We start from the raw sequence: 144,179 nt of genomic DNA, 5'->3' as shown, positions 1-144,179 counted from the left end.
CCGGCATGTGTGTATCCTGGGGAGTGTGTGGTAGAGCGAGTGAGAGAGTGACGGTGATTAGCTTCGGAGCGAGGACTCTAGAGAGGCATAGTGGGAGAAACAAAGTGTCTCCCCTGTGCTTTTTGACCATGGTCGAAAATCTTTAGCAGGAAAAGTTAAACCTTCTCCTTGATTTCATGTTGTTAATGGAGAAGTGAGAGGTGCACATCAGGCTACGGCGTAGGGTCGGTATGTCATTGTACCTACGTACGTACCCACGGCGTCGATTTAACGCAGAAGCATAAATCAGCCTTTACTGTGAATGCAGTGGTCTTTGGGTTTGCTTGTATTCGTGCAGACGTTAAGTTTCTTGCATGTCTCTGCAGAAAGGTTATGGCTACAAAGGGACAAAGTTCCACAGAGTCATCAAGGACTTCATGATCCAGGGAGGAGACTTTACAGCTGAAGATGGAACTGGAGGTGAGACTCAAAGTGACAATAGTACATCTTATAAATACCAAACACTCACTTTCTGTCGGATTGTACACTGAAGTCAAACCGAATCTTGGTTTATTCCTACCCTCTAATACGACCCACAGGAGCAATTCCCGCCCTCAAGCAGAGAATGTAACGGTCGTGGTTTTAAACACTTCAATAACGTTGTGAAACCGTTTGGTTTGGTTGGTTATGTTTAGGCATCCAAACTACTTAGTTTGAAAAACCTGTCTGAAAGTTGTCTTCTGGTAGCTGTGCCAAGAGAAATCTCAATCATTCCCAATCTTGCAGAGATGTTACTTCATATAAATTCACTTGCCACATACCGAAGTATTTCCAATCCATCAAAACGTTAAATATTTTGTTCTGATGCTTTTCATGGCCTCTCTATGGGCTTCTACCTTGACTGTATGCCTCCATATCCCCCCGATTGCCTGTGAGCTTCTCCTGACTATACAGTAATTTCTCTACTGTGCAACAGAAAGTTGCGTGGTCATGACAGAATCGTTACCATATTTTTACAAATACGGCTGCTACGGAGCCATAATGTGAGATACAAGGTACTGGAGCCTTTTATACATTGTTGAGTTTCTTTAGAAATAAACAATGGACAAATAGAGTCTTTAAACGCTTCAGATGTAAAGTTATTCGCTGTCAAAGTGACACCAAAATGAATGGCAGTCAATGGAATGCTAACGGAAGGTGATGGCTTGTTAGCCTTTGAATCTCCCCATAGGAGGTACACTTTGCGGATGCACGCTTACCCCCTTGGGACAGCCTCAGTCAAACCATTTACTGTAGAAAAAAAGCATTGATGCATCCACAGAAACTCGTGAAACTCCTCCTGCAGGGTATTCCATTTCTGTGCTGTCCATTCATATGCTCAGTGTTTCACCACAACACCACTATATACATACACCCTCTGTTTCACACACAACACTGTAAAGCCCATTAGTATTATAGGGTAAAACGGCCCATTTGTGATATAAATCAGAGCAATGGTTTGTACGCATGTAACCTTTCTTGTTAACTTCACACAGAGCAAGGAGCCAGTCTTTTACAGTTTTTAGATTTCATGTCAAATTTGTCACCACCTGAAAGTGACCAAACTTTTCCATCCAGGTCACAGCATCTATGGAACAACTTTTGCAGATGAAAACTTCAAACTGAAGCATTTAGGAGCCGGCTGGGTGAGCTCACACACATTTGTGTTTCTATTTATGACCTCAGTATTTCTCAGTTTCTACTTTAAATGTAGTTTTTCTTAATGAGAGGATCAGCTAGGTGACCTAAAATCTAAACATAACTTGTCAAAATTATGATGGTATAATGTATTAAATGGAGAAGTGTGTGTGTGTGTGTGTTTATGTACCAGGTGAGTATGGCGAATGCCGGTCCGGACACCAACGGATCGCAGTTCTTCATCCTGGCTGCCAAAGCACCGTGGCTGGATGGGAAACACGTGGTTTTTGGCAAAGTCCTGGATGGGATGGTGGGTGGACCCTCAGACACTTTTCATTAATCTGCTGCATGTTGCTTTAAAGAATAGGCAGGTTTGTTGTGACATATGGTTAGATTTCCATTAACAGATATGACATTTGAAGTTTTAGAATAAAGTTGGCTTAATTATCCTAAGTGGACTCTGAGGAGAGATGAAAAAAGTTAATTCCTAAACTATCAAACAAACAAAAACTTACAGTTCATTAATTAGTGAAGGGAAAAGGGCATCTAAGATTTGATCACAACAATAGTGGAATGTAAATAAGTACATTTACTCACGTACTGTACCTAAGAACAAATTTGAGGTACTTGTACTTGAGTATTTCCATTTTCTGCTACATCTCAGAAATAAATATTGTACTTTCTACTCCACTACATTTGTCTGACAGCTTTAGTTACTTCTCAGATGAGTTTTCCATCCCCTTCCTGTCCAGTACAAACAATGTATCTCCAGATGTGTTGATGTTGAATGTCTGAAGGGTGAAGTGTTCCTTTATGGGTTGAGAAAATTCTCCTACTTCCTAAGCTAAATAAAGTCTTTAAAAAGCCTCATGGATCAGCTGGACAATGCATCCTCACAAAGCTGAAAACAGGGCTGTTTTTCTGACAACGTGAAAAGTTTTCAAACTTTTTAGAGATACATGGTTCTCACAGGACAGCGACGCTACAAACATATGATGATCTTACAGAACATGATGCATTGCTGTAGATTCAACTACCCAACAGTATATGAAGGATTTAAAATGAGCACAACCTTAAGCATCTACAGCAATAAAATGCAACATAGACATTAATGCAGACATTGAACCCATCCCTAACCAATTGAAAAGAACAACGATTTAAAGTGCTCGTATTATGCTCATTTTCAGGTTCATAATTGTATTTAGAGGTTGTACCAGAATAGGTTTATGTGGTTTAATTTTCAAAAAAAAACATATTTTTGTTGTACTGCATATTGCTGCAGCTCCTCTTTTCACCCTGTGTGTTGAGCTCTCTGTTTTAGCTACAGAGCGAGGCATCTCACTTCTGTTCCATCTTTGTTGGGAGTCGCACATGCGCAGTAGCTAGGTAAGGACTACTAGCCAGTCAGAAGCAGAGTAAGAGGGCGTGCCATGCTAGCAGCTAGGCGAGCATTATAATGTGCGTTACAAAGTGACCACGTTCGTCACGGAAATAAAGGCTGGACTACAATAGAGCTGTTTGGAGCAGTTTGTGAACAGTGTTTTCTGTTGGAGATGGTAAGTCCCTTTGTGGTGGACTTTGGGCTTCTTCACTTAGTAAACCTATAACATGCACAAAAAGATATATAACTAAAGTATAAAATATAAATATATAAATAAAGGAAAGGGAAAAAGCCAAAAAGCATAATATGAGCACTTTGTGCCCCAAAATGTTAATAATGCACTCTTAGCTGTGCAGTTATGGAAAAATAACCCACTTTGCTTGTTACAGATGATCTCCTATATAAAACCTGTACCTAACCTGCTTCTGTCCGTCTCCTCTGGCAGTCTGTGGTTCACACCATCGAGCTCCAGGACACCAACGACAGAAACCTGCCGTACACCGAGTGTGTGATCGTCAACAGCGGCAGGATCCCCGTCAAAGAGCCCTTCGTGGTGGAGGTGGAGGGCTGGTAAACGCCACTTTTAGACGGTTTACTGTAGAACAAAGACACTATGTGATTATTAGATTCTGGTGATCAATCAGAAGTCCAAATTCAGATTCTCATATTATCACTTTTGCATGTTAACGTGCTGACACCAACATGCTAGCAACTAGGGCTGGGTATTTGTTTAAAATGTTTTGATTCTCTATGCTCAGGTGAAAACCTTATATCTCCAAAATGGCCACTTTTTTAGGATTGCCACGTTTTGAACTAGATTCAATTTCGACAACAAAGCAACTTTAGAATCAGCAGATTTTGGCTTTTTTATTTTTTATTTTACAACCAAAAGGTTTTAAAAGGATTCATGAGCCTTAAAGCGTAATTCTCGCCAAAATGCAACCTAGGGTCTTTTTGTGAATGTACCCGAGTCAAACTTTCGTTTAAAAGCATATTTAGGACGGAAACGCCACTTTAAGATGTACCGTATTTTCGTTTTTTCAGTCTAATGGCCTTTAGAATGGGAGTGCTAGGGGCATTTTTATGCGAGCCTCAAAATAGCTATTTTTAAAACACTAAGAAGGCTTAACACAACATGAAACTTTGCTCCAAGTATCACCAGGGGCTCTACATCTTAAAAGTGGCGCTTCTCTCCTAAATATGCTTTTAAACGAAAGTTTGACTCGGGTACATTCACAAAAAGACCCTAGGTTGCATTTTGGCGAGAGTTACGCTTTAAAGTGCCCATATTATGAAAAAATCACTTTTTCTGGGATTTGGGTTGTTATGTTGTGTCTCTGGTGCTTCCACACACATACAAACTTTGAAAAAAATCCATCCATGCTGTTTAGAGTGAGATACAGTTTCTGAATGTGTCCTGTCTTCAGCCTCTGGGTGAGCTGTTCAAAATCGGCACGACTTGTGACGTCACAAGCCGAAACGAGCAGGCTAACCGCAACCATTAGCTCGTAGCGTTAGCATGCTAACGCTAATGCTAACGCTAGCATGCTACCTCGTTCTCAATAGCAAAGCACTGCTACAACACACACAAGTTCACCATAATCTACAAAAGAACTACTTCCATGTGCGCCCTCATTTAGAAGTCTCCCAGCTAATCCTGCCTTGTAACTGACCGAAGTTGTAGAAACAGCCTTTCTTTTACTGTCTATGGAGCTAGCTAGCTGACATGATCTACATCTGAGCTACTGCACATGTGCAAGTGCAATCAAAGATAGTACAGAAGAAGAAGAAGAAAAGAGGTCTCACTCTGTAGCTAAAACAGAGACCAGCTGAAAAGAGGATCTGCAGCAGTGAGAGAGAGCACTGCAGTACAACAAAAATATGGTGTTTTTTGAAAATTAAACCATGTAAACCTATTCTGGTACAACCTTAAAATACAATTATGAACCTGAAAATGAGCATAATATGGCTGCTTTAAGGCATGCTTTTAGTTGTATAAATCTAGTGAGAAAGTCGCCAAGTTGGCAACACTGATCTGTTTATTTATTCATAACGTACCCTGTGTAAAAGGACCCGTCATAGATGAGCATGTAAAACAAACGCCAAAATCTGGAGATATGGGATTGTCAGCTGATAGTAACACACTGTATGCAGAGAGAATTCATCAAATTCACTGTGGTTCATGCTAACTTTTTAATGTTAGCTGGCATCCTCCCTAAAACCCTGTATCAAACTAAATAATGAACTGTGCTTTAAACATGACAAACATCATGGAAACTTGAATTTACAGAACTATGTAGCTCCTCTTTAAAGGTCCCATGGCATGAAAATTTCACTTTATGAGGTTTTGTAACATTAATGTGAGTTTCCCTAACCTGCCTATGGTCCCCCAGTGGCTAGAAATGGTGATAGGTGTAAACCGAGCCCTGGGTATCCTGCTCTGCCTTTGAGAAAATGAAAGCTCAGATGGGCCAATCTGGAATCTTCCCTTTATGACATCATAAGGGGAAAGGTTACCTCCCCTTTCTCTGCTTTGCCCGCCCGGGGAGATTTTGGCCCACCCATGAGAAAGAGAGCGACATCATGGCTTGCAAACAAGCAAAGCATGGCAGTTGGTCAAGGCCACACCCCCACCCTCCACCTTGCCCCCCCTCTCTCCTCCTCAATATCATTTAAAGCTACAGACACAGAAATGGCACATCCTAAGTAAAGCTCATTGTGGGACTGGCTCTAGTGGCTGTAATTCTGCACCAAGGCTGAATTTTGGGAAAGAGACTTCAGATACAGTATTAGGGGACCACTAAGGTCTCTATAAAAGAGACTTCAGATACAGTATTAGGGGACCACTAAGGTCTATATAAAAGAGACTTCAGATGGGACCACTAAGACCTATATAAAAGCATCCAAAAAGCAGCATGTCATAGGACCTTTAATCTCTAATTGCCAAATCATTTTTTATTTGCAATATGCTTGCATTTTCTATGCAACTAATCAATACTTAAATATCTTCATTTCAATTACTGTTAACAAACATATGCAAAAAAGACGTAGTGTAGCAAGTGTCAAATGCCATTCTTGCACTTTATCTTTCCATCGTTGAAAATGAAGATTTCCTTTCTCCTGTTTTGGTTACATGTAAATGGAGATATTGTCTTCCTGATGCTTTATGAACCATATCATGTTTGCAAAAACTAGAGCACAAATTGCACAGGAAGGAAAATTGTGTGGAAGTGTGTATTAATACTGTACTAATACTGTAGCTGTCCTCTCAGTAATGATTTAGATGTTGTACTTTGTGTTAGAGGTGTGTTGTATCTATCTGACTATGACCAGATCAGTGAACTAATTCTGACTGTAAATATCATTAGTTATTGTTCTTTTAATGTTGGGATTTCAGTTAACCCAAAACTGTCACGGTAGAGTAACAATCCAGGAAGGTTATGACATGTCACTGAAGTTAATGTAGCATTCAAAACCTCTTCAGCAAACATATCAGGAGTTTTGTTGTCATTATTTATAGTAACAGCAGAAGGAGAGTGCCAACATGTGTGTTTTATACAATAAACAATATGCTGTTGCAAACAAACCTGAGACAATGTTCAGTTATTTTGTCTGTGATCTTTTTCTGTTTTTCCGTTGTGTTCCAGTTTTTAATGCAGCGTTCAGGTGATCCTCTTCAACTCTTTTAGGGCCTTTTCACACTTGAAAGTCCAAACCAAGCTTTACATTTTTGTTACATTGTATACATTTGATCCGGTTAATTTTAGTTTCACATTGCAAGGATGTGAGTGCTACTACACTACATACCTACGTCCTGTCGTCATCACCTACGCAAGCTGCGTCAAAGGGTACACCAGGCTCAAGGCCCCGGGGCCAATGCAAAGGTCTATTACTACTTACTTACTTACTTACGCCTATCGCTCCTTTTTCATGGAGCATAGGCCGTTGACCACAGCTTGCCAGAGTGTCCTGGGCTTTTCTTCCAGCTGTTTCCATGTCATCCCGCTCTGCTGGATGTCTGTCTCGAGGTCCCTTCGCCAGCTAATCTTGGGCCTGCCTCTCTGTCTTGTGCCTTGGGGGGGGTTCCATCTAAGGACCTGCCTGGTGGTGCTTGTATTTGGTTTCCAGAGTGTGTGGCCAATCCATCCCCATTGTTTTCTTTTGATCTCTTCTTCCACTGGTTGTTGGCCCATTCTCTGCCAGAGATCCTTGTTGCTGATGGTATCTGGTCAGTGGATGCTCAAGATCTGCCACCGGCAGCTGTTGATAAATGTTTGTACTTTTGTCATTGTGTTCTTGGTTGTCCTTAAATGGAATCAAGTACAAAAATGTACTTACTGACTCATATCACTGACAATGCAATTGATATGTATTTACATGATAAATACATTTATCATTAGAACACATTTCAACTTGTCATCTGATACCCCACCTTCTGCAGTTATTGTGAAAATTGTGTTGTGTAGTGTGATCCTGTAGTGTCAAAGGAACAGCGATGGAATATTGAGCTTTCTTTCCTACTATGGCCACGCTAAGACCCGCCCTTAAATCACTAGTATTGGCCAGGCGTCCATGCTTACGCAAGGTAACGTAACCCGATTTGTACAGGTCCTATCCCCTGACCAATCGACTATCCGATTCCTAACCTTAATCACTCGAGGTCAATGCCTAACCCCAACCAATCGAGCTGCTATTGAAGGGCGGGTCTTGGCATGGCCATAGTAGGAAAACAAATTGGCCACCCGTCGCAGCGCGAAAATGTGTAAACCATGGCCACGTTCAGCCCCGACAAAACGTAGCAACGCGTTTTTTTTAAAACTGAGACGGGATGCGTTGTGGGCCAAAGCGGTCTGCCTTTTTATTACCACGAGTTTACAGACAAGTCTCTTCTGATTGGGTATCACCTGTGACACAGCCAATAAACGAGAGACACACCCACCAGAACGAGAGAAAACATAACTCAAAGCCATTGCACACCGTTACACCATTCCGAGGAAACATGTCGTTCAACCAGGAAACTGTAGCAACACGCTGCACACCGTTTTGAGATTGAACGTGCCCAATGATTCTGTTTTCTCAGACATGACTTCACCCACAGTTTTTCCTTTTTTGGTTCACCCACAGTTTTTCCTTTTTTGGTGCAAAGCATAGCACACACAGGTGCTGCGGTGCTTTCATTTTTCTGAAGTCACATTTGATCGCACAAGTTTTTGTGTGATCCATAGGCCCTGGAATTGCCACTCTGAAATCATTTAGCGTTTTCATCGCATCAATCGTTTTACGCCAAATTTCTGGCCCTGCGTCCAGTGTGTGCGTTCTTAGATTAAAATATACAAAATCGGTTAAAGGAGAATTCCGGCCGATTTTTACCTGAATCTTGATCGCTAGATTTCTCCAATACTGTCGATAGGAAAAAAACGACCAAAATCGGTGCTAGCAAACTGGAGTTGCTGCAGCTAATGGCCAGAGCTCCCAGTTAGCTAAAATGCCAGTTGTGGGGGCATGTTCTAAAGAGTGCCTTTGTGCCTCTTAACAGACACAAAATGCAATTAAAATTTCTGTGCAACATGAACAGGGCCCTTACGTGACAACAAGATGCGTTTTCAACTCAGACATTGTGAAGAAACCGTTTAAATTCAAAGTTTGTACTGTCACCTACCTCTTTTACCATCGGTCCCTTCACCTAAAGCCCAGAAGAGACGATCACGGAGGTCATGCCTTCGTGACAAAAACTTGAACTTTATTTCCTCCTCAAAAATAGGTAATTGAGCACTGTAGTGGTTATGACCATATCAGTGGGACTTCAGCGTGAGACTACAGCTAGCCTTCAGTAACGCTATTACTGTGCAAGCCACAGTAATTCTCCTTTAAATCTGTCGTTATGTTCGTGATCCCCCCTTATTTTGAAAATCGGTTAAGATTTGAAAATCCTCTAGTGTGCACAAGGCATAAGAACAGCGAGCAACATAAGAACATAAGAACAAGCGAGGTCCTGTAGTCATTCTGCGTTAGAACCTGCTGCGTGTGAAAACAATCTAAAACACTCTTTTCATTCAGACTCCAACTTTGTCCTGAATAATGCAGAGACCCTTTTTGTTTCTCTGGATTGAACAAGTTGTGGGTCTGCAGGCCGCCATTTGAGAAGCGTTGGCGTTAAACGGTGTAATTATCGTCGGTAAAAGGTGAAGCTGCAGAGGAAGGCCGAGAGCTGACAGCTGATCTCTCAGAGCTGACACAAAACTGCTGCTAATGAGAACTACAGCGGGTGATTTGTTTTCCCCTGTTCTACAACACACACACGCACGCGCACACACGCACACACGCGCGCACGCGTACACACACACACACACACACACACACACACACACACGGGAGGAAAACATCTCCGAACACAAAGGTCAGAGCGGAGCAGAAATCTCAAGAGGAAGACAGGAAGTCGACAGAAAACAATGAAATATATCACCGTCGTCTGCTCGATGCGTTCGCTCCTCTGAAACGTCGGATCTCCACAAATTAAGAAAATAATCCGGATTTTCTTACTTCTGGAACAGCTAAAGGTGACCGGTAGTCTGACACTCCGGAAGAGTTTCAGCTCTGTTCATCTGTTTTGTCGCCCATCTTCTTCCTACATCTTCCATCTTAAACATGCCCCTGTCGCAGCTTTTTTGGAACGTGTTGCAGGCATCAAATTCAAAATGAGTGAATATTTGCAAAACAACAATGCATTTTATCAGTTTAAACATTAAATATCTTGTCTTTGTAGTGTATCAATGGAATATAGGTTGAAAAGGATTTGCAAATCATTGTATTCTGTTTTTATTTAAATTTTACACAACGTCCCAACTTCATTGGAATCGGGGTTTGTATTTCTGCACTGAGTTTCTTGCTTCATTTCCATGCTGCAAGGTGAGTTTTCCTTTAAAGGTCATTAAAGTCACGTGACACTATCTGTGCACTCTTTACAAACAAAGTCAATACCGTGTGTGCATCATCAAGGCTGGAGGACAAACCCCAAGTTCGTCTTCAGTAAAAAGCAGGGTGAGAAAAGCTACAAACTTCATGTCAGGCTGAGAAATTTGAACTGAACAAAAGGTACATTTGTGTTTTTGGACATTTAGAAGACACATTTGCTGAGATGTAATCTCTGATTTTGTTTCTTTTTTTTTCTTCCAGGAAACATCTTATAACATATCCTGTAAGATTTGTTGATTTGAATGTCTTTCAGGTTTGGATTTCTTCAAATTCATTAATACAATACTGGTATGGCGGTCGGGGTAAAAAGGAACCACTTCATTGGCTATTATGAAGAGCGGATTACAGTGAGTGACTTTCAACATACGTTATTGTGTGTAATGTTATGTATGTAAGACACACTCCAGACATCCAAACCCATCATAACATTTGGTTCAAAAGTGACATATAAATGTTGTTTCAACCACATTTAAATGACTATATTTCAACATGAAGCAGAGCCTAACTACATGAAGAAACATAATCATTTAAGGGCTGTTGAAACAACATTTATGAAACAAATTCAACCTGGTTTTAACCTAGATGTCGTCACATTTTGACACCCTCTCTATGTTCAGTCATATTTAAAATTTAAGATGCTTTCCTAAAAATAGCTTATGCTTAGCTTTTTTAAAAAAGGATTGTTTTTTTGTGGTTTAAATCTGGTACATTATGATAAATTATAAGAGGGCCCAGGTGTGATGTATACATTTTAATATAATTTATACAATCCTACAACCCTCTATATAATACTTATATACTATAATACTACTATAATAAAGAGTTATGGGTTATTTTAAAGAGCATATCAGCATGTAAAATGTAAACAGGGACACAAACTCTGAGAGAAAAATGACATTTTCTGACCCTCTCTCCTGTTTGAAACATCTCAGCTGAGTCTATATTTTCTGTCTGTTGTTGTTTTATTATTCCACAGGACCACCAGGTGAGACGGACAGACGGACAAACTACCACCTTAAACATCCACCATCTCTCCTGAGCACGCTGCAAAGGAGAAGAGAAACCCCTCTCTCCGTTTGTCAGCCGATATAACAAGACTGTCTGAACCCGGCGAACCAGCAGAGAGCCCGAGACGGAGGGCAAGAGGAGAGGGTTTCGGAGGAGCAAAGAGAGAAATAGAAAGCGATAGAGAGACACAGAGAGAAAGAGACAGAGCGGAGGAGGAGAGATAGAAAGTGGTGGTAGGTTTTTAAATGGTCCGGAGGGATGCGTGTCGAGGAGGAGGAGATGAAAGAGGGGAGGAAAGAGGGGAGGCTCCCACAGCGACTGCAAGTTGTTATATTGGGGATCTGTTAGTGGATCAATGAAAAAAGAAAGAAAGAAAGAAAGAGGGAGGGAGGGAGAGAGGCTGTGTGGAAGGATGACAGGCCTCATTACCACCAAACCTCAGACAGTGATGCTTCAGTGAGTGTGTTCATACATGTGTGTGTGTCTTTGTGTGTGTGTGTGTGTGTGTGTGTGTGTGTGTGTGAGAACTCATTTTCACATGTATACTGTGTGTATTCCCCTGCCAGCAGAAACATATTTACATGCATGATTGTGTGTTTTCAGGACTGTCCATCCTTTCTCTCTTTGTATAACTCTGAGTGTGTGTGTATGTGTCTGAGCATGCGTGCGTGCGTGCGTGCGTGCGTGTGTGTTTGTGTGTGTGCGTGTGTGTGTGTGCTCCCTGTAGGCCTCTGTAAGAGGAGGATGATGGGACAGAGTTGTTTAAAGGTCAGCAGCAAACACATCATCAGACAGAGAGAGAGAGGGAGCTGCCCTGAGAACTAACAGCTAACCTACACACAACCGCAAACTAACCACAACACAACTGCTGCAGTCACACTGATATTTAAGGATAATTCTTCTGTATTACATCTTAGGTCATCGTTTTTATCCATCAGTAATAATAACTGTGTACTCACCAAATGAAAAGCTGAGAGCTAGGGACAAGAAACACGATCAGACAGTCAGACAGGCTATCTTACTGAATTGAAACAAAACTACTACATGTAGGTTTCGGAAAAGATCGGGAATTGGATTAAAATAAGTACGTTTTTTTATGTAACTTAACTCATGTACGTAAGTTAAGTACTTCACATTCGTGAGGTAAGTTAAGTATGTTTCGTAGCCTAAGTTTACTTTTAAGTAAATAAGTAAGCCAACGTTGACTTTTGGTTTCCCACAGGACACGAACAGCAGCCCCCTGGGTTAAAGTCTTGTGTTTGTTTGACCCATTTTAAAATTTAGAGAGCTGCACAGAGTTTTAAATGAAGAGGATGGAATGTGCAATGTAAAGAAATAATAATCCAAAAGATGTATGTTAGTTAACACTGCCATCACACAATACATCCATCCATCCATCCTATAGCTGTTAAGTTGTCACTCTAAAGCACAAATGTCAACCTGCTGGCGGCACTAGAGGAAAAGTCAGTAGACTAACTAAAGGCAGTGGGATTCATCCTCTTGGAACCATGAAAGTCTGAACCAAATTTGACGGCAATCCATCCAATAGTTGTTGATATATTTCAGTCTTGACCAAATTAGTGGACTGACCGACTAACAGACAATCGATCACTGCCATCTTGCATGACTAAAAGCATTGTTAATGAACATCATATAGAAAATAATTTCCTTCCAGGTAGAAAACCCCTTCGTCCCGTACATACAGATGGTTCGTTACACAGAGCCATCTGAGAAGTTCCGTTTCCTTCTGCTTTATTTGTGTTGGAATTTTAAACTCTAGTCGATTTCTGAGGACTATGGTTAACTGCTCCTCAGATCTCTGCATGGTAAATCCAGACAGCTAGCTAGACTATCTGTCTAATCTGAGTTTTCTCTTGCACGACTAAAACAACTTTTGAACGTACACGTTCCACCAAAACAAGTTCCTTCCCGAGGTTATTTTACAGCAGCACGGTGACTCCGTCCGGCACTTAGCACCACCCAAGACGATTGTGATTGGTTTAAAGACATGCCAATAAACAAGAGCACGTTTTTCTCCCATCCCGGAATGCTGTGTGGACTAGCCAGACCCTCCTCCACGGTGCTGTGGACTAGTTGAAGACTGATAGGATAGATTTTTGTATGATATGTGATATCATAAGAATCCAGCTGCCTTGCAAGGTAAACATATTGGCTCAAGTTCCTCTCACCCTTTAAATGTAAAGAGTCTTTTCAGACTTTAATTATAAGTGCTGCAAAGATGTGGGCGACCACACAGCAGATCTAAGCCTGAATACTTCGAACTCACTGATGTTGTTGCACTGAACATGCTGTTAGTGCCTGTATTGTACGAACAGAGCAAAGTCATTTTCACATTTTTGTATCGAGTGGTTTTCTGCCTGTGCTTGGAAGGTTGAAAATCAATCCAAAAACTTTGGAAAGGGAAAATGATCTCCACTAAAACAATGTACTGCAGTTTGAACTCAGATCACTCAGCCTTTTGAAGTCAAAATGTTTCCTTTTCTAAAATGTGCGCTGCAGCTCTGTAACTTTGCAAAGTACATAAGGAGATTTGTCCGAGCTATAAGTCACAAGAATTATGAGCAAGGTTCAAGTGAAGCTTTAGTTCTGAAGGATCGTTAAATAGCTTTTACTACTGATTGATACTTGAATGGTTTTACCGTTAATCCTCAAAAAAAGTCTTTAAAATGAATATCTAATGATTAATTTAACTTGTTTCTGATTTTGCATTTTACGGACATACGGACATTTTTTTTCTGTCAAAGTCTTGCTTTGCAAGAGGAATAATTACATTAATGAAACATACAGCTGCACTGTTTCCATGTGGTATTATACCACAGCGGTCATAAATGTGCTGCAATCTTGTAGTCTGCCATGCTTATAAAACCGAAAAATGTAAACAAAACAATTCCAAACTACATTGAAATATGTCACTTCCAATAGCATGCAGTTCTCATTTTTGTCTCAAGTCTCAAATCAGCAACTCTGGGATTTGTTGTACTTGCAACCTGTTCTCACTCCCAACTCGTCAAAAATGCTGTTGCTTGGTCAGTGGACCTTAGCGTCAGATACCTACGCACAAGGCACCCGTCCGTATGGGACGCACAGGACATTGCAGCACATTGACCACATTGACCAACCAGGTGGTTTTACCTTGCACGTTGAAAAGTGACGCCAAGGGGTCCCAACCCACAGCATCAAAAAGTGACGGAAAGGTGTCCTGATCAAGCATCAGTATTTGAAGAGTTGGGCGTAAGAATGTGTCGCTACTTGTGTAAAACATCATTAAAGTGACAGCACTTCTACTGTAGTTGGACATTTTCTTTCCACCAGTGATGCTGTTCCCAGTGGCTAACTGTACAAACTGGTTGTGGATGTGAAGCAGCAATGAAAGATCTGTTTTTCGCCCCGTTTCCTTACCTCCACCACATCAACGACTCTCCCATCATGTGCAGATCCTCTCTCCTCGCGGCCGTCACCACGTCGGCCATATTGACCTTACAGCAGCGCCGTTGAGTCTCGCCTTCCTCCACAGCGACAATTATCACCTTTTTCTCCTCATTCTTTTTCCTCCACCTCCTTGTCCCTCCTCTTTATCCCTGACTGCAATTAGAGAGAGGAATAATCATATTGACAGGGCTGACAGGTCGGGGCAGGAGAGCGGGAACATGAATAGTTACATGTGTCAAAGGCACAGCGAGGAGGAGGGGGGGCGATCACATATATCACTGTGTCTTATTATAGCTTTGATATTATGACAATGACACACAGCCAATTCAAATTCAGAATCACTGAGGCCACCAGGTCCAATAGATTCCCAGGAATTAGTCTGCTGACATTTCTACACAGACATATCGACATCTAACACAGAAGAACAGTACAGACTGGGACTAACAGACGAACTCTGTACTGAATTATATATCGACGTACACGGATAAAGGAACACGAGACTGAATTTATATCATGATGATTGGCAGACAGGTGTCTATTAAAAAAACTGAATGAGGCTTTTAGAAACATGATGTTTGAGATCTGATATGAAGTCCCTTTCACACATCCGCTGCAAACCTGAACTTATCTAGACATTACTTGGAAGAGCTATATATGAAAACGCAATTGTCTGAATCTGTTGGACCGGACCCTTTACCCTGCCAGCTCCCGACTATGAAGGCCGTGTAATGTCCAATAGAGCCCATGTGTGAATGTGTAAATTGCTCCCCAGATGCTTTTTAGCAGCACACTGCTCCTTAGGATGGGTTTAGACGCAGAAGTCAAAATTCACATCGTATTCCCATCAACAGGTACGTACGATATTGTACGAAAACTTATGAACAATTCGTATGAAATGTTACGAAATTACGGTGACGTGATGACAGTTATATTTAGGCATCGACCGCTTATTGTGAAACGGCTACACCAAATCGACTAGTTAAGGTTAGAATACAGTTTGTGGTTTGGGATAAAATACCTGTCCCCTTAGGTAGTACTTCCAGGTCATGAAGATCCGTTCCCCGGGTGAAAGTCCTTTGTTTTGGGGACCATCCGCCACCCTGACCCCCTACCTACGCGGATGTTCACGCTCTTATACCCGGTCATAATTACTACGGACAGTAGAGAGCCAGTTGAGGTGGTTCGGGCATCTGGTAAGGATGCCCCCTGGGCGCCTCCCTAGGGAGGTGTTCCAGGCACGTCCAGCTGGGAGGAGGCCTCGGGGAAGACCCAGGACTAGGTGGAGGGATTATATCTCCAACCTGGCCTGGGAACGCCTCGGGATCCCCCAGTCGGAGCTGGTTAATGTGGCTCGGGAAAGGGAAGTTTGGGGTCCCCTGCTGGAGCTGCTACCCCCGCGACCCGTTACCGGATAAGCGGGAGAAGATGGAGATGGAGACAGTAGAGAGCGCTGCTTTATAGCAAACGTCAATAAGGGGCTTACAGTAATAAATACTTGGGTTACATACAAATTACAGTGCATTCATTTTCGTAGCTATATGTGCGAGCACAGATGAGCCTGCGTTGTGCTGGCGATTGTATGTGACCATTGATCAATAAAGTTTAAGCCCATGTGTGAATGTAGCTGAACAGTTACAAGATCATTCAGTCACCATCAAGTGCAGTTGTAAAATGGTAAAATACAAAATATATATAATACAATTAATGGTAAAAATATAATGTTGTCTGGACAAGGCTGGTGGAAGAGTAGATGTGATCCAGGACAGTCAAGGTTTTAGATGGCCTGTACACTCACACACAAACATGATTTAGTCAGACCAAGAAAGATCTATTCTACCAAACTTAATACAAACCATGTAAAATAAAAGATGGTGCTAGACTGGGTAAACCCAGCCCGATCTGCCGGTGATTTGATTTCTCCCTGCAGCTCAGGCTGGAAACCTGTACATTTTTCTATCCTGCTTCCGTTACAAATCTGCGGGGACAAATCACAAACTGGCTTATCCACCTGGCGCGCTATTGGCGGGTTTAACACGGTGACGATAGAGAAGCAACGGCAAGCAGCTTTTTGTTTACATTCAACATGGCGGCCACCGAAGCGCAGCAACCCGTTGATGCCGCTGTCGCTGTTGTTTTAAAAGATTTCAAAACAAGTTTTCTCTGAAAACGGAACAGAAACCTGCCCTGGAACAATTCCTACAAAAAAAGGATGTGTTTGCCTTACTACCGACCGGCTTTGGTAAAAGCCTAATTTACCAGCTAGCCCCACTAGTGGCTCTGCAAAGTACGTCACCCAGATCATTGGTCTGATTGGTTGAAGGACTATCCAATTGCGTACAGAGTCATTTGAACTATGCCCGTTGATCACGCCTCTACACAAAAAATACAGAGCAGACTCCCCAGACTAATGTTCAATCTTAAAAGATTGAGCTTGGTCTGGTGATAGCCAGATGGTACATGAATAGCTGTTGAACAGCAGTGTGCTCAGTGCTGCCACTGGTGTTCAGAAGAAGAATTCGCCTAAATAATCTTTTGATGTTTTGTTGTCAGCATACTGTACATATATCTGTGATGCTTTTGCATTTCAAGAATAAAGGTTCATTTAGATGCCTCGTTATACAAAGTTTTTACTGGTTTTGTTTTACCTGAATTAAAAAAAGAAATAAATCATTCTTGCATTACAGACTTACTGTTTACATTTGGGTTAATTACAGTAAAACTTATTTCTTCTTGCATTCATTCTCCAGCGAGCTTTGTCCTATTTATATTCAGTCTTACACTAAAAGCTTATTTTCTACTCTTTCTTTCTTACATACATTCTTGTATGAAACCCAAATTCCTCTCTCTGTATGCATTTCACCAATTGTCCAATAATAATTTTCCCATCTGTATGCATTTCCTGAATTAAAACCCAAATTTGACCTCCACTTCTTCACATAGCCTATTAAAAGCCATTTTCCGCCTTTGTTTCTGCTTTTAACTACATGCATTCCACCATTAAAAGCTAATTTTCCGACAGCCTCGCTCCCATCTATATGCATTACTGCGCTGAAGCTTAATTTTTCTACTTTCTCTGCGCCTCCTCTCCTCTCGGGCTCCATCAGTCTGGGGGAGCCGTCCAGGGAAATCGTTAGCGCTCCTTCTCTTTAAATTGGGGAGGTGGACGGCAGGTGAACATCGCATTGATCGCCCTCTCAAGGCCTCTTTCTCTTGCCTCCCCTTCATCTCTCTTTTCTCTCTCCCTCTCTCTCTCTCGCATCCCTCACCACCAATTGTCTGGCCTTTACTCCCCCCCCCTCCTCACATCACCGCCAATTGCCGGCCTTTTTTCCCCCCTCTATCTGTTCCTTCTTCTTTTCTTCAGATGCTAGTGGAGGTCACAAATTTACAAGAGAGAGTGGAGGGGCAGGAGGGGGGGGTGTTGCTGTCTATCTGTCTAACAACCGCCATCATGGGGCAGAAAACAGAGATATGGGGGGAGGGGGGGTTGCAGGGGCCCGGGCAGCAGGGGGTTATGGGACAGAGATGGTGGGTGGCTTGGGAGGGGGGTCGGAGTAAACATAGTGATGATTTCCCCTGAGTTTCGTTCATCCGGACCGATGAAGAGGGAGAGAGACAGAGAGAGAAAAGGGGGGAGAGAGAGAGAGCAGCTGCTGTCCTGTCACCGTCGGCGAACGTAACTGTGGTGACACCGCCTCCTCCTCACCAGGAGAGAGAAAAGAGAGGATGTTGCGAGAAAATCGAAATGCTGACACACACACACACACGCATACACACACACACACACACATATACATGCTGCTAACACACACCGAACACCCTCAGCGGGCCCCTCGGACACCTCTCATCGTCCAATTAGAGTCCTAACTGAGAGGACGGATTCCTGTCTCACACATTATTTTCTTTAAAGTACTTGTTTTTTCCAGATTGTTCTACTTTTCTTGTATTGCGTTAATGGCTGTGGCTGTGTGAAATGTTTTCATTGGTTAACTTACTTGTTTATGAGTTTTAGAACAGTCCTTTAAAAAAATAAAAGACTGGCAGCTTTATACATATATATAATGCTGATTGTAGAGAAAACTGTAGATACACCAAAGTATTGGACCAATTGAAAGGTTGACCTGATGATTATTTAAGTAAATGTACCTATACCACACAGTAAAAATAGTCATGCATTGAAGATTTTGCCTCAGTAAAAGTATACTATGTGAATACGACATGATTATATTTATTGTATAATCATGAAAATGTGGTTAAAGTATTAAAAGTAAAACAATTAAATGTTAAAGCAGCAAATCTGGGAACTGTTTTACTTTTTAGTGATTAATGGTGTGAGCTGTACTGGGGGGGGGGGGGGGGATAATTTATAACAAAACAGTAGGCCTATATGTATAAATATATATTTGTATTTATACTGTATTTTCTGAAGTACTTTTACTTCAGTAAAAGTTTGATTGCAGGACTTGTAACAGTATTTCTACACTTTGACATTACTACTTTTAGTAAAAGTTCTGAGTACTTCTTTGAGTGTTAGTTAGTAGTTCAACACGTTCTCACACTCATCTCGTAAAATATCGACGCTTGGTCAGGTGCCTTTGTCGTTCTTATTGACGCTAAAAGTCTCCTTTAGTGCTTTAAGTAAACATGCTTGGTCAGGACTATTGCCGTCCCTTTTGACGCAGTTATGTTAAGGAAAAGGTTGTGGGTGGGCTTACGGTTCTGTGACACGCGGGAACTACGGGACGGTTGGGTTTAGGAAAGGGTCGTGGGTGGTACGGTTCTGTTACACGCGGGAAGAACGGGACGGTTGGGTTTAGGAAAGGGTTGTGGGTGGGCGTACGGTTCTGTGACAGAGGAAAGAAAAAAAATGACTAAAGCAAGCATGACAAGCGGGACGCAAACCCCACTCTCCTGGGTGATAGTCCTGTGTTTGACCCATCCACCACCCCAACCAACCTCTTTACGTGGAAATTCGCCCTTACATACTACTCGCTAAATCCTATCTAACTGCTGCTCTCCCCGGTGCATTACACAAAAACGCTGAAAGACGCCTTTTTCGTCGCATCAGATGCTGACAGCAACTGTCCAAACATCCTTATTTTACGAGTTCAGAATGAGAAGAGCAAAAGTGGAAACAGTAGTCGAGTCTGTAAAGTAGCAGTTGCTGTTTCGTCAAGATGCAAAGTTTATTTGCATCTTGACGAGACATCTTGATTCAACGTATTCTCATGAATGGGTCTGTATGATATGCACACCTAGTTAAGTTTAGGAAAAATGTGGTTTGGAAGAAAACACTCCCAAGGAACACGCATTTCCTGCGTAAAAGTCTTTTTGTTTTCCCTGGGAAGTGAACTCCACTCCCTGGCTTGAAAGTCCTGTGTTTTAACGCCTGTCCAGCCACCTCAATCTTATGCAAGCCGTGTTCTTATACAGCAGCAGTCATTGGGGTGCATACAGCAAAAAAAACGTGGAATGCTTACGAATTACAATTCTTATCTTTTCATAGCTATATGTACGAATGGTTCATGAGAACAGGCTGCTTACTTAAAGTATTTAAGGCAATAGCTTTGCTTTTTGTCCTGCATTTAAATTCACTGTTGAAAGCAACTTTTTCAACTGTGGGCCTGTACAATATGTCTCCAAGCCCAAGCGGATGAAATACACTGATGACGTCATAGTGAAGTCATCAGGGTATTTTATCCGCTTGGGCTCGGAGACATATTGTTATTTTCTCAGACTTGACAAAACTCTTTTAGAGTCACAGGAAGACATTATACAATCCTTTTTGCAATGTTGTGTTCTTATACATTACTTCTTGTGACTAATACACTGTAAATCTTTGTGTAGAATCAGTGGAGTACCCCTTTAATAGAAGTATAGCAGTAAAGCTGTACTGTACTGCTTGACTACACGTAGTAGTCGCAAGTCAATACTTTAGCACTAGTTACTGCAGTATTTGTAGTAGCAGGAAGAATCATTTTTAGTTAACTCTCCCTTTTCTTTTTCACTGTGCTCTCTTTATTCTCCCTCTCCTCCTCATCTGTCCTTTATCTGCCCCCCCCCTCTCTCTCTCTCTCTCTCTCTCTCTCCCTCTGAAACTAATTAGCAGTGAAGGCCGGAGCAGAGGGAGGAGTGAGGGAGGGAGACATAAAGAATGAGGAGGGCTGAGAAAGCCGAGGAGGTGGGAAAGAGGAAAAAAAGATAGTAAAAGTGGAAAAAAGATCCATATTACATAGTTGCAGTCCAGGTTAATCCTGTGAGTTGTAAGCAGCCATAGCAGAGAGCAGAAACTCTTTCTAGTTCTTCTTCACTGCTGTTTTCTTCCTGCTCAGGAAGGTGAACTTCACACTGACAGCATTTCAGAGCATTTTAGACGTCCGAAACTTGTCCATCTCAATTCTACAAATGTTGCGCCCTTCTTTGTTTTTCTAAGTTCAGGCGCCCCGTAAAAGTGAAATCTCTAACAGACAGCTATTCAAATCATACAAATGTCTTACTGTCTTCCAGTTTTTTACCCTAACACATAATCAAAGAAGTACAATGGCATATTTGGGCCATCGTAGGAAGAAAAAAAACAATTACAGTGGGGTAAAAAATAATAAATAGGTAGCCTAATCATCCAAGACAAAACTCAGAATTTCCGAGATTTAAAGTGATACATTTTCCAGAAAAAAAACCTTATATTAATATTCTCTGAGATTATAAAGTCATACATTTTTGAGACATATAAATACTTTAAGTTATACATTTATGTGAAAGAACTCCAGATATTCCTGGAGATTAAAGTGGTAAATTAATGGGGAAAAAAAACTCAGAAAGAATTGTGTGTTTTGTTGTTGTCAAGGAACCACATCGCTTTACTTTGCAAGGTTGGATCAACCTCATCACACCACAGACACACCTGCAGTGGATGACCAAATCAGATTATACTTTACAATCAGATTTAGCAAAAAAGGAAATCCTCGTGATTTTAGCCCAGAATCACTCAGTGCGTTTACATGCACAGCAGTAACCGTTTAAGTGAATAACCGGGTTATGCCAGTTCTCCTCGTAAACATGAGCGGGGAAGAATGGGAAGAAGGATGGGGGTAACTCTACCCCCGGCGTAGGTGGCGCTCTGCCAACGCACAACTGGCTTTTTCTTCCGGTTGACCTATGTCAAAATTACACTGACCGCCATTAAATTAGTAAAATGTAAGAACTTAAAGTTTCATTAACACACTCTTGTCACAGCGTAGGAAAGCACAGTGCTCTCACAAGATGACTGACAACTTGTTCGGCTCATTATAGCTAACCAGTGTCGGGTGGATATAGCAAGCTAAGTTCGTTAGCGTTAGCTGACTAACGTTAGCCAGCGGCTGCAGTGGAGGCTGTTCGGCAAGATGCAAAGTTTATTTGCATCATAAGACATCTTACATCAATGCATTCTCATGAACGGGTCCGTTGTATGAAAATGTATGCAGACCAAAACGTATGATATCCTATGAAACTAGGAGAACGCTAGCTGGTTATGTGACGCTGGCTACGAGCTCCATGATGCTGAGCTGCAGTTGCTAGCTGTTTTAAGCCAAGACAGTTACGTCTAGGTATCCAAAACGACTAGTTTGGAAAAAAGAATGTGATAGAAATGATTCTATCATTTTACACGGGCTCGGGCTGAGCTCGGGCTCGCGCTCTGGGTTGCGTGGTAAATGAGCAGTCAGGTGATGCGTTTCGATTAGCGCGGAAATGGATGCTGAGGTGAAACGGAGGCTAGCCTCTGGCGATTACATTTCGGTTGCACCGGCAAAGAAAGCAAAGTCTGAGGTGTGGAAAACTTTTGACTCTTCCAAGTGGCCTATAGCCTACGTTAGTCATGAATAAATGATGTTAAAAAATGTATAAATGACTCATTCTTGACAAAAGGCAAAAACATTTGAATATTGTTGGGCTGTAAACGGGTTCGGGCTTTTAAAAATGTACTTGTCGGGCTTGGGCCAAATTCTGTCGGGCTTGGGCCTTGTCGGCCCTAACTTTTAAGGCCTGATTGCAGCTCTACTGTTCGGTCCCTCCACTTTTTTGCCGAGACACAACGTTGACAGCCACGGAGAAGGAGAAATCTGTTTAGGCATCTCCCGGTGTCTGCTGGCTTTTTGCTGCCGGTGGCCCGCCGCTGATTTGGACAATGCTGTTCTGTTGTATGGTATCATAGCAACGACTGCGACTCACAGCTCTGACAGATTATTTTTGGTTCAAAAACCACTTCAGGGGAGTGAGGAGGGGCAGTTGGAGCATGCACATACGCTTAAACCGATCATACTCCGTTTAAGGTTTATAAATGCAGGAATACTCCGGTTACTGAAGGAGTTTTCTAGGTCTGACAACCGGGTTATGAGAACTGATTTTAACCTGGGTAAGGTGTTTACATGGGGTTTGAGAAATCAGGGTATTGCCTTGAACTCGAATATAATCGTTTTTTTAAACTGCATGTAAACGCACTGACTATATTATCATAAGCATCTGGACTTTGAAGAGATATTGCTTTGAATTGGGGTTATTCAGAAGAAAACAACATACTGATTTGGATGAGGTGATATCTTTTGAGCATCAGGAACTACAACACAATGGACACATGAGAGGATATCACTGGTTACATCTACGGGCCATTACATGGGGCGGTAAAGCAGGTCACATGATACACAGCAGGTGGCGGCGTCTGTGGTGTGATGAGGACGATTGAAACCTGCAAAGTGAAGCGATCCAAAGACAAAAAAACCAAATGTATGACTTTGTAATCTCAGAGAATATTCAGAGGTTTTTTCTTGTAAATTTGTGATTCTATTCTTGTGAATTCACCACTTTAATCTCAGAGAACATCCGTATAAATTGGACTTGAATCTTGGAAATTCAGACTTTTTTCCTCAAAATATTAACCCACTTCCCCCGCTCCGTATTTATTATTAACTTTATTTTAACCTAATACACTGTAGTAGAGAAAAGAATAAAATAGACTGAAGAGATGTTGCCTCTGTGTATCTCCTCCTCCTGCTGCTGAAAGCTTATTTTTCTGTCAGTAAACAGCTAATTGGTCGCAGTGTGTGATGCTGCAGCCGGTCGATAACATAATGCAAAATAAGAAACAATATATAAAGTGGAAAGTGATGGATGAACCGCTTAAACTCTGACGTCTAGTTGAATGTGTGTAGTTAATGTGTGAATGTTCACAGTTTGAGTGTCAACAAACATGCAAATAACCCACAAAACTCTTCCTATTTTTCCCCTCCGTGTTTGAACATGATATCTTCTTATTCCAGCTAACAAACAGGCTGGTAGTTTTGTGTTAAAACACTACGTCTCATGGTTGTGTTTCTCACAATCGCTGCTAATTATATATCATCTTTTAAAGGTTTTCTTACAAACCCCAAATTTCTTTCTTTGCAATATGTTTGATTTTTTTTGGCATTGCGTCTTTGTAAGTGTTCCGACAATAAGACTCAAGTGTTGATAAATGTGAATTGTCCTTTAACTTTATGGTGCTGATTTGAATCAGATAGATTGATTTTTGGATTTTTTTTTGGAATTAACTCTTCATGTTGTCTCAGCTGTTTTTTATCAGAGATGACACACACTTGTTAAAACTGAAACCACCTACAGAGAGAGAGAGAGGAGGGTTTTTTAACATGATGGAGCTCCCCCCCCCTCTCTCTCTCTCTCTCTCTCTCTCTCTCTCTCTCTCTCTCTCAGTGGGATGGATGGATTTTTCGTCGTCCTCCATCTCTCTTATTGTTTTCACACACCAGTAGGATGAGATGCTTCACTGAATAGTCTGAATAGCCACCCTGCAGACACGTGTGAGTGTGTGTATGTGTGTATGTGTGCGTGTGTGCGTGTGTGTGTGTGTGTGTGTGTGTGTGTGTGTGTGTGTGATCTTCACTCACAGCAGGAGGTCTGAAGATCAAACACAAACACACACTTTAATGTACTCTACTTTATTGGCACAACTGTTAAGAAACAGAATATTGTGAACACACACACACACACACACACACACACACACACAAAGAGTGATAAATGCAGCGCTGGCAGCAGATCAATGCTGCCAAACTTTGGTTGAGCAAACAGCGATCCATAAAGAGGACTAACACTCGTTTTTCTATCATTCTGTTTTTGTCTTTTTTTTAAAGTCAGATTGTTGGTCTTTCAATCACTCCAACTATTCTTATCTTATACTGTTGATTATTATGTTTTAAATGTTTTTACCTTTTAAATTCCTCCTTCTTTTGCTCTCTCTCTCTCTCTCTCTCTCTCTCTCTCTCTCTCTCTCTAATCCCTCTATCTCCTTATCTTTGCTTTTCCGTTAATGCCCCCTTCAATTCCAATACCACTTTCTCCTTCTCTTTCTTTTTTTTAAGTAATGTAGCCTATTCAGACTTTTTGGGATGCTTTTGGAGTGCTTTCTTTTATTAGCTGTGTTTCTATCCACCTGTTTTTGTGCATATTTGCGCATAAAAAACCTGAATGGAAACACCGAAGATTCGAGAAAAAACTAAAACTTGGCTGGGATGGAAAAGTTGGTGTATCTATAAAAGCAAAACGTGACAAAGTGCAATGAAACAGCCCCTTTCACGCATGCATTATATCCCAGAAATGTTCAGGAACATTTCCTGCATGGGGGCCTGTGTGAATGGGACGAGGAATCGATATTCAGGGAAATCTGTTCCGCCAATTTCTCACCTCAATACCACTTAATATTTTAGGGAAAATACCGGTACGGCTGTGTTGTCAATGAAAGCAGTAACATTGCAGGAATGATCACGCAAAGGGCCTCTCTCCACCTTCTTCCTCTTCAAGGTTTTATGGCGGTTGGTATCCATAACTATCCTAAAACAAAAAGGCTTTCCAGCGGGTTGAAAGTTTGTGTCCCGGGAGTACTACTTAAAGGAGAATTCCGGTCGATTTCAACACATAGCTCTGTTGTTTGGAAATTTGGAGTGCTGTCACTAGCAAGAAAAGTGCTGCCTACACAGTGTTATCCCCCTGCTAGCATTAGCACCCAACAGGCTTAAACAGGGCAAGTTTTAAACGTGTGTTTAGTCTCTAAACATGCTCAAAATGTCATTACAAGTGCCTACCCATGTGCAGTGATTCCTTCCGAGGGAACACTGTTTAAGCCTGTTGGGTGCTAACGCTAGCATGGGGATAACACGGTGTAAGCAGCACCGATTGTTTTCGGGGTTTTTTCTACTGCCGGCACTCCAAATTTCCAAACAACAGAGCTACGTGTTGAAATTGACCGGAATTGTCCTTTAAGGGGACTGGTCCATCCATCCATCTTCTTCCGCTTATCCGGTAACGGGTCGCGGGGGTAGCAGCTCCAGCAGGGGACCCCAAACTTCCCTTTCCCGAGCCACATTAACCAGCTCCGACTGGGGGATCCCGAGGCGTTCCCAGGCCAGGTTGGAGATATAATCCCTCCACCTAGTCCTGGGTCTTCCCCGAGGCCTCCTCCCAGCTGGACGTGCCTGGAACACCTCCCTAGGGAGGCGCCCAGGGGGCATCCTTACCAGATGCCCGAACCACCTCAACTGGCTCCTTTCGATGCGAAGGAGCAGCGGCTCTACTCCGAGCTCCTCACGGATGACTTCTTCATGCTTCTCACCCTATCTCTAAGGGAGACGCCAGCCACCCTCCTGAGGAAACCCATTTCGGCCGCTTGTACCGACTGGGGACTGGTGTTTTAATCCAAACCACAATCTTTTTTTCCCAATCTTAAATAGTCGTTTTGGTGCCTAAACTTAACTGTCATCACCGCAGTCACCTTTCGTCGGCAACAGCCGCTGAAACCACTGGGACCTCATGGTGGATTGTCACGTGACCAGTGGTGGAATGTAGCTAAATACATTTACTCTAGTACTTAAGTACAAATTTTAGGTGCTTGTACTTTACTTGAGTCTTTTGTTTGTGCCACTTTCTTCTTCTACTCTGCTTTCAGAGAGAAATATTGTACTTTTTACTCCTCTACATTAATCTGACAGCTAAATTACTTTACAAATTAGGATTTGCACACAAAACACATGTAGTTTATAAACTACAATGTTTTATTATAAATTAAACTACCAAACAATATATAGACCTACAAGTACAGCTGAAATGATTAGAGTCTAATACAGGCATCTCCAAAGTCCGGCCCAGGGGCCAATCATAGCCCGCAGCCAGATTTTATACGGCCCGCAGCCTCGGTTTGTGAAGGACAAGAGCAAGAGTCATATGTTGTACGCTTAAATGTTAACAAATGTTGAATTACTTCTAAAAAGTCATGTTAAAAATGAACATGAGGTTAAGATATATATCAACTTCAAGTTTAAGGTATTCCATACAGTTTGGTTATCTGACTACAGATGTAAAAATTAAGGCAGAATTGTTTTTGTTTATTTTAGATTTGTTCACGTCTGAGTGGCGTTGATTTTGTTACATTGCCATTTATTAAATAAAAATTGTTATAGATCAGTGCATTTGTATAACTTTTATTGTTGAAGGGACCATTGGCCCCCGGGCATTTTCACAATATCAAATCTGGCACTCGTTCAAAAAAGTTTGGACACCCCTGGATTAGACCACTACACGTAGTTGATGACAGAACTGTTTTGATGGTTTCCAGTTTCTAAAATGTGAGGTGAAAAGTACTTTTACTTTGAATACTTTAAGTACATTTTCCTAATAATACTTACATACTTTTACTTAAGTAACATTTTCAATGCAGGACTTTTACAGAGTATTTTATTTACAGTGTGGTAGTAGTAATTTTACTTAAGTAAAGGATCTGAATACTTCTTCCACCACTGCACGTAACCAGCCAGCGGTGGCCATAATTGCATGGTATACCATACGAATTATTGTATACCATACGTTTTCGTACGATATCATACAAACCTGTTCATGAGAATGGGATGCACTTTTACATGAAACAAACAGAAATGTTATATTTCCACCATGTTATGTTTTAATGACGTCATCTCATTGTGTCCGCTTCTTCTGTAATAGTTTAATAGCATCCGTTGGAGAATTAGCTCAACCAGCTGTTTATCTCCATAAACCACCACGTTTGTACCTTGGCGCATTGCTATTATGATGGAGGATTTGCACCGTAATATTTTTATTTGTAATCTTTTGCATGTTTGTGTGCTGCTGCGCTTCCCTGTGTGTGTAACAAGCATATTGCACGAGCCTAAGCGCATTTTACTAATTTGCTGTTAAAATAACATATAAAATAAGATAATAAGATAATAAGATAGCAATACGCCAAGAATGCACCTGAACACACCATGGGCGCAAAGATGGGCGCAGGTGCATTTGCTATTTAAACGACGTGACGCTGGGCGGGAAATTGACAACTGCGTCAGATTTAAACTAGCAAAGACACTTGCGTCGGGCTTTGCGCTGCGCCGGGTGCAAGATAGGGCCCCACGTCTCTTCGCATCTTTCTCTGTTTTTCAGTGCTTTCATGTCTTTCATTTCTCTCTAAATTCCTCCTCGCTTTTTTCTTCAAACTGTCTGTTTGTCGTTCTAATGCTAACATCTCCCTTCTTAAACGATTTTATTCCTCCTCCATCTCTTTTGTTCTTCAAACAGACTCCCTCTTTTCTTCCTCTCTTTCTCTATTTTCTGCTTTGATGACTCTGTCTACCATAGGAGGTGAAGCCAGTGTGATGGAGCATTAAAGAAGACATGTTTGTCTTCTCCTCCATATCCCTCCATCCATCCCCCAGTCTGTCTGTCTCTCTCTCTCTCTCTCTCTCTCTCTCTCTCTCGCTCTCGCTCTCTCTCTCTCTCTCTCTCTCTCCTGGATTTTACCAAACAAGACCTGTATACAGAGTGTATATGGGATCCTCCTCTAGTCTTCCTCACACTCAGTCATCCTGCTTTTATCTCTTTACAGTATTTTCATCTTATCCTTCGTCTCTCTTTCTCTCTCTCCTCTTCTGTAACTTTTTTTTCCACATGTTCCTTCATTCTCCTCTTTCATCTCCCCCTCGACATCCTCCCTTTTTCTTAACTTCTCCCTCTTCCTTTTCCCCTCTTGTCACATGCAGTCTTATATCCTTTCCTTCCTCTCTCTTCCTCTTTCTAGCCATCTCTTTTCCTCATCCTCATCCCATCTTATTCTCCTACTTCTTCCATTACTTCCTTTTTTTTCTATCTTAACCCCTCCGTTCCTCTTCTCTTTCTCCCATTTTACGCGAGGACACATAACTTTCATACTACCCTCCCTTCCTCTTCCTCCTAGTTTATCCTTCCCACTTCCACTACATTTCCCTTTCCTCCTTGTTCTTCCTTCTCCCATCCTCATTTCTCTTCTCGTTCTCCTTCTACATCATCCTCCCCTCTCTCTCTCTCTCTCGTATTTTGCTCTCCTGCTTCCATGTCTTTTTTCTTCTCTATTCTTTTTCTCCCAATGTCCTCCTCCCCCTTCATCCTTTTCTACACTTTTACTTCTCCTAATTTCCTCCTCTTCCCTCCTCTCCTTTGGTTCCTCTTTCATCTTCCCCTCCCTCCTCCTCCTCCTCCTCCTCCTCCCTCCCTCCCTCCGCCCGTCCGTCAGATATTGTTTAAAAAGTGGAGCTGCAGTTTGATGGTTAAAACGCTGGCAAATCGATACCTTCACACATGACAGAACGCCGGCGGACGACAGGACGGAGGGCGAGGCAGGAAGGGATGAACAGAGAGAGAGAGAGAGAGAGAGAGAGAGAGAGCGAGGGAGGAGGAGGGAAAGAAATAACAAGCTGACAACAAGGAGGCCCTTATTTCCGCAAGCTTGAGATGGATGGATAGCAGGGGGACGAGCGTTTGTTTCTATCTTTTTATCCTCCATCTTTTCCTTGCTCTCTTTTCAGTCTATTACTTTTTATCTTTTTTCCTGTTGGGTTCCCTCGTGTCGCCTTCTTCCTCTTCCTCTCTTTTTTGTTTTATTTATTTTTTACTTTATCCCTTCATCTATCTCTTACAGTCTTTTCCTCCTTTTCATCGCATCATTTTTTTGGTCCTGGTTGTCACTTTACCTCCTTACTCCTTAAATGTTTTTGCCAGGGGAATTTGTGAGCTTAGTATTTATAGACTCATATTTTTAATACTTTTAAGTTCACAAAATCAGAGAAGAGTTAGTAGGCTAAGTACGTAACTGAATGAACAAATAACGAGATAAAGAATTTCTTTAATACTATTTTATTCTGGTTACTTATATTATAAACAAAAGAGACTCAGTTTCTGCTTCTGTACAGTTTTGCCTGCAGAAGGTTTTAATATGACAGGACAGCTGTTTCTATGTGTCACCAATCCAGACTGTGTGGACAAATGTATCAGTTCAAAGAGAAACGCACAAAATAATAGCTTTGCAGTTTTGCTCCAGCAATATTTTTTTTGAAATCATTTTTAATAAGACATTTTAATTTTTATGTTATTAAACTGTTAATACCACAACGGTTAATTAAAAACAATGTGTGGATTCTATTATTTTTTGCCCGTTTATCACATCACCATGAATTTGAAATTCCAACAGTTTGAATATTGCTGTAGCCTAATCAATTCATATTCGGAAAAAATGAGTTCCAGTGAATGCCCCCTTTTTTTGAGCGTCTCAACCCCCCGCGAAATGACTCGTTTCACTATCAGAATTTGATCCATTCAGTCCGATAACGTCTGGAAAGTCTAGAAGAGCCGCACAATTAAACCAACCTGGAAGTAGTGGGCTTGGCCGGCGGAGGTCTGTAGTGCGCCAACGCATTCTCATGAACGGGTCCGTATGATATAGTATGAAAATATATGCACACCAAAATGTAAGATATCCTACGAAACTAGGAGTCACCGGCTGATCACGTGACACCGGCTACACCGACCGGCTACAAGCTCCATGACGCAGAGTGGCAGTTGCTAGTTGTTTTAAGCCGCTACAGAGCTTTGTGATGCCGGGTACAGACCTCCGTCACAACTTGGTTGTATCAGCAGTTAGTAGATGTGTTTATCCACTACAGAGCTCTGCATGGTGCTCTGTCGTGACAGCGGTAGTTGGTGGTTCAGTTATCCCGAGAATATGTGACTTTGAGCCGGGTACAGAGCACCGCAAGCTGCCGGTTGTTTCGCCAGAAATTACAGATAAGTTTAGGCTAGTGTTAATTTTGTCATATTTAGTCATTCCCATATCTTTTTTTGTTAGTCATGTTTTAGTCGACTAAAAGTCTCATCATATTAGTCTAGTTTTAGTCAAAAGAAAACTCAATATATCTTAGTCAAGTTTTAGTCAAAACATTTTAGTCTTTTTTTAAATAACAAATTATTGCTGAGATTACTTCTGAAAACCATTTCAGTCGAGAGAAGTGCTTTCTAAGAAACAGCACAAACTCATTTGGAATATTTTGAAGGTGTAACAGCTGAATATAGATACAATTGTAGATAGATAGATAAATAGAGACAATTGTAGACGAAAATTTTAGAGATTTTATCTTAACATTTTAGTCTCGTCTTTTTTCGTCAACAATAATGCATGTTAATTTAGTCATTTTTGGACATTGGTGCAGTCTCGTCATCGTCTTGTCTTAGTGGAATGGAAAAGTTGTTGACGAACATATTTAATCTTGTCTCGTCTGACGAAATTAACACTGGTTTAGATGACAAAGAAAAGTAAGCGTTATGCGGCGTCGAAAGTTAAGTTAAGTTATGCGCTTAGGCACCAAAACAACTAGTTAAGTTTAGGAAAAAGATCGTGGTTTGGATTAAAACACTCCCAAGGAACATGCATTTCCTGGGTGAAAGTCTTTTGTTTTCTCGGGGAAGCAAACTCCGCTCCCTGGCTTGAAGGTCCTGTGTTTTATGACCCACCGATCCACACATCCACCCCATCCTCCTCTGTATGCAGTCCAGAGGGTCATTTTATACGCGGAAGACGTTGAACGTTTTTGGCTCCATGGCTCTTCTCTTAGAAATGAACGGGTCTCTGTCTCCAACAACACATCCAGGTCTTTTTATACATCCATGTTATGAACATACCCAAGTCGGAAGAACACCTTCCCAACTCTGGAAATGGCACCATCCGAGATGTATGTAAATGCACCATTAACACTGTGTTGATAGCTGAGTCTGGCAGATTATAACTTGTTTGCATTCTTGCAAAGGGAGACAAAGAAATTAACCAGTATTCGGGTGAGGACTTCAGATCCATTTGGGAAATCTTGGGCCAAATCTGGGCCAGCGCTGGCTAAGGAAATGGTCCTCACTCCTCATAAAAGCACACACCTGAACACCTTCTGCTCTGGCCAGTTGTCTTACAGCTTTTTATCAAGGGTTTGTTTTAAGCTAAGAAATCTTAGAAGGTCTTGAATGAAATTCCTGCATATAATGCACCAGTTGTTCATGCATAAAACCTATAACACGGGTAGAATTTAATCAGTTTTCTGCATGTGCGAAAGGAGACAGAAACAGAAAAATAGTCGAGTGAGGGAGAAAGAAACAAGACAAGGGAAAGAGTGACACAATGAAGCTTCAAACGAGAATGAAGAAACAAATTGAGAAACAAGAGAAGCTGTGATAGAGGGAGAGACGGAGAGATGTAAAATAGAAAAAGAGAAAGCTGATTAACCCTTTCTCCAGCCTTTTGACAAATGAACAAAATCAACTGGAGCCACACTGCATCTATCACTGCTGATACACACTCACACACACACACTCACACAGACTCACAGGGGGGCCCAGAAATAACTAGTTTCTGCTAATAAACCCAACTAGCATGCCAGGACACATTACTCTGTCATAGGCCACACACACACACATCCATCTTCTGCAGAGAGAGAGAGAGAGAGAGAGAGAGAGAGGAGGGGGCAATCGAGCTTCACTACACAGGCAGGAGTGATGGGGACATTTGTTAAGGATGCGGCCCATTCAATAGCAGTCATAGACCACCGCCGTCACTTTAAAGCCTCATCCATCTCCACCGCTCCGCCTTAATTTATCACAAAAAAAAGCCTTTGTGAGGAAATATGAATTCCTGTTTTTATCGTTTCATCATTTGTAAAAAGGCTCTCCAGCAGCCGGCTGACCGGATGTTTCTCGGTATAAATCATAACGGCCAGGAGGCGTCGATAACCTGCCGCCACCGCCGCTACGGCAGAGTGGATCTGTACGGAGCGAGGAGGCCGATCACAGGTCAGGTCTGGATCTGAGGAACAAATCCATCCTGCTTGTTATCTGAAGGCAACTTCACTGCTGCTCTGATCCCAGACGTGTGTTCAATGTTCAGAGCCCAAATAGTTTATAAATCTGAGTCAGTGTCAGATATCACAGTCGCTTTGGATATCAGCCACACACAAAAAAAGCAATGTAATGGAACAAACACTACTGTACCACTAATTACATTAGTTTTCACAAATTAAAAACTGATTATTGGTACAATTTTAAGGTTATGATCTGGAAGATTTTCATTTAAATTAATGTGGCCTGTGTTATTGCTGCTTGCAGCTTTCAGGTGAAATACACTCTGGTTCACGGAAAAAACATCAAAAGCAGACTTAAAGGAGAATTCCGGTCGATTCCAACACGTAGCTCTGTTGTTTGGAAATTTGGAGTGCTGTCAGTAGCGAGAAAAATGAAAACAATCGGTGTTGCCAACACCGTGTTATACTCCTGCTAGCGTTAGCACCCAGGAGACTGAAACAGGGCAAGTTTTAAACGTGCTTTTAGCCTCTTAACATGTTCAAAATGTCATTAAAAGTGCCTACCCATGTGAAGTGATTCCTTCCGAGTGAACACAGTGACTCTGACTGCAGTAGATGTGAAAGAAATGCATGAAAGTCGTGCTAATTCAGCTCTGTTTAGTTCCGGTATTGATACTGCAAGGAGTGCTTCGGGACTGTCTGACTACAACACAGGCTAAAAGCACGTTTAAAACTTTCAGTCTCCTGGGTGCTAACGTTAGCAGGAGGATAACATGGTGTAGGCAACACCGATTGTTTTCATTTTTCTCGCTATTGACAGCACTCCAAAATTACAAACAACAGAGCTACGTGTTGAAATCGACCGGAATTCTCCTTTAACTAGAATAGGCAAGGTAGGCAACTGCCTTGGGGCCCGAGGTAAAAAGACCCCATTGAGTATGTTGTTAGAATTGGAAAATATTGAATATGTTACTATTCCAACTCATTGTACCCTGAAATAACTTACAGAAGGCCCCCAAAGCTCTTAAAAAAACTGCAAACGACTGACTTACTGTGTACTTCTACTTCAGAGGAAAACATTGTACTACTACATTTACCTGACATTTACATGTTACTGGTTTTGTTAAAGATTCAGATTTAACTCACAACACACAAATTAAATATGATGCATCAGGCTCCGAGATAACTTCTGCCATCTGCCTAGAAGTGGTGAATTTACAGCTCACTGCTGCTGCTCAATATGGGAGTTAATAAAAGTGTGTGGGCAGTCTTGGTTCTCGCTGGTTCAGATTATGGAGCCTCCGTGCTTTTGTTTTATTACCCTTGGCTAAAGTTAGCACACATTAGCTCAGGGAGCTAACTTTTCTTGTTTACTTTATTAGATTCCTTCCTTTTATGAATAGATGAGTCTGTCTACATCCGTACAACAGTGTGCTGCGTGTGAGGTCTTTCGTGCATGGGGGCCAGATAACCAGACGGAATCCGAACTCACAGAGATCCCTGCCTTTATAGTATGATTACGAACAGGGTGTCTATGGCAACATTCCCCGTGAAAAAATCACGAATGACACAAAGTTAGTGACACGTTTACCATCACCCAGCAGTGGTTGGTCTGCCAGAGAGGGTAGGCGGCGGTAGGGATGAGCGAGTACAGCATTATCTGTATCTGTATCTGTATCTGTTAACCATATGAATTATCTGTATCTGTATCTGTACTCGGACTGGGCGGGGCCTAACCCGGAAGTGGGTCGGTTTGTCTTGAAATGGTTTGGCTTTAACCGGTATGTTATTTTAAGCATGCAATTGATATGGGTTGATCAGAAATTGTTATATTTATTGCTGATTAGAAAACTATTTACATGACAGCATCAGCATTGAGCTTCAGATGAATGGTTTTGATCACGATAACAAACAAACTATATACAGAACAAGAACAATGAATACAACACATGTGGTTGCAATTATGAAGTAAAATGTAATGAACAAGAGTTTTCATACTCAACATAACTTTCTTTTTTTAACTTTTAATTTTTTTATGATCAGTGTAATTTTTTTTTTTTTGGTTCTTTTTTATTTTTTTTATTTCCACACCAGGTGTGTGTGTGTGTGTGTGTGTGTGTGTGTGTGTGTGTGTGTAACAGAGAGACAGAGAGAGAGAGAGAGAGAGAGAGAGAAAGAGAGAGAGGGGGCGGGGGGACTGTGTTCTACGGATCAAATAGTCCGACGCTGTTTTTCAGATCTGTTTAGAGCTAGCTGACGGTTTAAAAAAGAAAAAAAATCTCCGACAGGCAGAGATGCAACGCGAGTCGCATTCTACCAAGCACCACGTCTGAACAAACCCCACATTTACCAGAACTCTACTGGTTAATAAGTAAGTACTACAAACCGAAGGAAAAAACAAACCTGAAGCTGAAGAAACCCTAAACGTTAACGGAAAAGACCCGCGAACCTGAGTGACTGAGGGAGAGACAGAGAGAGAGAGAGAGCTGTTCTGTGTGAGTGAGCAGAGTGGGACACAGCAACACAATAAATCTGTATGTGTGTAGGGGAGGGGCGCTGTGACGACTAGCCTATCACAGAACGCAGACACAGTCAGCTATCCAATGAGGATTTTTATTCAATCCGAGCACAGATATTGACTCGTATTACTCGTATAATACTCGTACTCGGCAAAAGTGCTTTATCCGTACTGGATACTCGTTTCAGCCGAGTATCCGCAACAGACTCTTCAACTGCCAACTGATACACAGGCGACACGATTTGTATGTTCTGTAGTTAAATTGTACTCAAGTAAAAGTACTGAAGACATTAATGTGTAAGTGAAGGTGGAGCTAATGAGACTGTCCAGCATCACTTATTTTAATCCAAACCACAATGTTTTTCTAACTTAACGAGTCGTTTTGTTGCCTAAACTTAACTGTCGTCGCTGCATGACGCTCACTTTTTGTCAGCTAAACTTAACTGTAATGTCCGCTGAAACGGCCGCGGCTCACGGAGCTCTGTAGTCGGCTACCAGTTACTATTGTCGGCTAAACTCAACTCAACTTCCAACTGCCACTGGCTCGTATCAGTGGCAGGTGGTAGCTCACAGAGCTCTGTAGCCGACGTCACTAGACCAGGCGGCGGTCGCCTAATTTCGTAGGATATCATTCAAATTGGTGTGCGTACATTTTCATACGATATCGTACGAATCCGTTCATGAGAAGACGTTGCCATTTTCGGCTGCTTATCCAGGTCCAGGTCTCTGTGGCAGAGGGTTAACCCTTTTCCATCTCGGACCCTCTAGAAAAGTTTCATCTAGTGCCACTCTACAGAGAACAGGACAAATGCTAAAACAGAAGATTTACATTTGCTGAATAAAACGTGTGTTGTTAAAGATACTATCCATACATTTTTTTTATCAATGTTTTTAGCCACATTTTGGAAAAAGCAGATATCACAAATGGACAACAGATAATAATGCATGTGAGGTTTAAGAAATTTATATTAATGTATTTTGGCTACTGTGAAAAGGCTACTAACAATTGTATTTACAGCCACTAACAATTGTATTTACAGCCACCCTTCTTGTGAGAGTTTGTTGATACTTGAAAGTTAGGCTGCAACTAATGATTATTTTTGAATATCGAACAATCTGTAAACTATTTTCAACTAATCGATCCATCATTTTGGCTTAAAATGTCGGAAAATATTAATAATCAAAGACACTCAATTTATAATGATGTTAAACAGATAAAAGCAGCAAACTGTCACATTTTAGAAGCTAAAACTTGAGTATATTTCATTTTTGTTTGATGAATAAAAGAAAATGTTCAATCCCTTCTTCTGAAAAAAGAACAGTTTTCAGATTGATGTAGATATTTCAGATGACTAAATTGCATCTTTGAGGTGTCGTGGGAGAGAACAGACGGTGTGTTTGGTTGTTTTGTTGGTGGTCTGTCCCCGACAATCACTTCACACAAAAATACAAAAATACCCAGTAAAGTCCTGCAGGTTCACTGCGGTTCAGAGGGATTTGTTGGTTTTTCTGTTGGTTTCTGTAACAAGCTCTCAGACACATCCATCACTGCTCCAGTCACAGGGCGACTAACGTTAGCAATCTGTGGCTAACACGCACTCACACCACAAGGTCAATTAGCCTGACCCGGCTAATTACACACACACACACACACACACACACACACACACACACACACACACACACACACACACACACACACACACACACAGGGAAACACACACACCTGAACATGTAGGAACAAATCATCCATACAAGTTTAAAGACATGCATGTGTGTTGGGACACACACACACACACACACACACACACACACACACACACACACATACAGGTCCATTAGCAGTGTGTGTTGGCCCAAATGAAGACCAATGGCAGGGTAGCTTTAATCTGCTGCTTTTAATGAGTAAACAGAGGAAATAAAACACAACTAAATGATGATACAACTCTCCTTCAACTGGACTGATTTGTGTGTGTGTGTGTGTGTGTGTGTGTGTGTGTGTGTGTGTGTGTGTGTGTGTGTGTGTGTGCGTGCGTGCGTGCGTGCGTGCGTGCGTGTGGTATCCTCAGGAAACACAGATCAGCAACGGTGCTGACATTCTGTTTTGTGTTACTGATGCATGCAGAGACCAGCTGGTATTAAGGTGAAGAGTTTTCTGATAATTTGTGCAAAAAAATTATTAATAATTCAAACACCAAAATCATTTGTTCTCATGAATTACTATTTTGAAATCCTAAATCGTGCCCACAAACAACAGAATTCATCCTGTGATAAATATATTATCGGCGTCGAAACTGAAGTTAGAGGTTGTTGAGTTTCAATGCAGAGGCTTCCTCAAATTACTGATTTTATTACTGAAAATGAATATTGTTTTTATCAGAGGTCAAAGTGGGCCCTTTCTCACCGGTACACAGTACCGACTGGCAGTTCTACATTTTAGTCTTTGGTGTAGCAGGGACTTTGTCTTGCACACTGGCATTTCTCACAAGTGGTACTCTTTTCTGCCCTCTTCATATCAGGTTCTCTGCGCAATTCCTAATGTATGGGCTGAAATATGTGCCACCAGAAACTGAATTTGAATCATTTATATTTGAATTTGAATTGCTAAACTTGAATAACTGCATTGAAAAACTGAATTTGAATCACATAATTTGAAATTGTATTGTCTAATTTGAGTCATTGCATTGAAAAACTGAATCTGAATAGTATAATTTGAAATTGAATTTATTCGTTTGGAATAAAATTTGATCCTCACTGAAAATTCAACTCTCTATATATCTTCACATTCAGTTCTCACAATTCAGTTTCAAGTTACTGTGACAGACATCCGGGTAGTTGAAGGATGAAGGAAGAGCAATCGAGCGCAGATCGATAGATAGAGTTCAGTGGCGCAGATACACAGGACTCCTCTTCGGCCAATCAGCACCTACGTTAGATCATAGATATACAGTATACAGTATGTTAAATTGTCACTACCGTATTTGTCCCAGCCAAATCCATCCAGCTCACGCCAGTCTCAGGGTCAAGGCAAGGCAAGCACTGCTTCCTCATTTCATGGCAGGTACTGTGCTCCAAAACGTAGGTGCTGATTGGCCGAAGAGGAGTCCTGTGTATCTGCGCCACTGAACTCTATCTATCGATCTGCGCTCGATTGCTCTTCCTTCATCCTTCAACTACCCGGATGTCTGTCACAGTAACTTGAAACTGAATTGTGAGAACTGAATGTGAAGATATATAGAGAGTTGAATTTTCAGTGAGGATCAAATTTTATTCCAAACGAATAAATTCAATTTCAAATTATACTATTCAGATTCAGTTTTTCAATGCAGTTATTCAAGTTTAGCAATTCAAATTTAAATATAAATGATTCAAATTCAGTTTCTGGTGGCACATATTTCAGCCCATAATAATGGCCTTAAATAATGGCGCATATACTATTATGATAATAGATGCTTATGTAATACTTTTTTTCTAATAATTGGGGATTGTTGTGTCTGTTTTGTTATGTTTGTTTTTCAGTTTTTGTTTGTTAGTTTGCACCTTTGCCACAGCAAGGATTGACTGTACACTGTTTCATATCTACATGTAATATCTCCTCAGCTTCCAGTAAAGCGGTTTCAGTTTAGTTTTTAACAACATGTAACAAGGAAAGACAAATAATAGAAAAGAAAACAGCAGCAATGCAAAGTAAGATATAACAAGCTGAGTAAAACCCAAGTACTGTAATATAAAACATGTTGATCCAAAATTTTAACAAGAGAGCATTTTTCAAAGGCGTAAACACACACACACACACACACACACACACATACGATTTCCAGGAAGTGAACGGAATCCAGAGAAAGAGGAAAAGAATTATTTTTCTTTATTAAGTGAGCTGCTTTCCTCCGGGACGACAAACACAACACACATTAATCTAACCTGCTACTGCTGCATCTGTGTGTGTGTGTGTGTGTGTGTGTGTGTGTGTGTGTGTGTGTGTGTGTGTGTGTGTGTGACGGTGAGTCTCAGGAGTTTCGGCCGCTATAGAAACAGTGTATTGGCTCTTTGCTCAGCTCAAAGACTAATTACTCAGAGTGGCGTGGCTGTACACACACACACACACACACACACACACACACACACACACACACACACACACACACACACTGGCACCTTAGCCAGTCAACAGGTGTGTCAGACTGTGAGGTGTGTAAACATTACAGCAGCGAAAAGTAGGCAGGAATAAATTAGAGCGAGTTACAGAATTGTGTGTGTGTGTGTGTGTGTGTGTGTGTGTGTGTGTGTGTGTGTGTTCTCAGTACACCTACACAGTAGTATGTAAATCATGTTTTTGTGTCTGTTGCGCATAGCATCAGAAAACACTGTGAGCACATCAACATTTAGATAACAGATTCCGTGATTAGGTGACTTTTTGAAAAAGCGACAGTATGGGTCACTGAATTTGCATCATTTATACTGTATATACATTTGAATTGCTCAACTTGAATAATTGCATTGAAAAATGTAACTTGAATCACAACAATTTGAAATTGAACTGATTAGTTTGGAGCTGAATTCCAGTCAACTTGAAACTGAATGTAATACAGTGACATTGAATTCAGTTGCTCTGAAACTGTATTTGATTCTCACTGAAAATCCAACTCTCTATACTTTCACATTCAGTTCTCACTATTCAATTTTTGCTTACTGAGACACATCCGGTCGTTGAGGACAAGCAATCGAGTGCAGATTTACAAAACTCTGGAATCCGTAGTAATCATGATGGGAGAAAAGCAGAAAGTAAGGTCTTGAAGTTGTGAAGTGCCTCTTGAGTGCCAAATTTCCACATGAGGAGGTAGGTTGGGGTGGTGGACGGGTCAAACAAAGACAGGGCCGCGTTCAGCCCTGACAAAACGTAGCAACACGTTTTTTTGAGCTGAAATAGGGGTGCATTGAACACCCTGTTGTGTGCGCAAGCGCTGGGCCTTTTTATTACCACGAGTTTACAGACACGTCTCTTCTGATTGGGTATCACCTGTGACACAGCCAAGAAACGAGAAACACACCCACCAAATGAGAGAAAACACAACTCAAAGCACGTTGCTCACTGTAACACAGCGTTCCGAGGAAACATGTAGTTTAACCAGGAAAACGTAGCAAAACGGTGCACAGCGTTTTGAGATTAACCGTGCCCCAGGACTACGAAAAAGGAACAAACAGAACAAACGGAACAAACAGAGTGACGTCACGTTTCGTGTGACGTGTGTAACAGGAAGTGACGTTATATGTGATTTGAACCCAAATCACAATCTTCTTCTAGACGTAACTAAGTAGTTTTGGTACCTAGCTAAACTGCAACCGTTCCACAACGTTAAAGGTGCTGTAGGTAGGATTGTGAAGATCCAGGACTTAGCCAAAAAATTTGAACATCAACAACTTCTCAGTCCATCCCCCCTTTCCGCTAAAGCCCAAAACGGTCTCCTAAGCCCCTCCCCCAACAAGGGAGAATGAATGCGTGTGCATGAGCAGTGATTAACATGCAGTAAGACAGCCCCCCCCTGGCCCTGATTGGTGCATCTGAACAGGGAGTGTTGGATTGTTGCAAATCTCACTACAGGCTGTAGGTGGTGCCAAAGGAGCTGGATTTTTTTTTTTAATGACCTGCTTCATGTAGTTCTACTCGAACATAGGGTCAGTTTCAGCAAATATGACAGAAAGTTAGTTTTATAAGTCTTACTGTGGATTTCCACTGGATGCGGAACGTCTGCGGACTGGCTCCGCTCCGGATTTGTTGCGGTACGGCTGCGGCCATGCGTGGCCATAGTCACGAGGACCCACAATATCTTGCGAATTCATGTAGAATAGAACCACAAAACCAACAACAGTTTGTTTCCATCCAGAGGAGTAGAGGGGAAACAACTCTGTGCTGTGTTTTCAAGGTGTAGTGCAGGGAAATATGATCCGCCGTGAGCACGGTGTATTTTACTTTGAAAATTAACCGGATTTTTATTTTGTTTCTGTGCTCGACTTCCTGTACCGCACTATCTGCCGTGTGCTGAATTGCTGCAGAGCTCTCCGGCGTCCGGCAAAAATAGAAGCTCTGCGTATCTGCTCCGGAGGGCTGCGGACTGACGGAACTGGGACGGAGTAGGGACACAAACGTTCCTCAGTCAGTGGAAATACACACATTGACTTTAATGGAAACCTAATGACTCCGTTGACGTTCCGCAGCCGTTACGCATCCAGTGGAAATTGCCGGTTACCTACTGCACCTTTAACATGCTTAAAGCCATGACCGTTAGGTTCTGTGGTTTAGATATGAGAAAGGAAAATGCTCCTGTAGGTTGTATTTCCTGCCACCACTAGGCTTACTAGCGCTTATTTATGAAACATTCCTGTGGGTCGTATTAGCGGGCAGGAATAAACAACCTCTATTGTCGTATGGTTTGGAGGAATTGTTGGTCATTTCCGTATGTGCTCAAACGCAAAACGGCATTCATTAGGAAAACTAAAGTAAAGTAAAAATATGTTTTTTTATTATTATTTTATTGCTGTGTATTTGTGACAACTTTGTTTTTGTTTCCATTGTAGGCCACTATTGTTTCATATGTTGAACCATTTCACTTATTTTCTGATAGATGTTTTGTTCTGACACTTTGATTTTGTTTTTGTTTTAACATTTTTTTTATCGTTATTGGTATTGTGTGGAGAACAGGAAGACCATCGACCACTTTGTGGAAGCTGATGAGGGTCCAAACAAAGAATAAAGGTTAATTTAAGTGTTCCACATTGTTTTCTCACGGGACAGAAATACACTACAGTATACTGTAACTTTATTTAGACAGCTACGCTATAAATAAAGTTCTCTGTTTTATTCATATTCCTATTATCGTGTGAGTACTTCATTGTGTCTTTTGTGCGGTGTGTGAGGTATTTAGTGTGTTTAATTGTGTGCGCACTTTTGTGTGTTGAACAAAGAGCTGTTCGCTTCAGTGACCCTGAATATCAATACAGGCCAAACATGTGGTTACTGCTGCTGATAAATACCCCCCCCACACACACACACACACACACACACACAAACACAAACACACTCCCTCTATTCTTTCTGGTGTTATACAGAATTCACTTCTTTCTCATTTTATTCTTTATCCATTCCATTTTTCTTACTCTACATCCTAAATTCCAATCTAATTAAATGTATTATTAATTCAAATTTCATTTTCCATCATGCTTCCCTTTTTCCCTCATTCCTCCACACTTTTAAAAGTAGGGACATAGAACAAAAGAGGAGGGGGGTAATAAGAGAGAAAGGTGAAATGAACAAATGTAGAGGGAGGAACAGAACAAGAAAAGAGTAAAATGAATCAGAGCAGATTTAGTGGAAGGTACAAGACACACACACACACACACACACACACACTCACACACACAGATACGCACACGCACACGCATACACACACAGACACACACACACACACACACACACACACACAGATACGCACACGCATACACACACAGACACACACACACACACACACACACACACTGGTCGGCCGAAACCGTGTGAAACTGTGATGGATTTCAGTTATTAGCCAATCAGAAAGATGGATGGCGCCGCGCTCCGTCCAATCAACATCATCATCTAGATCCAGTTAGCAGATAGCGCCTGGCCGCTAATCATCTTATTAAAGTTCCTGATAATATCGCAGCAGAATAATCTCTCACACACACACACACACACACTCTGAGTGAGGAGTCGGGAGTCGATAAAATCACTTGAGGCGAGGCTGAGCGCAGAGGTAAGTAGTGACGCTGGAGGTCATTAATATTATTTAACACCTGCAGGCACAAACACTAATGAAGAAGAAAAACGGGACCGCCCGCTTCCTGCTGCCTCATAGGGAGGGAGAAAGAGTGAGTGTGTGTTTGTTTCAGATTTTTTATTTTACATATCTCAGGTTGTGTTTGTGTGTCAGTGTGTAGTGTGTTTGTTCACCATTTGGGTATTTTAAAGCTGCAGGTACGAAGGGTCCGTAGAAGTGGCTTCAATGGAGAATCCTTGTGTGTTGTTTTAATGGACAGTTGTCTTTGGTCAATCAAAGTGACATCCAGGGCGCTTGGATCACAAGTGGACTCTCTAAATATAAGTGTAAAGGACCACCAAGATGCAATTGTGATCCGATCACTCAAACCACTTGCTGAGGTGGTCTGGGACGCAAGTATATTTTGTATTGTGTCGGCATAACCAACCCTGGGAACTTGCTCACTCTCCTTTTGTGAAGTGAATGCATAGCCGCCCGACTAAAAACTTAAGATGGGGCCTATCTCGATTCAGCATCCTAAGGCCTGGCGTGTCCACAGCTTCAGCGCCGGCTAACCCACTCCTCAGTCGGTGTATTATCCAACGGCGTTACCGTTTATTTTTTAAACATTTTAAGTCGTGGACATAACAATAACATAACTCTATAAGGGGAAACGTTAGTTAAATCAGGAAACGCTGAGTCTCTCCGTCAGTCTCTCATTCAGGCTGTTTCAACCGTCACATCCTCCCACGGTCTCCTTAATTTCGGCATTTCACTCTCTGACGCAGGTAAGCCGCCACCCACCCCAGCCAAGCGGTCAACGAAAACTCCTAGCTGAATTATGACGTGACAATTGTAAATGCTAATGCGTCAAAAATACGTCATCAATGCAGGACGTGGTGGTTGTTATGGTGACGGCGTGCCGTCTCTCTGTAACTTGTCCATTTTATGACGAGTTGGACAAAGTGTTGTGTGACAAACAAAAAAAACAACAAAAAAACTAATTAATTAATTAATTGTAAGATATCAAAAAACATTCAAAACATCTACAGTCAGATGTATCTGCTTCCAAGCAGTGCTTGACGTACCAGTACCGGCACTTCTACATTTTACTCTTAAGCGTACCTGCACTTTTTCTTGCGTACTGCTACTTCTCGCATGTAGCCGGTACTCTACCACTGACAGAGAAAGCGTCAGTGTCAGAGAGATTGACCCTAACGTTACATAAACTACACTACCCAGAGGGCACTACGTGACTTACCTCAGTTCGGAAAAGCTGTCTGATGCCTGCAGCCTGACCGTAACAGATTTTTCACCACTGAAAACCTAAAAACTAAAAAGAAGTGTGTCGTGTTTGTAAGTCGTTATGTTAGCCTGGCTTCAGAAAGGTACTAAAAGAACGTGTGTGCCAGAGCCAGACACGTCAAAAGAGGTCCAAGTCCAGCCAGAAACATCAGGTACGATTCATGAGCTTCAAACTAACGTTAACGTTGATGTGAGCGGAACAGCTAGCGCTAATGAGGAGTCTGCAGCTACCAACCTTAACGTTACCTTAGTCAATGACACCGACGTCAACAATAACGTGAGTAACAAAACACATGGATGGCCTGACTGTTGGTCAAGGGACCAAATTATGTATTTTTGCTCCACGAACAGCTGGCCCGTTTTTAAAGATAACAAACTGGGCTGCAAAACCTGTAGCAGCATCCCGTCACTTTCTGGCCAGACAGAGAGGGGACTAAAGCTGTCAAGAGAATCACACACACACACACACACACACACGCACGCCTTGTTTAAATAAATACATACATTTATGTTGTTAATAATAACAATAAATTGTTGTTGTACCAGCAATATCTCCAAGTTTTGTTTTTCACTGTAGAAATCTCAAATGTCATAATGATTTGAGTACCGGCACCATTTTTTTTTCAACTTCAAGCACTGCTTCCAAGTAATTGAGAATCACTTCATATGCATCCAATAGGACTAGCTCCTGAACGTTCAGGTGATTCGGCAAAGGATTCCAAGCCAAAGGAGCAGCAAAACACCCTTTTTTATTTCTATTTTGTTTTTTTTTATATATATAAAGACCCTGGATGGATGCATAACACTGGATTGGAAATGTTTGAGACTCCATCTCGGTCACTACAAGGCTAATGGCCAAGAGCTTAATTGATATTGCCTGTGTTATCAGAGCTACAAAGAGGGTGGTGGTGGTGCCAGAGTGGGTGTGGATGAGAGGCCCAATTTGGAAAGTTTTGTTCCTTGTCCATAATTCCTAATGGCTGGCACAGTTTCTGCCCAATTTGGGTGTTTTATTGGTATTAAACAATGCATTAGTTTAGCTTAGGTTTTGGTGTGGGGATGTTTTTTTTTAGGATTTCATTAGCACTGGTTTTAATGGAGAAGATCTGTGTCCAGTATGGATACCTCTGCCCAGGAGGTAATGCTTTGTATTCTGTTTGTTTGTCTGTCTATCAGCAGAATTACGTAAACACTACTGGCCTGATTTTCAAGAAACTTAGTGGACGGGTGTAGCATAGGCAAAGGAAGAACCCATTAAAGTTTGAAGCAGATCCAATCACGGGGTGGATACACAAATTATTTATCACTTTCGTTAACATTGCGAGATAGGGCATGGCCTTGGCGGAGGTCTGTGCTCTCCGAGTGCCCTTCTAGTAGAGTTGTTCTGATACCAATACCAGTACTGGAAAAGCCTCTGATACTGCCTAAAATGCTGGTATAGGTATCGGCGAATTTGCGAGTCCATGCACCAATCCGATAACACAAAATTTTGCCCTGAATACACTCTATTTTAAAGTAGTTTATTTATGTTCTTTTTTTATTTATGTTCTTTAAATTAAATAAATTAAATTTCAGACCGGTAGTTAGTATGAACTACCGGTCTGAAATTGAATTTATTTAATTTAATTTAAGTATGCCGATACTTAAATTCAGGTATCTAAATCGGGAAGGAAAAAATGGTATCTGAACAACTCTGACTTCTAGTTTCAATATTGGTTTCAGTGGAAGTTTTTTTTTTTATGTCCAAAAATGAATTTTATCAGTGTTATACACACTGGTTGTGTCCAATAGACAGATACAGTGATCTGTAAACAGATTTAAAAAGTCATTGGAGTGTCCGAAATTTAAATATTATTTATGTATTTGTAGGTATTTGTCATGACAGGGAGTTGTTGTGTCTGATAGTCACAGAATTTCAGAATTATGTCATCTTCATTTCAATGCAGAATTTCAGTGACACAAATTCAAAGAATGTAATTAGTTTTGCTCTCACTGGAGGTTTGAAATAATTTTATTGGAATAAGAAAAAAATGTTATAATAATGAGTTAGGTCGAGTTTTAGTGTCCCAGGGTATAAATGATTAATCGTTTCAAAGAGGTTTAATCATTAGCCACGTGGAAAAGACAGTGTACCTTAGACATGTAGATGTTTCACCGGAGGGGTCAGAGGTCAGTGGTCGGCCCGGAGTCTTTTTTCATTCGACAGGGATGGATAGAAGAGACACTGCGGGGATCGAACCTGAGTCCTTCCAGCTATGGAACCTCCTGAAGCACAGATACAAACTATCATTCACAAATATAGTGTTTCAAACTTGAAATGAAGTTTACCCTCTCACTGTATTCGCTGTGTAATCTGAACAGATCAGCTCAAGGTAAACAGGGAAAAGGGAAAAAACAGCTTTTCTGCTCATTAAAGGGACTCCTAATCGAGTATCAATTCCAGTTCAATGTTGTTTCCTGTCTGCTGATTCTTCTGCTGGACGTCCGAGCTGCAGGACTGGACGTTTGATCTGCTTAAGCGTTTTTCAAAGTCTGGATCGAAGGGAGGGAGGAGGAGTCCTGGAGGTGTTTTGTACTCAGAGATTTATCTGGGAGTGTGAGGAAACATACCTGTGTTGGAGACTTTTCTTCCCCGAAAAACACCCACATAGGTAAGTTGTTCCAGCAGCAAATAACGACTTATAATCACATTTATAATGACGACGGCCTTTAGTGGCCATAGTGATTATGACGGGAGCAAAGCACAAAGTTAGATGACAGTATAAGAGGGCCAAGCTCTGCATAAGGAGGTAGGTTGGGTGGTGGATGGGTCGAACAAACACAAGACTTTCACCCGAGAGACCAGGGTTCATGTCCTGTTTGAAAATAATAGTAGATAAAGAGGTTTTTTTTTTAACTTCATGGAACAAACAGAGTTACGTCGAGTTCAGCGTTACATGCGTAACCGGAAGTGAAGTATCTTCTGATTTGAACCTAACCTAAGTTTTTGTGCCTAAACCTAACCAAACTGTAACTGTTTCACACGTTACTTGTAATTTCACATTTCTATCTATCTATCTATCTATCTAGCTATTTATCTATCTATCTATCTATCTATCTATCTATTTATCTATCTATCTATCTCGTGTTTGTCGTATTTCCTGCCACCACTAGGGGCACTAATTTATGAAACACTCCTGTGGGGCGTATTAGAGGGTAGGAATAAACAACCTCTATCATCGTATGGTTTGGAGGATTTGTTGTGTTGTGTTGAAAAAAACCAAGGTGCATGTTAATCAAAATTTAATGCGCAGACATGACAAATAATTGTGTAGAGAAAAACTGGATGAAATAGGATGTATCTTATCTATCTTAAGAGTGGCACCAACAGAATAGCCTGCCAAATTTACACACATATACACACACACACACACACACACACACACACAGCATGTGGTCCAATCTGTGATTTTGGCGTTTGGTCTGGTGCGAAGGATAAAAAGGTTCGGAGTGACGGCTGTGTCGCTGCTCAGCAGGCTGACACTGACAGCCATCACACTGTCAAATTACTGTCACATAACTAAACCTGCCTGTGTGTGTGTGTGTGTGTGTGTGTGTGTGTGTGTGTGTGTGTGTGTGTATGTGTGTGTGTGTGTGTGTGTGTGTGTGTGTGTGTGTGTGTGTGTGTGTGTGTGTGTGTGTGTGTGTGTCAGGCACAGTGATGTGGGAGGGTCAGGGTCCTGGTGTGACCCCGACGCTGGATCGATAGCCGGGCCATCAGAGCTGACAGATGGCAAACCTGAGCCTGACCTCAACAGAGAATTTCTACCACATCCTGGCACTGACAGACAGCGAACGCACCGCAACAGCGGTCAAAAACGTATCAGGTTTCTTTCTTTTTTTCGTGGCATTTTCAGGCCTTTTATTTGATAGAACAGTTTAGACAGGGGAGAGGGGGAATGACACTGGGCTGCAGGTCGAAACCGAACCCGCGGCTGCCATAGCGAGGACTAAGCCTCTGCACATGGGTGCGCGCTCTACCAGGTGAACTACCCAGGCGCCCAAGTATCAGGTTTATATCAAGAACATTTTAGGTGATCATTTAGATCATTATACTGCAGCAACGGAACTATTATTAATTGTGAAAAGAATGATCACCTGTTTAATTATAATTTATTATTTGCTATGATATAAAGCTATGTTATATCACTTGTTTTTTGTGTTTGTTGAAGAAGCTCTGACTTCACAGACTTGACAGAGGATGGAGTGTGCTGTGGTTGATGTGTGGGGCTCATTAACACCATTGTCTCTACAAGGAATGGTGGACACAACAACAACAATAGCAACAACGACAGCTACATCCATCCTGTCTGAGGATTTACACGCTCTCTGCTGGGACCTCAACCTTATTTTTAACTTTTGGCCAGCTGCACAGTCTGCCAGCATTTTAGCCTCCTTTACCAATCCTACTTTTTGCTGTTGTTGTTGTTGTTGTTGTTGTTATCTTTTGTGAACAGATTCCTGTCAGCACAACTAAACAGTTTTTCCTCTGAACGTAATTGAGAATGCAGTTTAGATGTATGGGAATGTAATTTATTAGAAGACAGGGTTGAACCCTAACAACAGAGGTGGCAGATCAGGAAACAGTGATCATATTTTTTGTATTAATTGTTTTTGTAATGTGATTTGAAACAAACGATGTGGCGACAGATCAGAAAGTGCTGATATGCGGCTGTTTAAATTCAAGATGTCCCGATGAAGTTTTTTGGCCCCAATCCAAGTCTTTTCATATTGATTATCTGCAGTCTGATCTGATACTTATATTCCCCTAAATGATTAAATATGTATCTGACACTTGAACTAACAGCTGTAGTATACTTCATCTGACACATCTTATTTTTGACAAGCTACTGATCAAAATAATGAAGGTCTTGAAAGTCTATGAGCTTAAATTATTATTGGTCTGAATGAAAGTTTAACTGGTAGATTGTGCCTCGTGGTCAGTGGTGTTACAGAGTGGAGCTTCTTCCCTCACAGATGATCTTTGGTCAAGTTCAGACACACACAAACATGACCACAGACAAGTTTCATTTTGTTTTGTCAATTACTCACATTAATTAACATTAGTGACTTTGCTGCTGGAGACGTAATGTAATGTAATGTAATGTAATGTTTGTCATTTTAACTGCTGAAAGTGACGTCAGTGCAGGCTAAACATGGCAAGCTGCCTACTGAATGTTTTGTACAGAAGAATAGACAATAGCTGATTCCGATTCTGATTACCATCCACTATAAAAATGTACTTCCAAGGTCGATAACGTCAGCATACACATCACAACTCATGAACTTTTCTTTCAGTACAGAGGTCGTGAATAAAAAAGGAGGAAGGCATATGGATATAATCTATTTTTTTTATTATTATTATTTATCTACTCTCTAGGGCAGTGGTTCTCAAAGTTTTTTCAATAATGTACCCCTTTTGAATTGCTTCTTTAAGCCAAGTAGCCCCTGACCAACGCTAATCATTTTTGGTAGAAAAAAAAAGTCTATATAAAGAGGAACAGTACACCGCTCTCAGCGATAGATTTACTAAACAACAGCCTTGTAACTGAAGAAAATCATTTAAATGCCAATGAAAAAAGGAGACAAAAACTGTAAAAAAGACAAAACCTTGGAAAAAGATGGTAGAAAGAAGGAAGGAAGTAAGGCAAGAATAGGTCAAAAATAGTATCAAAAACTTCAAAAATAGTGACATAACTTTGAAAAAAGCGAGAAACATTTTTGGTAGAAAAAAAAAGTCTACATAAATAGGAACAATGTTCTGGACAACAGCCTTGTAACTATTAAACATTTTGTTAAATATCTCACGGACCCCCTGCAGTCCTGTAAAGTACCCCTAGGGGTACACGTACCCCCATTTGAGAAATGCTGCTCTAGGGTGTAGACCTATATATAGGCTTGTGTGCTGTTATGTATGTGTGTGTTGTCTGTAGCTGCTCTTAACTAATTGCCCCTTGTGGGATTAATAAAGTTGTTGAATTAAATTGAATTGAGCTTCTCGTGAACACGACCCCATTTGAAGGCAGCATTACACGTTTAACGACAGTGATCGTGTATTGGGCTCGGACCACACAGATGGAGGACTGAAGCTGCTGCTCTGCTAACCCTCCTGTGTAGACACGCGGTAAAGGTAAGATAAAAAATGACAATCTTTAAATTAAATAATCTTGGTTATTAAAATCTACAAAACAAACTCTCAAACCAGCCAATGAATTACAGAAGAAACAGTAACGGCAATTCAATACATCGACCCTCTGTAGTATTCAACCACCATCAGATCTTCCTATCTGGAGAGTCAGAGCGCTGTGTGCTGGGTGTCTCCCACAGGCTCCAGACCAGTCTAATGATGACCCTCGACACGCTCCACTGACAGGGCAGAGGTCAGAGGTCAACATCAGAAACAGGGAGGGGAGAGTGTGTGTGTGTGTGTGTGTGTGTGTGTGTGTGTGTGCGTGCGTGCGTGCGTGCGTGCGTGCGTGCGTGCGTGCGTGCGTGTTTGGCAGTGGAGGGAAAGTTTTTTTTAAGTTTTCTGAAACTGTAGAAAATCCAAACTGAAGAAACATATTAATCCGTGTCTTCTTTCTAAAAATGAAAAACATCAACGAAGATCATCACGTATGGACTTTGATTCCCCATTTGTGTTTGTACACACATGGTTACAGTGCCACATCGTTTGTTTTTTGCTGCACGACTTCATGGTGCAGATTTTCCAAAACAAGATTAGGTGGTAAAACAAGTTATTGATTGACTGTTTGGTCCTTTGCTTTTTTGCTGATGATAGCACACTCGTACTGTAAGATATATCAATGATATAAATCCTTTTAAGATGGCCTTACCTTGAGCTGTGAGGGGCGAAGTTCACAGTCTGGGCCCTCTGATGGAAACACTGCATGATGGGAATGCTGGTGGCAAAAACTCAGAAACATGTTAGGGCGTTTTCACACCTGCAGCTTGTTTGCGTTGCTTCGATTTAGGTACCTATATGATACAATTGTTGCATTTGACGTTTCGGTTCGTGTGTTCACACGGCAACATTAAGAGCGGCCCAAAGTTTGTAAGCAAATGCCATGTGCAAGCAAGCTGTTCTCTCATTGGCCAGGAATGTTACCGGGGAAGATTTACTTCAAAACATTTCCTTCTCTTTCTTTTCTCTTCTTCACGTAGCACCAGCAGTATTGCTAATTTTGCATTTATGTAGTTAATATACAGTACCTGAGTTCATTTAATTTACTAAATACCCAGTTCCAACCAGGCCCCCTGGAAGTGCACAGGGACAACCGAAAATAGATTAAAAAGAGTGAAAACAGAGCAAAGACATTTAAGGGTTCAAAGGGTTGATCGTGCTAAAATGTTTGGATAAATTATTGGTTATTTATAACAGCTCACCAAAGGTGTCGCCAAAATATAGAAAACCTAAACTCTCATTTAAAATCCTGACTCTTCGGGAGTCCTAAAACATCTCTTCTTCCTCTCACAGAATGATCTCAATTTCTCCTCTCTCTCTTCAACTCCCTCGTCTCCCACCCTCATAAAAAAAATACTCTCTCTGTCTCCTCCATCTTTCCTCCCTCCCAGACTTTGCTGGCTCTAAAAATAATCCTGGGTTGGCCTCCTCCTCCATCCTTAACCCTGTCCTGGTCTGCAGCTGATCTTCCTCGGCCGGACCCTCAGGTACCGGGATAACCGGACGGCGAGGCTAAGGCATGCATCACTGTCAGGCTAAATGTAGAATCAGCATTTCTGAGCCCGCCAAAACCCCCGGCTGGGCCTAACCCTTACCTGGCCAGTCCAGAGGAGACGCCGTGGCCCCTTAAGGCTCCGCACCGCCCCGGTATTGATTTCTTTCTTTTACGGCAGAAACAAAGAGACTTTCGCTGTAACATGATATATCATAATCACGTCATTTGTAGCTTTGAGTGCACAGATGTACGGGAAGCAGGCCAGCGTGTGAGAGAGAGAGACAGAGAGAGAGAGAGAGAGAGAGAGAGTGAGAGAGAGAGAGAGAGAGAGAGAGAGAGAGAGAGAGAGAGAGAGAGAGAGAGAGACCCAGATAAAGAGGTCTGGCCTTTCTCGAGGTAAAAAACGAAGTGCAGCGTCTGAATTTGTGCTCCATTTCTCCGACAGTAAATTATCATCCTGGAGTTACAAATCAAGTTTCTTTCTCAGCTTCTGCTGAATGTGAAACTACAAAACTTCAAACTCATCTGCTAAAAACATCCATTAACAAGAAAGCAGATATTTGATATTTGAGCCGATATTTTCTTGCTCAGGTCTGGTCCAGATCATGTTGTCCACTTACAATGATTAGATTTTTATTACATGAAATTATGACCTAACCACAAGAAAACCTTAATGAAAGGTCAGTATCACCCTGAAAGACATAGAAGCATTGCACTGGGGGGAATAATGGAACTAACTACCAAGGGCCCCACATGGTGAGGGATATGAATTAATTTACGTATTTGTAAAATATTATATTATATAATATTTTATTATGTAAAATTTAGATTTTTTTATAGCATCACAAGTACATTTCTATCTTTGGCTGAATAAATAATTGACAGACTTATGGAACCCAAAGTCCTAAAAAAAAGAAAAAAAGATCCTTAACTCATCTTACAAAATATTCAAAACTTTGGGCGCTCCGATCAGATTATATTTTCAGTGTAACAATATTGAATGTGTGAACTAAACATTAGAGAGGGACCGCCGTTTGCTTCCAGTTTCCTCAATGTTTTTTTTTCTTTTTACTTTGATTAGGCAGATAAATTTAACCTCTTAAACTTTTTATTTGCCCCATAAAGTTTGTGAATAATTGTGTCAGATTCAAGATTCCTTGTGCAGCATTTATCATACATTTACCCATGCTGAGGTCAGTCCAGCTGGGATTAAGATGTTGCTTACAGTATACTGATTTTGGTAGAAATATTAGTTTTATCCGCAGCTTCAGTTGAAAAAGAACTGCAATTGCTGAGACATCGTAGAGACAAAACAGAATTTTTTTTCCAAGAATCTTTAAAGGGAAACTATATATATACTATTACATAGCATTTACAGGATTATACTTGCATTTTGTGTTGGTACTAAAACATATTTACATGCTTTAATGTTAAAAAAAAAAATATTTTTCTCATACTGCCCATGGCTGCTGCACCTGAATTCAACCTCTGTATGAGACGCTCTGTGGGAGCGCCTGTCTCTTTAATCCCTCCTCCCAAAAAAGACCAGTGTGCTCTGATTGGCCAGCACGCTTTTATGGAATCTCCAGAGCCTCCACTCCGTGTTCACCAAGGGGGTAAGCGTCTGTTAACAACCTGTAGATCCTATGGCGCCATTTTGATGTTAACAAGCACTCACCCGCCGTTAGCATCCCATTGACTGTCATTCATTTTGGCGCCACTTTGACAGCGAATAACTTTACATCTGAAGCGTTTAAAGATTTTATTTGTCCATTGTTTGTTTCTAAAGAAACACGACAATGTATAAAAGCCTCCATTACCTTGTACCTCACGTTATGGCTCCGTAGAAGGCTAACGATTGCGTCATAACCAAGTGACTTACTGTCGCATAGTAGAGAAGTAGTACAGGAGAAGCTCGCAGGCAGTTTCGACTTACGTTAGCAGTTTAAGTTTAATTACTAATGTTAACTAGCATTTTAGTTAGCAATAATTAGCCTGGGCCCATGTTATCTCCTTACATATACCTACGATCTCCATCTCTGCAAAATTGGGAATGATTGAGATTTCTCTTGGCACAGCTACCAGAAGACTTACAACTTTCAGACAGATTGCTCACGTCACATTTACGTCGTCTCTCTCAGTTGGAGGCTGCACAGTAACGCTCAGCGCTCACTGGAAAAGTGCTTCTAATATCCTTCACTGGTCTCCGTCCAGAGCAACGGGATCTGTTGGTCCATTATATACTGTCTGTGGTGTTCACTAGTTGAAGCTGGAGCTACTGCAACGGAGTATGTAGCAGGACTTTGTACCATGAAAAATCACCAATAAAGGCTTCTAAACCAATGTTACACAATCGGACATGTCCCAGCAGTAAAGTGACCGGAATTTGGGGAGAAATGACCAGCATTGGCCGAGATTACAGTTATGTCGCATTAGCATTTAGCAACTTAATAGTTAGCAGTATGCTAACATTAGATTGTAGTAGAACGAAGCAGCACTTTCTACCGTCAAATACAGGCTTCTGAACCAAACACTACTCAATCTGACATGTTTTAGAATGAATTTAACAATATTGGCAGCCAAGATGACATTGTTTACTGCCGTTAGCCATGTAGTTACTTTAGCTAGCAGTTGACACTAATAAAATATAGCAGCAATTTCTACAGTCAAATGTGATAATATCCTGAGAACAATTTTATGTCTTTTTTTGTTTTTTTGGGTACCAAGTGGTTTTAATGCACAGCGCTAATACATGACTGCATACCAGGAAACACACACAGAGCCGTGTTCGGGATGTCTTTTGGCCCATGTGTCATACTCAGGAATATGATGGATGGTTTCCAAACAAAAACAGAGTTTGAGGAGCGAGCAGCGGAGAGACTACGAGCAGATGATGGATGGATCGGTCAGCTGCATCGCCTTGCTACAGCACACAGCGCTCACAACACAACACATCATACCACCCAAAAAAAATTAGAGGAGTTTTGGCAGGAAACACCCCCCTACACACACACACACACACACACACACACACACACACACACTGAGACCACAAAATTACCTCACATGGACGTTTTTTAAAATACACAAACTCTGAGTCCTGTGTGTTTACTGTACAGCAGCAAGCGTGAAAATTTAATTTCCGTTTGGGGGGGGACAGAAACCAAACCCCTCCTGAGAGGTCAGACCGCCTGCTGCTCTGCACACTGACGCTTAATGGAGGCTGAGCGGTTTCTACTGCAGCTACAGTCTGAGAGACACGCAGAGGGTTTCACTTCTTTGGAAAAACATTCATTTAAGATGAAGGTGCAGTTATTTTACAGCTAGTTAAAATTTTGCATTTATCAGTTTTACCTTATATCTGCAATCTAGAGCTGCAAAGATGAATCAATTAATCGATTAGTTGTCAGCTATTAAATTAAATCAACTGTTTTGATAGATTATTCGGTTTGAGTACATTTTTTTATGAGAAAAAGCTAGGGCATAAATCCCACTGAGGACAGGGCGGACATGTCCCCCCCACTTTTCAAAATCCAGTTTGTGTCCCCAACCACTTTCTCTCAGTGATCGGCCCCCATTTTAAACAATAAAGAAAGTAAGACATATTTTTCTTATAGATAGTTTAGTAGGCTACTATTCTTTCAGGGAGAATTTATCATTATGATAAACTTCATTATTTCCTGGATTTTGTATCACTATAGTCCCTAAATGTATGGAAAAATGCAGGAAATGGGATTCAAATTGAGGACACCCAGACGTCCTGTTTTGTGCCCCCCCAACTTCTCAAACCAAAGATACACCCTTGACAAAAAGATTCTCTGATTCCAGCTTCTTAAATGTGAATATTTTCTATTTTCTTCTCTCCTCTGACAGTAAACAGTAAATCTTTCAGTTGTGGACAAAACAAGACATTTGAGGCATCAAATCAATCTTGGGCTTTGGGAAACACTAAACATTTTTTTCACCACTTTCCGACATTTTATAGACCAAAAAACTAACCGATTAATGTAGAAAATAATCGACAGATTAATCAACAAATCGTTAGTTGCAGCCCTACTGCAATCTGAGCGTGAATGTTCTTTCTAGCCTTCAGGTGTTGTGACAAATGAGCACACATCTGCTGATGACCGTGAGATGTGGTTAAAAGGTGCACACAAAGCTTGTAGGTAACAATAGTAATGAAAAGTGATCATCATCCAAAGACGGATAAAACATTGACCCTTTAAATGGTTGGAAATGTCATAAATTGTCAGATAATGTACAATTAAGCTCAATTCAATAATTCAATGACTGTCAGAGAATCAAGTGATATTACTTTATAAAGAAAAATACAAACTGATGACTTAAGTTATGATTAATCGGTTTTGTTGTGTTTTATTGTTCAGATGTTTCAGCTACGACACATTTTCTTTTGTGTATCAGAGCATGAATCTGACTAAAGCTTTGTTGTAATGATATGTTTCTTTATTGATCTCAGCCGAGAGATCCTTCTGTTCTCTTCCCTCCCCCACACAGAGGTCAGAGGTCATGGTCATGGCTTCAGCTCGGTGGTTTCTAAAAGAAGAAAAAAACAAAAAAAAACGGCTGGTCCTTACAAATAATGTCACACAACTGTTTGTAGAATGAAGTTCTTTTTCGGTAGCAATTGGCAACAGGAATATGTTTGTTGCATCTGCAGTCTCAGATATGTATTTCAACGAATCAGGCAGTAATTCATCTGTCTTCTTCCACACTTTTCTCCAGGATTACGACGTTTGTTTTGGACGTATCACAAATACGTTTCCGATCAAAGTCCACGTAGGGAGGAGGTCTGGGTGAATGGACAGATCAGACAAACCGTGTGAAAGCAAAATCTAAATTTACTTATTTTAAAGCTTTAGTGCGTAACGTTTTTATATTAATGAACGTCCGATACATTCCAGCCATTGACAAATGAGTTGCTACAAAGCTAATTAAGACTATCAGCTCCACAAAACTCTCTCTGTATTTCTCAGTATGGCTATGTTCAGAAGATTGTGGCGTCCGGTGACTTTCGTGCACGGAAACTCGAGAGATAATTACCTCTTCTGAGGAGTCCATCATGTTTTTTAATCCTCTGTGTCCTCCTGGGCTACTAACAACTGCGTGGAGGGGGGGGGGGGCGTGCGCGGTCACGGAAGGCTGTATCGTGTGGACGCGCCAACAGTGTTGTTGTCATTACTTAGAATTCCTCATGGGGGAGGCAGAAACTGCACACCATAGCTTTATTAACTTGCGTTTGTTACGTAACTTTCATTCTTAACGCTCTAACGCTGTATACATAAGTTACATAAACTATTTTAACCCAAACCACTATCTTTTCCAAAACCTAACATAGTAGTCATGTCGTGTTAGTCTACATCCACGACGTTCCACTTCTAGGATTTCTCTGTTCCCGATGGAAATTCTACCGGATTTCACTCGCCGGATGTCCGTTTCCTTCCCCTTTCTTTGTGTTGACATTCTAAACTCTGGTGGTTTATGAGGACTATGGTTAACTGCTCCTCAGATCTCTGCAGGGTAAATCCAGACAGCTAGCTAGACTATCTGTTAGAGGTGTGAATCTTCACTGGTGCCACAAGTTAATTCGATAACGATTATCCTGTCAACGATTCAATACGATTCGATATCCCGATGTATCACGATGCATCCCCTCCTCAAATTTATTATATAATGCTACACATGGTTTTCATCAACAAATTCAAGCAGTCATATATATATATATATGAAGTCCCATTTTTATTGCATCTGCTATTAAATAAGACACCTTCTGAATGTAATGGAGTCTGAACACAGCAGACAAACAGACAAAAGGGAAAAACAAAAAAAAGCAGCAAACTAAAAATGAACAAGCAACGCAATAATCAATTATTGTCTGTCACTGCATCATTGCAGAATCATCCACGTCTGCATCGCAATGCATCGATGCAATGATTAATTTCAACACCCATACTATCTGTCCAATCTGAGTTTTCTGTTGCACGACTAAAACAACTTTTGAACGTACACGTTCCACCAAAACAAGTTCCTTCCCAAGGCTATTTTGCAGAGGCACCGTGGCTCCGTACGACGCTTAGCGCCGCCCATGACGATTGTGATTGGTTTAAAGAAATTTCTCCCATCCCTGAATGCTGTGTGGACTAGCCAGACCCTCCTGCGCAGCGCTGTGGAGGAAGGTCTGGCAGTGTCTTGTTAACCACACTGCGACTGTAATCTGGGAGAAAATGTGTTTCCATTCAATTCAGTTTAGTTGTAGTATGGGAACGTAATTTTAATGCGCATGACAATACTATTTTCACCAACAAATCCACAAAATCTTGGTTGTTGAAATATTCATACTGTGTCTGACTTGTCTTTTTCTTCCAGTGTCACGCCATGTATTTGTTTTTTGTTTTTTTAACCTTTATTTATCCAGGTAAGTTGATTGAGAACAATTTCTCATTTGCAACCAACAACCTGTCACATTCACACAGTTACACATTCATACCTGCCCAGTACAACCACAGTCTGATCTGCTGGCCACTGAGCAGCTCCACTGGAGCCCTTGGGGTTAAGGGCCTTGCTCAAAGGCACCTCAGTGGTGGTAATGAGGGAGGGACACCCACCCAGATTTTATCCTGCTGGTCTGGAGATTGAACCGGCGACCTCCCAGTCCCAAGCTCGCTTCTTTAACCCCTAGGCTACCACTGCCCAAATAGGACCCTGAAAATTATTAAGAGTCCTTGAATTGTAAGCCAAAGTGAGTGTGTGCACTGTTAAATCAGAAATGCCATTAGCAACAGAGCCAGCTGAACTCTGGGTAATTCCTGTCACAGAGCATCGGGGGAAAACACATTTGGTTGTTGAACAGAGCGACTCCGACTCACTTCATATAATCAATACGAACAGAATCCCAGAGCCCCACTTCCCTCGGAGGCTCCAGCATTTACATTTTGATTCAGGTCCTGAAAGAGGAGGAGGGAGTCATCAGAAAAAAAACAGGTTAACTCTGCAGCCTTTAAACTCTCCTCCTCCTCCTCCTCCTCCTCCTCCACCCTGTCCTCCCTCCACGGTCCTGGAGATGAAGGTGCGTTTGAGCCTCCTCGCAGCCCGGCACTGGCTGCAGGAAGCGTATCAAGATGCCACGTAGCATCAGAGCCAGTTTGCCGCCGCCTCCTCCAACGAGTCCGAAGCACTTCTCTTGATCTACGGTCCTCTGATGGCTTGTCAATATATGGATCCCCCCCCCTCGTCACACTAATTCAGTGAAAAAAACCTAGTTTTCCATTAGTCTTTGCACCTCTAACATTACCCCAAGCTTCTCCACCTGTAATTATTAAAGGCAGATTCCCTGAAAGCAATCAGCCCACCGCCATTTGTATCTTTGAAATCTTAATAAGCCGAAGGCAGAGACGGGGGGAGGACGAGAAGTACTGAGAGGAGGTGAGGTGTGAGAGAGAGAGAGGGATAAGGAGAGGTGAGAAGCAGAAAGGAGAGGAGGTAGGGAGATGAGAAAAACAAAAGCATGATGAAGGGAGGAGAGAGAGAGAGGAGACAAGGTGATAGCAGAGGAGAGTAGGAGGTGAAGAGAGAGAAGGAAGATGGAGGCGAGGAGGAGATAACAGAGGAGGGAATGAAAAAGGGAGGAGGGGAAAGGAGAATCATCAAAAGAAGACTGAAGAAGAGAAGGAAAGAAAAGATGAGGTGAAGTGAGAAAAGAGGAAAGGGTGATTTAGGGAGAGAAGAGACAAGGTGATACCAAAGGAAAGAAGGAGAGGAGAGAGAGGGAAGACAGGAAGAGTGAAGGAAGAGGAGGCCAGGAAGAGTTGATGGGATAACAGGAGACAAAGTGAAAAAAGGGAGAGGAGGAAAGGGAGAAAGATGAAAGGAGAGGAGGTTAAAAGCAGTCAACAAAAGGAGGTGAGACTGAAGAAGAGAAGGAAGAAAGATAGGACAAGATGAGAAAAGAGAAATAGGACGATTAGAGGAGGAAGAGCAGAAGTTGATGAGAGAAGAAAGGAGGAGGTGAAGAGGTGAAAACAGGAGAAGAGAAAAGAGAGGTGGAAAAGAGGAGTGAAGGAAAATGAAGAGGAGTGAGAAGAGAAGGGATAAGGGAGAAAAGAAAACAAGCATGGGAGATGAGAAAAGAAAAAGATGATTTAGGGAGAGAGGAGACAAGGTGATAGCAGAGAAGAGGAGGTGAGAAGAGAGAATGAAGATGGAGGAGAGGAGGAGATAATGGCATAAGTGAAAAAGGGAGAAGAGGAAAGGAGGAAAGAAGAGAAGGTGAAAGAGAATCAACAAAAGAAGGTGAGACTGAAGTAGAGGAGAGAAAAGAACTCAAAAGAGGAGAAGGAAGAGTAAGTGAGATGAGAAAGGGACAAGGTAAGTTGTAAAGACTTAGCATAGTTAATAGGAAAACGTGATATTAGTTGTTGTCCCTCCAAACTTAGTTGGAGGGACATATTATTTTTGGACCCTCAGCTATTATCGTTTTGTTGGCAGCCCAATCCAGAAAGATTTGTTAAAACTCAAAATAATTCATGCAACTAGTTCACTCGTTATTTAAGTTCATGCAATTTTAAGCTCTTTTTACACTGTAGGAAAGAAAATGAGGATGGGAGATGAAAGAAAGAAAAAGAAAAGGCTGATTTTGCGGGGAGAGGAGATAAGGTGATAGCAGAGGAAAGAAGGAGGTGAGGAGAGAAGGAAGATGGACGAGCATGACAGGGTTCAAAGAAGATAAAGGGAAAAAGGTGAGGAAAAGGATGAAAGGAGTTGAGACTATAAAGACTGTTTCTTTAAGTTTCTGGCTGTATTTTAAAGTTTTGGAGTCAATGTACAGATGTTTGAACTGGTCTGGCCATGTTAGGAGAGACATCTAAACTACTTCAATATCCTCCGAGAATATCTTCAGAAAAATCTTAAACCTACATTGTGTAATTTTTTGAGTTGATTCTTAGCAAAAAACCCTTTATTCTTTCACAAATATGTGCTCATTCATTTCTTTCTCATTCTACTTCCACCAACTAATCAAAGTATTCTCGTAAGCGTAGAATCTGCCATTTAGAATCATTCAGAATACATACGAGCAAGTTGTTCGAATAACGGCCGCCATGTTGCACCTCTATCTTTAAAATACATTAACCAAAGAGGGACATACCTCCGTCTTTCGCGCTTTTACACTCAGTGGCACCGTCACGAATGCCAGGGGGAGATTACTCGCCAGGGAAGCGGAAAAAGAGAATTAAAACGACAACGCCACAGGCAAAGCAACAAGACCAAAGTTAATATTGGAGTGGCTAGAACAGCTGCGTGTAAACGATGGAGATACTAAGAGCTAATTTCGGGTTCGGCCACTGTAGCAGTTAAAACACGATCGGAATGGGAGGGGCTAGAAAGTAATATTCAGTTGGTTGTCATATACAATTTCACCGCTAGATGGGAGAAATTCTTACACAATGTAGCTTTAAGGTGGCAATCGATTGTATCCCTAAGAAGTTATGAAGTAATGAGTCTGTTAAAAGAAGAAATGTTACTCACCAAATGCAGCCATTCATGTCCTCAATGTCACGTTCCTTCCATATTTGCTTATTTGGTGGATTTGTGATCTCTCCTTCTGCTGTGTGATTGCTTCTTACTCACACCCAGGATGTTTTCACTGCAGCCTTAAAAGTTCTCGACACAGAACAAGGCAAATGAAAGAGGTTGTCAAAAAAGGGAATACATGTGAATTTAGTAAACACAGATGGTGATTTGTGGTTGAACTTTTACTCACAGATTACACTGGGATCAGGGACACTTCTGACTTCTGTGGTTGTTTCATTGGTCTTCAGGAAATAATGGTCCTGTGAATAAGAACAAAAAATACCTCCACCTCTGAATTGTTCTCTAACAACAATTAAGAAAGTACAGTACTATTGAAATGTAAAGCTTGAGCTGAGTCTGGAAGCACTTAAATGTCACAAAATCAAACATCCAGTGAGTATCTCAGGTGAGTTACTTCAGTATGTTTCCTTCCTCAGCTATGAGGTCTTCTTTATTCTCTTTTTCGTCCTTTGCTCTTTTGTAGTTTTTTCCTAATTTGTTGTTTCTCCGTTTTATCCTGCAGCAGACGGAGGTGAACTTTACCGAGAGCCGTTTCACACTCTCATTCTGTCAGGATGTGACTGACCAAACTTTCTAGAAAAGGTCTTTCTCTTTTATTTTGTCTTTGACTCTCTCTCTCTCTCTTTACTCTGCAGAAATGTCTGACGGAGTGCGGTCAGTGTCGGTATAGCAGCAGCACCAAATGAAAAATGAAAGCAAAGCTGCCGAAACATTTTCGATTAAAGCACTGCACTTTGCAATCTGCACAATAACCAACCCTATCGCCAGACAAGAACGTCCATATTGGACTATTCTGCAAAACTCTGGGTTACGTTCAATAATGCTTGCTAACATCCAATGCCAATGTTTTTACAATTCTTTCTACAATGTCTGCACATCATGGTTATAGCAAGTAACTCCAGAATTTTCAACTTCAACAGGAACACTGTTCTCCCTCTGACTCCTTCATTCTAAATGAATTCAACATTTAATAATCTGTTAACAAACCACAATACTTCCTGCAGATGTTTTAGGATCCACTCCTGTTAGACATTTAAAAATACTCTGTTTTGTGGAAAAAGTGTGTTCAATTACCTCATTTTATTTATTTTTTTTAAGCCGCATTTTAAGCCACAAACATTAGCAACAGCAAATGTACATGACAGGAGCAGGGCTTAATTAGGGAGCAACATTTTTAAAAGAAAAGGCAGGCCGGATGGATAATGGATGGGCAAACGACTATGTAACAGTAGCTGTAGTTCCTGTATCTTATATACAACAGCAGCCAGTCTATGGAAGTTCATTAATGACAAAACTACTGACTGAGAACAACAAATTCATTTAAAATAAATAAAGTTTACAGAGCAATGTTGATGTTTTCAGGAGCCAAACAGGAAGTGCTCCTACTTATTTAAGTGAGCTGTGGCATTTTTCTTTGCATGATATCCTTAAACTCACTCTCAGTTTTGGCAGTTTATTTTCTTAAAACGCAAAGTCAGACTGAGAAAAATGCATTGATTTGACCTGGAAGTGAAGCATTAACATATTGGATCCTGCCTGGAAGTGACATCACAATGATCCTTTGGGTTTATAGACATAAATGTGTAATAAGTATGACCATGGACTGATATGTGTGTGTGTGTGTGTGTGTGTGTGTGTGTGTGTGTGTGTGTGTGTGTGTGTGTGTGTGTGTCCTGACGAGACATGTCTGTAAAATCTTTACACGTTCTCACGTGCTCTGAACTTCCAAACATCTGAAACATCTTTTAACTTTCATATTATTCTGGTTCTAGTTTGGTAGCGTCACAATTATTTCTCGCTTCAACTATCCGAGATCTTATTCCTTTTTTTCTGACTTTGCTGCCTCTCCATCTGGAGAGAGATGAACTTTACCGAGTGTCCTTTCACATCCTCATCTTGTCAGGACGGAGAGAGAAAACTTTGATGGAAAAGGTCTCTCTTTCTCTCTGTCGGCCTTCTGAGAAACGAGGCCTTCACCCCGTTTATTGCTGAGCTGCGGCGTTTTCTAGCACCGGGCCCCCCGACAGGAAAAGTGTCAGACCAGTTTCTGACGTGAATTTGCATCCCTCAATGACGGCTGACAGCCCTGAAAGGCCAGGAGAAAACCGGCGCATCGATCGGCTCGTGGAAACTATTCAAAGAAACAGATGAGCTGAAGGAGCAGAGAGGTTCTCATACCTCCCCTCCATCCCTCCTCCCCTCCCCCCCTGCAAACCGCCACTTGCTTTAAAGAACAGAACTTCATTAAATCGTGCCACTCGGTGTTTGTATCACGGTGTGGAGGGGGAGTTGGTGATGTGTTGAAGGATCAGAGCTTCGCCACAGAAGAGCTATTAACTCTGCTCCGCCATCAGTTCTGTTCTCCTGCATACCAAAGCAGCAGGTTGTCACGGTGCGTTCCCACGACGACACAACACCGGGAACACTGCCAGGTAATGAGGGAGCACACGCACACACGCGCGCACAGGCACACGCACACACGTACACATTCAATGAAGAGCACATACACATAAACACACACATACAGAGTATACACACAAGTATACACACAAAGTCCTGTAAAAAGCAAAAGGAACGCACACACATACCAGTGGTGAACAAAGTACTGAGATCTTTTACTTCAATGAAAGTGGTAATAGTGTTAAAATCCTGCATTCAAAATTTTACCTAAGTAAAAGTAAAAAAATATAAGTTAAATAGTAATAGTTATTAGCATGTACTTAGAGTAACAGTAGAGTTATATAAGTTATATAATATAAATGTAAGACTGAATATGAACCCTGTATATATACACACATACACACACACACACACACACACACACACACAAGCTTGGTTGGTCTGCCAGAGCCAGCTGTGCTCTCTCACTCTTCAATTAATTCTCTCTGCTGCTTTGACCTTTTCCTCCGACAGAAACAAAGAAACTGGAGGCTGCAATGCTACACACACACACGCATGCATACGTACACACACACGCACGTACCCACGCACGCACACCCACAAACGCGCGCACACCCACAAACGCGCGCACACACACACGCACACGCACACGCGCGCACACACACACACACACACACACACACACACACACACACACACACACACACACACACACACACTCACACACAGCTACAGAAGCACATAAGTGCACACATGCTGCCAACCGATTACTTTTTGCAGACATCTTTGAACTTTATTCAAATAAAACGTGGAAAACATCCTACTGACACCTACAAGCATGACAAACGGGGAACAGGTAGACATTACTTTGTTTAAAGAGGTCATAATGCAGAAAACTTAGACACCTCTGGTGTCTGTTTCTTGTCGACAGTTTTGCCACGATCAGCCAAAACTTCTTCATGAAATTTCCTGACTACATTCCTGCTCTGCAGTGAATGAACCCTTCAAATTTGACATTTTAAGAGCCACAAAATATATTAAAATAAATTATATGGTAAAGAATTAGAGCTGGGTATCTATGCCTTTAGGGAACCGAAATAACCCAGTATCGAGTAGTATCGAGAGTAGTATTTGTACTCAGATCTAGAAAGAAATGGCTATTTCTATGGTTTTGCTCACAGCCAATCACCGCACACATTTTTTTAAATTAATGTAACATGTGATACAACCCATACAGTTGGATACAGACGGAGTTGGCAGTTCAGTGTGCCGAGATGCTTCCATTCACATGATGGGTATGGAAGGAAATATTTTATTGGTATTAGTATCACTTTAAGGGTACTGGTATCATAATTTTTTTAATATACCCAGCCCTGTAAAGATCGTTAAAAACGTTTGCAACTGAGTCACAGAATTTGGTGTAACATCACCATTGGCTGTGGAAACCGTTACGACAATGTAGGCTACTGAAAGGATCCTTACCTGTGGTTTAAGGTTTAGTGGACCAAAAAGTAGCCTGCAGAAGTCTTCGGCTGCCTCCATCGGTCATGTGACCATCGCTCTAAAGATTGTAGGGGCCCTCAGGAGTCTCCCGCCAAGAGTCAGGACAGCACAGACCACAAAGCTTTAACGCTTCACATTTTTTTGTCATTTCTCTTGAGGATTTGAGCACATGAATGGAAATATGTTTATTAGCTAACAGGGGTGTAATTCAAGTTTTATAACAAAACAATATTGTATTGTTTATTGATTGGACAACGATATGATATTTGCTGATATCACAAAGTCTGCCACGGTACAATTTTGATTCAGTTCAGGGGCGATCGAGAGGCTATCAAGAGCCCATTTGACACAATCAGTTACATTTATATCAACTCCCATAAAGCAACTAAAATATGATATGGCAATTGCATTACTCAGCTCTTCTGGACATTTAAATTCTCTTTAATACAATTAATAAATATATAGTGGGAAATTTAAAATAAAGGTTAACCTTAAAGATGATATGTATCATCAATGATATTGGATCGTTGATCACTGAATTGATCCCGATCTATGTATCGTTACATTTTTTCTTTAAATGAGAGTCCCAAATCAGAATAACCATTAAGAAGAAAGAGAAACTTACCTCCAACTGTATTTTTTTCTTTGCATCTCCACAGCAGAGCTCAAACTTAGCAGATTTGTGTTTTTGCTTGTTAAAACAACCCAATTTGTCCTAAAGTCAGGTTGGAGTTTGTTAGCTTCCAGGCTCACCGCCAGGTACGGCAACACATCAGATTCTGCCTCTTAACTATAAAAAAAGTATTCTCACTTTTATTGATCTCTGATTCAAAAAAGGCCACTTAAAAGTCTGAATAAAAACAACTATTTCCTCTGGTCTGACTATGTCCAGACAGACAATCAAAACGAGTCAGCCAGTCAGCTATATATTTGTTTGTTCTTTTCTATATGTGTTCTTTATATCAGAGATCTTCAACAGGGGGTCTGTGATCCCTAAGGGGTCCTAAGAGTCACTGCATGGGTGCTACCAAATTATTGTTATTTTTTTTCCCTAAAAATTAAAATACGTAGGAAAATATACATTAACAGGAATCTAACATAGTATTAGCGACGGTAAATCGGCCTATTTGTAAAAAACAACAGCCTCAATAACAGTGATGATATACTGGCCTATAGGTAAGTAGTCATTATGGTAGCCATCCACAGATACAAGTAAGACTATGGATTGACTGTGCCTTCCACATGTATGTTTGACATTGAAACATGATGATATATGAAAATGTAATGTAAATTATTATTATTTTAATAGCTTAGTATCATAGCGCACCATGAAAAGATATGTATATGCTTTAGGCCACCATACACGTTATTGTAGGCCCAGTATATTATGCAACTCAATTTTATACAATATGTAGTGGGGGTTTCCCTGTAGAGGGTGACACGGGAATCAATTGTCGCTCCCATTCCATCCCGAGCCCACGAAAATACTCCTCGGGAATTTAGGCTACACTATACATGCATTACCTGCAGGCCTAGGCGATTTCATTACGTAATTCCTAACGGAGCTCTTTCTAAAACGAAATGCCTGGAAATCTTTGGGCGCACTCACGGCATTGCAGCGTCATTTTTTTATTTAATCTCCAGCTCCGTCCTGCTCCCGTTGATTTCTATGCTCTATTCCGTCCCTATCACGTTACCAACAGTGAAAGAAAACCCTTGCGAGGACTCATAAACTGGAAGTCAGTTTATTTAGGGTAATGTACATTTTTAGGAGACAGGGCTGCTCAAGGGGTTCATCCTCTAAATTAAATTTGAAATTAAATGTAGACCAAAGTGGACCAACCAACTGATTTTGCCATTCATGGAGCCACACTGCTGCTAGCGTGGCTAAAAACCCTGTGACATATGTTGTCATTAACAATTTATGATAAAATGATGATCATTATGTGAATATTAAAATGTGATTTCAGTACCACACTCTTTAGTTAAAGCATACTTTTATTATTAAGGTGTTTATAGTACATCCTTAAAAGGCCACATGCTGCCATTAAACTTGGCCCATTATTTTTTTACAGTGCAGTCTTTCAGCCAGTCAGTCAGCAGCTGTGCAGCGCTGTCACACTTCATCAAAGCTCCATCACCAATGATAATGTGACCTGGCCGACTCAGCACCGCCACTCCCTGCTGCCCAGAATATTGGCAAGTGTCAGATAGCCAATAGATTTATGTATGCAAATCAGCCCGATCAATACCGTCTGCCACGGCCCGAGATCTACAACCACGCCACATCGCCTGGAATATTTCCTGTCAGATAAAATCCAGTGGCAGAGCAGACGGCGGAGGCCGGAAAAAAAAAAAACTTAATATGAAAGGAAAAATGATTTGGAGAAGAAGGAAGGAGGAGAGGAAAAGTGGAGATATGATGAAGAAGGTTCGCTGTCAATGAGACGGCAGACGGCCAATCATCCGAGAGAATAAATCAGTGCAGGCCTGTCATTGGAGGAGGGAAGAGCAGCGAGAAGCCAGTAGACATGAGGAGGTTTTACTGGGTCACAGTACAAAGATATCTACTTCATGTCAAAATACTCAAATAGTTTTTCTTTTTACAGGGATCAGGTGTCACATACTGTACACGTTTGTAGTTCTCCAAACGTTCCAGAGAAGGAGGCTAATTTCTGTTTCATATGGGACGTAGAATAAAAAGATTCAAATTGTATGCAAGTGTTCTTAAATGTGACTTGATATGAGACTAACAGTGAGTCTCTAACGCTATCCCAGAAATGTACAGGGAGGAAAGAAAAAATTGCATTCATTCAAAGTATTTTATGGGATATGATATTTCCTATTTTTATGAATTCAAAATCTAGTCTTTTAAGTGAATTACAGTTTAAAGTAAAATCATTTTAGATAACCTCATTATTTTTATTCAGAAAGTATTTTTTTTGTTAGTTATCCTAATTGTTATCAGACTGGAATAGTCTGACATACTTACATGGCAAGAATCTACAAAAAAAAGGGATTTTAATTTATTTTAAATAAAAGATGATAGGCCTGTAAAAATAATTATGAAACATAAGTGTTAACATGCTGCTTTGCAGTAACAATGATTTGCCTTTTTTCTTGTCAAATTGTTATATATTTAATTTACATACAGTTTTGTACATCATATGTATAGTTTTAATAACTTTATTTGTGTTTAGTAAAATGCTGATGTTGTAACTATATAAGTCGTGTAATCATTGTAACAATATTCTACAGTAAATGATGAAAAATAAATGTGTTACTTTTTCTGTATGAATGTGTAAATTTAGTAACTGAACAAACATTAACATCATAGCCTCTAATTTATATAATCTATAGTCTTGATCTGTGAAACGTTTCCTTAGTTGGGGATTTTGAAGGCAACCTTTCAAATCTTCTATTCTTAAGTTATGAAAATGAAAATAATATGAATAATTAGGCTACAGATAAACAAACTTGATGTGAACCAAAGCGTCGATAATACTTTTAATTAAAGTTCATCCTGGCCTTAACATTGAACATACTTTATATTTTTTGCAAATTCTGCATTCAGCCTGGTCCTACCAGACTCTGGTACATTTCATTAGTACAGAGAGTCTGGCCTCTCTCCATTAACAAGTGTTAACTTCCTTGAAGGCGGGTACTCTGTTGAAGTTTAAAACTATTGGAGCTGCCCAGAGCCACTCTGGATCTGTCATAACCAATCGCTAACGTTTGGTCGTGACGTCGGAGTGAGCTGGAAAATCTAACTTTTCCCGAACCCCGTGGGGAGGAGGGCCACAACATCATGGTTACCAACAAATCTCAGCAAAGACTGTTCTTGCTCGGGCTTTAACTTCTGGATATTCGGCAGCGTTGCCACAACGGACCGAATGGCTTCGCTCACATCTTTCTCCACCGCCATTACGGAACTACAACTCAAATTAGCGCACAGCCTTATATTATTTGGCCAGAGAAAACCCAAGAATATACCGCAAACCCAGACGGTGTGCTGAAGGAAAAGGAAAATTGAGACCCATTCAGCCTCTATATTCTTATGCAACAGTTATTTTGTATGTATATATTTGTTTTTCTGTATTTATTGTTCATTTCCTATTAATGTTTAATATGTGTGTTTGTTTGTTTATGTATGCACCTTTCACCAAGGCAAATTCCAAAGAAGTTTTTAGGTTTAAGGTTTTGTCATTTTATTACTGTGATTATGATGCTGCAGAGCATTTCAGGTGAGTTATCATAGGAGAATCTTTCATTTTAAGATAAGAGCTCCGGTGTTGATTTGAACAGACCTGCTCCTCCATCACCTCCTCCTCCACCCTCCAGGAAAAGGCCAGACTAAGCACAAGGAGAAGGGTGGGGTGGGGAGGAGTGGAGGGGGCATGTCGGTCGCCTGTCGGCATGGCAGCAGCTGCCGTGTCACCGCCTCCCCCGTGGGAACCGCCCGTCAAACGGAAAGGTTGTGCCACATCTGCATAATCATTACCGCAGCGACAGAAAGTCATTCTGGGAAACAATCAATGTTGTTTTAAGGGGTGTTAAAAAAAAACAAAAAGACAGAAAAAAAAGGGTTGAAGTGTCTTAAAGAAGATCAAGTGTCTCAGCCGGAGGAACGGCAGCGCTGGCAGTTTTACCGGAAGCTACAGAGCGCCTCGGAGGTGTTTAGAGACACACACTTGGGAGCTGTTTTTCAGTAAAACACGCAGAGTGAATCAGCGGTGAGCTCTGCCAACACACTGAGGAAATACTTCAGTTATCTACCAGCTTCTACAATACCTACAATATCTGAGCATTTATTCAACATTAATTATCATGCTACAAGTCACCGGGCAAATAACTTTTATGGAAATGAACGATTCTATTACAGATTCCAATCTACTGCGTTCTATGTTGTAAATTTTATTCTCTCTATGGCGACTGCTGACCGGTCACGTGGCGAAATTTTGCCATCCGGACACATGGCCGCGAAGTACAGCAGCCGTTGCAGTTAAGTTTAGCCGTCAAAAGGGGACCGTCATGCGGCGACTACGGTTAAGTTTACACACCAAAATGACTAGTTTTGCTAACGTAGATCTTCGCGGTCTATTCAGCGCAGTGGTGGAAGAAGTATTCAGATCCTTTACTTAAGTAATAGTACTTATACCACACTGTAATAATACTCTGTTCAGCCTGTTCTCATGGACCGTTCGTTCAAAAAGCTACGAAAAGTGAAGCACTGTAATTTATAAGCATTCCACATTTTTTTTTTGCTGTATTCACTACATTGACGGCCGATGTATGGGAACACGGCTGGCCGCGTAGGGAGGAAGTTGGGGAGGATGGTTGGGCATTAAATAACAGGACTTTCAAGCCAGAGAGTGTAGTACGCTTCCCAGGGGGAACTAAAGAGTTTCACCCAGGAAATAGTGTGTTCCTTAGGAGTGTTTTAATCCAAACCACAATCTTTTTCCAAATCTTAACTAGTCTTTTTGGTGCCTAATCTTAACTATCATCGCGGAAAAATGCTCGTATTTTGTGGACTTAATTTAACCGTAATCTCCGCGAAATGAGCGGCAGCTCACAGTGCTCTGTACCCGGATCAAAGTCACCCATTTTCGGCTAAACATATCTACTAGCTGCTGCTGATACGACAAGCTGTGACGGAGGTCTGCAGCCGGCGTCTCGAAGCTCTGTAGCGGCTTAAACAACTAACACCTGCCGCTCGGCGTCATTGGAGCTCGTAGCCAGCCGGCGTCATGTGACCACGTCTCCTAATTCGTTGTGTGCTAAATGCTGTAGTCTTTAATTGTTATGTTCTTACTACACATGTATGTTTAAAAAAAGAAAATAAAAGAAGGAGATTAGAAGCAAAGAAGTGATGAGTCAAGAAGGAATGGAGACAAAAAGGAGGAGAGAGAAAAAGAGTTAAGGAGAAGAAGAAGATAATAAGATGTGGAGGAAAAGAAGGTAAGGCGAGGAGGAGTGAGTTAAAGAAAACAAAGAGGAGGAGCAGAAAAAAAACAGATCAGTGACAACGGAGAGGAGATGAAGAGAGGAGACAAAAAGGAGGAAGATGAAAGAAGAGAGAAAGAATTGAAAAGGAGACAAGAGGTAAAGGATGGTGATGAAGAAGCAAAGGAAAGGAGTTGGAAAAAAAGAGGAGGGAAGGAGGAGAAAGAAGAGGAGAGAGAGAGGGTCCTCCTCTATCAGCAGATAAGAGGCAGAAATGGATGAATCCTATTGGCCGGCGAGCCTCTTCCAGCCGCTTATCTCCTCGCCTTCGTGAACTCAGGACACATTTCATAGAAATTTGCGAAATCAGGAAAGCTGGGTATCGTGTCATCTATCACTGGGCGACACCGGCCCATACATCCTCCGGCTTCACAATAAAAGCCACTATTGACACTTTTTTTTGTTTAGGGTTTCTTAACAATTATGTGCTGCAGCAGCTACAAAGCAGCTTTGGGTTTCTTGTTTGATGTTTTCAAGGTTAAACTTGGGATGAATTCAAGTCTTCCAGATGGCTTTAAAAACTAAAAAAAATGGTCCATTAAGACAAGTGCAGCATATTTCTAATTCACTTAAATTAATTCAATTTCACTTCAAGCAAAGTCAGCCTTGACTATTTTTAACTTCTACTTCTGTCCCCGGCTGTAAAACACCCTCTCGCTGGGGACAAAGTAAGCTGGTACTAGTCGGGAGCCAGGATAAGAATACTTTGACTCAGAAGTCTTCCGACCTAGCCTGGTCCTACCAGACTCTGGTACATTTCATTTGTACAGAGAGTCTGGCCACTCTCCATTGACAAGTGTTAACTTCCTTACTCTGTTGAAGTTTAAAACTATTGGTTCTACCCAGAGCCACTCTGGATCTGCCATAACCAATCGCTAACGTTTGGTCGTGACGTCGGCTTAGCATCGCTAGCGTTCGCCTGAGCCAACTCCTTCACCACTAATGGAGCGAGCTGGAAAATCAAACTTTTCCCGAACACCGTGGGGAGGAGAGCCACAACATCATGGCCACCAACAAAACTCAACAAAGAATGTTCTTGCTCGGGCTTTAACTTCTGGATATTTGGCATCGTTGCCACAACGGACTGAATGGCTTCGCTCACATCTTTCTCCGCCGCCATTACAGATCTACAACTCAAACTAGCCACTCCCTCTGTTCGCTGATTGGACCGCCAAAGATTTGGCCGGAGAAAACCCAAGAATATACCGCAAACCCAGACAGTGTGCTGAAGGAAAATGAAAATTGAGCAGGAATATCCAGGGAAATGGCGTCCTTGTCTCCATCATTGGTTCCATGGATTTCAGGATCATGGTTTTTAGAGGTAGAATCATTGAAACCAACGGTAAATTTTCATTGTTATTTTGAGAGTTTTCAGAGGTTTAAGGACCTCGGTCACATCCTGGTCAGACACAAGAACAATGCCTTCGTTCTTGAGCGCTTTTTCCACGTTCCAATTAATGCTCCATCATGTCGTAACTGGAGTTCCAGCGAGTTGGGATGTCATGACTGAGGGTGTGTTTTGGTCAGTTCAGCATCACATTGCTTGTTCTCCAAAATGTGTGCAGCAGTTCATCTGCGGTGGAGTCAGGGGAACTTGTCTGAAAGCTGTGTCTGTGATGCTAAATTAATAATGTGCACACTTGTGGACCCAGTCCAACTTCACGGAGAGCATTGACAGTGTTTTTTGTCAGTTATGACTGCAATACTTGTCCCTGGCTTTTTCAATTACCACTCTGATACTTACCTCCTTTAGTTCCTCTGCCAGATGTGTGCTTGTATGCTCTTCTTAAACGGGGCGAGTTTGCAGGACCGGAATTTTCATTTCCCACTTGAGAGTGATGTTGTGGGCCGTCACTGTTAAGTAGTTCTCAGTAGCCCTACAGGTTCATCCATCGGTGGAGAGCTCAAGTGCCGGGGCATTTGATAATTCCTGAACAACTGCAGCTTGTGATCGTTTATACAGGGCACGCACAACAGACTTATTGTGAAGCATTAGTTATTGCTTTCGGCACGGTTCGAATCTGAAGTGATAGGCTCCTTCAACACTGTGGGGAGGACTCTGCCAAACAGGAAGGGGTTTTCAACTGCACTGTTTGTTGTCCAATATGCCCTAAACTTCTCAGGCTTGATAAGGGTCCTGGCCTGAGGACATTAACATACCAATATTGAGTTATAGTCATAGCGCCTCCTACTGACAACAGGAAGTTACAGTCGTTATACTTTGATGTCCTCTACCTAGTGGGTTGACCAGATCCATGTCAAAAGTGTTCAGAAAAGCCTGAAGACCTTGAGGATGCTTCATTTTTAAGATTGCGATTTTTTTGTTGAAGGGCGTGGCTGTGGCAGCTTGGCAAATTTGATGTTATGTCATGAAACGGGAAGTTGTTGTAGCTTGAATGTACATTGTCCAATCTGCCCTAAACTTCTCAGGCTTAATAAGGGTCCTGGCCTGAGGACATCTACATGGTTCTCGGGTTTGGGAGTGGAAAATTGGCTCTATAGTGGCCCCCTAACAGTTTTTAAAGTTAAAGCTCCCTCCCTTAAAGCAACACCAAAGCACTTTTCCTCTTCGGTCCCCCTACAGGTTGGAAGCAGAATTGTCCATTACCGTTCTCATTCAAACTACAAATCCGCTACCCGATCTGGCAAACTTGCATAGTGCGGTTATAGCCGATAGAGGTCCGCAAAGCGAATGCAGAAGTGCCGTTCACCCTGCTACAAGTTGATGAACCACTGAATCAATTTTGGAAACATTATTTTAAGGTACAAAAGAATCTTTGGTGTTATAAGGACTCGCCCTTATAAGTATGTTTTTGTCATGTTCCACTATTCGACACATGCGGGTGATGCCATCGTAAATGAGTGGAGTGTTTCCACAGACGCACTTTTAGTTGAAGAATATACAGTTTACGTCCACTCTACTAATCTTTTAGTAGAGTGTAGTAGATTATGCTTATTTTTACAATTACATTAGTGCCGTAGAAATGACGGGAGCAAAGCAGAAAGTAATGTGACGAAGTACTGTATAAGAGCGCCAAATTCCACATAAGGAGGTAGGTTGGGGAATGGGGGGATGGGTCAAACAAAAACTGGACTTTTACCCCGAAAACTGGGGTTTGTGTCCTTTTTGACCATACAAGTACGTTTCTATTTGAACTAATTGAGCTACGTCCCGTTCTGCATCACATGCTTAACATGAAGTTTCTCTCACCTCTGTAGTTTCTGGTGAGCCCAAGTGGGATTGACACCATTTGTTGATTTTAATTTAAAAGTAATTTATTCACAGTAAGTTTGTATGTCATTCAGTGTACAAGTAGGCATGATACGGTGCATGTTCCGAGCATTTTTCACATATCTGTCTGTGAGTATTTTGTGTTATTGTGTAACCAGTAAAGTTTGAATTAAGATCTGTGTGTGTGTGTGTGTGTGTGTGTGTGTGTGTGTGTGTGTGTGTGTGTGTGTGTGTGTGTGTGTGTGTGTGTGTGTGTGTGTGTGTGTGTCAGCCTTGTGCATGACAAACTGGTCCAATTTCAGGCGTGTCGCGGCGGCTGGCTGATATTTGTCTCACTGGCGTTGGCGTTGCTGTTGTTGCGGCCCTTCCTCCTCCTCCTCTTTTTAGTTTCCCCTCAGATTTGAATCGGCAGGGGGGGGCTGCGGTCTGTTCCCCCTCTGACAGCGCAGAAATAATTACAGTACAACCTTCCCCCCTCGCTCGCTGTTATATTAGCCCTCTTATCAGGCTGCTGAGGGGGGTAGTTGATCAACTAAGGTCACTGTATCCTGACCACAGCACAACAGCTACACCGCCATTTGGAGATATGATAAATAAAAGCCGGGGGTTACGCTGCAACAACACTGTTATCTGCTACAGAGTGCTTTTTGTTTCATTCTCTTCCCTCCCTGCACCTCGTCTGTGTTTGTGTCTCCGGAGAATAGAGGAGAAAGTTAAAGTAGCCGATGGAGAAAATATGGAAACCTAAGAGTGTCTGCGTGATTTGGCGCAATAATAAATTCTTCTGCATAATTGTGAAGCTTAAAGCAGATGATATGTTTTATTTCCCAACTCCGCAGTGATAGCGTGAGAGGTTAGGGGGGGCTGGCTGTGGTTGTAAATGCGACTACATTATTCTAAAAGCAGGTCGGAGACAGTCGCGCTGGTGTGAGCGGAGATAATAGATGCACCTACATTATCCTGAAGTGGCGGGGAAATTGAGGGGTTAGGAGGGTGAGCAGAACAGATGTGCCTACATTATTCTAAAGCCAGATTGGTAGCGACGGGGGGGTTGAGACGGAAGGTGTAAAAATAAATACATCTCCATTATTCTGGAGTCATGTGAGAGCGAGAGGTTAGAGTGAGCGAGGAAAACAAATGCAGATGCATTATTCTGGAGTCAAAGTGAAAATTTTAGAGGTGGAGGTGAAGCTGGAAAAGTGGATGCACCATTACTCTTCGGTTTAAGTGATAGTGAGAGGTTAAGGATGCAGGTTTACCTACATTATTCTTAACCTGAAAGGAGGACCACAGTATATCTTGTAGGGAAAGTCATATGAAGAGGGGAGGATTTAGAGGGTGAACTACAGCCTAATATATTAGAGCAACGGCTACAAGGACTGTCACCTTTTATTCAAAGTTCATGGGAAAAAATGCAATATTCAATCTTGACTGAAGAAAAATCTTGTTATCCAGCAGGGGGCATCTGTGAAATGCACTGTCACATTATAACGCTTGCCTTGTTAGTAAATAAAACCATTTGTATTATGGTTTTTATATGTATCGCTTTTCTAGTCGTAACGACTACTCAAAGCGCTTTTACATAGTACAGGAACGATTCACACACATTCACACACTGTGGCCGAGGCTGCCGTACAAGGTGCCACCTGCTCATCAGATAAACACACACACACATTTATACTCAACTCGGGCAACTCCGGGGTTGTCTTGCCCAAGGACTGCATGGGACTAGACAGGGCCAGGGTTTGAACTACCAACCTTCTGATTGGCAGGTGACCGCTCTACCACTGAGCCACAGACGCCCCTTTATTAAAGCAAAACAGAGGAAACTTGTAGGCCTCGCAGAACAGATAATCATGATTCCAAACAATCTAAGTAATATGAAGAAACATTTTGGATTCGATTTGGATTTGGATACAGTAGATTGAAAAATCATGATAAAAATAAGGCTGTTTGCTGAATTTAAGAAACCCAACTGTCCTACAGTCACGTTACAACAACAGATATGGGGAGTCATCTGTTAGCAGAGGAGGAAGTGCCAAGGAAGGGAAACACATTCTACAAATTAACCTTAATTCTAACTACTCACGTGTTAGTTATCATTTGTTCAAACTCAATTTTTCTTTCATGAAAAAAAAAAAACGAGTTAATGGTTAATAATTTGCTAGGTGTTTGTTAACACTTCAAACGTGATACCTACAGTATTTGTCAAGGTTTCTGTAACTCCCACTTCTTTCCAGTGGTTGTTAGGGGTTGCTCACGTGTTTGAGGTGGTTGCTAAGTGATTGCTACAGTGTTACTGGTTGGTTGCTATGTACATTGTGGCTACAGTGTTCGTTGTGGTTGCTAACTTGTTACTATGGTGTCGTAGGTGGTTGATTAACGTTACTTATCAATAGCTTGGCAATCAAACAGTTACTAAATAAAAAAAAAAAAAAAAGAAGAATTCATGCTTTAAAATATTGTTAAAATATATATACGATGTATATTTTGCAAATGATTTTACTCAATCATTATTTGACTTTCACACATTTAAAAATTATGACAAATCTGGAAACTGTAAAAATTACCAAATGAATTCAGTCGGCAATACTTAAACAAGATAACACTTACCTCAAATGGCAACGTCTCAACTGGTGATGCTGCAATGTGAAAAACAAAACAAACAGTGACAGAAACATGAAAAAAGATGACGAAGAGCAGTTTGTTCAGAGCTTCAATTGGGGATAATTCTCTTTCTCTCTCTCGGACTAAATATTGCTTTCGAGTGTCTTCATAAAATCAGATGTGATTTTGTTCCGTCTTTCACAGAAACCTGCAGAGTGATTATGACAGCTAGTCGATCCTGTGACAGCCACAAGGCAAAGTAACGTACAGCCCATTTTCTGACAGCGCTCTGCTTATATTCGCAGTGTGTGTGTGTGTGTCTGTGTGTGCACGGTATATGCAGAGCGGAAGCCTCCTGACAGTCTGTGTGAATCTCAAGCTCACACAACACACGTGAGTACAATGACAGAGGACCGGAAAGGTACGCAGCTCAGGTTGGCTGCCTGTAGGCAAAGTTGTGCATATCATGAGGGTAACTACGCTTCTTGAACACCTCTGTACATCAGCAGTGAGCATTAAAGAGAGCAACATTTTTTTTTAGCACAAATGAGCCAAAACAAAATACAGATGAGTATTTTATCCTGAAGAAAAACTTTTTATCTTGTGCACAGGATGAAGATTTGTGTGCACAAATGATCTTTTAACATCTTGTTAACACATGATAAAAACTTCAGTTTTGGGGACTTCAGTTGCTCCGCTGCAGATTATTTATAACTTATCTTGTACAGTCAACATTTTTCCCAGTAAATATATTTCTGATGGGGCTATTGGAATGAAATTTTCACCATCCACACATACAAAGAAATCAAAACATGTATGTCCATGACAAAAGTTATGTGTAATAAAGTGGAATGATAATGGGAATAAATATTGAACACATGAAGAAAAGGGGGTGTAAAAAGGCATGGGAAGCCAATAAACCAGCTGAAATCTGTCAGTATTTAGGAAGCAATCCTACCCCCTATTAGTGCAAATTAATATCAACTGGATTAGTCCTAATTGATGGCCTATAAAAAGGGTTCTCATTACCAAGGTGTCACTCAAGAAGCATTTCATGATGGGTAAAAGCAAAGAGCTGTCCCAAGACCTTCGCAAGCTTATTGAAGAAAAACATACGGATGGCACTGGTTACAGACGAATATCTAAACTTCTGAAAGTTCCAGTGAGCACTGTTGGGGCCATTATCTGGAAGTGGAAAGAACATCATTTCACCATTAACCGGCCATGACCAGGTGTTCCTCGCAAGATTTCTGACAGAGGAGTCCATAGAATAATTAGAAGAGTTGTCGAAGAACCAAGGACCACTCACGGAGATCCACAGAAAGACCTGGAAGAAGCAGGTACAGTTGTTTCAAAGAAAACAATTAATAATGCACTCAACCGCCACAGCCTCTATGCATGCACACCACGCAAAACACCACTGCTCAAGAAAAGGCATGTGGAAGCTTGCTTAAAGTTTGCTGCACAACATCTGGACAAGCCAATGACCTATTGAGAAAATATAATCTGGTCAGATGAGACCAAAATTGAACTCTTTGGCTGTCACAGCATACACCATGTTTGGAGGAGAAATGGCACTGCACATCACCCTAAAAACACCATACCAAAAGTGAAGTTTGGAGGTGGGAGCATAATGATGTGGGGCTGTTTTTCAGCATCTGGCACTGGCAGACTTAATATAATTGATAATTGAAGGAAGGATGAATGGAGAAATGTACCGTGACATTCTTGATAAGAATTTGCTGCCATCCACCAGGATGCTGAAGATGAAACGAGGGTGGACATTTCAATTCAATTTTCAATTCAATTCAATTTTATTTATAGTATCAAATCATAACAAGAGTTATCTCGAGACACTTTACAGATAGAGTAGGTCTAGACCACACTCTGTAGTTTACGAAGCCCCAACTATTACAGTGGTTGCCTCAAGAGCAAGCATTAGCAGTAGCTATTGCGACAGTGGCGAAGAAAAACTCCCTTTTTTGTTAGGAAGAAACCTCGGACAGACCCAGACTCTTGGTAGGCGGTGTCTGACGGCACCGGTTGGGGGTGTGATGAATGGTGGCAATAATAGTCACAATAAAGATAGTGAAACAGTGACCACAATGGTAGTCGTAGTAGTTCATGTCATAGTAGGGCACAGCAGGGCGTTACGGGGTGTGGTGTGGCACAGCAGCCTGGGTGGACGCGGTTGGACGCAGTCGGACACTGCGGGGAATCGCAGAGCGTAGCAGGGTGTAGTAAGTCCATAGCGTCAGCTGCACCCAGAACCCCGGTGTAGGTGCCACCCAATTCCAAGGCGATGTTCTCGGTGAAGAAGAAGCATAGGGACTCCGGGGAGAAAACTCCCCAGAGCTAGGTTAGTAACAAGCATTTCTGGGACTAAGATGCACACAAAAGGAGACAAGTGAAAAGAGAGAAGAGGGAGCAGCTTCCAGGAACTTCCGACAGCAGTCTAGAGTTATAATAGCATAACTAAGAGAGGCAGGCTAAAGAGAGGGGCCCTGGACCGGGCTCGTACTCTCCCCTGCCGGAACAGGCTTGTACTTCCTGCCTCCCTCTACTCTACTCTACTATGCTGCAACTCCTCACTTCCTAACTATAAGCTTTATCAAAGATGATGGTTTTCAGTTTATTCTTAAATGTGGCGACGGTGTCTGCCCCCCGAACCCAAGTTGGGAGCTGGTTCCACAGGAGAGGAGCCTGGTAGCTGAAGGCTCTGGCTCCCATTCTACTTTTAGAGACTCTAGGAACCACAAGTGAAATGTCAAATTTCAGCAAGACATACACACAGCCAAGGAAACTCTCAATTGGTTTCAGAGAAAGAAAATCAAGCTGTTAGTATGGCCCAGTCAATCACCTGATTTGAATCCAATTGAAAACCTCTGGAAAGAACCAAAGATCAGAGTTCATAGAAGATGCCCCCGGAACCTTCAAGATTTGAAGACAGTTTGTGTGGAAGAATGGGCAAAAATCACAGCTGAGCAATGTGTGCGACTAGTTTCTTCATACAGGAGGCATCTTGAAGCTGTCAATGGCTTTTCTACTAATTATTAAATAAATTTCAGCAAGTGTGTTCAATACTGTTCCCTGTGTCATTTCACTTTATTACACACAACTTAATTTATGGACTTATTTGTTTTGATATCTTTGTATGTGTGGATTACTTGGGTTGTTACTGACATCTGGTGAAAATTTCATTCCAATAGCCCCATCAAAAATACATTTACTGGGGAAAATGTTGACGCGTTCAATACTACCCGCTGTACAAGATAAGTTATAAATAATCTGCAATGGAGCAACTGAAGTCCCCAAAACTGAAGTTATCATGTGCTCACAAGATGTTAAAAGATACTTATTTTCCCCGCTGTATGTAACCTTTAAAAGTAAGTGAATAACATTTGGTGTCATGAGTTTTCATTTTAAGCCTCAAGGAAATAACATCTAACAACAGAAGAGAGTGACCCTTGATTTCCACCAACTGCGTGTCTGTGGATCGGCTCCGCTGTGTGTTGGCTCTGTGCTCCGCCGTCCTTCAATACCCACCAGGTCCGGATTGGTTGCTGAACGGCTGCGGCCATGACTGACAGCTGAAGTCACGAGGACCCACGAGATCTCGCAAATTCATGTATGATTGCGCAATATAACAGGATGTAGTTTCTATAAACAGAACCACAAAACCAACAACAGTTTGTTTCCATCCATCTCGTGACGTTTTCAAGGTGTAGTGCAGGGAAATATGATCCGTAAAGGGCTGCGAATCACCGGAGCTGTGCCGGAGTCGGAACGCAGCCGTTACGCAGTCAGTGAAAATACACACATTGACTTTAATGGAAATCTATTGACTCTGCCGCTGTTCCGGAGCGGATCCGCAGACGTTCTGCAGCTGGTGGAAATTGGGGGTTAAAGTGATCTGCATTAAAAATAAGGATTAAATATGTTGAATGATTAACACCCAGTCCAACCACAGATGAGATACATTCCTTTATTGTAATTAAACTTCTGAAACATCTGCTCTGCGCTGCAGGAATGCAATGTCAAAACCAAAATTCTTTAAAAAAAAAAATCTGCTCAATTAAAGAATTTCATCATCATTTGTGAAAACAACAAAAAATAAAATCAACTAAACGTTCTCAACCACTGCACATCATTTAGGTGGCAAGAAAATGTGGAATAAAACATGGAATAAAATACAAAAATGTCGCAATCATTACAGTGTTTTATGATTTATGATTAAGGAGTAGTGGGGGATGAGGATGAACGAAAATTCCAGTTTTGATTTCAACTTTAATAAGAGATTTGTAGCTTCTCCGATAGATTCAGGATGTCAGATTTTATTCTGATAATGAAGTGCGCTTTAAATCCAACAAAATAAAAATCAAGAAACAAATTAGCAGTTCAATATTTCTAACTGCAGCCTTCACACTGATCAATAGGAAGAGAAACCATCTGAGGCTGCTCTCTGGACGGACACACACTCTGTCACCCGACAATCACTCACTTCCTCCACACCTGAAAATACTCCGACACTCTCACTTCTGGCTCCAGTTCAGTCTCCTTCAGCTGCAGTGGAAACGCTAGAGATGCTAACAAGCACATCATTTGTCCTGCAAAGGTTGATAAAATCATGAAATGCATCTACAGCGCTGGTTTGGGTGCTTAGACCTAGATTGGATTTGTTTTGGTGTTATACTTTCCAAACACAGGAAAATATTAATTAAAGTGGAAAGGAGGTCAGTGCTTTTAAGGGAAACTCTCCATCCTTTGATACATTAAAAACTGCATAACTCGCATTAACTATGGGTAATAATTAAGCTTTTCAAGGTACAAGACCAATCTAAAAAAAACAACAAAGAAATGACTTTTCTGAGTTTGCCAATGTTTAGGAGACGGCAGCAGGGAACTGAACCAAGAAGCGAGATTCTTCCTCCTCTGCTCTCATTGGCTCAAAGAGGGCAGAAAACGAGAAAAAACGTTGCCTTCACTTGCGATCATACAGCAACAAAAACAGGGGGTCGTTTTGAAATGCAAGTGAGGGGGAAGTGAGTGAGGTGACAGGAAGTACAAGACACAAAATAACAAAGAGGATGCAGTTAGTCGTCCTTCATCACTGACTCCGGATCAGTTTCACAGCTCGCGTTCCAAACTCAGATAGTCAAACTTAAAGGTCCGTTTTGGGAGTGTTAGTGGTCCCCATGTTTACCTGCTGATAGTAGCATTACAACGGATAAGGCTGGATGAAAATGCTATAATGTTAAAATGTTATTTACGGATAAAATATGGGTAAACATTTTCACATTCCTAGTTTCAAACACAGAGATACTGAGCTGAAATAAAATCTGCTCCGTTGAAATAAAAAGTCAAGGGTTCAAGTCCTCGTTAGGAGAGAACTACAATTTCTTTACCTTAGAATGTGGATATTTGTCTTTGTTGAGGAACATAGAGGTTAATCATTAAAAATAAAGTACAAAGTGAGACTCCTCCACCCACCCATTCCATTTGTGTCTGGTGAAAAAGAAAACAAATGAACAAAGTGCCTCCAAGTTGTAAAAACAGACACCATGTTCGAATCTGTTTGGAGAGGAAAGCCATCACCAGGGTCATAACTCATGCTGCGTTCATGTCGTACGGGAATATGAGCTTCAGGCTTAAAAATAACATCGCAGGTTTAATGTTTATATAAACAAAATCCCATACAGGAACTCCGATTTTGAATGTTGCTGAATTTCAATAACACTTAGAAGGAGATCGTATGAGAAGTGCAAGACTGTTGTTAACATTACAGTATTATTGTAAAAGCATCAATCAAGAGAACAATTACTCTGACAGGACGTGAACGCAACACAGCAGAGAAAAAAAAAGAGGAATAAAAGATGAAGAAGTGTAAATTCAAGAGAGGTTTGATGTTGATTTTTCTTAACTGCAGAAAAGTCACTTGGAGCTGATTCGCTGCCTTCACTTCTCTTCTTCCCTCTGGGGATAAACAGGAGGAGGAGGACCGGTGCATTATGGGTAGTGTAGTTTGACCGGAGCCAGTCAGGACTGTCTGTTGTGTTTGTGTGAACTCTATGAGATGGCCTTGGCCTCGGGTAAGAAGGCATCCCAGTATTTTATCAGCTGTGAGAGAAAAATCAAATGATTCACTTTTCATTAATGTGCCACAAATGTTTTCTGGTTCTATCTAAAAGTAAAAAGTTGTAGTGTTTAAAAATGTATCTGTAAAATACATTATATTTTGTATTTAACACATTTATGGAAGTCTGTGGCTGCCTACTAACATAAAATACTTATATCAAATTGAACTTTGTGTGCACATGATGATGATATCTTTCAAATTTTTAAATCCAATTAAAAATGGTATGTCTTAATGCAGAATTACTGGCAAAATCAAAATTAAAACATCATTTACAAATCATTTTCAGTGTACTAAGCATAATAGCACTCCCAATAAAAATGAAATTGCATGCAAATATGGGCTTTTGTATTTAAATTTAAATTCAACATTTGAATAATTTCTAATTTATTGTCCATTTATTATTGTCATAACAAAGCACTAGAAATTTGTCTTTGACAAGGCTCACAAATAAAAAAAAAGCATGTATAACATGTACTATTTTGAATCTACTATGAATTATGTCCTGCAAGATAATTTCATCTAAAAAATGGCCTAAAGAGTCCTGCCATCAGGATTTTTTAAATGTTCATTGAATTTTAATTATTCACACACTGCGCACGTGAAGGCAAAATCAAATTTCATTTAAATTAATTTGATTTTAATATTGGCAGCTGCAGACTTCCGTACAATTTGAGTCATCTGTGTGAGTTATTGTATTTTACATCATTTTATATATAATGCAAATTATATACAAGAGTATTTTGACTATAATATTAATAATAATAAAAATGTCTATGTCTTTACCTGCTGTTGTGTTTGAACCAGTGACTCCAGGTATTTGATAATGATCGTTTTAAAGTCCTTCACTCTCTCTTTCTGTTGAAAAAAAGGAAAAGAAATAATTTTTTTATTATACAGATAACTTCAGGATGTAGCTCACATCAACAGATGAACAATCATTCCTTTATTCACCAAACCATTCATTAGAGAGCTCATTCACTCAGTCATTCCCCCTCTTTATTCATCCATCCATCAGATCTCCTCACCTCAAACCTGCTGACTTCTTTGCGTATAGTTTTTGAGATTTGTTCAAATTCTCTCTCTCCCTGCTCGACCTTCCCCTCCAGCTGAAATACACAAAGGAAGACAACATTTTTAATGTTTGCGTCCCCATTTCAGACGGGGAACCTTGTTGGCCAGAATAGAATAGTTTGATGAATACATTCGTAGCTGTGGAGTCTCTAAACCCTTCTGCAAACCTTCAGAGTATCAGGATCACCTGCAGCTTTATACCGAAACTTAACGGTGAAGATTGGTACAGATGGTGTCAGTTTAACCAAACTGCAACAACAATAAAACAACTAACTGTCCACACTGTATGACTCCACTGATTACTGGACTTTCAGGGCTGATCCTGATATTGATATTTGAGAGTTTTGCAATAATCAGATAACAATAGATTGGCGGATTTTTACAACATAAACAAACAGTCTTGATATGGATTTCTTGGATTAGTTTGTTTTATTTTCTAATTGTGCGGAAGCAGGACACTTTACGGTTGAAAGGTCTACTTGTTGATGTTGATGGTTTCTGGTAGACAAACTTTTTTTATATTGACACTGTTTCTAAATTACCCCAAACCTAGCTAATATTGGCCGATTTATATTTTAATAGTTGTACTGCCAATTTAAAAAATAATATGTCCAAAATGTTTTCCTCCAAGAGCTCAATCAATTAAGGAGACTGAATTTGAAGGGCAAAGTAAAATCTAGCTTTTAAAGAAGTACATTTAAATCTGTGGAAAAGTTCAGTTTAAACCGTTTTCTAAATCATGCCTTACAAATTTAAATTCTGAATCCATGTATTCAAAAATATTGTAATTCTGTATCTTTTACAACCGCAGTAAATAAAGTTTAAAGGTACACTGTGTAGTGTTTTAAGTATTTTATTAGCTAAAATCAATGTCTTCATTCATAAATATGTCCTCATTGGTGTAAAATGATCTCTGCCAATGATCTGACTTATCCTTGTAAGCGAAGAATTTCTTATCTGTATTTACATTGGACGGGCAAGTCCAAGGAGGCTTCCATGTCGTTCTGCCATTTTGAAAAGCTATAATCGCTGAGAGGGGCATAAAGCACTAGCCTACCGGTCTAGCTAATCTACAGCGCGTTTTCGTTCAGAGCCAGCGTCACGTAACTGAAACCAGCTGAAACGGAAAAGGAGATCAGTGAGAGGCGCTTGTCACTGCCCCGGCAAATTTGAAAGCCTACACCGCACTTTAGTTCATAACGGAGGATCATACTTATGGCGAGCCACAGGAGAAGGAATCCTCGTTGCCAAAAAAGAAAAAATTGGAAGACATGTTGTCACAGCTTCTTGGTACGTAACGGCTATCGTAGTTGCAACACACATTTGAAAAAGTGAGGCGCTAGAGAGCACTATTCGTTTGAATGCAAAATACAATTTCACCGCTAGATGTGAGAAATTCCTACACAATGTACCTTTAAGAGATTTTCATTTAGTTTGAACGAGCTGCTTTAACTGTGAGCTGAACGAGACCCAATGAGAAGGGATGGGAAACAGGGAGAGACATTATTTTAACATTGAATAAAGCCTAAAGCTTTCAAAATGTCTTCACATACAGTACTGTACAAACAAAGATTCCCCCAGCAAACAGCTGCAATATTTTTCCATTTTTTTCCCCATTAGGATGTTGGTTTGGTGACTATGTCCTTTTAATTATTTTTGTTGAAAAGAATAAACTTTTTATGCAGCAAGTTCACAAGATTTGTAAAATAATAAACATGATTGTTATGTGCTTTTATTCTGGTGACTCTGACTAGCACTAACTTTGAACTGCTCAAATAACTAGTCTTGCATGTATTTCCATCCCTGTAATCAACTGGCAGGTCAGTGGTGATACTTGTAGTTTAGATGAAGTTTATTAATTGAGGTTATGAATAATTACTGAACTAACACAACAACCGGCTGTTAAATATGTCTTTAAAAGGCTGAAATAATGATGGAATATAATTAGCTGGTTACAGTATATGAAGTTCTCATGGATTGGACTACATAACAATGCTCTGTAAGCCACGTGGATGCAAGTCAACACTTTGTTTGACTACATGATCTCTTCGGTCACATGAAAGGGTTTGTCTGGTATTTGATTTGAAGTTTCGAGTTAAAATGTTGACCCCCAAGTGAACATTTTGAACCCTAACGTTCAGAAAAACACTTCCATAAAGTTATTCCAAAAGGACAATTTGAGAAAATGTGACCGACGCTGACAAACTACTTCATGTGACTCTGTGAACACCAAAAACTGAACAGGAAAAAAAATTTATGTTATCATGAAAATCTTCAACCAAACGGTGATAAATATGAAAAGGAAATGAGGCAACTAAAAGGTGTGAAGCATGCAGGCAGGTGGACACAGAGCTGCAGACAGACAGACAGACAGACAGACAGACAGACAGACAGACAGACAGACAGACAGAGAGACGGGGCAGGTCCTACCTCCTCAATCTCCTGGTTGAAGGAAGGCATGGCAGGGAAAATGCAACAAAATTTAATGAGGCAGGACAAAAAAATGTTCAGAGCTTCCAAAATCATAGAGGAAGATCCAGAGACATGAGCAAAGCACTGAGGAAAAACCAAACCACCAACCAAAATGAAAGTCCTCCCTGTGGCTCTGTAATACTGCCAACAAGCTGCTGTTTACAGCTTCAAACCTGGAGATCTGCAGCACTTTGATCTGTAAAGCCACAAGAGCTGAGAACCATACCTTTCTGTCGCACCTTCTGAGCAGAAACTTTGAAAGAAATTGGAGGAAAACTATTTTCTCAGAACAAAACGGTGTCCTTGCAGCAGATATACAGCAGCAGTGTTTCTAACTCTGGCTGTTGTTCCTGTTTGGTGCCCACAGGGGGCAGTGTGGGTTAATCATTTGACCGCAGAGACTCTGAACGCACCACTGAGTTTTATATCACTGACTGTGTAAACATTTGATATGATTAAGTGCAGAACTTAACTTACACTGACATTACATTTACCTCAATATAACAACACACAACTATTGTGCACAAAACATGATGATCTTGCATTTTATATCAAACTGTGAGTCCTGATCTTTCCTGGTAGTATAGTCTGTTAAATGGATGGTGTATTTGTCAGTGCGGCCCTTAAACAATGTGTTTAACTGCGTTTTATTACAGTAAAGTTACATTCAAAACATCTGTTCACATCTCTGTTGTTGTTCAAGCTATAATATCTACCTGTGCAGTGAAAACTTGACATGTGGATTGTGTTTTTAACATGTTGCATATCTGTGTGAGGCAGAAAAAGATGACAGACTGAAGGTTGTTCTGTACATTAGAACTACAGTTATACTTAATGACTCCTATACATTTTGATCAACTGACAAATTATACCTGGGGAAAAGGCATGTATGCACGTAAATATCTTTTTTTAAATGTTTTTTTTTTAGATATGATAACTATTAAATCATATTGTTGCAGCAGGAAAGAAGAAGAGTTTCTTTACAGCTTTTACTCCCTCTGCTGACAATCTTTTCCACACAAAAAAATATTCAGGACGTGGCATACGTAATTTAGGGGCTTTGATGCTGTGATGAACATCGGAGGTAATGATATTTCATTTAAACAAAACTTAAGATATGGGTATCATGTCTGTGTGTTCAGAGTTATGGCAACCATAGGAAGTAAGGATTTGGATGTCAACTGTGGCATGTGTGGGTTCCAGTGCACAAAATGGCTCTTTCCCTTCAGATTATGGACTCTAAATGCATTCACAGTGTAAAGTGGTCTTATCTGTAGTGTTAATGTGTTGTGTGTAGCAGCTGCTCACATGGTTTCCAGCACCAACAACAGCAGCAGCGTGAAGTAAAACTATTTTTCTGGTTACAGAAAAAGCCTCTGTGTGTTTTCTGTTGTCAAGGCGTGAACCAAAACCTGACTCCTGACAGGCTGCAAAACTCTTGTCGGCTCCAAATAAATGTTGGTTGTAACTCTACTGCGATCTGTCCTCGTCTGCAGCTTCTGACAGCCTCCCACAAAACTCCCCCCAGCCTCCTCCTAAAACCCCACATCTGACAGCTCCTCCGCTCTAATACCAGACCCCCGACCACGCCAGCTGTGTGTGTGTGTGTGTGTGTGTGTGTGTGTGTGTGTGTGTGTGTGTGTGTGTTTGTGCGTGTGTGTTGTTTCCTGACAGAGAGGATGAATTTGTGCGGTGACAGCTTCAACAGACGCTCTAATAAAGTACTTTTCTACTCTCTCCTGCTCTTGTTTGTCGTACAGTACTGAGTTCATGTGAAGTCTGCAGACTGAAAGAAACCAAGATTTATATATATAAATAATAAAAAAAGGGAAAGTTTTCACATGACTGAACTGTGAAGGTGCGCCTGCTTTACCTGACTGGACACACCAACAGCCTCTGAGAGAGGTTCACTTGATAAAGTACAACTAGAGTTTGAACCATACTGTGTATAAACATGTATTGTTATTAGAGTTGCAAAGATGAATCGATTAGTTGTCAACTCATTAATTAATCGCCAACTCATTAATTAATCGGCAACTATTTTGATAATCGGTTTGAATCATTTTTTATGAAAAAATAAAACAGAAAATTCTCTGATTCCAGTTTCTTAAATATGAATATTTTCTAGTTTCTTCTCTCCTCTGTGATAGTAAACTGAATATCTTTAAGGACGTCATCTTGGGCTTTTGGGAAACACTGATCCACATTTTTCACCATTTTCTGACATTTTATAGACCAAACAACTGATTGATTAATTGAGAAAATGATCTACAGACTAATCAACAACAAAATTAATTGTTAGTTGCAGCCCCAATTATTATCAAACTAATAATATGGTATTTTCGACTAGACTCGACTAGTGTACTAATTATTTGAAATGAAGGCATCAGGACTACAGCTTTAATGAAAACGATCATCAGGCGTCAGAGCAAAAACCGGACGTGTTTTTCCTGCACTGGTCAATTTTGAGATTATTATTAGAAGACATCCAAAATAAGCATTTATTTGACTACACTTTATCCGTTTGTGTGTGTCTGTCCGTCTCGTCTCACCTCTTTGATCTCGTCTTTGGCCTGCTGCAGTTTGTCTGGTTTGTTGTTGAACTGCAGTTTGGCTTCAGCTTCTCGTTTCTTCTGCAGGAGCATCTGAGTGTCCTGCCACTTTTGCCACGTCTTCATACGGTGGTCAAACACACCCTGCACGCACGCACACGCGCGCGCGCGCACACACACACACACACACACACACACACACACACACACACACACACACACACACACACACAGATAAATGACTGTTTACTCCAAAGACCATGAAAACACTTTTAACCATGACTTCAATTTCAAGACCCATTATTGATTTTATCATAGAGATAAACTGAACTAACCCAATGCCTTTATTTAAATTTGACAAGATCTCATCTGCACAAATATACCCCAAAATGTTCACGGCCAGCTTCATTATTAAATGCATTCTGTAATTGTACAAATCTGTGTACAAATTTACATTAAATCAGCCACAAAAATGTGGATGACAAAACTTAACTGAGCAGCAGAAGGACGGTTTGACACATAAACAATGAATCTAAATAAATGTAGATATATATTTATATAAAGTCTAACTACAATGCTTTATGTGTTCGATCTCATGAATCTTTTTTTTTTTTTTTTTAAATGGCTGGGTGGGTTCAAATAAGGTTCAACAGCTGCAGTCACAGCACAATGAAATACAGCATACGATCCACAACTTTAGACTACTCTACTAAAGTTCTCTTATCTGTAGTTCCATCTACTCCATTGTAGTTCTACTCTACTGTAATTGGTAACACTTTACTTCAACGTATCGACATGATCGTGACATGACACTGTCATAACTATGACATGACACTGTCATGAACGTGTCATAAACGTTATAAACAAGTCATAAACGTTTATGACTTCTGTCATTAAGTGTCATTCGGTTTTTGTCATGACAAGTTGACATAATGTCGTCCGGTTTAATGTCAAGTTGTCTTAATAAGGACACTCCAAAGAAATTTAATGTCAACTTGTCGTGACCAAGACAACTTCTGGTAATGTCACTTTGATTAATGTCAAGTTGTCATTATCAAGACAACCCAAACAATGTCAACTTGTCATGACAAAAACCGAATGATACTTAATGACAGAAGTCATAAACGTTTATGACTTGTTTATAATGTTTATGACATAAATTCATAGTTATGACAGTGTCATGTCACGATTATGTCAGTACCTTCAAGTAAAGTGTTACCCTGTAATTTGACTCTACTTTCCCACTTTGTGTCTGGTTCCTACCTGGACTCAGGTGTTTGGTGTCCAGCAGCTCAGTAATTCAGCAGAACAGAGTTTTAGTTAGGGCTGCACAATTAATCGCAATTGTACCGAAATCGCAATATGAACTAGTGCAATATCCAAATCGCAGGGAGGCGCAATATTTGTTAATGGCAAAATATGTGTCAAACCATTCTAAAATAAAGTATTGTGGTGCTGCAGAGACATCCCGGCCTACAAATTGTATCCTACAGACTAAAGAAAAACATCTTTGTTTGGTACAGATCCTCGCAAAAGTCACACAATAATCAGTTTAATTTCATTCAATGTTAATCATTTTCAATGAAATGAAAAAACGATCATTCCCTGCAATATCGTGAATCATATCGCAATATCAGTCAAAGTAATCGCAATTAGACATTTTCCTCATATCGTGCAGCCCTAGTTTTAGTTAGTATTACTGATTTTAAATAACAACCCTATTTACTCTGCAGAGGGTTTGATAGAGAACTCCAGTTAAAGGTTCAGTCGGTGTGTTATCATGGAGTTTGTGTTCTCCCACCACCAGCAGACCTGCTCGTACCTTGACGGCGGTGATGAGGCGGACGTAGTCGCCCAGTAACTCGGAGAAGAGGTAGAAGTCTGCGTTGGCCTGGTCCTGGTGCAGCTGGTCGATCTTCTCCTCCACCTCGGCCAGCTGGGACAGAGCTCGGGACAGAGCCGTGTGGTCCTCGCTGTTCCCCAACATGGCCGCCGACTTGGCGAACTGCGCCGTGTTCACCGACAGCTCTGAAGAGGAGACGACGGGAGAAACTCAAGAGGCTGGTGCCAGAAAGTGTGAGCAGTATGTCTCAAAATATCTGGTTTTCAGATCGTACCTTTCCTGTGAAGGACCAGGGACTCCATGCTGGCATGAAGTTTCCTCAGCTGAACATCCAGATTCTCAAAATGCTGCTGCTTCTCCTCAAACCACTGACACACACACACACACACACACACACACACACACACACACACACACTTTAGTTTTTTGGAATAAAATAATCAAATTTTTCAGAAATCCTCTCACTTCTTCCTCCTTTATTCCTTTCCTCCTTTTTCTGTTTTCTTTTACTTTTGCTTTCTTCCTTCCTTACTACTTCATTATTTCCCTCTTTCCCTTTCTCCTTTCATATTTCCTTATTTACATCCTTTCTTTCTTCCTACCTAGTTCCTTATTCCCATGCTCACTTTATTCTGTTTCCTTTTTTCCTCTATCCCTAATTCCTTATTTCATCCTTCTCTACCCCACCTTCCTGTCCCCACTTCCTTAGTTCATATTCCCTCTTTTTCTTCCTCCCTTACTACATCCTTATTTAACCCTCTCCTTATTCCCTTTTCCCCTCCATACTTCCCTTTTACATCCTCCCTTTCTTCCTCCCTAGTTCCTTATTTTTGTTTCCTTTCTTCTCTTCCCTTCTTTACCCCCTCTCTAATTACTTACTTCATCCTTCTTTTCCCTATCTCCCCCCCATCCCTACTTCCTTAGTTCATATTTCCTTTCTTCTTTACATCCCATTTGCTCTACATCCTTATTTTTCCTTTCTTCCTTCATGACCAAGGGCCATTATTTGCTACAGCAACACTTCGCTACTTTGTTAATCCACCTTGTCTTTCTTCCTTCCTCCCCAGCTCCCCTCATCCTGTCTTTCCTTTAGCCTTACTGAGACTTCCTTCTCTGATCTTCCCTCTTTTTATTTCCTTTGCTTCATCCCACAGTCCTCTCCTCCTCCTCCTCCTTCCTCCTTCACTCACAGCGTCTGACTCGTTCATCTTGATGGTCATCTTGTTGACGGCTTCAGCGGCCTTGTTGACCATCCGGAGAAGTCCGGCGCTGCTCAGAGCCTGAGTGCTGACCGCCCGCGGTAACTGGACAACAAACAAACAAATAAACAGGATGAGCAATTCAACTGAGGAACAGGTATATATTAGTCTATATCCACGATGCCAACGGAAATTCCGCCGTATGTCCTTCTTTTCGGCCGGATGTCCGTTACCTTCCGCTTTCTTTGCGTTGCAAAGACTATGGTTAACTGCTCCTCAGATCTCTGCAGGGAATAAATAAGTAAATATGTTTTTACCTGGACTTCATTCGTTTGTACTCGGTGAAGCTTTTATTTGAGAACTTTATACTACTGGCTTTGTGCTTTGGTTCAGTTATGTCTTATCTTTTTTACACACAGTGTTCTTCTCTCTTTCATTTTGTGTTTGTTTTGAACTTCTTTAACTTACTGCTTTTCTCTCGTTGCTGTTTCTATTTCTTTCCTTCCTTCTTTTTGGTCTGTCACCCCTTTTTTTGATTGCTTTAAATTATCTCTCTTTTATCTACTCTTTACTTCTATTGTGGTCATATTTTGATTTCGTTTCCTGCTCTTAGTCTTTAATTTGATCTTTCATTTTCTATTTTTAGTTTTTAGCTTGTCACATCATCTTTTCCATTTGTTTTGCTTTATTTCTAATTAATCCCTTAAATTTGTTTCACTTTCTTTGGTTCTTTTCTCCTCTCTTTCTCTCTGTTTGTCTCATTTCAAATCTCATTCATTTTATTTTTTGTACCGTTGCCCTCGCTGTTGAATTTTACCTTCTTTTGCTTGCTGTTTAGTTTCTCTTGTTTCTTTCTCTCTTCTCTCTCTAACCGCCCCCCCCCCCGATTGTAATGTCTCCCACGTTTTAGCTCCAATCAGATTTAATGCGGCCGCTTTATGTGCCGAGCAACTTTAACAGCTGCAAAAACCGACTCAGAACCCATCGCGTCACTCTGAAAACACCCGGACGTCCATCTGAAAGTAGGCTCATTTTTCTTCATTTTGGAAAAGTTAACTTTTTCCCCGGACAAATATAGGGTTTTCCTCTGACGCTGGAGCACATTTGCCCCCCTCCCCCCTCCAATCTAATTTAACGGGAGCAGCGGCAGCCAGGGGGGCGGCTCGGTCCCCGGGGCCCACGCTGAAGGAGGGACGAGGGTAAATGAGTGGAGGCGGGGGGGGGTAAAAATTGCTTTCAATTGCAGCCCTGTCCCATCCCTCCCTCCCTCACTCCCCCTTCCCACCCCCCCTGCTCTGGTTGTGTTTCATTAAGCGGGCTGGACGAACCGACACGCTCGGTCAAGCGTCCGAGTGATTCATCTGTTAAATCTGTGACATGAGGCCATTTATTCTGGACCCAACAACTGCCGGCTCCTTCCCAACGCAATCCCACAAACAGTTAGGTGGGTGGCAGAGAGGGGGTGGGGGGTGGGGTGGGGACGAAATGTTACAGAGGATTTAGTCGGAGTGGACAGTAAAGTGAGGAAACGGGGAACGCCGCAGGCCCTTAAACCCTGAGGCAGTTTTTAGAGGCTTGTTGGTTTGACCTTGTTGGGACGTTTTGCTGCTTGTTGGGAAAAAGAAGTGAGGAAAACTCAGACCGAGTGTTTGGCCCTTTTTTTGTGGTGGTGGTGGTTGGGGGGGGAAATAGTTATTTGTTTTTGCCCCATTTGAGATGGTCTATCAGTATGTCTCTTTGGTCCTGAGTGAGACATCTCAACAGGACATTACTGTGGATATTAAGGGTTCCCAGAGAATGCATCATGCATGACCCCTGACTATCTGTAGCTCCCCTTCAGATCATAACACTGCTTAATAAGTCAGAATACAGGGTCCATAGAAGGTTTTTCTTTGGAATAATTTTGCACCGACCTCAGAGCTTCATGCTGTTTTTGAGGAACCTGAATTATGTGTAGTAATAATTTATCATGCAGCATGCAACACAATGAGAAGAAAATGATTTCCTAGATTTGAAGAAAACCGGTTAAAAGAGAACATATATTCAAATCAAGCACAACTATGGCACTGAACCTCCTGTTATAGACTGAATCATAATGTTAGTTCACATTAACTTCAGTGTAAAAAACTCCTGCGTCCCGGACATACAAGCGCTGATCAAACAGGGACGTGGAACAACTGGATATACTCTCATCTTATTCATCTAAACTGCACGCTGGTGCTTTCATATTTTACCACTTTCACTAACGTTAGCTTGGAGAGCTAATTTAGGCCACAGACTGAAGAAAATGACACCACCCAAACTAGCAGTCACCGACCGGCGGTGAGATGTTGCTGTTGGTAACGCTAGATTTGGTTTATCAAAGACGCTGGCGAAGCAACACAGTACAGAAAATAAGCTCAGCAGAAACGTCAGACAGGTCAGACCTCCGTGTTTAACTTTATATCTTTAAATGTTAGAGTTACGGCTGAAAATGACAACAGAAATAAATAAGTTTGTCGATTTCACATTTCTCTGCAATTAAAATAAACTGCCATTTGTGTCCCAGGAAGTTTATTATTTAGCGTTAGCGTGAACAAAGATCCTTTATTCTAAAGATAGCGCATTTTAGGCAGCGTCAATGGTATGCAACGATACACACTTCCTGTCTCCTAAAGGGGCGTGGCCTCGTTTGAACGTGTAGTGAACATCGTGTGGATAGATGAAAAGTTATATTTAAATAATTTATTAATATGTTCTTTTGCTAAAATTAGGTATTTACACGGTTAAATAGACACATTTAACATCACAGAGATTAGTTTTGCTAGGGCATTCACGAACGTTAGCCGATGTTAGCTTCTCTGTGTTGTCAGATCTCGTGAGAGTTTGGTCCTAAAACAGAAACAGGTCTCAAACAAAGTTAATTTTCTCCTGATGTGTCCATCTGAAAAATGCCATTTTAGTGTCAGAATGTCCTGGAGATATGGGGCTTGTGAAAAATGGGTCCAATATATACTTTGGTGACTATGGGGCAAAAGAATGGCTCATAATCTGTGTTGACGTTCACTTCTCCAGTTGGAATCAATGCACTCAGGAGATGCCGCTAGTCTCCTAAAGAGGTGTGGCCGTGGCAGAGCCCATATGACACAGATACAGGAAACTGCTCTGAGTTGGGGCCTCTCAGTTCTAAACCATCTCTGGCAGAACGTCATGGTGATTCGATCCATAGCAAACTTATCAAAGAGTCAGAGGTCTTTAGTTGCAGAGTTGAGAACAGGAATCCTTCCTCTGGCCCTTTAGGTTGGCAGGTTAAAAACATCTTCTTTTGTACTGTCCTTATTATGAAGAGTTAAGAATATCTATATTTAATGAAATTTCTGTTTAAAATCCAGAAATGTTTTGGTGCACTGACGATGAGAGAATGGAATGATTGTTTAATTTTAATGCAGTTTGTTTCTAAAACTTGGAAAAAATGTCAGGGTGGTTTATTTGTTTAGTATTATTTGTAATTTATGTGACTACTCTTATGTTGCTCTTTTTCCAAATAATGGTGCCTTGTAAGCCTGTTTGGGCTGCAAATATTATTTATGCATGACAATAATAATATAAATCAATCAATCAATCAATCAAGTAAGCCCCTTGGAATAACAAAAGTCTTTATAATAACAATGTATAAATGACAATATGTTTGTGTGTTTGTGTGTCACTGGTAATGATGAACCCACAGAGAATTATCAGCTGACTCTCACCTGATCCAACACTGATCTCATAACTAAATTAGTTTTAAAAGCAAAAATTAAACTCCAAATAGAAAAAGGACTTCAGAAAAAAAGCAGGCATGTGTGGTCTGCGGTGTTGTAGTCACAGAAACAAACTGCAGATCACAGGTTTTGTTGACTTTCTGAAGTGATGACTTCACACTGATGAAGAACAAGTTTCTAACAATGCAGACTGTAGTCCGCTGTTTAAGGCTGACTGGACATTTTAAAGTTTTAAGTTGCCAGTTACATTAAAAAGGCATCAGGCTGTGAGCACTGCTGCTGAAACTAAATCACGCCCCGTGAGGAAACGAGAAAGCATCATTCTTTGTTTTACCTCTGAGCTCTCCAGAAACTGCAGGACGTCAGGATCCTTCAGCAGGACGGGGAGCTTCACTGTTCTCATCAAATACCTGGAACAGAAGAAAGATATTATTGATTATGATGACCGGTTTCTAATCCAGTTGTTTGTTATTCTCCTTGTTGGTTGTTGTGGGAAACCGGCTTCTTCTCCGATACGACTGGTTGGTGTCAAAAAACGAACCTTCCTTAATATTTAGAGATTCTCCGCTGTGTGTGAAAGGCTCTAATTAAAGAACGCCGCTTCCTCTGTGTGTGTGAGTGTGTGTGTGTCCATCAGTGTGGAGTTCTGCAGCTCTGAGCTCCATCAGCTGTCATTGGCTGACCTTCCTGTCAATCAAACACCATCAGTAAAGGGCAGCAGAATGTCAGCCCCGCCCTCCTCCCTGCTCCTCAGTATTCCACACACACACACACACACACACACACACACACACACACACACACACACACACACACACACACACACACACACGTATGTTACCATGTGTGTTGTGATAATGATGTATATAATATTTGTGGTTTAACCTTTCTGACCAGGTTGATCTACCACACACACACACACACACACACACACACACACACACACACACACACACACACACTTTTGTGTGTCCGTTTGTATTCCCCGGTTCTAACTTTCCTTTATTTAACCTTTAAGAATGTATCTGTATGAGAGGAAAACAGTAAGAAAAAGTCTCTAATAACTCTATAACTAATCTCAAATGAATCACTATATTACCACAATCTAAATCCCAATATTTAGTTTCATAAAACAAAATTAATCAATATTTTGCCAGCATAATAATAATAATAATACTCTTTATTTAAAGAGCACTTTTCAAACTCCACGTTACAAAGTGCCTATTGTTTTCACTGTTTGTCTTGTGGGTTTCATTTTCAAACAATAATTTAAAAAAGAAAAACAGCTCGATTTTCAGATGTCAGAGTGTCCCTGAATGCACCACAGGGGATGCATTTGAAAACTGTTCCTGCTTATGACTGCATCACCACATGATGATAGTGTAACTGATGTGACTAAATGTTGACTGTGCTGGATTACGCCTGCCTGAAAGTAAGGAGATCCATCTAAAAACTGATTGCTGATTTATTAGATACACATCTTGCATAGTACGTCTCGTTTGTGCTGCTGACCATCTTGCAACCCAAAACATATCAAACCAAACAGCGTGGCTAGCAGGCAGCAGAAAACAAACTGCAGCAGTTTTTTTTTTTTTTTTTTTTTTTTAAATGTATTTATCATTTTCTTGTCATCGTACCTCTCAAGTGCCGACCTCCTCTTCTCCACAAACTCGTTGGACGACTGGTCCTCCTTCCCCACCTTCACCTTGGTCATCCCTGTGCAGACCAGGAGACGCTCATTAACATAACCGATTAACAACTGGGACCAGGTCAGTCAGGACTAATTAACATAACGCACATGCATACGATCTGTCATCACTGACAGCTTACAGAGCTAATTTTGAATCACTCCCGAGGAAAGAATGAGCATTTCATGGGTGAAAATATTTTGGTTTTGAACTCTGCTCTCCGGCTTGAAAGCGCTGTGTTTTATGTTGACACCACCTTGTGCTATTTCATTTTGAGATTATTCTCATTGGATATTGACGTTCATAAATAAGTGTTTTTGGCATGCCTGGTCGAGTGGCACTATATCCACGGTATTGAAAGGGGGGGGGATTTAATTCCTGCACGTTTTGTATTGTTGTGCATGATCAAAAACCACCCCCCCTCCCTGAACATAACACACATGCATACGTACGATCTGTCATCACTGACAGCTTACAGAGCGAAATTTGAATCATGTTCACATTTCATGCTTTTAGGTTGTAGAAAGTCATCTTTACAAATAGATGTTATTCGGTTTTGTAACATGGAGAACAAAAACGCTGTACAATGGTTCAACGAGGCTGACGACTGACAGGGCAGAAAGAGACAAAGATCCCTCTGAGCAACAGTTGAATAAGAAGAGAAGAAATCAGCAGTCATCGGTAAAAAGAAACTGGAAGCGCAGCATCAACATGTGTGCAGATTTTAATAGGAACGATATTGCATTCTATAACAAGCTGGAATTAACAGGCAACGTGTTGCTTTAGCAAAGCTCTTCTTCAAACTTCACAACCGAAACAGAAGGTTAGTCTAGCGTTAGTACTGTTGGAACATCAGTAGGGCTGTGAATCTTCACTGGTCCCACGATTCGATTATCCCGTCAACGATTCAAATCGAACCGATATGACGATGCGTAACCTCATCAATATTATTATATATTGCTACACAGGGTTTTCATCAACAAATCCAAGCAGTCAGACATATATGAACTCCCCTTTTTATTGTATCTGCTTTTAAAAAAGACACTTCCAGAATATAGCGGAGTTTGACCACAGCAGATCAGAGCGACCAGAAAATCAACAAGTACCATCAGTAGGCACTAGGGCTGCAGCGATCGATTATTTTAGTAATCGAGTATTCTACCGGTTATTTCATTGATTAATCGAGTAATCGGATAATAAATACTTTTGCTTTATAGTAAACAGCAATAGTAAATATACAAAAGAGAGGTTTCCTTTTTAGAAAAAGCAACATTTTTTATTGCCAAATTGCACACAATAACAGGGATAGATGCTAATATTTTTAAGCACCGGCCGCATGGACCACAAAGCCCCTTAATCTGTTGGCCAAAGTACATTTTTGGTGGCCCAAATGTTAATCTTTTTCACGCCCTTCCCCTTCATGCCTCTGGCTCTTTGTACTGGATATGCAAAAGAGCTGTTCACTAACCAGAGGGTAAATGTGACGGTACAAAGCTTACAGCAGGTCCATTCAACTATACTGCTCTGGGGGACACATTTTCAGAAGCCTAATACTGAGTGAGGAGAAAGAATAAAGAATGCAGACATCACCGGCATGGTCCGATGGCGTCATTCACGTGCATATTAAGTAGCCATGAGGTTAACCGCTCCAGGAGGGAGGGGCGGATTTGTCTCCGGCAGCAGCTGAGTTTACCAAAAAAAAAAAATCCGGCATTTATCTCTCGTTCACACTCTTGTCCAGTTGGTGGCGGTAATACACCTTTAAGTTGGTTTTCCCACCGCCAATAAACCATAAAGAAGAAGAAAAAATTGTCCAAATTTCAAGAATAGTAGCAAACTAATAAACAGTTAAGACTACAAACTGACAGCTTTCGTTTTAAATTGATGTAAAACATCACTATCTGCAGAGTTGCATGCCGTAGTTGTGTAAAACGGTGGACGAGAGCAGCAGGCGTTTATGTTACCTTGTGTCGGGTTCGTTCCGTGGAATGGATGAGTACACTGGATGATTTCTACTGAGGTGATGTAGCATTGATGCTATGCTATTGTGGTAAGCTAGTTTGATTTTACGATTTTACAATAGACATACTGTACAGAGTTTTCGTTTCTTTGCAGCTTTAAATGATCCCAAACTTTCTGTTGCTTTTTCTTGCCTGTGTCTTCTATTAGCCCATCACTATTTTCACTCTCGCCCTTCATTTGTAATCTGCGACGTCAGTCTTGTGTCCACAGAAGCGTCAGCCCGTTGTGCGCTAGTAATGGGCAATGATCAATTATGGTCTGTCACTGCATCGATGCAGAATTGTCTAGGTCCGCATCGCAATGCATCGATGCAATGATACATTCAACACCCCTAAATATCAGCTGAACATACTATGGACTGACACATCACAGTTTAAACCTCTTTAATCCAACCACTGAGGAGACTGCAGAGGGCCCAAAGAAACACGCATTAACTCAATATTTGGAGCCACATCGCACCGCTGTGCTTCAATAATGATCAAGGGTCACTTTCTCTTTTCTGGACTGGAAAACAAATTCAAAATCATTCCTAACTTTTTAACAGTAGCAATGTGCTGGAGATCAGCAGAGGAAGTGTGTGTGGTGGTGGATTTACTTACCCACAATGCTTTTTTCCGGCGCAGGGGGGACGATGTAGCCTATGTGCAGATACTTGGAGGCCAGTTTACTGTGCAGACCCAGAAAATCACTGAAACGCCTTTTTACTGAAAATTCATGACTCTTAAACAGAGAAATGGAGGTCTGAGGAAGAGAGAAATTAAGAGAGAGTAAATAAAACTGAGATCATGCAGCAGCTTCTCAAATATTTAACAATAGACTGTTACATGACTCCACAGTTTTTAGCCGCACTAGCTTGAAGAGAGTCAGTGACTTTACATCAGTCCATTATTTTGGTCGAGACAGAAATTTCTCAACGAATACTGGAATTATTATCATCAGTGGTTGTAAAGACATTCAGGTTCCTTAGAGGATCAATCCTACTGACTTTTCCTCTACCCCAGTTTCTCAAAGTGCAGCCTGCGGACATGGGGTGTTCCTCATGTTGTGCGGCCCCCAAATGTAATATGAAATGCATGCATTATATTTTAATCATCTGCAACTTTTCTTCTTCTACCACCCTGAGGACATGGACGGATTATGAGACCAGGGGTATTTTTTAGTTATTTTGCGTCTCCTTGTAGTAATTTTGGATGTCTTTGTCGTCATATTGCGTCTCCTTGTAGTCATTTTGCATCTATTTTAGTCCTTTTACTTTTCTATCGGGTTGTTTTGTGTCTCTTTGTACTTGTTTCATGTCTATTTTTAGTCGTTTTGAAACTTCTTGTGGTCATTCTGTGTTTGTTGCAAATTTTTATGAATTTTGTGTCACCTTATAGGCGTTTTTTTGTCATTTGTAGTCAGTACAGTATGTGTACGTTTGTGGTTGTTTCGCGTCTATTTTCAGTAATTTTGTGTCTCTTTCTAGTCATTTTGTGTCATTTGTAGTGGTTTTAAGTATGTTAGGGGGTCATTTAGTGTCTCTTTTTTAAGCAATATTTTGTGAGTCAGGACCCCTGACCCTAAGGGCCCCTTGGGTCGGTGCCCGGTAGGCCCGTTCAGTAACCCATCCATGCCTTAGGACAAACGTTTCAGGTTTTACCCGAGCAGTGGTAAAGATCTGAAGAACAGCTGAGGTGTTCAACAGTTACGTTTTCTCACCTTGGTCGTAACTTTGTAGGCCATGTACGCATTCATCCCATCACCTTAAACACACACAAAATACTCCATTATCTCATCAGCATTGAGTCATGGTATTAACCATTAGCAGTAAAAAACGCACACAAACATTACCTTATGTGTATCCTCGCTACCCAAACCAATAAACAGAGTAACTGATGCTTGAAACAGGAAAACACTCCGCTCAGATATCTAACTGGTTTAACTGGTTACCTGTGTTTTTCTTGAGTGTATTAATGGCTTAATTTACTGCCATTTGTGACCTTGTGCATGTTTACATAAAGGGACTGTCAAGTGTGTTCAGTAATTAACAGCGGCCCGGCACCATCTGCTGACAATGAAATTTATGTTCTGCACAGTCAGCTCACATAATAGTCAATAACCTCCACATTTTGTCTTCTGATGCCCCTTAGGGCACATTTTTAGCTCCAAAACCACTAAATGTGTTGTTAGTTCTGTCTAACACTTTTGTTTCATGGCCTGTAGTGACACATAAGAGCCTGCAGGGAGCACTAGCAGGGCTGCAGATCATTGAACCATTAGTAGAATAATTTGGAAGTATGATGACAGTCTGACTGAGCAGACCGTTGGCCTCTGTCAGTGTCAACGCTGCATTTTACTTTATGCTGACAGCACACGAAGGGAGAAAAGCTGATGAAAAATGCTACCTCCAACATGTTTATTATCTTCAAAGAGGGAAGAGGAGGGACAAGAAGAAAAGCGAGGCTGATGGGAAATGTAGTCTTAGTTTGTAGAAACACAAAAAAAATCATAAAAATCAAGAAACTAATAAACCAACTTTAAAATGAACTGCGGGATTTCTCCCGCCTGAACTACACCTCTCATTGCTCCAGCATACTCCAGGATAATGGACCACAGGGAATCGGTGTGTACTCACCCACTTTCTCAGGGTCAGACACTGATATGTGAATGTCGAATGAATCGCCGCCCTCCTCCTCTTCAATCTACACAAGAAAAAAAAATAAAGAAAAAAAACACTTATGAAAAGAGTCGCTGTCATTTTTCCAAATGTTTCAGGTTTCTAGACATTTATTCCTAAAAGGAAGATTTTGTCAGTATATGATGAGAAAGTTAACAAGGTGGAATATTTAAATGTACAATAATGTAATTTTCTGCCACTAGGAGTCTCTCAATCAAAACAATAACATTGCAGTCACTTTTTTGTCTCCCTATTAGGATTCCTTCAGTGTTCATCGTTCAGGAGGTTTTTTTTCGCAGAGGTCTCCTCCTCCTCAATACAAACGACTCTCTGATTAAAACCGGTAAACACAGTGAATTAAGCAGCTTCATGTTAGAAATCTGTGTTTTTCCGATGCTGTTTGGAGTAGGGGCTGGCTGTGATCCGAGCTACTGCTAGCGTTTGCTCAGCTTGTTTCTCTGATAACTTAAGATCCAGACACCCTATGACTAAAATCCTTTATCTGGTTAAAATATATAGTTAAAAAACACCAAGATCTAAAAAGTGTATCGTAAAAATGGGGCTTATAGGGCTCCTGGGCTGTCCTGTCAATAATAAAGGCATACAAATGCCAAAAATAATCTTTAAAAAAATAAATAATGTGGCTTAAAACTGGATAAAAAGTAAAATTCTGACAGCTTCTGGCAGCCAGCCACAACGCTGACGCATGCACAAAGGGGATATGATGCCATCGACAGGTGACCACATGTAACGGACCGTTACCCTTAATAAAATTACAGATTTCTCTGGGTTTGAACTAGAGTGCGGATCGGGCCGCATTTTTCTGTCTGAGCCCGGCCCACGTCCGACAGGCATTAATATTCTCATACTAATGACACATGTACGTTTGTTTGTGTGGAAAGCCCGCTTTTATTAAGCAACTGTAGGAAGGCATTCGGAAATGTCAACAGATGAGCGCATCAACGCACACGGGGCAACAAGCGCACGTTAACACAGGTGCGCACAAGAGGCGCGTTGATGTGACCGAGCCCGACCCAAACCTAAACATCATTTCTTAATATCTACCCAGCGAGTCCCATCGGGCTTGGGTCGGGTATCCATCCTCTAGTTTAGACATTGTTGGAAACATTTGGGATAATGGAAGTAAACGACACAAAAAAATATATAACATAGGTCTAGTGATTCTTAGACACTTTAATGTAAAAGTTTATCATATTCTACCTTTTAAGAAGGCTTCTGAGAAAAAAAAAAAAAACTTTTCCCCCGTATCTCTTTATGTGTATCTGAAGACTATAATTGTTAATTTCCTCTCTGGGGATCAATAAAGTATTATCTTATTTCATATAAAGCTCATTAAATGACAACTAAACATTTTTCAAGACAAACTTAAAAGTCAAAACGTCATGTGAGAACGTAACAATTGTCCCTCCTGCGCCACCAGAAATGAGTCATGGGAATTCTATGTCTTCAAATGTTCTGTTATCAGTGAGTTATCTGTTTTTTGAGTGTTTAAATGCACAAAAGCAAATGAGATAATATCTAAAATAATCAACATGGTAAAAAGCTTCACAGCCCATCTCAGTAAAAACACCATAATAATGGGCTAATATTTTAGCAATAAACACTAAATAAAAGGTGCAACGTCATGTCAATTACACCAGGAGTGCCCTGTGTAAAAATAATAACAGTGGCGTTTGAGTGCCTTCACCTCGTCGAAGGAGGAGTGTGTGAACATGTCGTCGTGAAGGCCGATGCGAGGGGTGAGGACGGAGGTGGGAGGGGTGATGGGGGTGATGGCGGGCGACGGGCCGTCAGACAGCAGGACGTCTCTCTCTGGACTGTCCAACGAAACCTCCTCTGTGGCCTCTAGGACAGGACAAACAGAGACAGAGAGTGTGTGTGATATCAGCTGATATCTGTATATACCGTGATGTACATCTGATAAACTTAGATTATATAGAGTCAGTAAAAAGATTCAGAAAGTGAAAAAACGTAAAAAGTGTTTACAAAACATGCTGAGCCTTTTCGTGTGTTTTTCTTTTTCATTATACGTGTTGTGCCAAACAATAAAATAATAAAGTGTCGGCAAACCAACAATACACTTTTTACCATGTTTATCTAATTTTAATATAGCACTCCTACAACATGTCAGACTCATGATTGACATTTTAAAAAAGAGATGCACTGATACCACTTTCTTTAGACCACGTACAAGTATTTAAAAGGTGCAGTATGAGTTCCTGCATAGTTTCAGCGCGATTTCATTTTTGTCTCAAATCGTAGGCATCTCTCCTTGACCCGCTAGCTGCCTGCCCCCTGAACACACTGTGAAAAGGCCCGGTCTCAGGAGACAACACAGGGGTCGTAAACAAACACTAGAGGCACGGGCTGTGCACCAAAATACAAACCACGTTCCAGCCAGTCACTGACAAGATGGTTGGGGGAGAGGGTGGGGGTTAGTGACAGTCAGTTAGTGATGACAGTTACGGAAACATGGGGGGAGGGGCGAGCTTGCTCTGTTTTGTTTGAAATTTACTTGGAACGTCAACAGAAGTGACCATGCAGGAACTCATAGTGCACCTTTAAGTTTGTGTATTAGCCGATACAGAGTACCAATATGAGTACTAATACCTTAACAGTTCCAACAATTACTTGTAAAACATGCATTATTTGCACCTGTATGCATTATGACTTTACGATGACTTCACCAGGAAGTCCTGTCGGTGCCCACACACCTTGTGTGTTGTGTTGTATGTTGCCACACCGGTGACTTCATGGAAGCAGGAGGATTTTCCAGTACTCTTGTTTCTCCGTCATCTCAGACTCAGTGCAGCTGCAGTCTACCGGTAAGCTAAGCTATGTCTTTAGCTACAGACTGTTGCACGGTGTTGTAATCCTTTCCAGCCACGCTTAAGACTGTTTAGCTTCAAGATTTATAACCATGTTTAAGCCAGCTACTAGCTAACGGTAAGTTAAAGTTACCTGCTGCCAAGGGTAATGCTAACTAGCGGCATATGCAGTGATTCATTAAGTGGTATCGGGTTTGGTTGTATTGGAGTAGTTTTATGACTGTTGGACCCGACACTGGTATCAGTGCATCCCCATTTAAAAACAAATGAGTTCAAAATCGATGCAGCAAAACCAGAGATATCCTCTTTTTATTCCATACATTCTTCTTCCTTGTCAGAACCTGGGGCCTACATTACCCACAATGCAACTCAAGCGCCGACAGTTGGGTCAGAAGTTAGTAGCAGTTAATGCATCCTGCAGCAAAGATGAGCAATAGCTTCTTTCTAACTCCACACCTCCAGATTTCATTTATTTTCAAAATTTTCAAAATTGTTGTAGTCTTCAGCCCCAACCGAAGCTGACTCAAGTGACATCACTTGAGGACATTTATGAGACTTCACACAGCTTATACAACTTTATTAACATATGCAGTAGTACTCCAGTATTACTTCAAATAGAGACAAAATAAGATGGAACTTTATTTATCCCAAGGGAAATTGTAGCAGCTGCAGTACAAAGTAGAAAAGAGTGAAAAGCGGTGTGTGTGTGTACCTGCAAACAGGTCCTCTGGATCATCATCGAACAGTGAATCCTGTTTTGGTCCGTTTGAGTTGGTGCTTATGTCCTCAGCAGGTAGACTGGCTGGTTCTGACTGCACACGCACGCACACACACACACACACACACACACACACACACACACACACACACACACACACACACACACACACACACACACACACACACACACACACACACACACACAAAATATGTCACTCTGTGAAGCAGGAAAGGGGCAACCAGATGAGATCTTATAAAAAGCTTTTTACAAGGAAAATAATAGTAATGAAAGAATACATTTTTGGAGGTCTGGTTGGGTAATCAATCATAGACAGACTAATAGTACTTAATGCAGCTCTAGTAAAAGTCCTCCATTCTGCATCCATGTAGCAAAGACCCCCCTTTAAATATTCAACAACAACTGAACATGCACATTGTCCTTTAAAAAGGTGCACTATGAGTTCCTGTATGGTCACTTCTGTTGACGTTCCAAGTAAATTCCAAATAAAACAGCTCCTCCCCCAATGTTTCCGTAACGGTCATGACTAACTGACTAATGCCGTTACACACCAACCAGACGGCCAACCGTCGGCAGAAAAGCCAGTTGGACTGATCAGTCTCCCCGAGTTGGTCAAAAAAGGGCCTCAGAACACACCAAAGAGACGAGACGTAATATGTCTCAATAACAGCAGTCGGCGCTAATCTGTATTGTTGCCCAAAAAATTAAAACCGGCAGCTGATTGGACGAACACGTCACGTGGGTTTGTTTTCTCCGGAAATTCACAGCCAGACTGTCATGGCGGCTTGTTCAGAATACGATCTCATATTGTACTAAAATAGTTCACTAAAATGTGTTTCTGAAAACATTTTAAGCGAGAAATAGGCCATGCAGTTTCTGAATCTGTCTTCATTTCAGATCAACAAAGGTCAGTTTAAAAGATTTGAGAGACTTAGGGCCCTGACACGCCAACCCGATTCTCATCCGTCGGACAGTCTGACGAGGTCGGTGACTCGAGTCTGTTCGGTGTGTTCCGTGCCGTCGTCCGTCGGAGGAGCCGTCAGCCTTCATTTTGGCCGACCCGACATGCTCAGTGGGAGACAGGGCAGTTGAGTTTAACCCGGAAATGGCGAGCGGATGAGCCTCTCAAAATCTGACGAAAATCTTTTAAACTGACCTTTGTTGATCTGAAATGAAGACAGATTCAGCAACTGCATGGCCTATTTCTCGCTTAAAATGTTTTCAGAAACACGTTTCGGTGAACTATTTTAGTACAATATGAGATCGTATTCCGAACAAGCCGCCATGGACAGTCTGGCTGTGAATTTCCGGAGAAAAAAGACCCACGTGATGCGCTCGTCCAATCAGCTGCCGGTTTTCATTTTCTGGGAAACAATACAGAGAAGCGCCGCCTGCTGCTATGGAGACGTATTACGTTTCGCGCACATGCAGAGCGTACGCTCAAGTCGGTGTCGCCTCAGTGTGTTTTGAGGATTTTTTTTGGACCTCGGGACCCGAATGATCAGTCCGACTGCCTTTTCTGCTGACGGTCGGCTGTCTGGTTGGTGTGAAACAGCTCTTAGTCATGCTCATTCCGCTCGCCATTTCCAGGTGAGTCCCGACTAGGCCTGCACGATTAATCGTTATAAAATTGCGATCTCGATTCACCCTGCTCGCGATTTAATTTTTAATAACTTCGATTTTATATTAAAAAAAAAAAAAAATTCCTTCCTCGGCTTTTATTTTGATAGGACAGCTCTCACAAAGTTCTGGGCTTCATAAAGCGCTTTTTAGTCATGCGTTTCACTTGTCGAGCGAGCGTGGTAGTTCGGAAATAAACCAAATGGATATTGATGAAAACCCAGGTACTAGTGACGAGAATCAGCCAACCACTCAGTCTCAAACCAAACTCGTTCCGAAAAAAGGCTCACATACGGTGGTGTGGAAGTATTTTGGATTCAAGCAAGACGACGAGGGTCAGTCTGATGTGATTTGCAAGGCATGCTTTGCCCTCGTTGCAGCACCGCAAGGTAACGCCACACATCTTTACCAGCACCTCAAACGTCACCACAAAGTGCAATATGATGAAGCCGTACAAGGCAAGAGGTCCGAAAGTTGTCCAACAACGCAGACATCTATTACGGGCACCTTGCACAATGCGACGCCATACCCACATAACTCCAGTAGGAGTAAGGAAATAACGGAAGCCATTGCTTACCATCTAGCAAAAGATTGAATGACGTTTCAATTAGCCTTCTTAGAGCCATGTTCAGGGCCTTATTCAGCGCAGTGCGTTAAAGCAGCCATATTATGCTCATTTTCAGGTTCATAATTGTATTTTAAGGTTGTACCAGAATAGGTTTACATGGTTTAATTTTCAAAAAACATCATATTTTTGTTGTACTGCACCGCTCTCTCTCACTGCTGCAGATCCTCTTTTCAGCTGGTCTCTGTTTTAGCTAGAGAGTGAGACCTCTTTTCTTCTTCTTCTTCTGAACTATCTTTGATTGCACTGCATATGCCCAGTAGCTCAGATGTAGATCATGTCAGCTAGCTAGCTCCATAGACAGTAAAAGAAAGGCTGTTTCTACAACTTCGGTCAGTTACAAGGCAGGATTAGCTGGGAGACTTCTAAATGAGGGCGCACATGTAAGTAGTTCTTTTGTAGATTATGGTGAACTTGTGTGTGTTGTAGCAGTGCTTTGCTACTGAGAACGAGGTAGCATGCTAGCGTTAGCATTAGCGTTAGCATGCTAACGCTACGAGCTAATGGTTGCGGTTAGCCTGCTCGTTTCGGCTTGTGACGTCAAAAGCCGTGCCGATTTTGAACAGCTCACCCAGAGACTGAAGGCAGGACACAATCAGAAACCGTATCTCACTCTAAACAGCATGGATGGATTTTTTTCAAAGTTTGTATGTGTGTGGAAGCACCAGAGACACAACATAACACCCCAAATCCCAGAAAAAGTGATTTTTTCATAATATGGGCACTTTAAACTTCTATTTTTGGTAACCTACTTGAATGGCCAGTTGAATGTTAATTCTATAAAAGGCAAGCAGTTAAATAGTGTGCTAAGAAATCATTGTGTTTTTGATACTGTACTTAAATTGGCAATTCTCTAGAGACCAAAGCTGTAGCTGCAGCATGTTGATTGACATGTTTTAATGATGTAAAGACATGTATTATGTTCAAGGAGTTCAGATAGAGCCTGTATCAGGGCTATATTTAGTTCAATGTGTTATATGTCACTATTTTGGTAGCCTACTGTACTTAAAAGGGCCAGTATGTACTTTATTTTATTTATTCATTGAAGCCTCTATGTTTACAGGCTTGTGGTGATGCGCAATGTGCTATAGGTGCCAAAAAAATAAAGAATCTGTTTGGTACTGCCAATTTGTTTTGTTTTGTCATGGTTCATGTGTGCAATAAACATTACACTTGATGAGAAAAAAATCGTGGCAGAGAATCGTGATATCAATTCTAAGCAAAAAAATCGTGATTCATGTTTTTCCCAGAATCGTGCAGCTCTAGTCCCGACTGCCCTGTCTCCAACTGAACACGTCGGGTCGGCCAAAATGAAGGCCGACGGCCCCTCAGACGGACGACGGCACGGAACACACCGAACAGACTCGAGTCACCGACCTCGCCAGACTGTCCAACGGCCGATTATCAGCCCGGTGTGTGGCTGCCTTAACTGTCGCTAACCCCCACCCCCTCCCCCTCCCCCAACCATCTTGTCGGTGACTGGCTGGAACGTGGTTTGTTGTATTTTGGTGCACAGCCTGTGCCCCTAGTGTTTGTTTGACGTTTCCAACCCCTGTGTTGTCTCCTGAGACCGGGCGTTTTCACAGTGTATTCAGGGGGCAGGCAGCTAGCGGGTCAAGGAGAGATGACTACGATTTGAGACAAAAATGAAATTGCGCTGAAACCACGTAGGAACTCATAGTGCACCTTTAAGGTCCGTAGTAACATCAGTTCAACGTCACAGCAGCGAAGTATCTCAATTTAAAGGAGAAGGAAAGTGGAAGCTCTGCAGCGGCCACATCTGTGCAGAAGAAGTGCGTGTCATCCATCCTGCTGAACCACAGAGCTTCCTGTCTGGCTGCGAGGAAGCAGCCAGCTGCTCCACAAACTGATGGATCAGCAGCAGCTCGTTGCAGATCAGTAATGAATGACTAACTCTACATTACCGACATCAGAGGGAGATCTGTGTAATCAGTTTAAGTAAGGAGCACAAATATTCCAGATAATGACAATATTGTGGTAATTAAAATGCTGTTTCAGCAGTTTCAGAGTCTGTGGGGGCTTATTCCAGTTAAGTGAAACAGAAGGGCTGTTTGCGTGATTAAAGTTGCAAACCACAGCATGTTGTCCCCGATCAGCTGTCCAACACTTTGACAAGATATCTTGAAAACTACCGGACATATTTCCATGAAATGTACTCATCACATTCATGCTTTAGCGCAGAAAAATGTCGAGAATTTGTATCTGAATGGAAATGGTGGTGCATTGGCAGGCTGTTGCAGCTTCTAGTACAGCAGAGAATTAACAGATTACAGCATCATTCAAAGTAGGAATTTTAGTTTATTTAAAGCAAATCTGTGGTTGTTGAACTGTATTTATAGTAAGGATGATGCCTTCCAAAGCAAAAGCCCTTTAATCCACAAGAAAGCTTTCTCATAACTAGCTTTGAGGATAATCATAGAAATGTAAAACAACTGCAAATTGCTCTACATTACTGTTCATAACAAACAATACAAATATTTAAAGCTAACCACTATAGTAAACTCAAATAGCTAATACGAATAGAGCCCATCAATACCAACTGGGGAATTAGGGGCCAATTGAGGCTAACACAGTAAAATAACAGAACAAACTAGAAGGGCACATTTGGCGACCTTTGGAATCTTATCTTACAGGACAAGCAGTCTGAGGTGGGGTATTGCAGGCAGGGATTAGGGCCTCTCATTTGTAATTTTTTTGTTTTTATTTATCCTTATTTCCATTCCTTATTTTTGTTTTTATACTGTAAAAAAGAAGCAAAGTAATAACAATTTTGTAACTAGATTTTTGAAATTAAGCTTCATAATAAAAGTATTTGAAACATAAACTAGAAGGGCACTCAGAGAGTGCAGACCTCCTCCAAGGCATGCCCTATTTTACAATGTTAATGCAGTGTGAATTTCCCGGTCGCAAAATTGTTTTTCCCAATTAATCGGACGCTACATGAATGCAGCACGGATGCCTTATCTCGTCTCATCAATCAATCTTATCAATGTTAACAAAAGTGAAAAATAATTTGTGTATCCGCCCTGTGATTTGGAAAATGTAATAGGTTCTTCCTTGGCCCATGCTACACCCTTCGATGACGTTTTATTAAAATTGAGCAAGTAGTGTTTCTGTGATCCTGCTGCTAGATAGACAAACAAACAAACAACAAGACAAACTGATTCAAAAACATAACTCTTTGGCGGAGGTAATAACTTCATGTCTGGGAAAAAAAACATGCACACACCAACTGTGATCGCTAAATGAAAACACTATGGACACATGAAAACAACTTACGTTAATTTACACACACACACAGACTTTTATCCTCTCAGAGAGCACTGAAAGTTTTTTTTTCTACATTTATTTGGTTTTTGTAACTCTCAAATATTGATGCTCATTATTCATTTCAATAAGTGTGTCTGCACAGCGGGGGTCCAGAGGCAGAAGCTATAGCAGAACGACAGGGTTGTCGACTAAAACGTTAAACGATGGGTCAACTTTTGCTGCAACACCATGCAACTTAATTGGCAACACATAGTGTTATATACTATATATATATATATATATATATTAGGGCTGTCAGCATTAATGCGTTAATCGCAATGCGATTAAGGGCCGAGCATAATGCGTTAATTTTTTTTAATCGTATTAATCGCATGCCGGCATTTATTAATTTATTTTCACTTCACTCGGCTTTGCGTCGTGCCTAACAGGCTACTATTTTGCCGTACTTCCTCGTAACACATCCTGCTGCTGCAGGAATAACAACGCGGATTTCGGTGCCTCATTCTGGTGCCACTGATATGTCTGCACTTCTCTCTGATGCTCTGAAACAGACGTTACAGGAAACAGAAACAATGCTGCACGTGACGCTAGTTAACACTATACTCGACAGCAGCTAACGTTAGCCTACCGCTAGCTATTTAACACTATACTCGACAGCAGCTAACGTTAGCCTACCGCTAGCTAGTTAACACTATACTCGACAGCAGCTAACGTTAGCCTACCACTAGCTAGTAGCTGGATTAAACACAGTTAAAATGCTGACAGCTAACGCTAAACGGTGTAAAGTTTGTCTGTATTTCACTGTAGAGGATTCAACACCGGGATGTAACAATCTGCAGCTGCTGTTGTCGGAAAAACACAGACGGTGCGTTCAATGAAACTGGTAATTTACAGCCTCGTGGTGCATTCAAAGTTATTGTTAAATGCCATTTTCCCATCTGGTGGTTGTTTTTGTCATTCAACAGCTATTTACTAGTGAAATAAGTTATTGTTATAGTGATTACATTATTATTAAATCATTTAATTTTGACGATATGGCCTTAGCAATAAACAAGCCTTTCTTTAATGTCGCCAACTGTTTAGTACCCTTCTTTTTTTGACTTTCTTAAAAAGTAGCGGTTCAGGCACCATTAAGGCACCGGTACCATTTTAAAGTGCCCATATTATGAAAAAATCACTTTTTCTGGGATTTGGGGTGTTATGTTGTGTCTCTGGTGCTTCCACACACATACAAACTTTGATAAAAATCCACCCATGCTGTTTAGAGTGAGATACGGTTTCTGAATGTGTCCTGTCTTCAGCCTCTGGGTGAGCTGTTCAAAATCGGCACGGCTTGTGACGTCACAAGCCGAAACGAGCAGGCTAACCGCAACATTAGCTCATAGCGTTAGCATGCTAACGCTATGGCTAACGCTAGCATGCTAACGCTAGCATGCTAACGCTAGCATGCTACCTCGTTCTCAATAGCAAAGCACTGCTACAACACACACAAGTTCACCATAATCTACAAAAGAACTACTTACATGTGCGCCCTCATTTAGAAGTCTCCCAGCTAATCCTGCCTTGTAGCTGACCAAAGTTGTAGAAACAGCCTTTCTTTTACTGTCTATGGAGCTAGCTAGCTGACATGATCTACATCTGAGCTACTGGGCATGTGCAGTGCAATCAAAGATAGTACAGAAGAAGAAGAAGAAAAGAGGTCTCACTCTGTAGCTAAAACAGAGACCAGCTGAAAAGAGGATCTGCAGCAGTGAGAGAGAGCGGTGCAGTACAACAACAATATGGTGTTTTTTGAAAATTAAACCATGTAAACCTATTCTGGTACAACCTTAAAATACAATTATGAACCTGAAAATGAGCATAATATGGCTGCTTTAAAAGTACCGCTCTAGCACCGGTATCCAAACCAAACAATACCCAACCCTAATATTGACTCTAGATTCAAATGTGTGACTAGATTAAATATATAATAAACAAATACAAATCTTAAAATCAAGTCCATAAAGTCACTTTCTTTGCATTCATTTGATTCCCAATCAAGATCCACTGGAAAGAATTGCTTTCCATTGTTAATATGTACTTAAAAACAGTTCTGAAATGCAAAATAATAGAATTTTAATAATGTGATAAAACATGCGATTAATTGCGATTAACTATAGAAATTCAACGATTAATCGCAATTAAAAAAATGTAATCGTTTGACAGCCCTAATTTTATATATATATATATATATATATATATATATATATATATATATATATGCACGCTCACATTCCTGGTTGATCACTTTGTTACATGATTGCTGCTATTTCTACTGTTTACAAGACAATCACAAAGATGAAGGATACAATTATTGCAACTTTCCAAAGCAGTAAAATCCTGTCTCACAGGATTATAAACCTCTGAAGTGTTTCATCATCTGAGAAACCTTCAAACTCCTTCAACTGGACATCCTGGATCATTTTTCATAGATTCATGTAGAAGCATGCCACCAACGCAGCCCCTATACATTTTTAATGCAGTGCCAATGTTTTTCACTGCATGACTGGAAAGGTGAAAGAACAGCTGAGAACCACTTCTTCATATTCAAACTCCTGCAACAACTCCTGCTGAAGCCAGGCTGGTAAACAACACAAACACTACAGAAAATTCCTCTGTTGCTCATCTGCATGTAGCAGTCAGCAACAGATACTAAATCACATGTGCAGAGTCTGTTGCAACTTTATCACACACACACACATACACACATGCACGCACGCACGGGAGAGTTTTATGCAAGTTTCTCTGGTCAGCTTCTGTGTGACAAGGGGGAAAACACTGAATGAAACATTCACCTGCTGCTTCAAAAACACACCTGAAGAGCCAAACTCATAGACCCGTTCACAGCTGGAGTCGAGGAAGAGAAGAGGAAGATGGAGAGTTTTTAGCTGAGCGGATAGGAAAAGGAGAGGATGCAGGGAGAGAGAAGAGGAAATGAGTGATGATAGAGAGGAGCTTCCCCCCTCCTTACTCAGCAAACACACAGAGAGGGGTCAGAGGAAACACTCTATATGCACACACACACACACACACACACACACACACACACACACACACACACACACCAGATTCCAGACATTATGAATCTCTTACTGACCCATCTTTACTTACAATGCAATGATCAATTAATTCAAATGTCTCAATTGCAAACAACCAGTAAACGTCTAACCAAGAGTTCAGTTGATCACTCAGGCCCAAGTGCAGAATTATGAACCGGTCTTTCAGCAATTCATTAAAGACAAACAAAAGAGAAATTAGCAAATATAAAGAAGGAAACAATGTAGCCCTAATGTGTTAAAAACCTGCTAGCTGCTAGCCTGGCTCTCTGCAGGAAATAGCTTTGGGAAAAGGGAACATGAGGACACAACAGAGGAAGTTCTTGTCAGAGCTGAATGATGCTGCTGACACTAACAAAACACAAAACTAACATGGGGCGCCCTGGTGCCTTATTTGACCACATAATCACAGTAAAATGCAACAACAGTAGGGGTGGGAATCACCAGAGGCCTCACCATACGATATCACGATACTTATGTCACAAAACGATATTATTGCGATTTTAAACATATTGCAATATTCTGCGATATATTGCAATGTATTAACTTTTTTTCCCAACTTCAAATTTGTCCCAAATTCAAATTATGTCCCCGAAAGGAAACTGTCAACATCTGTTTCATCTAAAAAAATGTCTCTGTTTGTTCATCTCACTTCAATTTGACTGCTGCAAAATGGGATTGTCAAGCAGACAAACTGAACAACACATATCTTTTTATAAAAGATTGATAGTTGGCGTCTGTGTATCGATACAGTATTGGCACGGAAAATATTTTTTCCCCACCCATAAACAACAGCACTACAAGTCGAATCAACAGGTCTCTGAAACTGTTTCAACACAAACTGAACATTATAACCTGAAGGAGGATTTATTGCAGGACTGCTGTATTATTAGACTGCTTTAGTTTTAGTCAGGTGTACATAATAAACTGGACAGTGAGTGTACATTGAAATCAGAAGAGATTCTGCTTCATGATACTGCAAACTGAGACACTAAAGAAGGAAAAGGGAGGAGTCAAAGATATTTTAACAATCCACTTGACCCCAGTCCACCTTAAAAGTGTCGGTGACTGTGTGTTTGACATCCTTCATATGTTTATTAGTCCTTGTAAAGCGCACACACACACACACACACACACACACACACACACACACACACACACACACACACACACACACACACACACACACACACACACACACACACACACACACACACACACACAGCTGTTTTTCTGCTTTTGTCATGTCAGCACTCGGGATTTCATTCCTGGTGATGAGTGTCACAACAGCACTCTTTAATGACGTGTGTGTGTGTGTGTGTGTGTGTGTGTGTGTGTGTGTGTGTGTGTGTGTGTGTGTTTCTGAGCTGAAGTTACGACACAGCTGAAGAAGCAACTTTTTAACTGAGAAACTGATAATGTGAGATGTTGTTCACAGAAAAGAGGTCTCATTCCTCTTCCACTCTGTCTGCCAGCTCAAATCTTAAAGGGTCAGTTCACCCAAAACCACCTTTGTATTTATCACTAGCAGTATGTAGTTCTGGTTTTAGGTGCCAACATCTTTCTCCTTGTAATGTGGTGAGCTGAACCACACTTTTTTTAATGTTGGTGGAAGTAATAAATAAAAGTTTACTTTGAAATGCCTAAACCAATAAAACGTGACAAAAACTTTGACGTTCAGAGCAGATGCTGTGATATAAAGAAGAAAATGCAGCAGTGCTCTCGTCCCCTACTACAGTCCTACAAGAAGCCTGGTTAACTAGTATGAGTGAACGACTGCAGTTAAAACAGGTGTTATATATGTATGTGTTGCATTTATGGAGAAACATGATGCTCTTCAAGGGAAATTCTGATGTTATCGTAGAGCTGGGCAATATATCGATATTATATTGATATATCGTGATATGAGACTATACATCATCTTAGATTTTAGATAACGTAATATCGTAATATGGCATAAGTGGTCTTTTCCTGGTTTTAAAGGCTACATTACAGTAAAGGGATGTCATTTTCTGAACTTACCAGACTGTTGTAACTGTTACTATTATTTGCCTTTACCAACTTAGTCATTATATCCACATTACTGATGATTATTTATCTAAAATCTCATAGTGTAAATATTTTGTGAAAGCACCAATAGTCAACATTACAATATCGATGCAGTATTGATATTGAGGTATTTGGTCAAAAATATTGTGATATTTGATTTCCTTCATATCGCCCAGCCCTATGTTATCGTCATGCTGTGTTACATTAAACCAGGTGCTGCTTTACTTATTTGGGTGTTGATCTACAACAAAACTTTTAGATTTCAATAGGATTTCGCTTTCATCCACAACTTTCTTATCATCTGCATATAATAATAGTGAGAGTAGATTCTGCCAAACTAACAGGTCAGTATCTACAAAGTATGTATGTACAAACCACAATTCCAATGAAGTTGGAACGTTGTGTAAAACGTAAATAAAAACAGAATACAATGATTTGCAAATCATATTTCAACCTATATTCAATTGAATACACTACAAAGACAATATATTTAATGTTAAAACTGATAAACTTTGTTTTTTGCAAATATTCATTCAAATATTTGAATTTGATGCCTGCAACACGTTCCAAAAAAGCTGGGTCAGGGGCATGTTGACCACTGTGTTACATCACCTTTCCTTATAACAACACTCAATAAGCATTTGGGAACTGAGGACACTAATTGTTGAAGCTAGGTGGAATTCTTTCCCATTCTTGCTTGATGTACGACTTCAGTTGCCCAACAGTCCGGGGTCTCTGTTGTCGTATTTTGCACTTCATACTGGCCACACATTTTCAATGGGAGTCAGGTCTGGACTGCAGGCAGAATGTGGCTTAGCATTGTCTTGCTGAAATAAGCAGGGACGTTCTTTCTCCAGATTCTCTGAATGTTTTGATGATATTATGGACTGCAGATGATGAAATCCCTAAATTCCTTGCAATTGTACGTTGAGAAATGTTATTCTTAAACTGTTGAACTATTTGCTCACGCAATTGTTCACAAAGTGGTGAACCTCACCCCCATCCTTGCTTGTGAACGACTGAGCCTTATGGGGATGCTCCTTTTATACCCAATCGTGACACTCACCGGTTTCCAATTAACCTGTTCACCCGTGGAATGTTACAAACAGGTGTTTTTTGAGCATTCCTCAACTTTCCAAGTCTTTTGTTGCCCCTGTACCAGCTTTTTTGGAACGTTTGTATCATGCTGTAAATGTGTTCTCTGCACTCTGTGGAAATATGTTGAGAATTATCGATAACATGCAATTTCTTGTGTCAACACGATTGGCCAATAAAGTTGATTTTGATTCAATGTATTTTCCTTATACAATGTGTCATCATTGTTTCTGAGAAGCTGAAACATGTCCCTGAGGTTTTCTATCCATATTCTGAAAACAAAATGGACAAAATATTATGAATGCCAGCCCACTCGAAATCCAATCCAGTACAACTACCCTGCCTCTGTTTAGTTTAATGTAGTTGTATGCAGTTATGTGTGCATGACTGCATTTTACTGGAAGTTGCAGCTGAAATTTGGCCACCTTTTGTTGTTTTGAGCCTTTTAATTAACTCTTAACTTAGTAGTTTAAGAGTCATCCTAACACTGTGTTAAAACACTGTCAGGACACAACTACCTGCTGGATTACCCCCTTTATTTTTCTGTGGCTTCCACCATGAAAGTATGATTTAGGATTAATTAAAATTAATTAATTAAAGTGTCTTTAATTAATTCAAAAAAACAAAGAAAGGACTTTAATCTGCTGAACTGCACTTTTGATGTTTGTCCGTTTTTTTTCAGTCTGCCCTGAATGCATCACCCCCACACCTGTGTGTGACTGTCACCTGACGGCGATCAAACACACCTACTGTGCGTTTTTATCTGCGCAAATATGACCCTACTGGGCTCCTGTAACTGTGGCTCTGAAGGCCACCGTTGGTGTTGTTACACACAACATTTCCAGTGCTGTTTAAACGGATGTTTGCTGAATGATGACAGTGCACTGATGAATAAAACAGAAGCTTCCGCACACACACCAAACCCCATTCAAAAAATAACCGTTTTAAAGGTCTCCTCCCTGCCTGCACCCTCTCCTCTAAGTTTCCATCTGTTGTCAGATGGAAGCATCACGCCCTGCCTGCCAGAGCTCCCCTCGGCCTCCCTTCATCACCTCCTCCTCTTCCTCCTCACCTCTAGTGTGGCAGTCGGCTCCGGGAACAGGTCCTCCCCGTCCTCAAGCTCATGGAAGTCGGTGTGCTGCGGTGGAGGGTCCCTGGCTGTGTCCGCCATGGTCGCGTAGTTACTGCGGTTGATTGTGACGATAGCTAACAGCTAGCTAACGGACACACATATACACACACACACATCCAGCGACAGACAGAAAACAGTCGACTGACAGGGGGAGGAGGGGGGGTAGTCAGGAGGTTTTCCCAGCTTTGTCATATGACCACAGGAGTCTGATGCGTCTGATGGGAGCCAGAGAGGAGGGGAAAAAAGATGAGGTCTCACTCTGCCGCGCTTTCCTGGCACCGCGAGTTTGACGACGACTCAGAGTACTGCAGAGTCGGGCACTCTTTTAGCAAGTAACAAAAATATTTAAATAAATCGATAAATATGGATGTGAATTGAACAATTTAGTGATACATAATTACATTATTTGATTAATTTAAGGCCAATTTGATTAAAACAGTAGTGATATTATAAAAACACAGCCACGTTTACAGTTTTTCACTTGTCTTACATTCATCATTCACAACACAAAATTGCCTATTATTTTAGGAAAATGGCCTCAAGGGGGAAAGTAGCAAAACAAATTTAAAAAATGGAAGGGATCAAATTACATTTTTATCTTATAAAAACTCTAACTTGGTATACCTAGGCTATACCAAGAAGTAAAATATGCTAAAGTAGGTCTACATGAATCAATAGATTGAATACATTCAACCGATTTCAGTCATATTGGAATGAATGGATTCAATACTTCAGGCTCATTCAACCCTAGCTATTTTATTTTAGAATTTATCTTATTTTGGGGGTGTATATATTAATTGGTGTGCTCCTTTTTTAATCCACTGTTCTGCAATGTTTAATAAAGTGTTTTTTTGAAGCAAAGAAAAAAAAACTATAGACGATCTTTGTGTGGTTTCAGCCGGATCATATTCAGCGACACACACTTTTACGTTTCCGCCTCCGCCAAGTTAGCAAATCAACGGCGGCGGCAGCTGTAAACTAGACTTAAACAACTGCTAATACCGCTAAAATTGTTAGGTTAAATAACGTTTTAGATGCTGAGAGTTACCGTTTCCGTCACCAGATAGCAGTTTAGCTAACACGTGGTGTTTATATCGGCTGTGATAGGCAGCCGATTACTTGCTGTTCCATTTGTGTACTTTATGGTAGCATGGCTGCTAGCGGGGAAACAGCTAACATGCCATCGGAACAAGAAAAGCATGAAATCCGAAACATAAGCCAGGAGGAGGAGGAGGACCTGGAGCTAGCGTTAGCAAACATGACCGTGGAAGGTAACAGCATGTCGGTGTTTATAAAGGGAGTAACAGTGGTTAAAGTACGAATACCACACTGTAAAAAATACTTTGTCACAAGTAAAAGTCCTGCACTCAAAATTTTACTTAGGTAAAAGTACAAAAGCATCATCATTAGTATCAAAATATACTTATCACAGAGTGGTGTTAGTTTACTTTTACTGAAGTAAAGTATCTGAATATTTCTTACGCTGCTGGTAATACCTCATCAATTATTTGTTGATTATATTTTGAATTATTAACCCGAACATGCAAGGTAACTAAATATGTCAGATGAATGTAGTGGAGTAGAAGTAAGAAGTAGCATAAAAAGAAAACACTCAAGTAAAGTACAAGTAGAGCTGGGCAATATATCGATATTATATCGATATCGTGATATGAGACTAGATATCGTCTTAGATTTTGGATATCGTCATATCGTAATATGGCATAAGTGTTGTCTTTTCCTGGTTTTAAAGGCTACATTACAGTAAAGTGATGTCATTTTCTGAACTTACCGGACTGTTGTAACTGTTCTATTATTTGCCTTTAACCACTTAGTCATTAGGGCTGCAACTAACGATTATTTTCATAGTCGATTAATCTGTTGATTATTTTCTCGATTAATCGATTAGTTGTTTGATCTATAAAAATGTCAAAACATGGTGAAAAATGTGGATCAGTGTTTCCCAAAGCCTAAGAGGACGTCCTCAAATGTCTAGTTTTGTCCAAAACTCAAAGATATTCAGTTTACTGTCACAAAGGAGAGAATAAACTAGAAGATATTCACATTTAACAAGCTGGAATCAGAGAAATCTTATTTTCTTTAATAAAAAAATGACTCAAACGATTAATCTATTATCAAAATAGTTGGCGATTAATTTAATAGTTGACAACTAATCGATTCATCGTTGCACCTCTATTAGTCATTATATCCACATTACTGATTATTATTTATCAAAAATCTCATAGTGTAAATATTTTGTGAAAGCACCGATAGTCAACACTACAATATCGTTGCGGTATCGATATTGAGGTATTTGGTAAAAAATATTGTGATATTTGATTTTCTCCATATTGCCCAGCCCTAAGTACAAGTACCTAAAATTTGTACTTGTACAGTACTTAAGTAAAAGTAGTTCATATCTTATACTGTTTGAATTACTTTCTTGTTATTAAAGGTAAATAATGGACGTGACACAAGCTCGCCTGAGAAGTGTATTAGATCAGACCCATTTTTCAAAAGCCACATATTTTCTATACATCCTGACACTAAAGTGGCAAATTTCAGATGGACAAATCAGGAGAAAATTAACTTTGTTCGACACCGGTTTCTGTCTAATGAACAAACTCTCGCTAGATGTGGCAACACAGATAAGCTAACGGCAGCTAACGCTCGCAAACACCCTAAGATAACACATTTTTGTAATGCTAATTGTCTGTTAACCCTCCTATTGTCCTCGGGTCAAATTTGACCCATTTTCAAAATGTTTCTCTATCAGAAAATGTGGGTTTATTTCAACCAAATAGTCAAAAGAAAAAATGTGGATGGTTCCGTAAAACGCTCTTCATAAGTAAATTAAATGATCAGCTCACTACTTTCATTGAATTTGGGTGTTTTAGTCAATTTTATTAGCCTGACATCGTCATACTCAGATTCTAGTCAGAATGTGAATCGAACTTCCCGACCTCGAATGTTGTGGGCGGGGCTAAGTTCGGCTGGCATCCAGGCTACAATGTTATAGCATTTGAATTTTCTTTTATAAAGAAGGTCAGAAAAAGCGCCGAAAAAATCGACAAAAACATACGAAAAAGTGACAAAAAAGTGACTAAAACGTCAAAACATTTCCAAAAACATCGGGAAAAGTGACAGAAGTGTAAAAAAAAAGATGACCAAAACATTGAAAAAAAGTTTCAATTTTTACACAGAAAACCAAAGTTGCACGGTCGATGGGAAGACAACACAAGGGTTAATATCTAATTTTAGCAAAAGAAAATTTAAATGAATCATGCATTTATAACTTTTCAACCATCCACACAACGTTTACTAAACCTTCTGACGAGGGCACGCACTTATAGGAGACAGGAAGTGCGTACCGTTTCATACCAGTGGCGCAGCTTGTAATTAACCTAACTCCGCCAGATGGATTTGCTCAGCATATCCATCTGGGAACTTTCCGTTGGAGAAGTTTTGGGAAGGGGCGAAAATACTGGTTAGCTGATTGGATAAACCGTCTTGGCCAAATCAACCAATCAGATCAACGATATATCAAACTCTTGCCGAAACCAGTCGGGAGAAGAGCAAAAACATCTTTTCCTCCGAGAAAAGCCTCCAGTTCCGTTTTTTGCTCTTCTTTCAATGAAGGAATGCTTTCTAATTTGGATAAAACTTGCGCAATAGCTCCATTCATCTCATCCGTGGAAGCCACCACGTTGTTTAGACTGAACAGACACTTCTCGTTGCGTCACACGTAAACCCGCCTCAAAACCAACGCTGATTGGTCGGTCGTTTGGCGAACGGCTCCAAATTGTCTCTATCTCAAGATGCCAGACTGATCTGTGAGTGGAAAACTGGAGCTCGTGAGATCAGGACGGTCTCACGAGGCTAGCTTGTAATAGGCTATCTTTAGTATAGAGAATCTTTGGTCATACTCCCACACTTCTATCTGTAAATATCCACACGTCATGCCAGAGTCGTGTCCAGCCAGTGACTTTTCAGTCACATTTACATTCACAACATTTAGTCGGAGCAATATTGATGCGACACAACGGCCGAACATTCGACATCGTGAATGTTGTCTTATTTGCCGATAGGTAGGGTTGGGCATCGCTTTGATTTGAACAATTCTGATTCCACTTCCGATTCTTCGTTTCGATTCCGGTTCTTATCGATTCTCGTTTCCGATTCTTTGAGGGGTGGAGTTGAAACAAAACAATTTTTTTCTTATTTTGATTCAGTGGTGATTTACAGTGTTACCAGGCTTTTTTCAACGTAAAATAAAGCCATACTTTAGAGCGTCCATGGATGCGACACAACAAGCGCCTGGAAGTACGGCGGCCGCTACGCAAACCAAAACCTGCGTGTGTTAAATTTGAAACCGATCGGATTCGAAACGATCCAAATGATTGGAATCGTAATTTTTTTGAAACGATTCCAAGTCCGAAGCGGTTCTCGATGCCCAATCCTACTGACAGGTGAACATGTCGAATAGCGGCCGAAACCCGAAAGCCTCAGTGGCCGTTCCGGTGTGAAGAATCCAGTCAGTCTTAAAATAATTGTAATGTTTTCTGATGTTTCCCTCTTTGTTTACTGACTGAGACATTTGTCTCCTTGGTTCTGTTTCCTGTCCCAGAGCTGCTGCAGAAGATGCAGGCTGTGCAGACGGACAGCGCGACCGAAGACTGCGGCGTCAACACGGATGCGGACTGGGAAAGTCAGGTGGCGGCCATGTTGGAGTACAGCTCCAGCCTGACGGAGCAGTACGACGCTCTGATGAAGCAGCAGGACGAGGAGGGGGTGGCACACGAGAAACACAAACAACAAGTGCAGAAAAGGAAGGAGGAGGCCACGCGCCAGCACCAGGTGGGACCGTGTGACGGTACTCTGCAGAGTTGTTGTTGTGGCCCTTTAACAGAAGTGTATTCCACAATCCCACTGTGACTGTGTTTTCAGGCTCTTCTGGACAAACTGGAGTCTCTGCGAGTTAAACTGCAGCTCAACAACTCTAAAGCCACCAGGAAGAACTTCTTAGTCAAGAAACAGGAAATGATGTCAGAGAAGAACAGAGCAGAGGAAGAGAGGAACAGGTACAGACCAAGAACACAGTGGAAATCTGTGAATGAAAACGCAAAGGAAGGCGGTGTTTGATTCCAATAATATCTTTTCATTATGTAACTTTTGGAATGCTTTTCTACACTCAACCCTAAACTGTGAACTGAAGCCAGCCTTTATTTACACCAAATATAAAAAATCAGATATTAAAAAATTACATCAAGCAACAAGTTAGCCATAGGGGAGTACTACCAAACAGCACCTCTGTGTACTTTGCGTGCCTGCAGCTGCTTCACAATAAAAGCCTTCCAGAAGTGGCAATAAATACTGTGCCCCTTAAAGGTCCCATGACATTCTGCTTTTTGGATGCTTTTATATAGGCCTTAGTGGTCCCCTAATACTGTATCTGAAGTCTCTTTTATAGAGACCTTAGTGGTCCCCTAATACTGTATCTGAAGTCTCTTTTATATAGGCCTTAGTGGTCTCCTAATACTGTATCTGAAGTCTCTTTTATATAGACCTTAGTGGTCCCCTAATACTGTATCTGAAGTCTCTTTTATATAGACCTTAGTGGTCCCCTAATACTGTATCTGAAGTATCTTTTATATAGACCTTAGTGGTCCCCTAATACTGTATCTGAAGTCTCTTTTATATAGACCTTAGTGGTCCTCTAATACTGTATCTGAAGTCTCTTACCTGAAATTCAGCCTTGGTGCAGAATTACAGCCACTAGAGCCAGTCCCACAATGAGCTTTCCTTAGGATGTGCCATTTCTGTGTCTGTAGCTTTAAATGCTATTGAGGAGGAGAGAGGGGGGGGGCAAGGTGGAGGGTGGGGTGTGGCCTTGACCAACTGCCACTTGGCTTGTTTGAAAGCCATGACGCCTCTCTCTCATAGGTGGGCAAAATTCTCTGGGCGGGCAAAGCAGAGAAAGGGGAGGTAACCTTTCTCCTTATGGTGTCATAAAGGGAAGATTCCAGATTGGCCCATCTGAGCTTTCATTTTCTCAAAGGCGGAGCAGGATACCCAGGGCTCGGTTTACACCTATCACCATTTCTAGCCACTGGGGGACCATAGGCAGGCTGGGGGAACGCATATTAATGTTAAAAAAGCCTCATAAAGTGAAATTTTCATGCCATGGGACCTTTAAATACATTAGAGATACTAGATACTACAGATGTTCCTAACGTCTAATTTCCGTGACGTTTAAACAGAACTTTAAACGTGGGCTAGTCTAAAAGTAAGAAACCAGTCAAAATTGAACACGATGTAATCTATAAGGTTATAAAAAAATACTGTGATTATTATAAGAGCCATTTAAAATCGTTAATCACATTTTTCAATAACGAAATCGTATTTCAAATGCTAGCAATAGCAAATTACCAATTTTGTTGTTTAGTTTGAAAGACTTGTTGGGATAATCTTTATGTAGCATGATTAAAACTTAAATTTGAAATTTAGGATACTTTTTTTGTGTAAAGAATGATCTAAGTTCTAGATCTCAGAAGATCTAAGAAGTTTCACTTCAGTCACACTGCTGTTGTAGTTTTACGAACAAACAAACAGGATAAGAAGAACTCACTCGCCCACTCTTCCTCCCCCTCCTCTCCAGGCTGTCCAAGGAGCTGGAGGAAAGCGAGAGAAAGCTAACGGCTCTCACGGAGGAGCAGAGCGAAGAGCAGCGGCGGTGGCAGGAGGAGCTGGACGAGCTGAGGCAGGACATGGAGCGAGTGCGGAAGGAGGCGCAGCAGGCCGAGCTGCTGGCCCTACAAGACGAGATCGCTGCCGTGGAGAGGCAGAGGGACGTCGCCATGGCTCGCATCGAGGCCTGGCTGAGAGAGGTACAGACGTCCACTTCCATCTGCATGGTTTCCGCAGGGTCTTAAAAAGTCTAAAATTTCAAAATCAAAATTTTAGGACTTAAGAAGTCTTAGATTCGCTCAAGTATTGTGTTGTAGGTCTTAAATAATTTTAAACAGGTCTTAATTTTCCTACGTCCATGTAACGCTACCTCATTATACTCGTTTTGTTTTCATTCCGTGGTGTTGTAGTTTCTTTCGCTAGTCCAAATATAATTTTATTTATTACGACAACAAATGAGACCAACATGTAACTTATATTGCAACCAATCAGCTCCCGTGTTATTGGCGTGAGTCTCTTTCAGATTGTACCACAGACGTAAAACTGATTTTATTCTTCAGCTGTGGGGAAGTGCAAGTTAAGTGCTACTTTGCTTGAAAACTTCTGTTCAGTTGATGTTGTGATATAGATCTTAAATTTAATTCATAAAGGTCTTAAAAAGTCTTAAATTTCACTATGTGAAACCTGCAAAAACCATGATCTAAATCCTGTGGTATAAAAACAAATGGTAGACATGCATAACTGTCCCGACTTGGAGGACGTTGACCTTTGTGGTTACCTGTCCCAGGTGGGTCAGTACCTGAACACGCTCAGGGTGGAGTTCCCGCACCAGTACCCTCAGGAGAGACAGAAGTGGGAGAAGAATGAAGCTCTGGTCCGGAGGAACCAGGCCGATCTCCAGAGCCGCTTCCGGGAGGTTCTGCAGCAGCTCCAGCAGGGTCGAGAGTTAGAGTCCCTCCCCAGGATCAACGTGCCGTCTCTGCCGCAGATCCCCATGGTAAGCACCCACCCACCGATCCGTAACATTTGGTCTCCTGTTGATGCCGCCCCTTTGTGCATTGTGGTTGTCTGCTAGAAGCTGTCATAAATTGACATTTTCCAGTTTTTAGCAACATTTGTACGATACACTTTTTTTTAGATCTTGGTGGCTTTTAACTCTATATTTTAACCGGATGAAGGATTTTAGTCATTGAACGTCTGGATCTAAAGTTATCAGAGAAACAAGCTGAGCAAGCGATAGCGGCAACTCGGTTCGCCGTTTCTCTGCCAACAGCGTTGGAGAAAAACAGATTTTTAACGTGAAACTGCTTTATCCGAGCGAGAATGCGAGATCTCTGCGGATAATTCAGCTTCTGGTAAAAACCTCCAAACGATAAATACTGTAGGAATCGTGAAGAAAGAAGAAGCTGACTGTCAATGTTATTGTTTTGATTGAGAGCAGCAGAAAAGGACATATTGTACATTTAAAAGCTGTGAAAAAAACATGCAATTGTGCTCTGAATGTTTCACTCCGTGCATATAGGATGTAACTTCACTGAATCATTGGAGTGAGCAGATGCAGACGTGTATTCTGGTATTATATAGTACATACAGTAGGGTTGGCGAATATGATGACATACACCCTGAGACAATATACATTTGTCAACCGTCATGTCTTAAACCGTGGTAGCTTTATCTTCAACATCTCTGATTGTTACATAACATTAACTCGTCAAAGGGACTCACGATATGTTCCTTCAACATCTGTTAGAACTACAAGGACATGTTGGAGCATTGTGGACAATGTTGCACACAGTCCAAAGATACTCGAATTACAACCGATTTAAAAAGCCATTGGAATCTTTTGCTTAAAAAATTACTTAAACAATTAATCAATGATCAATATCAGCGTTCAAGGGGTTTAACTTATTTTCTCTTTCCTCCCACAGGCTGACCTGAGATTCAACCAGGTGATGCAGTCACTGGTCCGTCCCCAGTTCATGCCCCCACCTCTTCCAATCCCTGCCCAGAGACACCCCCACTATTACCAGTACCAGCCCCCTCACCATCCCCAGTACCGTCATCGCTACCACCACCCGCCACCCCAACACCAGTTCCAACCCCCTTTCCCACCCCAGCACCAGCCTCTTCACCTGCCTCCGCCTCATTTCCAGCCCCACATCAGACCTCCAATAAGGGTGACTCCCCCTCCCAATCTCTCCCCGTCCCCTCCTGTAGTTCCCTCCCCGCCTCCCGCCGCTGCTGCCGCCTCTGCCCCCGCCGGCAAACTTGACAAAGTCCTGGAGAAGCTCGGGACTCGGTTCCCACAATGCAACAGGGCTCAGCTGACGTCGCTGCTTCAGCAGGTGAAGAGCTCCCGCGGCACGCTGGCTGGCATGTCCATGGAAGAAGTCATCGAGCAGGTCGGCTTCAAGCTGGCCCAAAACGAGAGGTCGGCCCCGGGGCCCATCAGCCGGCCCGCGCACCCGGGCCCCATCCAGAGGCCGACGCCTCCCGCGCAGAGAGCAGCGGTGGCGGCAGGTGGAGGTCAGGCTGTCGGGGCCCGTAAACTCTGCCTGATGTGTCAGAACCACGTGGATCCAGACAGCCGCCACCCACTGAGCTGCTCCCACACCATCCACAAAGACTGCATCAGAGTCTGGCTGCAGTCCAGCAAGAACAACTCCTGCCCCTTCTGCCCGGGGAAGTGACGCAGGAAACTCAACCAGACTCTAGTTAGTGCCAAAAATCACTTTGATATGTTCAACAGATGGGGTTTTTCATTCAGTGTTTTTGTTTTGGTTTAAAATACAACCTACAGTAAAGATAATTATTTGTCATGCCAGCAACACGCAGCAGTTAACAACGTTGGGAAACAATAACCTGAGTGATACTTATTTATAATAATAAGTAAGTAATACCTTAGTCTGAGAAATATGTTTTTCTATGATGCTTTTTGTTTAACAAAATCAATCTTCTCCGTGCATCTGTTGTTGTTGCTTGTCTTATCACATGCAACCAAACAATAGGTTTGCCAAAATAAAATTGTTTAAAATTGGGAAAGATATGAGATAACATTTTTTTTATAAAAACATAATACTACTTGACCATTTTTGAGACAAGTGTTGAGGTTTTATATCCAGGCCTAATGCTAATTATGACGCTAAACATGTATCATGTGCAGTGGTGAATGTAACTAAGTAAAGTATTGCAATTAAAGCTCTAGTGCGTAACTTTTTGATATTAGTGAACGTCCGTTACATTCAAGCCATTGCCAAATGAGTTGCTACAAAGCTAATTAAGACTATCAGCTCCACACAACTCTCTCTGTATTTCTCAGTATGGCTATGTTCAGAAGATTGTGTTCAGTGACTTTCCCGTGCAATAACTCGAGTGAAGATAATGACCCCTTCTGAAGAGTCCATGTTTTTTTATCCTCCGTGTCCTCCTTGGCTACTAGCGAGTGTGTGTGTGTGGGTGTGGGTGGGTGCGCGCAATCACGGAAGGCTTGTCTCATGGACACGCCAACAGTTTTGTTGTCATTACTTAGAATTCTTCATGAGGGCGACAGAAACTATGCACTATAGCTTTAATAATAACATTTATTTATATAGCGCCTTTCATGAAACCCAAGTACACTTTTAGCCACAGAATTACTGTGGCTAAGCTGAAGGACGTATTAGGCTGTGGTAAACAGGTGGTGTTTCAGGAGTTTTTTTAAAATGGCCAGGGATGTAGCATTCGGATATCTGCGGCATTTGTTAGGGCTGGGTTGCTCACTGATTTGTGTGTAGTACGTTGCCTAGGGAGAGAGGTGGGGAGAGGATAGCATGATGATCAGAGACAGCAAGGTCCAGGCACTGTAGATGGAGGGGTGTAGTGCCAGTGGAGCACACAAGGTCCAATGTGTGACCTTTGGTGTGCCTGGGAGCTTGGGCATGCTGTGTGAAGTTGAGGCAGCCCAGTAGAGATAGAAGTTCAGTGGCTAGTGTGCAGCTGGTGGAGTCCACATGGATATTAAAGTCTCCAAGGATGAGTGTTGTAGGAGACCTGGAGCAGATAGAGGTGAGTACCTCAGATAGCTTAGACATGAAGGTGGTGGAGGCTTTAGTGGGACGGTATATAAAGAAAATCAGAAGTGGAGCCGACCCAGTTAGACTGAACACAAGGCATTCCAGAGAGGTGACATTGGGTACTGAAAGCTTTGACCAGGAAGTCCTTTCGGTGTATTACAGCCAGCCCACCACCACGGCCCTTGGAGCGGGGCTTCTGGATGTAAACATAGCCGGGTGGGGTGGCTTGGTTTAGTGTCATGTAATCCTCTTCATTTTGCCAGGTTTCAGTTACGCAGAGAAAGTCTATTTTCTTTTCTGTAATGATGTCATGAATAAGAAGTGCTTTGTTGTTAATTGAGCAGGCATTTAAAGGGATAGTTCCTCCCCAAAAGTCAAAAATACACACTTACCTGTAATGCTATTCATCAGTCCAGATTGTTTTAGTGTGAGTTGCCCAATGTTGGAGATATCGGCTGTTAAGATGTCTGCCTTCTCTCCAATATAATGAAACTAGATGGCACACGGCTTGTGGTGCTCAAAGCGGCAATAAAATACATGAAAAACCTCAACAGCAATGTCCCTTGCCAGAAATCATGACCTGGTTACTCAAGATAATCCACACACCTGGTTATGAGCAGTTTCATGAAGGAACTATTTTCTACTGAACTACACCCGCCAACCGTATCCCCACGCAGAAGAAAGCGTACTCGTGACAGCGCAAGATGTAAACATTAATGGGGTCCTCCTCGGCTGAGCTGTAATGTTAGCTAGCTCAGGTGAGCTAGCAGTATCTGTTAGCAATAAACTAATGTCCACAAGCTTCCTTCTGCATGGTGATACAGTTTGCGGGTGTAGTTCAGTAGAAAGAAAATAGTTCCACAGGTGTGTGGATTATCTTAAGAAACCGGGTCATGATTTCTAGAAACGGACATTGCTTTTGAGTTTTTCAAACATATTTTTTTGGCGCTTTAAGCACCACAAGCCGAGTGCCGTCTAGTTCCATTATACTGAAGAGAAGGCAAACATCTCTACGGCTGATATCTCCAACATTGGGCAACTCACAACAAATTTTGGTGATTTTTGGTGGGAACTATCCCTTTAAGGATCTTAGTGTCTGTATTTTGGCTACACAGTTTATTATAGACTTATTATAGGAGCCAAAGTTGAAAACGAAAATGACACCCTTGCCAAAAGTTAAGCCATGTGTTTAACACAGCCAAAGTTATCAAAAATATGGAAATTTAAAAAAGCTAAAATGTCCCTAGTGATGCACAAGGTTAAAAATTGTATTAACAGTAAACAGGAGGCTTCTTACTGAAATATGACCAATTATACGTAGTAGTAATAATAGACTGTCTGACGTAAAGACCTTATTTTCTCTTTTGATGAGCTAAATTAAGGCCCTGGCTGCCCCGTTGCACTTAGAGTACACACTTCACTGTAAATACACACTATGAAAGCACACATACAATCACTCAGATGGAGGTATCAGCCCATAAACACTCCAAGAAACAACCTATTGCCTTTTAAAGATTCCCCTTCGAAGACACACACACACACTCTCTCTCTCACATTCTCTCTCCCCGTGGACATCCCAGTCAGCCTTAATGGGAGCGCTGGGCGGTCGATGGGTGAGGTTAAAGGAGCCGTCGCTTCCCAATAAATATAACACACACACTGCTGAAAATGTGTCTATCTGCAGTCGTCCTGTGTGTGAAATAATGACATTACACAGTGTGTACTGGTGGACTGCTTCCTGTTTACTGTCTGAACGTCCATCTTTCCTCTAACAAACCCTCTCTCCCTCTCTCTCAGTTTAAGGTTAGTCTCTCGGCCGGCTCGGACCGATTTTACAGGCAGCAGTGCCAATAAAAGCTGCTCGTCTCCCAGTAAAGCTGCTGTAATGAATGAAGAACGCCGCAGAGAATAAAGACAAAACGCTGCCGAGGAGAGGAGGAGGATTCAGTCCTGAGAGAGATGGCGGCGTTGTCTCTCTAAAGAAACCAACTAATTCAGCTAAAAATACTGGAATAAACATTGATAATTGAAAAAGAACAGAAAATAAAGTAAGCAAAAAAATGAATTCCGCATAACAAATCCAGACAAAGTTTAGGGTTTTCAGTAATTAAGTTGTTAAGTTGTTTATCAACCCTCTGTAGTCATTTAACTTTCAATTGAGTTTGCGCCCATTTAGGAAACAGGAAGTGTGCACCGTTACATACCATTAGCGCGTGTAATGTGTCTTATATGTTACTTATAGAGAATCTTTGGAAAAAACTAGTTGACTGACTGACTGCCCTAGAGTCATGCTGCTAATATGGCTAAAATGTCTTCCTGACAATTACATTTTTATTCCACACTGCTCGTCATATCTAAAATCAGTCTAGTACGCCTGCTAATTACACTTATTAGTAACGCTGTTAGTAAGCATCTTCATTTGTTTCAGGATGTGAGCTATGGAAATCTTTCCGTCCCATAGCAGAGGCCAGAGAGATCACATTATTTAAAATGAAATTAAATGTTTTTCATTACATTTAAAGCTCCTTGGACATTTTTTACCCTAAATGATCTGCTGTGTACCTCCAGAGTGTCCCATTAAAGATGGTCTGTATTGGTTTAAAACTACTTTTATCTCCTCTGCAGCCTCACTGAATGTCTTGTTTGTTTGTTTGGCTGGTGGTATAAATCCGGAGAGGAGCGTCTCCAGGGTTCGGGGGTATTAGTGATGGTCTGCTGTGTCTCCAGTGGATCCTGTGACAGCTCTAATGTCGGTGTGATTTACAGACCGCTGGACAAACAAGCATCATTACCGCAGCCTGTAAAGGTGGGCCTGACCAACTGCTCCCAAAGTGGGGTCTGGGGACCCTGAGGGCCCCTCAAGAGGCTCTCGGGGGACCCCTCAGCAAAATGAGAGGGTTTTATTTGACTATTATTTCATTCAGGACGAGATAACAGAATGAGCGATCAGAGGTTTGAGTCTCAAAACAGACCAAATCCTCTCTGCTCACAAACATTTATGACACAAGGCTCCGTGCTGTGATCTTTACTGTCTATTTAAAGGAAAAACCCACCCTCAAAAACAGCTGGTGGTGATTTGGCATATTGGCTCCATGTTCATTCCACAAAAAAAAGTATTCTTATCAAGTTATTGAGTCAAAAAAAGTTTCTCAGTGCAGGAACATTATTTCAACCTCTTTCCACTAAAAATCTACTTATTTCAAGTATTTCAAGTTTCTAGATTCAGTACAGCAAACCTGCATTATTCTTTCTTGTTTCAAGTTAGAAATACAAGTTGATTTTTTTTAATGTGTTTTAGGAAATAATGTTTTGATCCTAGGCAGAAATTATTTCATAAGACAGCTTTTTCTGGCAATGTTGTGACATTAGAGCAATTCCTTTTCACAAAACTAAAAAAAGGTTTTAAGTCAAATTAGAATATTTAATTCAGCTGCAGCTGGCAGCCAAAAAGGCAAATGCAAACTAACACTTTATTATTATAATTATATGGATGATACTTAGTTAACAAAACATATTTACACCTCATTCTGTTAATATACAACATACAGTGGCAACAAATAAAACAAACTATACTCATCCCATGTTGTAAAAAGTGAGATTTCCATGTCTTTTTCTTAAATTATAAAGCAGGTTAAGGTGCTATATAAATACTGTAAAAGTATCAAAACGCTCAATCCACAGAGAAATGCACACATCCCGTATTCAGAAACTGTGCCTTTAAACGAGCCGTCATGACTTATACGGCTGTGATGTCACAGCTATATGATATATAGGTAGAAAGTGCCGCTACACTGTCGGGTTCAAGTCATTCCCTGGCTGCAATGTTTGTGTAAAGACGCTAATAGCACAGATGCAGAAGACCCGGAAATTCTGACCAATCAGAGCAGACTGTGCTTTTTCAGAAAAGGGCCTTAAAGAGACAGGCGCTATAACGGAGCATTTCAGACAGAGGGTGAATACAGGTATATTCAGACAGAGAGTATGAGAAAAATAATGCATTTTTTTAAACATTAAAGCATGTAAACATGTTCTAGTAGAAAGCCAAAATACAAGTAAGAACCTGGAAATGAGCACAATATGGGACCTTTAAAATGAAATAGACTATTCTTCATTAGTGTCTCATTTTAGCTTTAAAACTAGAACACCAGTCCGTATCCATCCATCTGAGGGGGGATTACAGACAGTTTTGAAATGTGTGCGTTTGTGTCTGATTTTGCTGTGACATTTGATAGAAATACAAAGCCAATGTTTGACATACTCAAAGTGTTTCTGTGTCTCAGGTCAGAAATGTAAACTAGATGTTATTTCAGGTCTGTTTTGAGAGAGAGAAGCAGCACTTTATCAAAAACATCTCTGCTAAAGACCTCCTGCCTCCACACAAACAACAACTTTTAAGACATTGGGGAGAGTAAAAATCAATCATCTCTTTGAGTTTAACGCTTGTGTGTTTCTGACATTTTCCAGAAACATTATCAACGGTCGTCCTCGTCTCCGGGGTCACAAACAAGGAAACTGAGCCCACTGTCAATTACAGAGGCAAATTAAAATAAGACACCAGTTTACTGCAGGTTATTCATGATATGTGCTCTCAGTGAGTCAGTCCTCCGGGGACAAATAGTCTGAAGGCCAAACAAACACTTTAACAAGGTACCGCTGTTGTTTTCATGCTCAGAATCAACAAATCGACTGCATGACAAAAGAGCTAAATGCCAAACGGCTGCTGAAGAGCAAAACTGCTGCTGTTGCTGCTGGAAGTCCGTTTGTATGTTTCTGCTGCAGCAGGTTAACAACTACAATGCTGCCCCCTTCTGGCCCTGCAGGGGAACTACAGACATACATCTGAATTTACATCCGGAAACATGTCATCTAATGCAAGGGCATAGGTTATGTTTCAACATTAGAAGGGACACAGTATAACCCGGGGGTGGGGGGGGTCTGCGGGTCGTGCCCCAGAAAACACTTAATTTCCAGCATCCCGGTGAATTTTTATGCAACAATTTCTACCTTTTCTTCATCAGTTTATGGTACAAATGTCTCTACTTACGTTAAAGGAATTATTATTAATTCTTGTTAATTATTCTCCCGTATTGTTCAAAACTTTCTGAATATTCAAAACATCACACGTGTTTCAGGATGTTTTTTTTTTTTGTACATCTACACAACAAATCTGTTAGAGAATGAGACCTTGTTAAAGCTAGAAGCTCCAAAGTTTAAATCTACATAAATCTATCTTTATTTTTCATGTTCCTGTTCTTTAACCCCCTGATGTAACAAAGAAGACACAGTTCTTGTTTTTCGTACATATTTGATCCCCGTGTGAACGGTTATTTTTTAGGGGGGGCCATATCCCCTGTGTATACTCTTTCCAAGTAAACACATCGATGTCAGTACAAATGAACAGTAAGTTAAAAATAAAATCTCCATTCTCTATACAGCACAGTATAATTATCAATAGATGATCTACTATACAGTATACTCAATTAAAATGTATTTCTTTTTTAGGTCCCAACAAGAAAAAATATGCTTATGTTTTTTAGATTCATAAAGAGCAAAGCTTTGTGAGAAGTGGACGTGGTTCTTGTTTGATTCACTTACAGAAATTCAGAAACAGAAAGCTGGAAAGAGTGGTTGTAATGTTTTATAAATGTATGCAGAGGATGAAATCAGAAAGCTCTGGAAAGAAAATAAATGGACTTTTCCTTCACATTGAAGATAAACAATCTGCCAATATTACTGCTGAATTATAAATATAAACTCTGAACTTCGCTAACAAGCATAACTGTCACATTATAGGATAAACAATAGCTCTAATAAAACCTGTTAATGGAATACATTATTGTTATTTTCTTTGATATGGAAGCTGTGAGAGGCAAGTGAGAAAAAGATATTCCGGTGAATCTTTTTTTTTTTAAGTCTGATCGGTAGTTGTCTCTCCTGTGTGTATGACTTAAGAACAGTTGAAAAAAAGAAGTTTTGTCAGGATCATCTTTATAGTTCCTCAATTTCTTTTCATCTGTGAAACGGGTGGAAATAAAGTTTGGCAGGTGGAAGTGTTTGTTGTTGTAATACTCATTTCAGCCACATGAGGCTGAAGTGCACCACCATCTTCTGTTTTAAATATGACTAAAAGTGTATACAAGTAAATGTATACATGTTTTCTTTCAGATGAGTTTTCAAGATAAATTAAAACTCACCTGGAATAAAACATGAATGCTTTTAGTGCTGTTTAGAACAGAACATGGGGTAGCGGTGCCCTTCAGCCTCTTGTGGCTGAAATGAGTATTACATGTCGACAGACATTCAATGCTTCATTCGAAAAAACCTCAAAAGAAGATCAGAATGTAAAAAAAGAAAAAAAACAAAAAACATTCGGTACAGCCTTACTGTTTATGTTAAAAACTTTGTACGGCCAGGCTAGCAGAGTCAGCGGGAGACTGGTGAGTTGATTTCCCTATCCTGATGAATGACTCGTAGTCATTAGATGGCCACAGAAATGGTTTTGCTAGTCTATATACACAACGTTATACTTCCGGGATGGCTCAGGTGCTGCCGGAAATTTCGCTGAAAGTCCCTCATTTAGGCCGGATGTCCGTTACTTTGGGCTTTCTGTTTTTTCTTAAGATTATTATTTTTTTTATATTTCCACAGGACAGATAAGACATGAAAGGGGAGAGAGAAGGGGAATGACATGCAGCAAAGGGTTGCAGGTCGGAGTCAAACCCGCGGCCGCTGCGTCAAGGAGTAAACCGCTATATGTGTGTGCCTGCTCTACCAACTGAGCTAACCCGGCCACGACCTTGGGCTTTCTTTGTGTTGGCGTTCTAAACTCCGGTAGATTTCTGAGGACTATGGTTAACTGCTCCTCAGATCTCTGCAGGGTAAATCCAGACAGCTAGCTAGACTATCTGTCCAATCTGAGTTTTCTGTTGCACGACTAAAACAACTTTTGAACGTACACATGTTCCACCAAAACAAGTTCCTTCCCGAGGCTATTTTGCAGAGGCGTCGTTGCTCCATACAGCGCCGCCCAAGACGAGTGTGATTGGTTTCAAGAAATGCCAATAAACCAGAGCATGTTTTTCTCCCATCTTGGAATGCTGTGTGGAGTAGCCAGACCCTCCTCCACAGCGCTGTGGAGGAAGGTCTGGCAAAGCGACACTACGCTAGCTGAAGCTCATCTTCTCCACTCTTTCCTCTGTGTTTACTCCGATATTTACATTTGAAAACCGGCTAGCTAGCCCATGCTAGGAGACTAGCAAGATGATTTTTCCGATCCTGATGAGGGACTCATAGCCACATGCCATCAGTGTCCAACGTCAACCACATAAAGCACAACTAATATTTGTGAAATAGACAATGCAGCATAAATTTTGTGGAGCATGACGGAGAGGCGACTGGAGAGGTCCACTCCTTCTAGAACAACTAATGAGGGAGGGGAAAGTGTAAGGCTACATTTACATTTGCTACATTTTGGTTTTTAAGCAGAGTTCCAGCCAAAAGTGATCAACGTGCACAAGTGTTTTTAGCTCCAGTAGAATAATGAGACGTCATAACCGATAAGACCCAATCAGGCGGCGAAACATTGGCGTCAGTGTCGGTGTTGCCAAAGGTCTCCGTTTGCGGCCGTTGAGATTGCAACACAACTCGCAGATTCCAAATCAAAAGTGTTTTTAAATGTCTCCGGTTTAGGGGCTCTGAAGCGCCAGAGCTGTGTGAATGCGAGGTGTAAACGTAGCAAAAATATTCTTTTTTTAAACCAAAACGTAGCAATGTAAATGTAGCCTAATTCAGATTAATCTTTCCGGCTGAATCCTGTTTGTTGTCCATTTAATCTGTAACCTGTCTGGACGCTCTCTTAAAAGGTGCTCTAAGGGATGTTGGGTGACGGCACTTCTTGTTGATGTTCTAAGTATATTCAAACAAAACGAGGCTAGCTCGCCCCCTCCATCCTCCTCATCCCCCCCCCGTTGGCACAGTTTGTTTTTCTTACAGTTTGTGGAGGGCTGTCTACAGAGACCGCATTTTTTTACAGTATATTCAGGGGACAGGCAGCTAGCGGATAGTGAGATGTTTGCTGTATGTGACAAAAACTGTTGTAGCCTAAAAAACGCGTGACATCGCTTAGAGCACCTTTAAAAGTCAGTAAAATCCACACTGTGTGATGCCAACAGGTTGACATGTTTGCACGAGAGAGGACGGATAATGACTGAAGGACGCAGAGAAGATCTGGTGTGTGTAAGTTTTGGGCCATAATGAAGAACATTGAAGGCTGAGTTTGGTTTCTAGTAGGACAACAAACTGTCTGTTGTCTTCTTGTTGAGAGCAAAATGCAAATGGTGCGTTTGATCTGCATGTAAACGAACGCCTCGTGTCCGTCTGAATCCTCTGTGGAAGACGAATGGTGTTTACCAGTCTGAAATCACACAGGACGCCATCTAATTACCTTTTTTTTCTTAAAGGTTGTATTTATTAGTATCCATCATCGCTGTTGTTATATCAATTAATGCTGTTGACGGGCTGAGGAATTGTAACCCCCCCCCCCTCCTCCTCACCCCCCCCCTCCATCCTTCACAGGCAGAAGAACCTCCTCTCCTCTCTTTGGCATTAAAGGCCTGTCATCCCAGCATGCCGCGGGGCCCCCAGCCCCAGCCCAGCGGTGTCAATTAAATTTGATTGACTGAGTAAAAGAAGCACACAAATAAGCCAAAACAACAGACACAAAAATCTATACATGACTCCTCCACACCCCCACCCCTCCGCCCCGGCTGTCAAATCAAGCGCTTGTCTCGTCCATTTTCGTGGCGTGTGCCGCGGACGTCCGCCGCCAGACAACCGCCTCTTTATGTGTGTGTGTGTGTGTGAGCATCAGCGCTGGCCAAACGCACCTCTCGTCTCCCGTGCCCCGCCCGCCTCGCAAGCCCCCTTAAACAACACCACAACCCCCCCCCCCCCAAACACCACCTCCATCCACACACAGAGAACCAATTAGCGGCTCTGGAGTCTTGTCCACGCTGCAGAGCAGAGGCCCCTGGGTATCGACTCAAACTGTTGTCCAATAAATGAGGTCTAATTTATCAGTTTAACTTCACCCCCCTCCCCCTCTCCACCCCCCTGAAAGAAAGGGAGGAAAGAGGAAGAGAGAGAGTAGAAAAAAAAACAAAACAAATAGCTCTTGTTTTTTGTTACATGAACTGGCGAGGAGCGTTCCCGATAAATCCCACTTTCTTCACATTTCTTGCCTCGTTTCTCTCTGTGTTGTTTTGCTAATTGTGAGCCGGTGAGCTCATGTTTCATATTCGCGGCGATGATTGAGGGACGCTATTAGAGCAAACCCCATTAGTCTCCGTGGGGAAGCAGCCGATCCTGCGTGGGAACCATCAAAGGCCAATTTGCTACACAAACACCATAAATCCTGCCCGTTAAGTGACTGTTTTTGATGCCGTTGAAGCGCGCGGAAATAAATATACGCTCCTTTATGTATCGTCCATTAAATTACCAGAGAGCACAATTCACACACGACATCGATCTCGATCAGCTGTGGTCAAAAGTGGGGTCCAGGGACCTGCAGAGGGCCTCTGATAGTGTCGGAGGAGGTCTCAGTGAGTTTACCCAACTAGTAAAGGTGTTGGATACGCAAACTCATCAAGGTGAACTGAAGTTAAAGTCTCGCCAAAATGCAACCTAGGGTCTTTTTGTGAATATACTCGAGTCAAACTTTCGTTTAAAAGCATATTTAGGACGGAATCGCCACGTTTAAGATTTACCGTATTTTCGTTTTTCAGTCAAATGGCCTTTTGAATGGGAGTGCTAGGGGCACTACTATGATAGCATCAAAATCGCTATTTTTAAAACACTAAGAAGGCTCGACACAACATGAAACTTTGCTGAAAGTATCACCAGGGGCTCTACACATGAACTCAAGCATTGAGAACATTGTTTGTGTACACAGCATACACCGCTAGTGGTTTTCACTATACACACATGCACTACATTAAGGAACATTTTCGTTTTGCACCTTTGCACACAATGGTCAATGCTGAAATAGCAACACTTATGGATACCAAAAGAAGATGGGGCAAGGCCGGATGTACATGTACGCGACGGAAGACGTCTCTGCCAATGTTCTTGTAATGTTATTGTATTGCTTGTTAGTTATCTAATTATCCGCAAAAGCCTTGGCGTAAATGCTTAATTCTAAAAAAGTTGTGGATTCAAATACGTCATCAGTAGCCTGGATACCAGCCAAAGTTAGCCACACCCACAACATTTGAGGTCAGGAAGTTCGGTCTGGACTTGATCCGTTGTGGAGCAACTATGCTCAAACCAAAGCTGTTTGGATCAATCAAATTGTCAGGGCGGGCTTTATACGATTATGGACAGATGATCAACAGTAACGGAATCAACCACGTCACCAAAGAGCGCTTGGGTTGAATTTGTTTACAACAAAGTTGGCTGCCGCTGGAGAATTGAGATGTGTAGATTCCGCCATTGCATCTGTTACAGAAGATATCGACAGCGCATTCATTTTAAAAGAGAAACAGAGAACCGCGATCAAGGCATTTATCGATCGGAAAGATGTTTTTGCCGTCCTTCCTACAGGATTCGGCAAAAGTTTAATTTATCAGCTGGCCCCGATGGTCGCTAAAAAGATGGGGCACATACTTCACATACTCCGTTGCTCTGATTGGTTGTAGGTCTATCCAATTGAGTGCAGAGGCATTTTCTTTCCTGGTTCGGTTGAAACACGCCCCATAATCACAGCCCAATGGAGCAGTATCAGACTCATATTCTGACTAGAATCTGAGTATGACGATGTCAGGCTACGTCATCAGTGGAGTCTTGTGATTAGTTCGCTCACTCAAAGTGAAAGCTTCTTTCCTCAGACGGACATAACCCTTTGCGTGCTTGTCCCTGCAATGTTCCTGCTTTTATTCACAACACAGCCGTACGGTCATGAGGTGAGAAAGCGGCGGAACGGATTCCCCTGAATATCCCTGCTCCCATTCACTAAGGGCCCCATGCAGGAAATGGTCCTCAACATTTCAGGATAGACTGCACGTTCAAGGGGCTTAACATAAAAGTTCACCGTAGTCACTATAAATCTTTGAACTGAACAAAACAATTCGAATCAGCAGCACGATTCATAACACCTGCATCAAGTAGATCTGCTGTGTTTTGACCAACCCGTTCTCACTCCGAACTCGTAAAATACGGACGTTTGGACAGTGGCTGTCAGCGTCTAAAGTGAGTGTTTGTAGAATGTACCGGGGAGAACAGCATCTACATGGGGTTTAGCGAGTAAGGGGGAAATTCCGCATAGGGGGGTTGGTCGGGGTAGTGGATGGGTAAAACACAGGACTTTCACCCAGGAGACCGGGGTTCGTGTCCCGCTTGTGTCTTTAACCGTCCCATTCTTGCCGCGAGTCACAGAAACGTAAGCCCACCCACGACCTTTTCCTAAACTCAACCGTCCCGTTCTTCCCACGAGTCACGGAAACCTAAGCCCACCCACGACCTTTCCCTAAACTCAACCGTCCTGTTCCTGCGAGTCACGGAAACATAAGCCCACCCACAAGCTTTTCCTTAACCTAACTGCGTCAAAAGTCAAAAAATAGTCCCGACCAAGCGTGTTTAGTTAAAGCGCGGTATATGACGCTAAACGAGACTTTTAGCGTCAATAACAACGACAAAGGCACCTGACCAAGTGTCCGTATTTTACGAGATGGGAGTGAGAATGTGTTGGTTTTGAGTAAAGTAAAAGTAAAAGTACTGAGTCTGATACTGCAATACTGTTGTGTGGTGAGGCAGCAGACAGAAGAAAGTTTCAAGCCTTTGCTAGTTGTTTTTCAAAGAAATAAACTAAAGACCAATGGCTTCTTGGAGGAAGGAGAAATGCATTGAAAGCGTGGTACGTTTTTGAAATTGGTCAAAAATGTAAAGTATAAAGTGATTTTAGGTACACAGGTTAAAGTGAATATTGTGTAATGAACACGTGGTAGACAGGAGAGCAGGAGAATTAAGTCATGCAAAAGAAGTGCTCCACTGAAAATGAGTTAAAACATGCAAAAACACCTGTAAGGTGCTTTAATGTCAAAAAACAAAAGAAAGCCACTATGTACAAAAAAGGTCTGTGGGTGTTCAAGAAAAGTCAATGTGATTAAAAATCTTGATTGCAATATTTATGAAATATTGCCCCGATCATGAAGCTCTTTTTCAACAATCTTCAGTTTAAAAACAGTTTATTTGAGTTTGTCTTCAATAACAGAAGAGCAGACGTCTGTCTCTGCACACGCTGGTTAGTAAAAAAAAAACATTAACCCTACATTGAATTCAGATCAGACAGTTTCCTCCAACATTCACGGATATTGCGTCTCATTTTATTTGTTTTGTTTGCACTGAGAGTAAACATCTGAGTCGATGCAGCCACACCGTCCATCCGAAGAGGTTGTTAAAAAGACAACGAACAGAAAGTTCAGTCCACGTCAACGACGCAGAGCTCTTTTCCTTCGTCCTGAAGGAACGATGAAGACACTTCAAATAAAATAAACTGCATTTCCAAAACAATCTCATCAACACAATCACACAATGACGTTTTAAGGAAACAAGACGGCCCTTTTGCAAAGTAGTGCATGTGTACTGGACGCAAAGAGATGCAATTTCTAATCTTCTCATCCGACTCTGGAGAAGACTCTTAACATGTTGGACTGTTCCTTTAACAAAAGACTGGATGCAGGTAAATCCTCCCAACATCCACTGCCTCAAAAACATCCACCATCAAGAACCACAACAGCCAAAGAGTGTGTAAAACTAAAAAAAAAATAAAAGTCTTTGTAAACCAGATGAGTAAACAGCACAGCAGAATCTCACTGATCCAAATTACAGATGTATACAACATTCAGGAATGTGACAGAACAACTCTACAGGCTGATGTCCAACAATAATCCGATTGGATTAGAAATATTCTGCTGCATCAGAACAGTATTTGTATCAAAGTAAACGTGCATCAAAAACATGACGGGTGTGATCCCCTTTGTGCCAAAGCTACAAAGTAGAGAGCCGAGGCTGAAATCACTGTTTCTGTCAGGAGTGTTTTTTAGACACCACCGACACACAATTAAAGCAAAACAGCAAGTAGAAGGATGGTTTTTGGCTTCATAAAAACGGAACAAAGACATGAAACCAATGATAGGAATAAATCATCTTATCAAATTTCCCAAAAAATTAAGAGTTTTCTTTTAAAGGCACCAACCCGATTACCGGCCGTCGGACAGTCTGGCGAGGTCGGTGACTCGAGTCTGTTTGGTGTGTTCCGTGCAGTCGTCAGTCGGAGGAGCCGTCGGCTTTAATTTGGGCCGATTTTACTTGTTGAATCGGCCAGTGGGCAGTCGGACTCAATGACCAATCTGATTGGTGGAGTGCTAGCCGGAAATGACAAGCGGGATGAGCGTGACAAACGCCTCTCAAAATCTGACGAAAATCTTTCAAACTGACCTTTGTCGCCCAAAGACAGATTCAGCAACTGTATGGCCTATTTCTCGCTTAAAATGTTTTCAGAAACACGTTTCAATGAACTATTTTCGTAAAATACGAGATCGTATTCCGAACGAGCCGCCATTATGGTCGTGACGCGTTCGTCATTTCCAGTTTTAATTTTTTGGGCGACAATACAGATTAGCGCCGCCTGCTGTTATGGAGACGTGTTACGTCTCGTGCACGCGCAGAACGTACGCTCAAGTCGGCGTCGCTTCAGTGTGTTCCGAGGCACTTTTTGGACCGACGGGAGCCGAATTATCAGTCCGACTGCCTTTTCTGCCGACAGTCGGCCGTCGGGTTGGTGAGTCAGAGCCTTAAGAATGGCAACAGCAGTCAGCCTATCCAACACTTTGGACCAAAGAGATGTGCAGACAACTTCCGGCCAGATGTTTTTATGTTAGATGTGGATATTTCCTAGTGATTTCATCCAGCAGGTATCTCCACTTCTAACATGATTCCAAGGGATTTTGTTCAACCCCTTGACCTTCCCTCTAGCACCACCCTCAGGAAAAAAAAAAAAAATCATTACATTTCTATCTGCAATGCTGTAAAGTTTTACAATGTCTTTAACTGTGAGGTGAAATTAACACTGTAGCCTCTTGGGGCTGCTAGTGAGGCTTCAGTGTCTGAATTCACCATCAAAAGTCCAGAAAAGTTGAAATTGCAGAGGAGCAAGGATCAATCAACTGTTCAAACTTATCACTTGATTTA

The 144,179-nt window shown here is 41.2% G+C and overlaps 3 protein-coding genes and 2 long non-coding RNA genes across 8 annotated transcripts in view; 3 read left to right on the top strand and 2 right to left on the bottom strand.

Annotated features, from left to right (window-relative positions):
- Positions 1–3,910, top strand: part of LOC116054029 (peptidyl-prolyl cis-trans isomerase C) — a 5,926-nt gene extending 2,016 nt beyond the window's left edge. The window contains exons 3-6 of the mRNA XM_031305313.2: positions 366–459; positions 1,597–1,664; positions 1,850–1,966; positions 3,483–3,910. Coding sequence (XP_031161173.1) covers positions 366–459; positions 1,597–1,664; positions 1,850–1,966; positions 3,483–3,611 — 408 coding nt within the window. The 3' untranslated portion in view covers positions 3,612–3,910. The remainder of the gene's footprint in view (positions 1–365; positions 460–1,596; positions 1,665–1,849; positions 1,967–3,482) is intronic.
- Positions 3,911–8,385: 4,475 nt separating this feature from the next.
- Positions 8,386–20,777, top strand: LOC116053860. The gene is made up of 3 exons (XR_004105949.2): positions 8,386–8,710; positions 16,944–16,945; positions 20,768–20,777. It is a non-coding gene; the product is annotated as an uncharacterized LOC116053860 (long non-coding RNA).
- Positions 20,778–56,202: 35,425 nt separating this feature from the next.
- On the bottom strand, positions 56,203–77,363 carry LOC116054301. 2 transcript variants are annotated; one of them, XR_004896240.1, is made up of 4 exons: positions 77,332–77,363; positions 61,747–61,816; positions 61,512–61,636; positions 56,203–56,525 (listed from the first exon to the last, which is right to left on the bottom strand). It is a non-coding gene; the product is annotated as an uncharacterized LOC116054301 (long non-coding RNA). The 2 variants fall into 2 exon arrangements; XR_004106039.2 differs by lacking the exon at positions 77,332–77,363 and having other exon boundaries at positions 61,747–62,495.
- A 3,933-nt stretch (positions 77,364–81,296) lies between these two features.
- Positions 81,297–119,443, bottom strand: snx2 (sorting nexin 2). Of its 3 annotated transcripts, XR_004896237.1 has the most exons (17): positions 119,140–119,443; positions 106,266–106,365; positions 104,413–104,570; positions 102,663–102,729; positions 101,747–101,790; positions 100,648–100,789; positions 97,976–98,054; positions 96,673–96,748; positions 92,590–92,703; positions 91,674–91,767; positions 91,379–91,584; positions 89,557–89,700; positions 86,963–86,974; positions 84,487–84,567; positions 84,245–84,316; positions 82,106–83,442; positions 81,297–81,902 (listed from the first exon to the last, which is right to left on the bottom strand). XR_004896237.1 is itself a non-coding variant. In XM_035996920.1 (16 exons), exons 1-16 carry the CDS (start codon positions 119,236–119,238, stop codon positions 83,392–83,394), a joined length of 1,539 nt encoding a protein of 512 aa, XP_035852813.1. In that variant the 5' UTR covers positions 119,239–119,443; the 3' UTR covers positions 81,297–83,391. The 3 variants fall into 3 exon arrangements, 2 of the variants coding, with proteins under 2 accessions (XP_035852813.1, XP_031161250.1); XM_035996920.1 differs by having other exon boundaries at positions 81,297–83,442; XM_031305390.2 differs by lacking the exon at positions 86,963–86,974 and having other exon boundaries at positions 81,297–83,442; positions 119,140–119,438.
- A 629-nt stretch (positions 119,444–120,072) lies between these two features.
- Positions 120,073–128,937, top strand: rnf214 (ring finger protein 214). Its single transcript, XM_031305777.2, has 6 exons — positions 120,073–120,470; positions 123,824–124,053; positions 124,144–124,277; positions 125,855–126,083; positions 126,671–126,880; positions 127,812–128,937. The coding sequence occupies exons 1-6, from the start codon at positions 120,350–120,352 to the stop codon at positions 128,571–128,573; spliced, it is 1,686 nt and encodes a 561-aa protein (XP_031161637.1). The 5' UTR covers positions 120,073–120,349; the 3' UTR covers positions 128,574–128,937.
- The last annotated feature ends 15,242 nt before the right edge of the window (positions 128,938–144,179 follow it).

The sequence above is a fragment of the Sander lucioperca genome, chromosome 2 (genome assembly GCF_008315115.2).
Source record: "Sander lucioperca isolate FBNREF2018 chromosome 2, SLUC_FBN_1.2, whole genome shotgun sequence".
NCBI lineage: Eukaryota > Metazoa > Chordata > Actinopteri > Perciformes > Percidae > Sander > Sander lucioperca.
Note: the sequence above shows the minus strand (reverse complement) of the source record. Positions and strands in the feature narration are given on the sequence as shown.

What these genes read in the sequence shown, in the direction of transcription:
- snx2 (XM_035996920.1), bottom strand. Translation starts at nt 119,238, where the DNA reads ATGGCGGACACAGCCAGGGACCCTCCACCGCAGCACACCGACTTCCAT. An exon ending in CCTGGTCCTTCACAGGAAAG is followed by an intron (nt 91,585 to 91,673) that starts GTACGATCTGAA and finishes TCTCCTCTTCAG; the next exon opens with AGCTGTCGGTGAACACGGCG. An exon ending in AAGAAGTCAGCAGGTTTGAG is followed by an intron (nt 84,317 to 84,486) that starts GTGAGGAGATCT and finishes TTTTTTCAACAG; the next exon opens with AAAGAGAGAGTGAAGGACTT.
- rnf214 (XM_031305777.2), top strand. Translation starts at nt 120,350, where the DNA reads ATGGCTGCTAGCGGGGAAACAGCTAACATGCCATCGGAACAAGAAAAG. An exon ending in AGGCCACGCGCCAGCACCAG is followed by an intron (nt 124,054 to 124,143) that starts GTGGGACCGTGT and finishes CTGTGTTTTCAG; the next exon opens with GCTCTTCTGGACAAACTGGA. An exon ending in GCAGAGGAAGAGAGGAACAG is followed by an intron (nt 124,278 to 125,854) that starts GTACAGACCAAG and finishes CCTCCTCTCCAG; the next exon opens with GCTGTCCAAGGAGCTGGAGG.